The sequence below is a fragment of the Colossoma macropomum genome, unplaced genomic scaffold, assembly GCF_904425465.1.
Source record: "Colossoma macropomum unplaced genomic scaffold, Colossoma_macropomum, whole genome shotgun sequence".
Taxonomy (NCBI): Eukaryota; Metazoa; Chordata; class Actinopteri; order Characiformes; family Serrasalmidae; genus Colossoma; species Colossoma macropomum.
Genome location: NW_023495761.1, coordinates 848994 through 964809, shown reverse-complemented (window position 1 = coordinate 964809; position 115816 = coordinate 848994). Strand labels below are relative to the sequence as shown.

General features: G+C 38.0%; 5 protein-coding genes across 6 annotated transcripts; 2 read left to right on the top strand and 3 right to left on the bottom strand.

The window, feature by feature from the left end:
- The first annotated feature begins 6239 nt into the window (after nucleotides 1–6239).
- LOC118802930 (zona pellucida sperm-binding protein 4) lies at nucleotides 6240–12262 on the top strand. Its single transcript, XM_036563369.1, has 8 exons — nucleotides 6240–6279; nucleotides 6692–6814; nucleotides 8934–9106; nucleotides 10378–10475; nucleotides 10661–10788; nucleotides 11060–11240; nucleotides 11807–11963; nucleotides 12161–12262. Exons 2-8 carry the CDS (start codon nucleotides 6808–6810, stop codon nucleotides 12260–12262), a joined length of 846 nt encoding a protein of 281 aa, XP_036419262.1. The 5' UTR covers nucleotides 6240–6279; nucleotides 6692–6807.
- Nucleotides 12263–13160: 898 nt separating this feature from the next.
- LOC118802953 (zinc finger protein Gfi-1b-like) lies at nucleotides 13161–21882 on the bottom strand. The gene is made up of 6 exons (XM_036563413.1): nucleotides 21696–21882; nucleotides 18465–18690; nucleotides 16489–16664; nucleotides 16148–16261; nucleotides 14122–14287; nucleotides 13161–13324 (listed from the first exon to the last, which is right to left on the bottom strand). The coding sequence occupies exons 2-6, from the start codon at nucleotides 18667–18669 to the stop codon at nucleotides 13227–13229; spliced, it is 759 nt and encodes a 252-aa protein (XP_036419306.1). The 5' UTR covers nucleotides 18670–18690; nucleotides 21696–21882; the 3' UTR covers nucleotides 13161–13226.
- Nucleotides 21883–33226: 11344 nt separating this feature from the next.
- si:ch211-239f4.1 (EVI5-like protein) lies at nucleotides 33227–84033 on the bottom strand. Of its 2 annotated transcripts, XM_036563411.1 has the most exons (20): nucleotides 83662–84033; nucleotides 63569–63958; nucleotides 58969–59158; nucleotides 57562–57786; nucleotides 56962–57036; nucleotides 56705–56830; nucleotides 55331–55474; nucleotides 55029–55118; nucleotides 53750–53847; nucleotides 53557–53617; nucleotides 53407–53460; nucleotides 52888–52920; nucleotides 52204–52344; nucleotides 48855–48971; nucleotides 47726–47866; nucleotides 46461–46619; nucleotides 42924–43070; nucleotides 41941–42036; nucleotides 41690–41785; nucleotides 33227–34962 (listed from the first exon to the last, which is right to left on the bottom strand). In XM_036563411.1, the coding sequence occupies exons 2-20, from the start codon at nucleotides 63808–63810 to the stop codon at nucleotides 34654–34656; spliced, it is 2544 nt and encodes an 847-aa protein (XP_036419304.1). In that variant the 5' UTR covers nucleotides 63811–63958; nucleotides 83662–84033; the 3' UTR covers nucleotides 33227–34653. The 2 variants fall into 2 exon arrangements, with proteins under 2 accessions (XP_036419304.1, XP_036419305.1); XM_036563412.1 differs by lacking the exon at nucleotides 52888–52920.
- A 2913-nt stretch (nucleotides 84034–86946) lies between these two features.
- Nucleotides 86947–95254, top strand: ddx39aa (DEAD (Asp-Glu-Ala-Asp) box polypeptide 39Aa). Its single transcript, XM_036563428.1, has 10 exons — nucleotides 86947–87031; nucleotides 88463–88677; nucleotides 89602–89729; nucleotides 91299–91575; nucleotides 93012–93130; nucleotides 93249–93380; nucleotides 93922–94031; nucleotides 94164–94308; nucleotides 94572–94719; nucleotides 95001–95254. The coding sequence occupies exons 2-10, from the start codon at nucleotides 88470–88472 to the stop codon at nucleotides 95015–95017; spliced, it is 1284 nt and encodes a 427-aa protein (XP_036419321.1). The 5' UTR covers nucleotides 86947–87031; nucleotides 88463–88469; the 3' UTR covers nucleotides 95018–95254.
- A 1089-nt stretch (nucleotides 95255–96343) lies between these two features.
- LOC118802964 (CCN family member 1-like) lies at nucleotides 96344–106533 on the bottom strand. Its single transcript, XM_036563429.1, has 5 exons — nucleotides 106322–106533; nucleotides 104039–104252; nucleotides 99832–100194; nucleotides 99074–99252; nucleotides 96344–98222 (listed from the first exon to the last, which is right to left on the bottom strand). Exons 1-5 carry the CDS (start codon nucleotides 106370–106372, stop codon nucleotides 97917–97919), a joined length of 1113 nt encoding a protein of 370 aa, XP_036419322.1. The 5' UTR covers nucleotides 106373–106533; the 3' UTR covers nucleotides 96344–97916.
- Between the last annotated feature and the right edge of the window lie 9283 nt (nucleotides 106534–115816).

Here is a 115816-nt window from a genome sequence, read left to right as displayed (position 1 = left end):
CATTACTCAAGAGTGGTTGGAAATGAGACCCCTAGTGCATTGTTCTGGAGATGCTATGACCCTAACAGCTACAGGAAGGGGCTACACTCACTTTCTTGTGGACAGAGGTTAGCCTGCACTCACATTGACTTAATGTTCATGTTCAAAATTTGCTTTGTATCTATGCCATAAGTGTTGTGTAACAGAAGAAACCCTGTTAAAGGGGAATTCCACCACTTTTTCAAAATTTTTGTATAATGGTTTAGTCCTTCAAATGTAAAGTCATTCAGAGTGGTTTGATGTGAAATATAGCCCTTTTATTTACTGTCCAAAACCACCAGTGAACCTACACGCCTTCTCAGTTTTATTTCTAATGTTGTTAATGTAGTCATAAATGTGAGAAGATAAGATTTCTTTGGGGGTTATTTTACAACACCCTGCCTGTGCTCCTCTGCAATGGATGGATTAAAATACCTTTTAAGCCAAAACATTATCATAAAACTATCATAAATCAATGTGTTAGACATCAGGCAGCACAGATCTAACCATTTCATGTAGTAACTTTCTGTGAGGGAGCTTTCAAAGGTATTACACTCCTCAGACATCTGGTTCCCATCACCACCACTGTGAACAATTTTGACTGAAGTGCTCTGTTCTAGAAGTTTGAAAGAATGACTGTTTACATTTCAACCATTTAATTATGTAGGATTTTTTTGAGAAAAGGTGTTCATGTCAAGTAGATAAATAATTCAACTTTTTGCAGTGGATGCGATCCCTGTGTCTGTGCTTCATCTGCCACCAAACTGTGGCTACTCTTTGAAGACCTCATGGAGACACATGGTCCTTACAGCTCCATTTGATGGGTGCTATGTCTTACAACAGGTACCCTTGCCGTTTTATTTTTTGCTTGAGTCTCAGCGTTTCTCTGGTCATTTTAACTTTCCATATTTGTAGTCACTATAGATAACATTGGTTTCTTTCTTCTTCTTTGTAAAATACTCAGCAAGCTCTTCAGTTAATTTGAACAGTTTTCCTCTTACCCCAAATGTAGCTGAGCAGCCAAGACATATGCTGGCTGAAGCTTTATTTTTTCCTTTTTTAGCAAAGCTATGAAGCTGATGTAGCTAACCAGCAAAGAGAGGTAACAAGAGTTGTACCCCACCAGTTAGCATCATGCAAACTACTTTGGGTTGTTTTGTAGTCTAAAATTACTGCTTCTGTGGTTTCTGACACTGTATGATATGCTGTTCTCTATAAAATGTACAATGTAAGTATGAGCAAAATTTTGGCTCCAAGTTGGCTACATCTACTATTTTTAGGTATGGTAGGTCTTCTTTTGTCTGTTTACACAGATAAAGTTATGTGTAACGTTGCAAGAAACCACATCAGGCCAATTTGAGAATTGAGCAACTTGAGGCAACTTGTGCAATTTGAGGCAAGCTTTAGATGATTTGGCTATGCAGATTGTGCAATGCTAATTGTAAGAGAGTTTCATTACATATTTGCTACATTAGCCTTGTATCTTCAGTGCACAATTGAAGAAGCAAACTTCAGGCACCAAAGTGTCTTGGCTAAGTGATTTCATTTGGAGTCAGCTGGAAACTGCAGAAATTTGATTCCCCTCCCAAACTCTTCCTGTGTGCTCTATATTATGGAGAAGGCAATTATCAAGGCATTTGATGTGCTTATTAAAAAAGAAAAATGGATTCAATACATTTTATGTGGAAGTGTTCCATGAAATCATCACTGAGAAATGCCTTTTAGTTTAATGCATCTGATCTGTACAGTTTTCTCTGTTCCATTAGAATGGAAGTTATGTGTTGCCACTGCTGTGGTGGGGAAAGCCAGTGAAGATTTACTGCCCTATGAGCTCTGCTTCTGCTCAGGGCACTCCTTCTGGCTTCTGCTTGAATTTTGGCATGGCTATAAAGATGGAAGGTACCCAGGGGGCTATAGAGGACCATAAGGTCCAAGGTGAGGTAGAGTCCTTATTGATGTGTGAGTGCATACAGGTGTCTTTATTGTAACTTTATTGTTTAGACCATAGAATCTTTAAAAAATGTTCTGTACATGTGTTTCTTAAGTAAACGCCATTAATCAAGAACTGCAGCTTGCTCTGTCTGTTCTAACGTTGATTCATGATACAGTAACTTTATAGGAGACGGAATAAGGAAAACAAAGGAAACATCTCTTAACGTAACTAAGGTTTTTTTATGTTAAGTTATGACATTTAAGACTTTTTTTTTTTTAACTGTAGATTCAACATTGACTTTTTATGTTAAGCTGTGTTTAAGCTGCTAGAATTACTCACACTGTCATTGTAATTAAAGGCAACTGTGCAAAGTTTTAATTTTAGATTGAAAATGTTCGAACAAAAATGGAGAAAAACGAAAATGGAGAACAAACATGTAACAGTAATTCATTCAAAAATAGTTTTATTTGTTCTTTATATCTTTCTTGTGTTCTACTTGTCTTCAGTGAATGGTGAGTGGCTTCCTCTTGTGTCTGATGCATGCGCATGTCGTATGGACTCACCACTTGAAGATCTAGTCCTCTTCATTCCTTTCAGAGCTCCATGTGCTAGGGTAAGTTCCTTTTGATATCTTCATACACGTTTTACAGGGTGGAAAAAATGGGATTCCTGAGGGTTCTTGGGCAGATAGAGGTCATTTGAAATGGTTAGCATATAGAAGTTACATATGGTGTGCATGCTTTAGAACAGATGGAGCAGGAGATTGATGGACATGTCCTTAAATATAAATACATTTCCAAAGTCTTCACTTTCAACTTTCTTTTAACAAAGAGGCTGTTCCTTGATGTAATGAATGGTATTCTAAACTAAAGCAGGCACTGTTCTTTATGCCTTAGGAATATTCATCACACATCCAAGGAAAATATTAGCTTACGTCTGATGGGACCAGCATTAAAATTGGAACCAGAACGAACACTAGTTAATGCTCTTACCATGCTCTCTTCCCTAGCATCAGTGTTTTTAATTCTGTTTTTCACATTTAGGATGGCGGAAGCACCCTCAATGTCCTTTTGAATGGAAAAGAGTACACTCTTTCTTGTCAGCCTCCCCTCCATCTCCCCCATTATCCTTCTGCTGAGTTTTTTCAACCACTTCATCCAGGTCAGACAGAGACCCATTTTACCCCATCTGGACTAAATTCCCCATCCAGCTCACCTCTGACAAAACGAGAGACACCTGAACCACACATGGCGCCTTATCAACCTTATCCAAAGCCTTATATACCACACATTCCTCCTGGGTTTGTCCCTGTCAAATACCCTAATACCTATCTGACGGGTCCAGGCTTTCCTTTTGAGATGCCCATCATGCAGCAACCCTATGGCTATTCTGACCCAGTGCTGCCGTTTCCTCAAGCAGCACTACCTGTTGATGCCCCAGGAGTCCCATATCAGTACTCTTCTATACCTTTATATCATGAACCGGGAACTTTTATTACATCACCAAAAGCAACAATTCCACATTTTCCATCTTCTGTTGGGCATCACCCAATGATGCCCATGATGTACTCTCATTATAACCACATTCTTTACCCGAAACATCTCTACCTGAACCCCGCCTACCATCCTTTCAGTCATTCAGAACCAGTGCTGCCAAGTCCAGTCCCAAAATTCACTGTTGCTGCAATATCAGTACCAAAACACACTTCAAAGACTCCAGTGAAGACCATACCTCAAGAACCTCAACTTCCTCAGCTTCCACCTAGAGTTCCAGTGCTCCCAACTGCCTCCTCCACGATGTCACCATCTCTTAATTGCATGTGGAATCATTTGGTAGCAGCCTTGCCATCTGCTAAAATGGAGTCTGTTAAAGTCAAAGGTAAAATATAAGTGTATAAACTTGTTGCATGTCAGGGACTCCTCCATTGTGGTGGTGTCATTTGAAAGCCACACAGATTATTCTCTCTACTCTTAAAACTAACCACCCAAAAACTACCCTGAATTGTAATACTGAGAAATGTGAAGGAATTTAATTATTACTTATTGGTGAGTTGAATAAGCTTATGAAATGCTCCTCTGCTTTGTTATGAGCCTGAAATATGACAAATTAGTGGATTTCTCCATTAAATATTAGAGCCAGGGCTCTAGAACAGGGGAACCTGAAGCACAGTTTGGTGATTTTCCTGCTCATACATGCCTGATTCAGCTTCAGTTAATGGTCTGGCTTGGTTGGTGTTAGAGTAGTTTGGTAAATTAAGAAGTCTCCAAACCATGTTGGGCTTCCATTTGTGAAATCAGTGAACCCCTGTTCTGGAGTGTTCAAGAGTGTTGTAGAGCGCTATAATAAAGGAAGGGGAAAGCCTTCAAAGCTCTGAATGTTCCCAGGACTTGTTCTCTAGATCTAATCTGTCTAGACTCCCATTTAGGTAAAGTATACCCAGACCTTAATGTTGTTTCTCCCTCGAATATTTAGATGTGAAGAGGAATATGTGGGTGCCTGTGTCCTCTACTCCAGCACGCTGTGGGTATTCACTGCACCGTAAAGGTAGGGGGGTGGTATTCTCCTCCCCTCTACCTGCCTGCCACTCACGCACTCTGGTGGGTGTCACCTCTGTCTCCATTTCACCTGTCTTACCTTGAAAGTAGCCAGGGTCAGACAGGTAGTAATGCCCCTTTGTCATTGCAGGTTAAACCAGCCATACTTCTCATTTAAAGCCTTGTTTTTTTGTGGTTTTAGTGGTTGTATTGTAGAGTTATGTAATGTGGCAGTATATTTATCATGATTTAATTGTCGCAGTATGCATTTGTAAGTTATCTTGTGGATATTGTCAGTACTTAAAAAAAACTTAACTCTGCATATTTCATTACAAAGAACAGTTAGTCCTCCTTAATCGGATATATTGGTCTTCCCTTTCCTCTCCTCTGCAGTCCTCTTCGCTATTCTCTCTTTCACTGAAGTTCTGGGACATTATCCAGTTAAAACACCGCATTGTGCAACTCCGTTGTCCCACCGCTGCACCTCATGAACCACCTCCCACAACAGCAGCATCATTTGCTCCCTGGATATGGGATACAGCCAGTATCGTGCCAAAACCTAAGCCTTCATTTTCACAAGCAGTTAAGCTTGTGACTCCACCTTCCCGGCTTCGGAAACCGACACCCACACCGTTTCAGCGGCCCAAACCTACAGCACTATCTTCTAAACCCTTCGTCCCCCAAATCCTGTGTCACTCCCAACATATGAGGGTAATGCTGTCTTCTGGAGCCGTCACAGGCCTGACTGTTCAAAGTGAGTCTTGGTTAAAATCTTTTTTTTTAGTTTTTCATGGAATTTTCATAGAATCAGCATTTGCCTATTGGCTTCCTTTTGTGGTTTGAGAGAGCAGGTTTTTTGATGTTTGACCTGTTTCTTAGCAAATAGGTTTGTGGGAGCTGTGGTACAGATGTGGCAGATATTATACTATTTTCAGCTTTGTTTGTAAGGAATTAAGTTTTGATTCTTGAGTAATATACTGAAGAGAGAGCCAGTAGAAAAGGTGTACATTTCATAGAGTGCATACCACTCACTGTATTTCACTGATGATTGTATTAAACTAGTTCCTCAATTTAAAAAGGTAAGAGTCTTTGCTGGATGATTGCCTTATTTGCCATATTTAAAACTCAAGCCAGGAATTGTGGCAGTCTGCCACTGTAAAAATCCTGCCACATTATTTCTGTAATATTATGCCCCTCATAGCTCCCTCTGGTGGCAAAGGAGAGAATATAAAAGCAGTGCTGCTAGATGAAGCTCCGCATCATTGTGGATATTTGGTGAAGGAGGACCAAAATGGATTTAACATCCTCCTGCCCTACACATCTTGTCACATGATTTATCAGGTCTGTGTCCTTTGAGTTACGGTAAGAGGTCTACAGAAGGCTGCTTGCTTAGCTGTGACGGGTAAAAATTAGGCGTCCGAAAGAATGGCTTACTTTGTCAGTAGTATCGGTATGCTTAAAAACTTTTTTAAAAATTTAAACCAAAGCGTCAAAAAATATTAATCAGAAATTGGTATAGCTGGAAGATTGTCTATGAAATTTTCAGTGTTTGCAGTAATCTGTGGATGCAGTCTAAATGTTGACACTTTGTAGCATCTTTTAGTGTAAATTTGGAATGGACATTCAAGTGACACCTTACATCTGTGTTGCAGTTGTAAAGTCTCAGTAAAGATTTAAAACTTATTTACTGTAATTTTTCAAAGGACGGACAGTACCAGATTATACTTAAGTATCAGTCAGCGGACGGTCGTGGAGTTGAGGCCTTGCTGTCGTGCCAAGTTCCCACAGGCCATGGTATGACAACTGAAATAACTTATCACCCAACAGTTTGAGTTTAATACATTTTCATAGATTTAGACCTAAGGAAATGTAGCACATTATGAGACATCAGCATGTAAAAGTCTTACTGTTCCTCTAATGTGGCACTTAGCTGTTTTTTTGCCTTGAATTTACTGATGCTCCCAGCAGTAAACAGTGCAGTGCTTGATATATCTGTGTAGTAATCGCTGGTATTGAAATTTCTCATTGACATGATTGTAACCTTTAAATGTGCAGTTACATAATGCTAACTGGTTCCTTTATTCCTGTTGTCTTCATTAGCCTTGTAGTTCTAATGCAAAACTAAAGCAAACTTCAGACACTAAGTTGAGGTCTGTAGGTCTTTGCTGATTAAATTTCAAATAATGGTAATGTCTTCATTGTTTAGATTGCAATCTGGCTGTTGAACTCCAGTTGGCCTGTGGACCAAGCTCAGTTTCAGCAGTAGAATGCCATAACCGGGGCTGCTGTTACTCCTCTGATACTGCTTCCTGCTACTACCCCATGGACGGTGAGTTTCTCACCAGTTAACATGGTGGCAACAACATGCACGGTTAAATAAAAGGTTCTATCTGTGAGCCAATCAGCACTTGGAATACACACAAGGACCAGTCAGGTTCTGCTTCATTGTCATGTTGCCTCACTACTCATTGACTGCGAGAAAGGTTTATAAAACTTTATGAAACATGAAAACATGTTGCTGAAATATTACCTGTCATCTTGCATCTCTTTAAAAAGTCTTATCTTAAATTTTATAAATATTAAGCCTTAAATGTAATTAGTGTACATTTGAATTAATGGGGTCTTAATAATAACATCAACATGAACTTTATTCATCGTTTCTTTTTCTTCTTTCTCCCAATATTACGTATTAGCTCATTAGTCACATTTCTGATATAAAACAACCTCATGCTGCCTTTAACTGACCTGCTACACTTACTTGCTGTGACAGTTTATTACAGTGTTGCTGTCTGACCTAAAGGAAACTTAAACTAATGGTTCCTACATAAAACTGACCTCTGCACTGGACAAAATATTTAGCACTGACCTTTTATACTTAAATCAGTGCTTTTTTTTTTTTTAATAAGAAAGACTATTTGTCCTAAAACAAGAAACAAATGCCGTAAAAACATGAATAAATAATAAAATTAATTGTCAGTCATAAAACATTACATTTAATTTTCTGATATATGTAGACATTCTGTTACAACACTAATTTTGTTTTAAAACAATTTGAGGAAACTCATTCCTTGAAAATCATTGCTGCTTTTCTCTTTTGCCAGATAGAACCTTAAAATTCCAAGCAGAAAGTGAATTCTTAAGATTAGAAGGTTCTGTCTGAATTTGACCTGTTCCAAAAACTCTATTATAAATTTGTTAGGATTCTGATTTGTTATATTTAGAATACATTTAGACTGTCTGTCAATTTAATTTTTGACACAGACTTGTATCATATTGGTTTTCCTATTTGGAATGCAAAATCTCTAAGGCACAGTGTCTCAAAACTGCTCAGAACGCAGATAGAACCTAATAATTCCAAGGGGATGAAATGTCATTATGAATAGATCTCACAAGATGCGTAGACAAAAGGCTTTTTAAACTTTTAAAACTGTACTGTGTATTAGATAAGCTTCCAATTTTTAAGTGTTAGCCTTTATAAAGTGGGCTACACCTAAAGTTAACTATTTCTTTTTTCTTTCTATTTCTTTCTATTTTCTTCATACAATGCAGTTAGCAGGAGCCTGCACATTTCCTAATGATCACATTGATGAATACAATTAATAAGAAGCTGATGCGGTTACGCACTGATGACAAAAGAAGCAGTGGTGACCTATGGACCACTCAAAATGCAGGGTCTGCATACTCAAATGCCACTCAATGCCATTGCCCTTTGATGTCAGATGAAGTCTGGTGTCTTGACATTTTTGATGCAAAACAAACTGGCCAAACTGGACTGTCGTTGATGCCAGTTTCGTCATGACAGAAGAAAGAAGTGAACAGTTAATGGAGTAATGAAATGACACTGTACAAATTAAGAAATAACACACCGTATTTATTTTGCGATGAAAAACACTCTCGAACTAGGCCAGAATCAGCAGACGCCAGCTGATTGCTAGCCAACAGCTTACTAAAACCGCTTCAGAGACTTGTGTTGCTTACTTGACATGTTGATTTGACAAAATTGGGTGTGTTGCACCTCTATCTACCACACAAATTGCCACACAAACCAGTCAGCAGTTGTGCACATATTTGCAGAGCCAGTTTCCGTCATTGCTCCTTCTTTCAAAACAATTTTGCTTATTTTTGCTTTTTGCCATAGTTGCTGACTGGCACACACACACACATGTATATGTGTGTGTTTGTTTTTGTGTTTTATGTGGTAAAAAGTTATTACAGGCTTGGACCTCAATTTATAGAAAATAATTGCAGTTTAGATTTCAGTCACAGTTTTGGTCAGAAAAACTGCAACTCAGTACTTTCCCCAAATTGACTGATCTAATGACCCTGTTCCCACTCTGCATGTGACTTAAGCAAAGTCAGTGCCATGTGAGAAAAGAGAATAATGATGGCATAAAAATATCCAGTATCGGTCATCTGCCACCTTTTTCCTGTTTTTCTTTATTCCTCAGAGTGCACAGCCGACCACCATTTTGTCTTCTCCATCCCTGCGTCCCTCACTGACCCTCCCCTCTCACCTGCCCTCCTGGTTGCTGCTGGCAACAGCTCCTGCACACCACAGAGGGTGGTGGCAGACTCTGCCCTGTTTAAGGTCCCGTTGGATGGCTGTGGTGCTCACAGATATGTGAGTATGATTATGATCACATTGAGAAAATCGTTCTTCTGATACTTTGCTGTTAATGGTCTGTTTAATGCAAGAGATTAGTTATAGGCAGTTCGTAAACTACTTTCGAATTGTCCATACTTTTAGATTTTTCTTAGCAGCACTGTGTCCTGGTAGAATGTATTTTAGGTGTTGTTAAATCATAATATACTGTAATTAGGTATTTAGTCATTTTAGTCAAGTTATTTCTTATTAAATTTTCTCATTAAATTTGACTGCCACTTATTAGTCATTCTGGATATTAATTTTGTTGTAATGTTTCTCTGGTGCTGTACAGTTTTGTCAGTCATTTTGCAGCCCCATTTCCAAAAAAGTTGGGATGCTGTGCAGAATGTAAATAAAAACAGAATGCAATGATGAGCAAATCTCTTAAACAATATATTTAATTGAAAATAGTACAAAAACATCAAATGTTGAAACTGAGAAATTTTATTGTTCATTGAAAAATACTTTTTGAATTTGATGCTAACAATACATTCCAAAAAAGTTGGAATGGGGGCAACAAAAGGCTGGTAAAGCTGTGTAATGCTTGATTGGCAGCAGGTCAGTGAAATGATTGGGTGTAAAAAGAACATCCTAGAGAGGCTTAGTCTTTCAGAAGTAAAGATGAGGAGGGGTTCACCACTCTGTGAAAGGCTGCATGATGAAATAGTGCAACAATTCAAGAATAACATTTCTCAACGTAAAACAGCAAAAACCTTTTTTTGGTTTTCATCATCTACAATACATAATAACATTTAAAAGACTCAGAGAATCCAGAGAAATCTCTGGATATATAAATATAAACAGGATCCTGAAATGTTGCCTCCTTCTCTGGGCCCGAGCTCATTTATGGACTGAGGGGAAGTGGAAAAGTGTCCTGTGGTCCGACAAATCAACAATTGAAAATCTTTTTGGAAATCATGGACAATGATCACTCTGCTTGTTATCAGTGCACAGTTCAAAAGCCAATATTCATGATGGTACAGGGGTGCATTAATGCACATGGCATGGGTGGTGTGCACATCTGTGAAGGCACCATTAATGCTCAACTGACTCTATATTCACTGTCATTGTTGACGTTGAATGTTTTGAGCTTCCAAGCTTATTTGCACAGTTGCACTGAACTGTTTTATTTATTTATTTTTTTTATTTATTGGAATCTTTTTTTTTATATTGTCAGTTTCGTTATTGGATTCCAAACTTTAACAGTACTGTGTATAACCTTATGAGTTTGTCGTTATGTTATTTAGGAAGTGGGTAAGACTGTAATCTACATGCTAGAGATTCTGAATACATTGCAGTCCCTCAGCCTCAACCATGGAACTATCACCAGAGATTCACCATTTAGGTATGCATACATGTGGAAGTATGGCTATTTATTATTATTATTAACATATTATTATTATTATTATTATTATTATTTATTTTCTTTTATTCTTTGGCCTTTTGTAAAAAAATAATTACTCAAAAAAATGAGTACTTAATCACTAATTGATAATGACATCCTTGATTGGTTGTCTGTCCCTCTTTCAGGTTGCTGGTTGAATGTCGGTATCTGCCTGGCACTCTGACGAGTGTGAGTTATCTGGTAATAAGTCCATCTCTTGGACCGTCCATTCAGGCCCAAGGGGTATTTGGAGTCCAACTCAGGATAGCTAAAGGTAAGAGTCTTGTATAGAGGAACTGTCAGCCTTTTTTGTGGTGTTGGCTGTGAATAACTTCTAAATAGTTTTAGAAAATGGCTTAGAGAGAATTGTAATCTCACTTATTACACTTTGAGCTTTGATTTTTGCAGACTTAATAGTAGTAGTGCACAGCCTATTTCATTAGTTAGTCCCTTTCAGTAGATGGTAATTGGTTTAGTTTGTCATGTAACTGTAGACGTTTTATTTCATGCTTATTTCGACATGTACTCTTTTTCAACCAACTCAGATCAGCATTACAGTAGCTACTACCCACAATACCACCGGCCCCTGCAGAAGCTTCTAGGAAAACCCCTTTATCTAGAAGTGCGTCTGCTGAACCCTCCAGATCCCAGTGTGGTGCTTTTGGTGCATTATTGTGTGGCTTACCCTCGCTCAGCACAGTCTGCATGGGTCCTCATCTATGACGGGTACAGTTCACACTGTAGATCCTCATTTGTTGAATTGTTGATGCAATAGATTTATAGATTAAAGCAGTTTGAGGCTTTATATTGAGATGATTATCACATTTAAGGGGTTTTTACTTCTCTTAGCATTGTGGCTAACAACATCCGCTTAACTGTGGTAAAAATTACCAACCCACGGCTTTGACTGGCTTATGGCCTTACAAAAGCAGTGAAATATGATAAAATACTTCACTGTTCAGTGAATAATTTAAATTAACAATCAAACTGTTTTAGCCAAGCAAAACAATCATTCTGTGAACAGCACAAGAGTTCTTAATAACTTTTAATACAGAATTCAGTGGCTGTATGTGTGTGTATTGAGTTTTTAACAGCAATTTTAACTGTGGCTCAGCCAGTCAGCTCTTAGAACCAGCACTGTATTTTGAAACGCAGTAATCTCTTCTGGCAAGTTAAGAAAACCTCACTATTGTTGTAATTTGCACTGTATTGTCTGTCAGGTTGACTAGAGACCAGACAAATTATGATCTCTGTCTTTGGTTATAAATGTACATGAACATCCTTCTCTATAGGTGTCCAAACCCCCTCGATGTGACTCCAACCCATGAGCCCCCTGCCCCTCCTCCAGAGGCAGTGGCCAATCACGTGAGACGTTTCACTGTCAGCACTTTCCAGTTTCTGGAAAGCAGTAAGGGCCTCTCGGAGCCTGGTGAGGAGGACAAGGAAGAGGTAAACATTCTATCACCTGCACTAAATTGTTTTGGAGAATTGATGAGACAAATGTGTGGCTTCTGTCAGTGATGGAAAAACCATGCTCATGTAGAAGTAGTAATGCTTTATGGAGGTTTTTAAGTATTTACTACACCAAAAATCTGCTACAGTGAAGTTAGTGGAGATTCGCTGTTTGTTTCCTTTTGCTTTCTCAGATTTATTTCATGTGTGCCACCGAGGTGTGTTTGCCTTCTGAAGGTCCATGTATAGAAGGTTGCTTTGATGGTGAGTACATGACATTTCCTTATTACCATTAGCCCAATTCCTTTCATTTTATCATAGACACTAAATAGTTTGGAATCACTGTTTTTCAGTTAAAATAAATAAATAAAAAAATAGTTAGGGAACTGTTTATATAAAAAAGGAAAAAAAAACTAGACTTGTCTAGAATGAACAGAACTGTAATGACTAATTTTTTTGAGAAATCTACGCAGCATTAAGTGGTAATAATACTAATATCTATGTCTCTCATTTCAGAATTGGTAGATAATTATGGTGCATCTTACATTTGATAATGTCTTGTTCAATATGGGTCTCTACTCACTCATTAGTATTGTGCTAGATCGCTGGGTGGTGACAGTTTAGTTTACTGTAAGATGGTAAAAACGCATTATCAACCTGCGTCAGTATTTGCCAGCCACTTAAACAGACAGACATCATTTGCTAGTATGAGGCCGAAGCTAGCTTCTCATTCGTAGCTGTAGAAATGGCATGACCCTTTGAAAGGTGCAGTTGGACGGGTACCTTCATCAATACCAATCACTTAAATTAATATAATGAGTGATTCCAAACATTTTAATGGTAATGTACATAAACTGTGTGTGTGTGTTTATTATATATATATATATATATATATTAAAAAAATAAAATAAAATATAATATAAAATCAATCACACACATCTCTGTCTTTGGGAACTCATCTTTGATTTTGTTTGTTTTTTTGTGTGTTGGGGTTTTAAACTTAAGATGATGTAGATGCTCTGACAGTGAAGTCCTGAGAATGGCTGTGCTGAAGTCTTCTAAAAAAAAACCATGGACAACAGTAAATAATAAATATTTTGTGCTCAACCTTTGACCTGAGTCAAATAATTTGTTTCATAAATAGCACAGTTTATTGCAATAATCTTTTTAAAAAAAGCCACATTCACATCTTCATTAACATTGTGGGAGATATTATATTTATTATATACAGAAAAATCCAGAGCAGATGTATGTGTATGCTCAGCTGAAAGGTCTGTAGTGCTTTCTGCTGTGTGTGATGAGATTAGAACTTTGGCTGAAGGCTTTTCCACACACTCTGCACACATGTGGCTTCTCTCCTAAACATGAGAGGGGGGGAAAATAGGAACAATCTACATGTTAGAAGAGGAATGTTGTACACTTCTTACCACTTGTAACAATTTTTGGCACAACATGGTTATAAAATCAGTCTGGTAGATTTATGTATAGTCAGGCACAATGTTGTTTGATAATCGGTATTGAATTTTTTGTCTTCACAACTCTGTGATCTGTGTACAATATGCAAATGATTCTCCAACCAATCACCGAATGCTTCGTGTGCTTTGAGCATCCTGACCAATCGCAGCTGCTGTTTGGATGCATCAAGGCATGTGTGTGTGTGTGTGTGTGTGTGTGTGTGTGTGTGTGTGTGTATATGTGTGTGTATGTATGTATATATATATATATATATATATATATATATATATATATATATATATTTGAACAACATTTTAAACTGATATTTGATGAAATATTATACTCCAGAAGAGCAGAATGTTCAGGTGATGTAGGGCTACTGTTGTAAAATATATGCATTCTATTGATTTTTACTGCATTTGTAACCCTAGATAAATGTTTGATTTCTCTGTAATGCTATTGTGCTCCAAACTTCTACATACTATGAAGGTATATGGATCAGCATTGGCAGATATGTACAAGAAAAATGTCAGATATTGGCATCCGCCCACAATTTTCATATCACTAACATCAAAAAGTTCAAAACAACTACAAAAACAGCTTGTTTCCATGTTCCATATGAACTGTGGGGTGGAGAAGGAGAAATTCAGTTGGCCACAATATGGGCACTTCAAATGCGTATATGAAAGTGTGTTCTCACCAGTGTGAATAAAGGTGTGTTTCTTCATGTCTGATTTCTGGTGGAATCTCTTGCCGCAGTACTGGCAGGGGAAAGGCCGCGTGTCTGAGTGGATCAGTAGGTGTGTGGTGAGAGTAGAGGAACGCTTGAACACCTTCCCACACACTTGACAATCAAACGTCCGCTCCTGAAACATACAAGAATGCACTGTTAGGTTTATGTACAGGTTTTTTCATCAGGTTGCTTGTAACACTAAGCTTCCACATTGTGCACGGCCATTACATATACAGTAAAATGTGCTTGTCCAGGATACTGAAACTTCGGTCCTATCTTCCTAAAACCAGAGGTCCTTAAGTCCAGTTTCCAGTGCTGGATATTGCAACTGCAGGTGGATTCGATTTGTGGCCTCAGAAGAGGAAGAGGACCCTTTGTTGGTATGAAGGGCTCAGTCCAACATAATAAACATTGATTTGTAGTTACAGGTGATGGCACACTAATGATAACATCGTTTTATATACTATAATTTATTTCTGCTAATCGAAAAATAGAAATCTTACACACTGCACCTTTAAAAGAGCACAACTTTGAGGAATTTGGGGGTGGATTTTAGAGAGGGTGTACCCTTGCTGGTGGTGGGTTTTGCTGCAATCCCACACTAAAAGTTTAACAGGTTGTCTCCAGGTGTGTCAAAAAAGCAAAGGAAAATCTTTTAGCTTCTGTGGGTTAAATCTGTTCATGAGCTAAAGCTAACAGTTTAACGTTAGATGAGTGGTGGTCTTCCACACACAAATTATTAACTGCTCAGTGGATGATCTGGAAACATTGCTTTTGGGGCAACTGAGCAGAAAAATATCTTTCTTTTTTCCCACTTTTTTTCTAGCTGTAATGGTTAGTGGTTAGTCTAACCACACCAAATTACTTCTGATTTCTTCAGATGTCTGGCACGTTTGTGTTTTGTAAGTTAGTCATGTTAGCAAAGTAAAATTATATACAACAGTTGGACACTGCACTGAGTGAAAAGCACAAAGCTGCCAGTTTATAAGGTACACAGACAGCGCCTCTCATTGACAAATGTGGAGACATTTCACTGTCAACGTTTAACAGGGCAGTTTTACATGTGAGAAGTTGACTCTCCTCAACTTTTGACAGCATCAACTATTTTCCTTACACTGGAAACTGGATTAAAGGTCTGGATTTTAGACCATTGCCCTAAACTGTGGTAAATTCACTATAGGGCATGCTCTCCCATGGCTAATTGCTTTTATAAACTGACAATATTCATTCTGATAGAATATACCAATGACTTTTTTAAAAATCTTTTAATTTAGCGTATCTTTTTAAATGAACTATTGATGCAGAAAGCAGTATAGTTAATTTACATTAGGGTGTGGTCAGTGGGCAACATGTTCAAAGATTCTCAGCCAATCAGCTTTTAAAACTTTACCAGTCCATTTTATGATCATCCGTTTAATCAATTAATACAATTAAATCTGAAGCTTTCTGGTTATGCAGTCTGACTGCAAACAAAATATTTCTTTCTTTTTCATTAGTCCTCAAGTCTTAAAACATTATAGCCCAGGCCCATTTCTTATTTTTCAGTCCTTCCCCTTGCTTTGGAGTGTCACCTTGCCTCTTGGAACTGAGTTGCAGGGGGTAGTGGTTGCAATCTTCCCCTACGAAATGGGACTACCCTTCAAGAACCCAACATATCGGTAGTCAGGTGCTTTTACATAAACAGGCGTGACAAATTTTGCTGGACATTTCCAACATGCCAGTAGGCATCCTTTTGCAGTTTTCTGCAGAAAGTTGGAGAAATATTAGAAATGCTGGTGGATTGGTTTTTGGTATGTGGCATTGATTTCTCATAATTTTCTCAGTTTGTAGTAAGTCTCTGAAAAACCTCCATTTGGAGGGCGATGTAGCCCTAACACGCCCTACCTCTCTATCTTAACAATAATTGAACTGGGTGAACTGGGATTGGGACTAAGTGTGGGTGACAAACTAAATGGAGACGCAAGGTATTGATCTATATATAATGACCAGTGACCTTTGTTCTATATGTTGTCACAGGTTTGTTGCTGTTGCAGTAGACCACAGGCAGGCTGTAACCTTGATGATACTTGTACACATGGGCCTCCAGGCCAGAAAGGGAAGAGAAGAGCTACAAGAGAGAAAGGGAACACAAACACACAGACCACAGCTTTTAGTGTAGTGTCATTCTGAATCAAGCAATAATAAGTTGAAGCTATTTCATTGAGCAGACACAGCAATGACCCCTAAAACAAAAGCCCATACTATTTTCATCTACACTCCTTCATGCAGCTTTTGAGGCTTTATGTTTGGTGAGGTTTCTTACATGCTTGTGGTGTGGAAGTCAGGGTGCTTTACCTTGCCACAAATGGGGCAGTGTGTAGTGGAGGAGCTGTTCAGAGCGCTGATCTGGGAACAGTCTCTGTCCTTATTGCTGGGCTGTAACAATCCCAGCTCCTGCTTGTCCTCTGTGTTGGTGACCTGAAGATGGTGCCAAGGAACCAGAGAAGAGCCTTCACTAAAACTCTTAACGTCTGTAAAGAAAGAAATGAGAAATCAGTTCGATCTTGTTGACTGGTTTTAAGTCGATGCACGTGCTAAGCCTAGAGGATCTATTTAATTTCCACATGGTGAACTATGCTATTTTTTTTCTTCAATGATGTGAATATATGGCTATGGAAATGCTAATGATTTACAAAGGTGAAAGTGAGTTGGACTTTTGTCTTAATAGGTAAGCAAGCAGGTCAACATTTGAAAAAGTTTTTTTATTGTGTTTCAATGCCCAATTTTTTGATATGAAGAACACTGCCGTCGTGGCATCAGGGTCCTGTGGTTAGAATGGCCACTAGGGGGCTGCAGAAAGAAGTTAAAATAGTGCTTCCAAAATGAATTAAAAGGCATATACCAAAAACAGTAATGTTGGTAATAGTAGATGAAAGGTAATTAACATCACATTTCGTCAGTGCCAACTATAAGTAGTTAATATAAAGACTTTTCTCTAATACGAACTATAACAAATGTATTCATATTTCTTCCATGCTAGCTATAAATACACACTTAGAAAAAATGGTTCTTCAAGGGTTCTTTAGTAAAGGCAATGGTTCTGTTTAGAAACAAGTTCTATATAGAACCATTTGCATGAAATAGTCCTTCAGATTAATGGAGATTGTGTTGTTTTTGAAAGTGGTTCCATCTAGCTCCAAAAAGAGTTCTGTTGTTATAAGCTTGAAATCATAACAACAGAAGAATCTCTTTTGGTTCTATGTAGAATCATTTTCAAAAAGCTTCTGTGTAGAAACATATACAACACATTTTCCCTCAATCTGAACACTTAATTCACCAGATAAAGAACAATTTAAGCATGCAAATTGTTCTATATAGAACCCATGGTTCTAACTAGAACCATTGCTTTTACTCAAGAATCTTTGAAGAACCATCTTTTTTTTAAAGAGTGTAATTAGCATTAAAGATTTAAGAGGAGCAAACATTTTGAAAGGTTTTAAAGGACCAGTTTGGAGAAAAAACTAATTTGTACTATTACCTATTTATCCTAGATGTAGTCGATCAGCTGAGACAATGTTCAGAGTCCAGAGTCTTCTTCCTTAGTTTAGAACTGAAGCTGTGAGGCTAACATTGCTAACAAACACAATTTCTATAGTTTATTTTTATTGGATTGGTTTGAACTGACTGAGAGACGTTTTGGTGATGTGTTAATAGAAAAGGTTTGTGATACTTCTAAAGTTTGTTAGCAATGTTAGCCTAGCTCTAGCACTAAACTAATGAAGCAGAATTTAGACTTCAAACCTGGTTGATCAAAATAGAAAACTGTCATTTTTTGATGCCAAATCATTCCTTTAAACTGTGTGGAAACACCAAAAATTTGCTCCTGAAATCCATTAACATATCTTAAGAGTGGGTACGCGGCCCACAGAAGTCAGTTCCTCACTGTCATAGCTGCATAATTATAGCTACTTATAGTTATGATTATACATAGTTATGTAGTTGTAAACACAGTTTAATAGTTACTAAATCATTCATAATAGTTACTGAATAATTAGTGGTAGTAAGTGAATAATCTTAAGATTAATAAGTGAATAATTAGTTTCAGGAGGTTAAAGCAATAGTTTGGTCAGAAATGCTAATGTGGCTAATGGTGAATGAAAGTAAATAACCATTTATTGGTATTATGCAAATAACAATGTGAATGAGGGGTTGCTAGCTTACACTCATTGTCAGCCATGTTAGCATAATTAGCTCAGCAATTTTGTCAAGAGGAAAATGGGAAAAAAAATGTTTCAAAACAGGTATGAAGAACAACTATACACTGTGTTCACCTGTGGTCCAGCTATTATAAGAATCCTGGTGTGTATTGGCTTCTTGTGTAGATGAAGACTCCACACTCTGTTCTGGTTCTTCTCGAGTTATGGGGGACACCAGGGGGGCAGTCCAGGGAATGCCAAGACATGGTGTGCAGTCGGTGGGGAGAGGAGAGCGAGAGCCTCCCCTTCTCCGCTTTTTCACCAGGAAAGAGCGAGGCATGGCTTACAGAAGTGGAAAGGTCTAGAATTTGAATTGGAGAAATGAACAGTCATGTTAACTGCTGCAATAAATTGTTCAAACAAGAACCATTTATGTACCTTTTGCTTAGTTATGGAAGAGCAAAACACAGCTTTCTCCACTAGGTGGCAACACCATGTTCACTTGCCAGTTTATTATAACTGAAAAACCTACATTGCACATACTCAATGGCCATTTTACCAGAAACACATACTTTATAGGTGCACTTTGTAGGTTTACAGTTACTGAGTGTAGCCCATCTGTCTAGGGATGGGTTACTGACCGGGCCAGTGGGACCTTTGTCGATGGGCCTCAGACCACAAGGTCCTAGTGGGCTCAAGATACTTAGAACAATCGATTGCCAACACAAACCTTAGATCAAAAACACAAACTGTTATGTTGTAGACGCAAAAGAAAACCAAACAAGAAACAAATTTACACTGCAAAGTGCACATAAACACAAATGTGAACTACTGTTTAATTCCCCTTTAAGATCTTTCTTATTTATTTATGTATATATGTGTTTATTTATGAAGTTCAGGGGATTCCAAACTTTCGTGTGCCCATGGGCCTCGCAAGAACATGGTACGTTCCTGCCCCTATCCTGCCTATCAGTGGAAAGGGGCCACCACAGGACGACTACTGACCGGATAGTATTTGACCGGTGGACTGTTCCCATCAGTGATAACGGCACGGTAGTGGCATGGTAGTGTGTGTGCCAACATTCAACCAACAGTGGGTCAGACATTCACCAAGTATGAAGAACTAAAGAATGACTAACACCAATTGTGCATGAAAAAGATGAGCAATAGTTTCTAACTGTACATATAAAGGTTATAATAGATACATGACTAATAAAGTGGCCAGTGATTGTACACAGTGTTTAGGACCTCCAACATTGCTGTGCGTCATCCACTCATACCAGCGCATCACCCAGTACTATGTCAGTGGCACTGCAGTGCTAAGAAGGTCCCAAATAATACCTGCTCCTCTGATGTTCTCTTTCTTTTGATGTACAGGAGGGAACTGATAAATTGTGCAGCAACAGATACAGTTACAGTTAATAACTGTAAAGCTACAAAGATCACCTTTATGGTAGATGTTTCGCAATATGCATGAAGTGTCTCTAGTACATCTGCATTACATTAAAACACTAATATGTTACTAGAGATATTCAGTAAGATGTTCTGAGGATTCAGAGGAGGTAATTATTGAACATGAGGTGTCGTAACAAGTGGGAAAACATAAGATCTAATAACAGTGGTGTTCTGTGGTGCTCCAGGGTTGGACTGTTTGGAACACAGTTTGTCCAGCACAGTTTGGAGATTTTCCTGCTCAAAGGCACCAACTACACCAGCTGCTTATCAGCTGGGCAAAATCAGGCAAGTTTTAAACAGGGAACAAATGCCACATGTTGGAGAGTGAATATATTATACACTTTCGCCATTTCACACTTCTTACAAACTATGATGTGTTTTCTTTTGGGATAATGTAGTTCAGTAAGCAGTAATCCTTTGGTATTCGCTAATGCAATATCGGCCTTCGCAACAGTCATATCGCACAATGACGATGCAAAAATAGGCTGTGTTGGGCCTGCACCTCATTTCCAACCCTCAAAGTCAAACAAAGGCAACTAATCAAGCACTCCAGCATAACTGTTTACTAACATAAAGAGCTGACTACTACTTTTGCTGGACGTGTTCTGTACACTAATGCTTACCAATCTTTGCCACTGAAAAAATCATGAGCAAAGCCTCTTTGCAACTAAAAATACTGACTTCAGAGTTTTATTTGAGCTAGACTGAAAAAACCCCTCCAACGAAGCCTGATTTTAGCGGCACTTACATTTCTACCATCATTTATCTGGGGATTTTTGGAATGAGATACATGCTACAAACTGAAAAAGTGCTTTTTGGGCTATAACCATGAGCATACAATATTGCTTTTAGGCACAATGACAAAATAACAGAAACACAGGCAATACTGGAACATATCACAATTCTGTTAGAAATAAAGGTTCTGTGCGGGTATTTCCCGTTTATCAAGGTACAAACAATGTAAATGTACCTCGAAGGTACAACAGTGGCTTTAAGGTCCAATTGTGTACCTTAAATAAGTTTTTCCCAGAGAAAAGTACGTATTTGTTCCCTTTCATAATTTAAAAAAAAAGCCTGGAGACAAGTGTGGAGTCAATACAACTTAGAAAGTATAATTTCAGTGGATTATGGTACAAATATGTTCCCTCTCCAAAGCTACTGAGATGTACCCTTGAGTGTGCCACGACAGTGAGAGTTTCATAGCTTATTTTCTGAAAATGAAGTAAGAAGACTGGCTTTGGTTACAACCGGTTTATAACCAGCTGGCCTTAAATCAAACCCAAAATTTACCTAGTTTAGTTGTTGTAATTTTCATGATTTCATCTACCTCTAAAATGAATGTGCAGCTGTAAATCACAGTTCAAATGTAAGCAATAAAACAGAATGGTGTCCAATATCACAATGCATTCAAAAATGTATGTCAGTCTGAATTTTCACAAATAAGGACAGAGTAGTGAGTTAAATGTATGTAGACTTGATAGGATTTACATTGAAAACAAACAGAGAGACAGATGGATAGATAAACAACAGTAAAGTTATCTATATAGGGTTAGCAAAGTCAAATTTCTGCACTGAACCCACCTGACAAGAAATCAAAATCAAAACTCACTAGACGATGATTAAAAGCTTTCAAAGCTGTGTACATCTGTGCTTTTTAAATAGCAAATGACAGATAAGTGAGTCATTTGCAGACTTGAGATATATATGCACAAAAATGCACTGATGTGCAGTGATGTAAGCTTTTTATTAGTGATTACAAATTATCTATCGATGCAGCATGTGTTCATAACTTTTTAAAAACATTTCTTTGATTTTCTAATTTGTTCAACATGTTTGCTGCACCTCTAACATTAAGCAGTTTGACTGCTATGGATGTGCCTAATGAATTCACATTTAGAACAAAAATCTTACCTGCCGAAATCACAGTTTGTTTCCAAGATCTGCAAAATTTTTGTTATCTTAAGGCACCATATATGAAATAAATAAACAAAACAAACAAAAATAAGTGAAAGGCAGAAGGAATGAAGTTTAATGCGCAGTAATTCTGTATAAGTCTGTGTATTAGACTTCAACTCGTGCTCTCTGCGTCTGCTCAGTAGTGAATCTGAGCGCAACTGAAACTGCGCAAGGAAACGCTCGACAAGCGACCGCAGCTGTGTCACTTCCGCTAGCATGGCTGCAGCTTCTGGAGAAGAAACACAGAGAGAGAATCACATCAGCTCTCTGCACTGATACTTCATTTAGAACTATTAAAAACTTCTGAAGACCACAGCTGTGATAAGGAGAATGCAGCTGTGCTGCTGACGGCTGTGATGCTGTATAGAGTCTGTGCTGGTCAGAGCTGGTGTTGATGTGATGGTTTGTGAGACACTTGGAGTTCAGATAATAAACAACACAAACACTCATACCAGCTCTAATATTCATATACAACACAAACACTCACACCAGCTCTAATATTCATATATAACACAAACACTCACACCAGCTTTAATATTCATGTACAACACAAACACTCACACCAGCTCTAATATTCATGTACAACACAAACACTCACACCGGCTCTAATATTCATGTACAACACAAACACTCACACCAGCTCTAATATTCATATATAACACAAACACTCACACCAGCTTTAATATTCATATACAACACAAACACTCACACCAGCTCTAATATTCATATATAACACAAACACTCACACCAGCTTTAATATTCATGTACAACACAAACACTCACACCAGCTCTAATATTCATATAACACAAACACTCACACCAGCTTTAATATTCATGTACAACACAAACACTCACACCAGCTCTAATATTCATATAACACAAACACTCACACCGGCTCTAATATTCATATAACACAAACACTCACACCAGCTTTAATATTCATGTACAACACAAACACTCACACCAGCTCTAATATTCATGTACAACACAAACACTCACACCGGCTCTAATATTCATGTACAACACAAACACTCACACCAGCTCTAATATTCATATATAACACAAACACTCACACCAGCTTTAATATTCATATACAACACAAACACTCACACCAGCTCTAATATTCATATATAACACAAACACTCACACCAGCTTTAATATTCATGTACAACACAAACACTCACACCAGCTCTAATATTCATATATAACACAAACACTCACACCAGCTTTAATATTCATATACAACACAAACACTCACACCAGCTCTAATATTCATATAACACAAACACTCACACCAGCTTTAATATTCATGTACAACACAAACACTCACATCGGCTCTAATATTCATGTACAACACAAACACTCACACCAGCTCTAATATTCATATATAACACAAACACTCACACCAGCTTTAATATTCATGTACAACACAAACACTCACACCAGCTCTAATATTCATATAACACAAACACTCACACCAGCTTTAATATTCATGTACAACACAAACACTCACACCAGCTCTAATATTCATGTACAACACAAACACTCACACCGGCTCTAATATTCATGTACAACACAAACACTCACACCAGCTCTAATATTCATATATAACACAAACACTCACACCAGCTTTAATATTCATATACAACACAAACACTCATACCAGCTCTAATATTCATATATAACACAAACACTCACATCAGCTCTAATATTCATATAACACAAACACTCACACCGGCTCTAATATTCATATAACACAAACACTCACACCAGCTTTAATATTCATATACAACACAAACACTCACACCAGCTCTAATATTCATATAACACAAACACTCACACCAGCTTTAATATTCATATACAACACAAACACTCACACCAGCTCTAATATTCATATAACACAAACACTCACACCAGCTCTAATATTCATATAACACAAACACTCACACCAGCTTTAATATTCATATACAACACAAACACTCACACCAGCTCTAATATTCATATACAACACAAACACTCACACCAGCTTTAATATTCATATACAACACACTCACACCAGCTCTAATATTCATATACAACACAAACACTCACACCAGCTCTAATATTCATACATAACAAACACTCACACCGGCTTTAATATTCATATACAACACAAACACTCACACCAGCTCTAATATTCATATATAACACAAACACTCACACCAGCTTTAATATTCATACATAACAAACACTCACACCAGCTCTAATATTCATACATAACAAACACTCACACCAGCTTTAATATTCATATACAACACAAACACTCACACCAGCTCTAATATTTATAACACAAACACTCACACCAGCTTTAATATTCATACATAACAAACACTCACACCAGCTCTAATATTCATATATAACACTCACACCAGCTCTAATATTCATATACAACACAAACTCACACCAGCTCTAATATTCATACATAACAAACACTCACACCAGCTTTAATATTCATATATAACACAAACACTCACACCAGCTTTAATATTCATATACAACACAAACACTCACACCAGCTCTAATATTCATATACAACACAAACACTCACACCAGCTCTAATATTCATATATAACACAGCACCTCTAATATTCATATATAACACAAACACTCACACCAGCTTTAATATTCATATACAACACAAACACTCACACCAGCTCTAATATTCATATACAACACAAACTCACACCAGCTCTAATATTCATATATAACACAAACACTCACACCAGCTCTAATATTCATATACAACACAAACACTCACACCAGCTCTAATATTCATATAACACAAACACTCACACCAGCTTTAATATTCATATACAACACAAACACTCACACCAGCTCTAATATTCATATACAACACAAACACTCACACCAGCTTTAATATTCATATACAACACACTCACACCAGCTTTAATATTCATATACAACACAAACACTCACACCAGCTCTAATATTCATATACAACACAAACACTCACACCAGCTCTAATATTCATATATAACACAAACACTCACACCGGCTTTAATATTCATATACAACACAAACACTCACACCAGCTCTAATATTCATATATAACACAAACACTCACACCAGCTTTAATATTCATACATAACAAACACTCACACCAGCTCTAATATTCATACATAACAAACACTCACACCAGCTTTAATATTCATATACAACACAAACACTCACACCAGCTCTAATATTCATATACAACACAAACACTCACACCAGCTTTAATATTCATATACAACACAAACACTCACACCAGCTCTAATATTCATATATAACACAAACACTCACACCAGCTTTAATATTCATACATAACAAACACTCACACCAGCTCTAATATTCATATATAACACTCACACCAGCTCTAATATTCATATACAACACAAACTCACACCAGCTCTAATATTCATACATAACAAACACTCACACCAGCTTTAATATTCATATATAACACAAACACTCACACCAGCTTTAATATTCATATACAACACAAACACTCACACCAGCTCTAATATTCATATACAACACAAACACTCACACCAGCTCTAATATTCATATATAACACAGCACCTCTAATATTCATATATAACACAAACACTCACACCAGCTTTAATATTCATATACAACACAAACACTCACACCAGCTCTAATATTCATATACAACACAAACTCACACCAGCTCTAATATTCATATACAACACAAACACTCACACCAGCTCTAATATTCATATACAACACAAACACTCACACCGGCTCTAATATTCATACAGACACACACATATCCACAGAACAGTCTGCTTGATTTCTAGATTTTATTTCTTTCTCTTTCTTTTTCTTTCTTTCTTTCATTTCTCTTTCTTTCTTTCGTTTCTCCGCATGTTTCTTGTTTCTCTTTCTTTCAGGTTCTTTGTCTTTCTTATTCTTTTTTGTATTCTTTCTTCGCTGTTTGTGTCCTCCTCTTTCTTTGTTTATCTTTCTTTACTGTTTATCTTTCTTTCTTTTTTGTTTCTCTGCATCTTTCTTTCTAATGTTTCTTTTATCTTTGTGTTGCTTTCTTTCTTATTCTTTTTCGTCTTTTCTTTCTTTGCTGTCTTTGTCTCTTTCTTTGTTTATCTTAATTCATTCTCCTTTCTTTCCTGACTTATTCTTTGTTCCCATTATTTTTCTTTTATCTCTCTTTGTTACTTTATTTATTTGTATACTTTTTTCTTTCTCTCCTTTTTCTTTCTTTATTTTTCTTTTTACTCTTCCCATCTTTTATTTGTTCTTTCTGTTATTTTTCTTTCTCCCAATCTTTCTTTTTTTCTTTTCTTTCTCTCACATACTTTCCCTCATTGGGCCTCATTCACCAACCATGTCTCTCTATCTTTCTCACTTTATCTTTCTTTCTTTCTTTCTTTCTTTCTTTCTTTCCTCTCTCTCTCTCTCGTTAACCACAGGCCACAGCAACAAAACTGAGACAGGTCTCCTCCACATGCAGCATTATTTCTTGATGGTGTTAGCTGTTTGGTGACCTGGAAGGTCTTCACTGGTGTGCTGTGTCTCATGTGATGTTTCTTTTCACTTGTTTTAGGGGTTTGAAGATGAAGAAGTGGTGGCTTCAGAAGTTGTGAGCCTAAGCATGACACGTAACCAACAAGGGACATGCAGCTTTCACTTCGGTTAAGTGGGTGTCAAACAGTGTTGAGGGCCCTAAGAATGGACATAGAAAAAGAAAGAGAAAGAGAAAAGGAGAGCAGGATAAATGATGAGACAGAAGAAAAGGTGATGAACTGTGGAGACACACTTAAGAAGTGTGAAGGAAGGCTGTATGAAAGCAGGACCTTAGCTAGCTACCATTAGCCAGTAACCCATATTATTCCAAATCTCCAGTAGATAGCGTGACTTAAGGATGGGCAATATGGCAAAAATACAACTCGAAGGCTTTATATTAGCTCATCTAACACTGCTGTCAGAACTAAGTCTATGTCAGATTCATGACGTGTTCTTAAACTGCAGAGTTGTTAGCACTTTTGTGCTCTTGAATGTTTGTAGGTTCTTAACTAAGAACAAATCCCAAATAAGAAAACATTGGTGAATGTCAGAGTCTTCGTGAAAACTACGTAAGTGGATTTTAAGAAGAAATTTCCTCTTGTTGAATGAGGCCCATTTTTCTTGGGAATACTAAGTTTTGTTCTGACAGTAACAATAAGTACGTAATATGCTTGAAGATATAGTCACAATACAGTTTGATGGTCTACCAGGTCTTGCATTGTTGTTCCATTTTCTCTATAACTTTTGATCATTTTTGAACTCTTATTTTATAAATTCCTGTTTTTTTCACTTACTTTACCTTGTCTTTCTCATTCTGTATGCAAGTGTATTATCCCATAGGTAATCCCTACAGAAGGAACATAGAAATACAATATAATGTATGAAAAATTAATAACTTGTACTTAATGCCTATTTTGACAGGAAGTTAGGAAGATAGGATAGGAAGATAGGAAGTTGAGAGCAATGATTTTTCCTACCTCAGTGTTTTCTAAAACTAAAAGAACAGGAGGAAAACTCAAATGTTTGATGACAATGAATAAGATAATGGCCTAATGCGCTGACAGCCAATCCGCTACAGTTACGGTACACTGGTTTATGTTGTTGCTCTGTACTTCATTTTTTATGGTATGGATATAGCTCAACATGGATTTAAAGATGTACGTTATCATTTTGGTGTTTTCCCTAATCTTACACACCTATTTCAATTACTCAGCTAATGAACTATCAAGAGTTGGGTAATAGATGAGTGCTGAAGTGTCCCCCTAATCTCTACATGCTGCATCTGTAATGTAAAACTATTTACTACAGACAGTAATTTTGAGGCTCCCCAGCACAGAAAACGTGTTGACTAGTAACACACTTACAATAGAAGGCAATGAGCAGATGCTGACCCTAAATTATTTTCTGTGGTTATCGACCATATGGTACAGATACGGCACATAAATTAGGTTATGCCAAAGCAGCGTTGCCCAAAGCGTGGCCCATGAGCCAAAGTTGGCCTGTGAGGACGTTTGATTTGTCCCACCAGAAACTTACTCTAAGCCCACCCCTTCACGCAATGAAAGAACATATTTTTATATTATTAATATAAGTATTTCAGTAACAAAATACAGAGTAGTGTTGTAAAATACGTTAAAACCCTTGAAACCTTCTTTAATTGCACAGTGGTAAAATTACACTGTGTTGATTAAAATAAGTACACATCCTCTACAGCCCCCTTCTGCCAAAAAATAACACATAAAATGCAATCGCTGCAAAAGTTATGCCACATTATATAAATGAACAGAATTTGTGCACTGAAATCTGCAGGAACATGTTGTCTAAGATCCCTATAGAGGATGTGTTACTTCACTTAGAAAATCAACAATGTCATTTGAATGTCAATGTCATGACAGAAGAAAAGGTGATGAACTGTGGAGACACACTCAAGAAGTGTGAAGGAAGGCTGTATAAAGGCAGGACCTTAGCTAGCTACCATTAGCCAGTAACCCATATTATTCCAAATCTCCAGTAGATAGCGTGACTTAAGGATGGGCAATATGGCAAAAATACAACTCGAAGGCTTTATATTAGCTCATCTAACACTGCTGTCAGAACTAAACACGTCCTCTACAGCCCCCATCTGCCAAAATATAATACATAAAATGCAATCGCTGCAAAAGTTATGCCACATTTTATATATATATATATTTTTCTAATATTCTGAATTTATCAAATGAACAAAAATTGTGCACTAAAATTTGCAGAAAAATGTCATGTCTAAGTTCCCTGTAGAGGATGTGTTACTTCACTTATAAAATCAACAATGTCATTTGACTAGGGGTGTTTAAACTTTCGCATACCACTGTATACAGTCTTGTCATTTTGACCCACAGAGATAAAATGTTCAGGCACACCTGAACTACAGTATCCTGGAAACACTTTGAAGTGTTGATACATATATATTAATATTACATCATGCATTCGTTAATATGTGAACACACAAGAACATGGAGAACACAACTAAGGACTGGAAAGACTGGAAACTACTGGCTTCAGCCTGATCTTAGACTAAACTACACACTGTATATGATTATTCTCTCCATTTCAGTTTCAAACATCTATGAAAAATAAAAAAAAAACACAAATAAAACACAACATCCAGCATGTGGTCTTTGAGAATAGTGTAAATGTTTATTGTTTTTTTTTCTTGATATCATTCATTAAGTACAGAACACAGAATCATCATTTAATAATATTTTCATTAATATCATCTTTATTACTGTCATTTATATTATATGTGACAACACATCAGTAGAACTGCGAGAGAGAGTGGACCAGATTTGGAGGGCATAAGGGACGACCGAACCACTGTTTAATAGTAGTGAAATCAGGAAGCAGGGCTTATTAAGGGCCACTAGGGAAGAACATCGGCCCTGTTCCAATCCTCTTTGACAGCCTCTTTATTTGTCATATTCCTAATCGACTATTAATGTAACAGGTAGACACAGAGGGTTAGTGAGGAAAGAAAAACAGATTTGTGAGTGTATGGGATGCCACTATTTTGGTTTGATGTACCATTTTATCAAAGGTGTTAGAAAACAAGGAAACTAATGAGGTGCACTAAAGAGTGAACTGGAACAAGGTTCTTCTTTCTTGCTGTATCACTCCTTCACTGGCAATTGTTAGTCTTTGGTGGCGTCCGTGTCCTAAGCATTTGAAATTATGAAAAGTGGAAAATGATTTACACCATTCAGTTTATGCAAATATGTAGTAAATATGTAATAAGTCTCTTCTGACACTTGTTATGGCACCGAATAGGGGTCACTACTTCCACAAAAACCCCAAGCAATCAACCGTGATCCACGAATCCATGATTGCAATAAATAAAAGACAATGAAACAAACATAAATGTATGTAAACAACACTGGAGAGATTGTTCTAATTTCACAGTGATGGATGTAGCAGGTGAAACCATTCAAACTGAGTATACTGAGAAACTTCAAGCACCATGGCATTTTAGTAAAATTGACATACAAGTAACAGGCCATTACAAGAACATCCCAACTGCAGTATCTACTTGCTGGAGAATTACCATAGTTCAGATCAACTGAGAATGACTACAATGACCAAATGCTTCTACATCTCGTCTGCAACAGGCGTTTGCCAATTGGTCAGTCTTCTGTGGAAGTCACAACGTCAACCACAAAGCAGTTACTCATGATGTAAGAACACCAACCTATGAGCACAACTTCCTCTGAAATTTCAAAAAAGCTACATTATTCCGTTACACCAACTGTGGGACACGAGCTGATACGTAACCTTGACCTCAGTCCTGCCACCTATGCCCACAAGATCAGTTGGCATGTAGTAATACTGGGATTGTGTTTTTTTGTAAATCTTCTTTACTTATTTTAATCCTTTCATAGTGCAAAAGAATGTAGCATTCTGGCCGACACACATGACCGTGATAAGACATTAAGTACAATTAGCTGTCTCGTACAATGTGCAGTGTTTGAAAGAGGACATGATGAAGGTGTGAAGCACTGAAGTCAAATCATAGAATCATCCACTCTTAATGACTCTGTTACTGTTCAACAAGCATATTAACAGCACACTAAAGTCCACACAGACTGGTGGGGGGTCCTCAGGCAACATCCTTTATATGTGAACAGATGCTGCTTTTTGATCACCTGCTCAACATTTCTTCATGTCGCTGTCATATGAAAAGCTTGTAACTCCTTTTTTCTTGTATTTTATTTTTTACTCCATTTGAAAAACGCCAGCTACCCTTTATATTGTTGTTTCCTGATGAATGGAAATCTAAAAAGCAAACCTTTCAAGTTTAAATTACATGAACAGATATTAAAGGGTGGTCAGCTTGCAAATATTTAAAATATCTCAAGATATGTGACTTCACATTAGTCAGATTTGGAAAAAAACAAACAAACCACATTTCAAACAGAAGCTTTTTAAAAGCTAAAAAGCCCCACTGTTCTGCTCAATCAGGACTGTGTTTGAACCGCATAGTGATTGACAGTAGCGTAGCTACAGCAACATTAACAACCCCATGGCAACCAACATATCATACAAACAGTGTTAGGGTTTGCTGTGGCTAGGTGGCTAGATGGCTATGACAGGAGACGTTAGCTATTCTCGGCTAGTCGAGTCAGACTAGAAGAAATAAAACGTCAGTAGTGTTTTCAGTACTAGATGTACAACAAGGTACACCACCAAAAAAGTAATGGCATAACGAAATGACGAATAAACAGAGGTGGTAGTTCAGGCCCTCCCTGGGATTTTCTTCTAACTGCCTGGCTTCTCTAATGAACTAAAACCAGCAGCTGAGGTCTCCAGGCCGTTGGAACAAAATCCAGGAGTTGAATTACTCAAGGTAGGTGTAAATAAGTAAAAGAAAACTGGAAATGTAAGGCCTATAAAAAACGTGTATCTCACTCAGGCTCAACTATGGGGTAGCAAACAAAGAAAAAACAAGGACGAATGTGATGTCAGCGTCTTCCAACATCATCTTATATTCTTTACTTGACAGCCCATAGTAATTTCTTGGCATGCCTTATAGCAGCAAAAAAAACAGATTTAGGAAATAAGGAAAGAACATTTTTCCTTCACCTCTAAAGGTGCAGTTTGGGAGATATGAGATTTTCTTACAACGGCGACAATTTGCTTTATGTAGCATACATTATATACATCTCTCACATCATTCAGAGTACACATAATGAACTATACATGTGTGCAAAAAACAGAAAAACTTTGTTCATAGATTTAGAGACAACTTTTTCACTTCTAAAAATCTGTCCGTAATATCTCACCCTATACATAATGAAGCCATGGTATGCTTTGAAGACATCTGAGGACATCTGAGACATTTGAACAAACATTTCAACACCTAAAAAGTCCATAACTATGTCTAATAAGGCAGTGATATGAGTGAATGAAGAATCAGGGACGAATGTCTTATCAAGATGAAGATCTGTATGTATGAGTACTGACGATGGTATCAAATTGCAGAAGTCAGCAATGAGGCAACAAAATGGTGAACAACTGCAGTGGCTTGGTTTTGACTTGTGTGACAAACAAATAAGATGAATAAATATAAACAAAAACATGATACATACCTCAAATCTTCAATCATGTTAGCAGTCAACTAAGAAGTTCAGTCTTCTTTCTGCTACTACTTAATAGATTCAGCACTGAACAATTGATAATAGTCATCAAAAGCTTATATGACAGCCTCTGGGTGCCAATGAATCAGCTTAGCCAAATGTGGTTTGCATGTTGAACTTCTATGAGAAACAGATGTCTCGCTAAAACAAATGTAGCCCTGAAAAGTTAACACATTTAAAATTATTTGTAAGTAAATATGGAATTCAAGTAACCCTGGAGTCCTCAATATACCGTCGTTCAAGTCATATTTCTTCACAGTACGTCTTGCTATGAGAGACCTACTCTACAGGGGATGATGGGCTATTAGTTAATGTGCATATATGAACATAAGGAATATCTCAAAGGGAAATAAAACGTCGTCGTAGCAGCATAGTAAAAATTTCATTCTGTCCTTTCACCTCATTTCTAACGTGGCGTTGCCATGGAGACCCTAAACGCCACCATTTTGCTGTTTACATGGTTTGGCACAGAGGAGTAAAATTAAAAACAATAAAAAATTTGGCTGCCGTTTCTATGAAGTATTTATATCGGTCTCAGTATACATATAAAAAAATAAAAAAATATCAAAATAAATAAGAACATATAAATAATAGCAAAACAACTTAAGATTTGGCAATTTTGAGATACTGTGTTTGTTTGTCAATGATGGACTTTCGCTGTCCAAAAAAGTGTGATCGCCTTCCTTGTTTGTTGCAAGGCATCAAGACACACACAAACACATGGATTAGCTACTGTAAATTGTTAATATTTTTAGCTATGCATCTATTAACATCCCTATAATATCATATGTGTAGAAGTCCATGCTCTTCTTCCACCTGTTTCTCTTTCACCCATCTTCTTTTCCCTCCCTCTTTCTTATAAAGTGATTGTAGTGTCTTGTAGGGTTGGGGATGTATCTGGCAAGGTGCCTTCTGGAAGCAAGGCAGAAAGAGACGAAATCTGGATGGACTGCTACGGAACAGCGGCAGAGTGTATGCGTGTGTGAGTGCCGGTAGCTCCTGCACCTTCTTTCTGTAGGACAAGGTTGTTAGTGGTCAGCGTTCATCCCATTGGTTCAGAGACAAGGGCCTGGCACTGTATGGTGTTTGTGGAATATCTTCTATTTCCAAGGAGTTTCACTGTCCATCTCCCAGAACTGTGATGCTACAGATTCAAAGCTGTGGCCCCAAGGAGTCTCACAAGTCAGGAGTCAAAGCCTCAAGAACCTTTGAATCAAGCTATAAAGGTTCTTGAGCGCATTTCAGTTTATCTAGTGGAAAGGACGACCAAAGGCTGAATCTTCATACCTAATTCATGATGGTGATGATAGTCATGATATGCATGGATATGTATGTCAGAGGCTGATCTATGGCTCCCACTGGACATTTGGACGTTTGTGTTTTCCTATAAGTTAAGTTTCAGTTTTGGACAGGTGTAAGATCGGTCAGAGAGAGGGAGGGAAGAATTACTTCTGTCACACACTCTTAAAAATGAAGGTTCCTACAGATTTCTTGGCTTGTATGCACAGTTCTAACCTCCAGACCCCATTTACACCTGGTTGTTTCATGTGACTTGTATTTGAGTTGTGCCCAATAACGGTTAACCAAGTTACTGCAGTAAAAGCCCCCACTGATGCTAAAAACACACTGAATGCCGAGTTAAAAAACCTGTCGTTCACTTATTGATTTTTTTCATGCATTCTCTCACATGGACATAACTGAATATGTTGGGTGATATCCTAAATTAATACCACATTAATTGTACCTAACATAGATGGGATTGTTCTGTAAATGTGGCTGTTGAACTGCACTGGTTAAATGTTGTTCCTTGTTTTTTTCTGGTTTATTTAAAAGATGGATGAAAATCACAATTCTGCATGGCATTATTAATTTCCTTACACTGGCTTTACACTGATGTTTACAAGAAGACGGCTGTTTAGAATAATCAGCCTCCTGAAGGGAGGTCATGTGTAATGTTAGAGCTGGAGTGAAGGAGCAGCGATGCCTCTGTTTAGTGGTGGCAGTCCAGTGGGCATTTATTTTCCCAATATGTAGCACAGCTGAGGGAGGCTTCAGTGCAGTATTGGTTGTCAAATATGGTTGTCAAATGTGTGTCAAATTGGTTGTCAGATGCATTTTAGGCTAAAATTCATCTCAGACCACCTCCTTAAGTGGTTTCAGACATCAGATTTCTAAAGTTTTGAATTTGCCTACTGCATTTCTACTGCATTTATATGTGGATAATTTGGATATCATTATAATCCTGATACTCAAGCTACATCAAATGACCAGGTGTAAACTGAGTCACACATCTTAATTACAATAATGCCATTTTACCATATATAATACCATTCTTTGAAAGGTTCTTTAGGGAATTACAAGTGGTTCTTCTATGGCATTGCACCAAAGAACCCTTTTTTGCACCTTTATTTTTAAGAGCGCAGTCTGTGCTTCTGTACTTCTGTCGTGTCTCTATACATACACAGTCTTTCTCTTGAACTGAGATGGTATTTAAGCATTCTGCCCTTTCTTTTGCACCAATCACAGTTCGGTCTTCATGGGTGTGTATTAGTATGTATGCGTATGTGTGTACTCGCGTGTTCTCCGTCACTCTGCCCGTGTGTGTGCAGCGTTTCTCCTCTCCCATGTCTCCGTATGAATCCACCACCCTCTTTTCTCCAGCACCATCAGTTCTCCAGGCCCTCAGGGCAAACCATACCGGGATAAAGCTGCTGTGGAGTGGGCAAGACGTCCTGCCGCAGGTCCTGGTGCTGGTTCCTCTCTTCGCCGTCACTGTCGGTGCTGCCCTCGCTGTCCAGCCGTGGAGACGGGTGGTGAGGGTACAGAGCCGTGGCTGGCAGGGGGCTCTGGAGGAGGTCCTCGTCCGAACTCAAGTAATCCCCTTCTGCAGAAGCCGGGCTAGCCAGGCACAGGTCCTGAAACGCCCCGCCTCCAGAGTTTTGGAATTTGGAGGGCTGGCCACGCAGCTGCCGTATCTGAGAAAATAAAAAAAGAACATAAGAAAAGCACTGAATAAAGCAGTAGTTTGGAATCAGTTCACATTTGGAATTGCTGCAGATACCTATGCAAACTCTGCATAACTTCATAGAGTTTGAATAGCTTGTAGAAAGCTTTAAAAGACTAAGACACTGGTAATGTGTGTTAGATGTGTGGTTCCCAACTCTAGTCCTGAAGTACCAGTGCCCTGCATATTTTAAAGAAGAGCTTGTAAATCAGCTGAGTATTAATTCACAAGCCCTTCTTTATGTGTGCAGCCATATTTCTGCATATTGAGTAATTTACAGTAGCTTAGCGAATCAGGTTTTAGAATCGGAACTATTCGATTTATAATACAGCATGACAAGTAGAGTGTTACAGTGATTTTTTACCACAGTTAAAGGATGTCCGGTATTTACACAAGTTTATAAAATAGTGACAAAATGCAGTGTGACAAAATACACCAATATGCAATAAATTATTTTATTTATTATTAATTATAATCAAAATAAACAACTCTTCTGCCAAGAAATGTAGCTCCTTAGCATAACACTATCGTTTACATAACAATCAAAGATCATTTGATGACCTTTTTTACTAACTTGGCACATTAAATGTGTACATACTGAGCATTTTACAGTAGCTTCAGCCAATCAGATTTTAGAACTTTTCTTTTTGACCGTAAATCATTGCTACATGACTACAAAATGACTAAATGGGGCCAATTTCGCTTTGCCGGACGTAATGATTGCAGGACCTGATTATTTGGATCGGACATAAATATGCTGGACAGGACAACATCAGAAGCAGAGCTGGGAACCACTAGCACCATTTTATCAGCTTGAACTTATCAGTATATAGAAGACAGCAACATACAGGAGGCTAAAAAATGACAAAAAGCACATCTTTGTGGCCATGTTCTCTGATAAAGCCTTTTCCTCTGAGTGTGCTGTTGGCCCTGTCCTAATGGGATGATTGGCAGGTTGGAAAGTCTATGAAAATGAAGATGCAATTGGGTTGAATGCGTTTTCAAAGGTATTTTGACACAAAATGAGCGCAGTAGGAGAGCACACGTAACTGCAAAGAGGAGAGGTGCTATTTCCCTTTTATATTTTAATGTTGCCCTCTTTCGAACTTGGGGTTCCCTTTGATAATGCAATTTAAATGAGTTATTAGAGTGTGAAAATGCATATAAGACAAATTCTTTTTAATTATCATTATCACCATTGTTGCATAATCACATTAAGCATTAATAGTTCTGGAAATACATTTTCATTTAAATAAAGCTACACATAAAGCATCTAATCTCTGTGTAAATGAAATGTCAATACCAGTATAACAAATGGCAAATTAACATGGCAGTATTGAATTTGACTTTTCATTTTGAGCTCAACTTTGCATATATGAGTGGAAAATTTAAATGCAAACATACAAACAGATCGCTATTTATATATTACATTTTCATTTTCATTTTGATACTGATATGTTTCCATACAGCCTTAGCTTCTACTTGAAATCAATGTACTATTCAATAACAGCTATTCATTTTTAATGAATCTCCGAATGACTAAATGTACAGTCATATGGAAGGAATTAGGCATCCTGGACAAATTACATGTTTTGCTGATGTTCTAAGTTAAATAAGTTACACATCCTCCTCACAGAATACACTTCTGCACCTTTCAATGCACTATTACTGTTTATTTGCTGAATTTAATGTATTGGGAAAAATAACACATAAAATGTGGCCTGTGCGAAAGTTACTGCACATTTTATACTGTATGTTAATTTTTTTTTTTTCTCAAAAAAATGATGTGTTCACTTAGAAAATCAACAAAACATGTAAATTGACTGGGGAGATTCAAAGTTTTGGACACAACTGTATGTATGAGGGAACCAGACAATAGAAGGTTGATTCAGATTTCCTTTTCTGTAAACTCTTTTGTTCAGCCCATGTCTGAGGAGAGTCAGTTAGATCGCTGGCTTCAGGCCCGTGGTCTGCTGCCATAGCAACACGTGTGGTTTGATAGACATGGTGGTCTAATACGTGTCATGAAGAGGAATTTAAGCAGTACTGACGATAAGAGTGAGGTTACGGTGCAGCACATACACACACTCATACTCTTGAACACACACGTAGACACTGGTTATGATCAAACTGGTTGATTCACTTCTGTGTAAATCAGTGGGACTGACGTTGTGCTATTGATGTAATATCTGTGCTCCTCATAGAAATATATTAAGTGATTGACTTTCATTTGATTTTATATTCTGACACTTTTTGCAAAATGAAATATGGGGTGTTTTTTAGTTTACATTGACTTTAACTGAGTGTCTTAAGTGACTGACCTTGATTTGACTTCACCTTCTGTACTTTCTATGGAATGTTTGACAAAGTCTGTTGCTTTGTAGCTGTTCAGTGCATGTGCGTGAGTATAGTGCGTGTGAATGGCTTAGTCAGTGGATACCCTTGCGTGACTGAAGTGGACCACATTTTTCTGTCTCATTTCAAATCTCTCATTCTGACTCATTGATCTTGTGTGTGTATGATTTGTATGCATGAGAGAATGTCACAGGTAGAGAGTAAAAAAAATCTCAGACTTGACATCATGGATTTCCCAACAAGCCCTCAGGCAATCTGCAAATGGGGGAGGGGCGGTGGTTAACCAATGGAAAGGCTTCCTGAGACAGTGATCAGTATAGACTCCGCCTCTCACTTCCTCTCTCTCGGCTTTCAGTGAAAACCACAAAGCAAAAGTCACTGCGCCACCCGCACAAAACAGGCCGCCACCGAGATTTACCTGCGTATCTGAGCTACAGAACGAGTGTCAATCAGAGGCCTAATATCAGGGTATCTTCTCTTTCTATATATATACATAAACAAGTTCTAACAACCATTAATTTGCTTAAATCTGAAATCTTAACATTTTAATGCTTATAATGAAACAATAAACCACTAAGGAAACTTATGCAAAAGTCTAATGAAATACTAACAATACCAACGGCAATGATTAAATCAGGGTGCTGCTCTGTGTTCTTCTAACTGTGCTCTTCTATACAAGATATGAATATGTTTGTTTATAAAAAGAAGCGTCTGTGTGTGTGTGTGTGTGTATAATCCTCTATGGGGAACAAACATATTGGAAAAAATAAAACATAAAAATAAAATGTGCTGGAACTTTTGGTTCTTTAGGCACTTTAGGTTTACTTTTTTCAAATTTGTTAAATTTAGTAAATAAACAGTAATCTCACATTAAAATGTGTGTTCTCTGTAGAGAAGAGTGTACTTATTTTTACTTAAAAAAATCAAAACATATAATTTGACAATGGATGCCCAAACTATTACATATGACTACACCTATATTCCACCTAACTGGTTCAATGTAAGAGTTTAAACACATATTAGACTTTTAATTGACTGACTAAAATCCTTGTGCTTTGACTGACCTTACATCTTAATTATATTTGTTTTATTAAACGATAAATGAGTGAACATTTTGTCACTACTGAAACAATCATAACACTATTTAAAGTTCAAATAACTCAAAAATGCTACCAGTACATGACTAGTGAAGATAGCTTTCAACAGGTGCACACAAAAATCGTTATATTTCTTATTTAAACACAAAAAAGTTTGCTTAATTGCAGAAAATATGTGTTTCAGTAGAGATCATTCTTAATGTTACACACTGATTTTCAGACTTTGGGACACATTTACTTTAAAACAAAGGGATCTAACTGCTCACCATGTGGCCATGAGGGAGGTGGTTAAAATAAGGCTCCACCTATGGACTTTGTGTTTCGATAGGGACATGAAAAGGTGGAACAGCATTTTTTTAGTTCCAGTTTTTTTTTTATTTAAAACCTAAACTCATGATAAATTTAAATATTTCAACTCCACTTTTAAAGAAATCAGAAATATCTTAACTCTGAAAAAAAAACAACAAAAAAATGTAAGTAGTTTATTTACAAGTTGAAATTTAGGGGTTAAAGTCTGGAACAGCCACCTCCCAATAGAAAGTCCACAAATGATGATTTTGTATATCACTGTTGTCGGAAGAAAACCTCGTATCTCCAAAATGATAACTTGACAAGAAAAGGAAAAAACCTACTGTACTTTGATGAAGTATGTGAAACCAGGCGTTTGTCCATGTCGTTTTGTGCCATTTCTTTTGGTCCATTCTTTATGAAATTTACACACAATATAAAGGACAACAGGTGTACTCAAATTATGTCAAAAACTGAAAAATGTCAAAAATGGAGATACAAGGTTTTCTCCCAACAACAGCAATATATTTAGCTTATACTATCTCAATTAATGCCTGGGGTTTCATAACATAATCCTGGTATATATCTAAGGTCTGAATCCTTAATTATTTTTAAATTGTATTTTTTTTACTGTGGGACTACACACACACACAAACACACACACACACACATCATCTAAACCGCTTATCCTTCTGGGTCGCGGTGGGGTGCTGGAGCCTATCCCAGCTGTCACTGTGGGACAACAGTTTGAAGAAATTCTGTATGTATTCTGTATTTGCAGAATGATTCATATATGTATACATATATATTACAATATGATAAAAGCTTTAATAAGACTTGCAATAAAAATATTCTGTATTCCACAGCACAGTGTTTTTTTAATAACTTTGCCTAGCCAATCAGGTTTTAGATTCAGAGTAATCTATTTTACAATAAAACAAAATTGTAAGAGGCTGTATGTAACAGTGACTTTTACCACAGCTAAAGGGTGTTATTAGGCAAGATAAAACAGTGACAAAATGCAGTATGATAAAATACACCAATTTCAATTAAGAAGTTATTATTAATCCAATTAATGTATTATAATTTATTATTACTAATAACCACAATTAGCAATTCTTCTGCCAAGAAATGTAGTTTATTAACAATAGGCTATGGTTGCTGAGTAACATAATCGTCAAGTATTATACCATAAACAGCACAATAATTTTTACTTATTTGGCATGACATTAATGTGTATATATTGAGCATTTTACCACAGCCAATCAGATTTTAGAACTATCTGTTTTATAATGTTCCATTTTTGACAGCGCATCGTTGCTTCATGACCAGAGAATGGCTAAATGGTGCTAATTTCACTGTACATAGATTTGTATGTAAACACTGGTTGAAGGCATGAATAGTATGAGTGAAAGAAAGAACGAGAGCGCGGTGAGCGGTAAAACCAAAAAGGAAGATGACAAGGACAGAAGAGCAATACACAGAGACAGAGAGAGAGAGACAGAGAGAAAATGGAGAATGTCAGCATACTCTCACACCCCCATGTCACGAAAAGCTTGTCTCTGGATGAGCAAGCACTGCTCGGATCAACAAAATGTGCGCGTGTGTGTGTGTGTGTAAATGTGGGTGCAGGCAAGAGGTCTCATCAGCATCACTCACACACACACACACACACACACACACACACAGACACACACACAGACACACACACACATCAAAAGCGCACTGCACACATCTGTGTGTGTATGTGGTTCATTTGGGAAATTGGAGAAATAGGCTGCAGTGTGGTCTATGTCGTGGTTTTTGATGCCATTTTTAATGCATTTCTCAAATTACAGGGTTGACTGATGATCTGTCAATGTTAATCTTAAGGCCATGCGAATGCTATACACTTGCTGACTTGGGAACAACCAACATGCTAAATACTAGAAATGACTGCGGACTGTTTTCCGGCACAAAAGGTAGACAGTCTGACTGTAAACAAAGTACGCTGAATGGTAGATAATTCGCTTTGCTATCAGGCAGAAACAATGTTCAATATAAAGACACTGTGTATAAGATTTTGACCTAAAAACTATACCAAACATCTTTCAGATTCACTTCTTAACCTAGAGTATAGACTACATTTCTTTTAGATTTGCTTTTTAACCTGCTTTATAAGCTAAATTTTTTAGATTTGCTTTTTGACTTACATTATAGACTAAATGTCTTTTAGACCTGCTTTTTAACCTGCAGTATAGACTAAATTTCTTTTAAATTTACTGTTTAACCTAAAAAACAATCTCTTTTAGATTTGCTTTTCAACCTACAGTACAGACTAAATTTCTTTTAGATATGCTGTTCAACCTAACAATAGACCAAAATCTCTTTTAGATTTGCCTTTTAACCCACACTACAGATAAAATTTCTTTTAGATTTGCTGTTTAACCTAAAAATAGACCAAAATCTTTTTAATCTACACTATAAACTAAATTTCTTTTGGATTTGCTGTTTAACCTGGACTATAGACCAATTTTTCTTTTCAGATTCCCTTTTTTTAACCTAGAATATAGATAGAATTTCTTCAAAATTTGCAGTTTAACCTACAGTAAAGATGGAATTTCTTCCAGACTCACATTTCAATCTACAGCATAGATTAAGTTTGTTTCATTTTTGGTTTTTAACCTAAAACATAAACTAAATTTGTTTCATATTTGTTTTTTAACCAGAGTTATAGAATGATTTTCTTTCGGATTCACTTTTTTAACCCAGACTATAGCCTGAATCTATTTTTCTAAGATTTGCTTTTTAATTTAAGAGTAAATTAAACTAAATTTCAGTATGATCAAGACAACGTATAGATTCCCTTAGCAGGTATAACTTTTGACAGTGCTTAAGTGTACAAATATACTGTGTGTACTATACTGTGTGTGTGTGGGAGTGTGTGTTTTTGTGTTTCTGTCTGTCTGTCTGTCTCACCTCATTCTTTAGCTCGGCGATCTGTTCCCTCAGTTGAGTAATGTATTGTCTAGAATCAGAGTGATTCAGCTGACCCTGTATCAACCCTTCCTCTTTCTGAAACACAGCATACAACACATACACACAATCACTCACTTAGAGACACTATAAGATGCATTAAAGGTGCTCCATTATAATAAACCTTCAAACCACATCTACATGTCTTCAATATACCTCCAAACAAAAGCACACAAACATGCCTGTGTTCTTACTTGTATTTCTAGCTCAGCTATTTTTTGTCGGAGTTCGGCCATGGCCGCCATACTGTCTGCCTCCCTCAGGCGCACTGCCATCACCTCCTCCTTACTCTGAGAGAGAGAGGAAAGAGAGAGAGAGAGGGAGAGGTAGAGACAGTGATTAATTCATTACATGCATTCTTTTGTTTTTTTTTTAATTCGCCCACAGTGTCCTTCCCGCACACTTTTTCCTTTTCACACATTCTGACACATTCACTCATGCAGCTCATTATTTTGTATGATTAGAGATTATTACAGGCTTTTTGTGTATGTGTTGATGTGCCCATGTTGGAAATTAACATATTTATTAAGGGACAATTTTAGCCCCCTGGATTTGATTATTATAAAGACATTTTTTCTCTAGCCTTATAAGAAGACAAATAAAATCAGCCGCAGATAAAATCATGAACACCTAAATTAAATCAATATATTTAAAAAAATCAAAGATGCCTTGATAGTTGACACAATCACTGTAGATTTTGCTATATGTGCAGTTTTGAGTGTTAGAGTGTTCACATGGTCACACAGTGCTGCTTCAGAAGAGAATTGAGTTTGTGTTTTTTTTTTAATGTATAATGATTCAAAAAATGTTCCATGATTCACACATTTCCTACCAAAGAACATTATCACTATCAGTGAACGATGTGTAATATGTATAAAATACCATTCATTACTGCACTAAATGCAAAGAATGTATTTGAATCAATTGTCTCCACATGAATAAAATACATTACTACAACACAGTTATTAACGGAAAGTGAAATAAAAGAACAATTGTGTTGACTTTATGCATTATATTCATGTGAAAATGAAATGATGTACAAATATATATCCAGCAAATTCACTGCATCAGTTTTTACATGAGTGTGGGGAATCTGTTACATGGGGTATTTGTGCACTGGTTCATTGTAACATGTAAACATGTGTTTACATGTGCGAGAAAAACAAGCATGCGGTACCTTGCAGTCTGACTCGGCCTGTTTCCTCTTCATCTCGTTGAGCTGGCTCTGCAGACTCTTGTTGTGAGATAAGGCATTCTGCAGTCTCTCCTGCAGGGCGGCGCCCTCCTGCTCATGACGGCTGACTGCTTTACTGAAAATCTGATTCTACACCACAGAACACAGTGTGTGTGTGATTAATGTGTGATCAACATGATGACAGGATATAGTCTGAGCAGTGCATGGGTCTTGTCACTTGGTAATCCACAACACTGAGAAACTGATATCTAATATGAGAAATTTGAAAAATGTTGAAGCAAACACACTAACAGTCAGGGTTGGGATATGATAGAATGCAAGACAGAATGGAAATACATATTCAGAAAACAATCTGTATTACATTTGGTAAAGGCAGTATTCAGAATAGAGTTTTTAGGAGAAAATTTCTAGACATATGTCATCTCAAAAGAAATCTCAAAAAACAGCTTCTTTACAAACACTGAAGTTCCTGAAAAAGCCTGAAAGCATCAAGCCATAGCATACTGTCAGCTATCTGTGCCACATCCCTTGTGCCAGTGGATCATGGATTTCCTGACAAACAAGATACAGCAGATGCAGCTTGGAAAACACGTCAAGACTCTCGGACCCTCAGTAGTGGACTATCACAACGTTGCATGCTCTCACCCCTTCTCTTCAGTCTCTATGCCAAAGACTTTGACTCAAGAAACCAGTTGTGAAGATCCTCAACTTTGCAGATGACACCACTGCGTTAGGCCTTGTAGCCTATGGTGATGAATCTGCTTATAAAAGGAAGTTGAGCAGCTGGTGTCCTGGCTCAGCAGCAACCCCCTGCTACTGATGTTGGTGCCACCCCCCCCAGTAACCTGCCAACATCTGTGGCTCTGTTTCCACTGTGGAGTCACTCAATTTTCTTGGAACAACCATATCTAGGAACCTGAAGTGGGAGAATAATGCAGTCTTCAGAGCCAAGAGAGCACAGCAGAGAATGTTTTTCCTGAGACAGCTGAAGAAATTCAACTTGCTGAAGAGCTTGACGGTCCAGTGCTACACAGGGATTATTGAGTCCATCCTCACATCATCTATGACCATCTGGTTTGGTTCCTCCACCTCACAAGAACGAGCCAGACACCAGTGCATAATCAGGATGGCTGGGAGGATCATTGTATGTAGTCTGCCAACACTTCAGGACATCTACAACAGCAGGGTGATGAAGCACGCTGGCAAAATTACAGCTGCCTCCTGTCATCCTGGACATAACCTCTTCTAGCCAATCCTCTCTAGTAGAAGATTCAGGGCAAAAAAAAAAAACAGCTTTTTCCCCAGAACTGCAGTGCTCATTAACCACAGTGGACACCTTGCACTTTAAACCTAAACTGAACCTAACAAACCTCCTTACTGTATTACAGCATAACTCGTCTGTAACATAATGCTTATTTGCACAACTGTACAAGTTTTAAAAAGGTTTTTTTGTTCCTTAGTTATATATTTGTTAATAGCCTGTCTGGTCTGTGTCCAACACAGTCAGGTCATTTGAGACAGTATAGAGAGAGTATAATTTGGGAAAGCTTTTGCTCTTCACCACATTTCAAACTAATCTGATAAATTAACACAGCCTAACATTATTTAGCATATTTAGATATTTTATTTCATGCTATTTCTGTGGTAAATGTGGTAAAAGTTTAGATATAAACCATAACTGGGATTAGGCCTAATTTTTTCTTCTCTGAAATACATACAAACTCTTGGTTGGGGCCTCATGAACTGCTGTTATTGCTCAGCACTGTTTTGCTCTAAGCCCTTTAACGGCCAGGACCGACAAGTGGGCCCAAAGTTTTATTACACACTTCCTTAACCTAAGAATAGCTCAGCCAGTTTGCACTGAAGTCTCTGTAGTTAATGAATAATAAGCCTTAATATGTAATAAGCCTGGTATTTTAAGGGGTTAATTAAATTTAGTGTATCAAACAAAAGTAAAACAACTTGTCAAGAGCCTAAGCACCAGATTTGTCTCAGCAAAGTACTGTAAACTATATGCTCCATATATATGGATTATAATCTTTCTTAATGTAGTCAAATTCGATGCTTTTAATTGTAAAAGCAGATCTTTAACACTGTTCCATGTTGCCTATCAAATTTTATAGTTTAGGACAACTTCAAATGACTGAGTTACAAATAATAAAACATTTTAACCAGTTTTTTACTTTTATTTTGTTGCTCCTGTTGCCACTAAGTTATCTATGTATCATATAAAGGTAATGACTTGTAATATGACCACTATAACTTTAATTTACATCCAGTTTTAGTTTTACTAGGCCTACATGTCCTTTCTCTACATCTTTATTTTCTACTATAGAGCAGTATTAGTCTTTAAAGTTTTGCTAAGTGTGTTACAATTTGGTAAATCACAGCTCTTAATAGTGTAATTGATTGAAAATCCTAACTTTGGAGCCGCTCATCTGTTGAATATGGAAAAATAAAATTACAGTTGACAATGAATGCACATTATGCACTTTCAAAAAACTTCTGCCAACGACTTCCACAGGAACTGAACTCGCTGCTGTTACAGTTGCTCATGCCTCACTTTACCAGATGAGGTTTGGTACTCAGTGTTTATAGCTTCCTAATCAGCTGTGCAAACCAAAACTACACTGGTTCATTACTTTCATAAATACAAATATATACATATAAATACAAATATACACACAAAGAAACAGCTTCTTATAAACATAATGTCGTCTAAGAGAACTGATAGACAAGTTGTTATTTTAAGAGCAAGACTGCGAACACAATGCACGAACATCACAGTATATTTGCCTTGCTCAATTCAAACTTCTGGAATTGATGGCGTAGATATCTGGAACAGGAAACTAAGCTGCTAACAGCAGCCTCTAAGCTGTTGCTCCAACTACTCAGCTCTCAGACACTCGTTGCGAATGTTCGTTTGAACTGAGGTTTAAATGCTTGTCTAACAACAGTTCTTCTGATGAAACTTGCCCACATAGTTGGACAACAAAGCTTTGGGGAAATGCACCCCTCAGTAGTGGACATGTTCACAAGTGATAAGCTTAGCATCAGTGTTGTACTAGACTTGTGCATGTGTTTTGTGGCAAATTACATACATGTCATTAACTAAAAAAATCACACAGCTACCCACTTTATAGTCAATTTTGCAAAATTTTGTTGTTGGAATATTGCAAATTGTTTGCTTAGTTCATGAGACGGCAGTGGGATTATGGGAGCAGCAGTGGGATTATGGGAGCAGCAGTGGACTGAAGCAGTTACAGGCAAAATAATGATGAGAATTTGTAACTTCATTTAAATATGTGAATTTTTCATGTAATACATTAACAGAAGAATCCTATCAATATGTATTCTGAATACATTACCTTATGCATTGTAATGTAATGCAGTACTGAAAATATTTTGGACAGTGTATTCATTATTCAGTCATCACTACTCCGCCCAACCCTGTTAAGTCTTCACAGAGCATTATGCATACATTTTTGATGGGCTTTGCAAGTAGGGGATGTGTCTAACCTGGCTCTCCAGCTGCAGGTTTTTGAGTTTGACCTCTTTGAGCTCAGCCTGGGTCTGAGCCTCTCTCAGTTTTAGGCTCATTAATTTGTCCTGCAGCTCATTCAAGGCGTTCTTCTTGGGAGACTCTTTCCAGTGGCCTCCTCCACGAGATGTGTGGTGCTGAGAGAGAGGGGCAGGTAACTTGATAAGAAACCATTGTAAACAGACAATAAATTACAAAATATTATTATTTTACATGTCTTTGGACTGCTGAAAAGTGCTATATTCATACAACATATTAATATTATTTTTTAATAGTTCCTGGTGTTTAATTTATACTATTTTAATCATCACTGTAGATGTTTTAGTTGAACATGAATAATATAACAACAATTATTAACATGATAATGGGTCCTAAGTCCAGTCCTATGGGTCCTCTGTATTACTTCCACTACTACTTATACCCAACACACCAGGTCCTGCTCATGAAAGCCTTGATAATTACTACAGATGTGCACAGGTACTTGAATATTTGGTTACTTGTTCCAGACGTCAGTATTCGAATACTGAACTCACTATGTGAGTATCTGTTACACTGCATCATGGAAACTATTCAGAGAAATGCAGCTGTCCACTGTGACAGTTTTGTTCGTATTTTTATTTTAATTAAGAATATAATACTTTGCTACTGTGAAACATGCCTTGACATGAGCACATGTCCAAGGATGCGATACTAAGGATATAACAGCAGTGGTAGTGCAGCTGTAACTAAACTAAACTAAGTATTCTAGATGGTGTTAGCTAGAACCAAAACTATGAAAACAGACACGTTGGCATATCATCCACTGATAACGGAAAAAAACCTCATGTAGAAGTCCACGACTCCTCACCAGCTACCAGTGCACTGGTTAGCTCTGGTGTTAGTGTTAGTTCATTGGCTCATATGTAGGAGCAGCCGCCATTACTGAAGACTCATCCAACATGAAAATTTAATATCAGCTTTCTCTTCTCTATTTTTCAATTGTAGGCTCTTTATTTCTTTCTTTCTTACTTGCTTGCTTTCTTGCTTGTTTGCCTGCCCTATGTATAGCTGAATACTCCTTCATGAACTCTTACAGATATTCAAACATCAAAGTCTCTCACGAACACATGAAAAGCTGAATCGGGTATATTGAGGCAGGGAAGATTTGAAACTGCCACATATGCGGCCCACACAGGACTGAAGATCAGAAACACCGTTGTGTGGAAACAGTGAAATGCGTGTGCGTAGTGTTGCGTAGGGCTACCTGCCAGCGCTGGTTGAGTTCAGTGACGATGTCCTGCAGCTCTCTGAAGGAGCGTAGTGTCTCCAACTCTCTCAGCTTCACCTGCTTCAGCTCCTCTTGCAGCTGCGCAACATTTGTCTCATCAGGCAGGGAACTGCTCCTCTACACACACATTACATGTTAGAACAGACATATGGTGGAGTCCAAAGGTCTAAGACCACTAGTAAAAAATGCTTCTCTTTTCCATTCTTTTCTAATTTAATATAATTTTTTTTTCAAATCTGAGTGAAAAGTAGAATCTTTGAAATATTTACATGAATTTCATAATTTCTTAGTATTTGGTATTTCTCCCTCTTGCTTCAGTGACAGTATGCACTTGAGCCTGTATGGAATCCTCGTTTGTGAAAAAGCCTCTGATGTGTAGATTAAATCCACCTAAGAGTCGTCTGACCACATGCTTCAGTGACACATAATACTAAAAAAAAATCTGACCTTTTTGCACAAAACTATAAAATTGCTTAAATTTTAACAGTGACGTTGCACAGAATTTTTGAAGATTTTACAAACTTACAAACATTCTACAATTTTCAGACTCCTAAAAACAAAAAAAGTTATTTCTAAGTTTACATGTTTAAAAAAAAAAATCTGTGTGGTCTCAGACTTTTGGGCCTCACTGTAGGATGTATTGGAGCACATTAGGGACCTACTGATAACACTGGGCTGGCGAAATCAGCAAAGGTTTTATATAAAGATTCCTTGGATTTTTAAACACAGGCTAAAATCAGACCAATAAACCACCTACATTTATGAACAGCTTGTTATACTTTTATAGTGGATAAAGGTAATGTGAGGGGAATTAACCACTAATGATTTCATACTCTTATATCAGTCTTTACAGAGACCATTAAGTTTGCACTCAGATTCAGCTGTTTATGTTTAAGAAATGACAAAGTTGAGAACTAACAATCACATCAGTCAGTAAAGCAACATTTAACTAAAACTATAAACTATTACAGTTTTTTTTATTTTCAACCATATAAAATTACATCAATTGATATTGCTAATTACTGGAATTTTTATTTCCTTAAGAACAGTATCTATGACTGCATTTTCATATTGGTTGGGCCCCAGAACACACACAGTTCCTCACCTTCTCGAGGTCCAGCACCTTGTCCTGCATCTCCTTCAGTGCACTGAGGAGCTCTGCCTCCTGAAGGCGAGACTGCTCCAGCTGAGTCTGCAGCCCATGCACAAACTGTTCTGTGTACTATAGAGCAAAAGAAAGAAAGAAAGAAAGAAAGAGGCTGACACACTAATATAAGAGTGCAGCTAATTGATACGTTCTAATTACAGTAATACGGCAGAATGTGTAAACAACACCATATGGAGCAATGTCTTTATCACTGTCCTTTTAGTGAACAAAATAGTGCAACAAACTAACGTGAAGGTAGTCTGTAAACAATTCAGTAGTTATGACCTCATGACTATGGAAATTCAGCATCTAAATAGAACGTGTGAAGCCCATACTTTCTTACCCTCTAGTCTTTATGTTTCTGGAATGTTTAACAACAACAACAACAACTAGTTTATTTATAGGACACTTTTCATACATGTAGCAGCTCAAAGTTCTTTACAATATAAGTGTAAAAAAGTAAAAAAAAAAACATACAAATAATAATACTATTACAAAAATGAAATAAACTAGCTCAGAGATTATTGGGAAAACATATATAATACTGGTGTGCATTAGAATTTAACCAAAAGCTAAATAAAAAAATATATGTTTTCAGATGTTTCCTAAAAGTACCGAACTTGACTGTCTATTTGTGAAAAGTATTGCAGCGATCTGTTATTATGGGCTTTTTTCTGTTATTTACACAGGGTATTTGCACCTACTTTAAACTGCCAATTTTCCTCATAATGTAAATTTATACTGCGACTTTGGCTTATAGAAAGGAATAGAAATGTGTTTGCTGGTTTCATGTCCATCTGCTATTTTGGCCGCAAAGAAATGTGAATTAGAAATGACCTTAAACTGAGAATCCCTAGTGATAGGCCACTTTAAAAACAGGCAAAAGAATTTTTAAATCTATCCTAAAAGCTATAGGTAGCCAGAGCAGTTTAGCATCTTGACTGTAGCTTATACATTCTAAAACTTTAACATTACTTTCAAATGTTTTGACTCTTTGAAAGAAGAAACCTTCATTCATTTCTCAAAACCACCATCATTCCGTACTCATCACTTTGCGCTAGTTCAGCTTAAACGCTTTTTGTTTTTGGGAAATCCAGCCCTGCTCGAAAACAGGTCCTTGTTACACCAAACCAATTTTCCAATTTTCGTGTGAAGTTCATCACAACTGATAAATAAGGGTGTTCAAAGTGATACTTGCTCAACTGCCTCACCATCAGCTTTGTTCTGTGGTGCTTTTGGGAAACCAGACCCCTCAGCTAGCATTAGCATGATCAGCAGTGTGTGTGTGTGATCTGTCACAGTGCGCATGTTGTAAGGTTGTGGCCTAGTGGGAAAGCTGTGGCCTAGCGCAAGTGTCGCGTTCTCACGGACCTCGACTTCTCTTTTTTCACCTCCCTCCATCTTTTCCACTCACCTCACCATTCATATTTCAGTCATCTTTCTCCTTCTCACACACATACACACTCTGCCCTCTCTCTTTCTGTGTAAGCCTGCCTGTCATTATGGTGTCAAAAGGTTAGCATCACAATAGACTCACTGGAATGAACGCTCCACTTGAAAGAATGACAAACCCCCGCCCCCGAGCATGAGACATCAATGAAAGTCCATATTCAGTGACGACCAAAAGGGCTTCTATGAAAGCTTGACTCAGTATTGGGATCTGACATGGACTAAAATTCACACACGCCACTGTAAGGGTGTCATTTCATTCCAACCACCGTGCCCCCCTTTGCTCAGAGTGAAAACCCACGATGAACTGATTTAGATCAAATATATACGGGCATAGAAACCTATTTACTCAGAATCATGAACTTTTTTACTGACATGCACATACATGTATATACAGTACTGTGCAAGCCAGACAACCCCTATCATTAATTTCATTTCTAAATGGCCACTGAGAATAAGTTATTCCCATTTCACCTTCAGGAAAAAAAAATACTACAAAGAACAACTAAAAATAATTTTAGTGTTTTCCAGTATTTCAGGTGCCCACCCTCTTTATCGGCTTAAAGACACAGTAAATAGGGCAGTCGTGCTTATGGTTTATTGCTTTTTGTCGTGTTTGTCCCTCCTTTTTGCAGACCACTTGCTTTTTGTAGGCTTGGAGTTGTAATTAACTTTGTAGGCTTAGAGTTAAAATCTACAAAATCACAAGCTTTTTACATGAAAATATGTGTTTATGCCCACCAGCAACAGTTTTATATAAATAAAAGGACAGGTCCAACAATCGCTAACTTTAGCCACTGAACCCTCTGTACATATATTCAGTTGACTGACAGGGGTCATAGGGTCAGTATTTCAGCATGTCACATGACACAAAACTGCTGAGAACGTGACAAACACAGTAAAACATTTCTCTCTTTCACACACCCATCACACACTTCTCTCACACCTGTACAACGAGTGAAATCCCCCAGCTCATGAAGTGCTAAAACGATGCGTTAACTGACAAACCAGTTATAACAAGCTTTGAACTTGTTAATAACACATCTAATGAATGCCCCTAGCAAGGAGTTTGCAAAACAAGAGATAAAGTTTACAGTGACCCAGTGCTTTAAGACAAGGTCATAGAAGTGCTGTTAGAAGTGTGCAGTGGCCTACATTGCCAATGCCTTATCTCACATCAAGTCGCCATGGTGTGGTTTCTTTAGCAAGACTGTCTACTCACACAATCAGTAATCTGCACAGTGCTTAGATCCTTTTCGTGTAGAATTTTTACTTAATATTACCATCAAATTATAATTCAGTTGTTATCTGACTGTGTATGTCTGAACCTCACCAGTGACTTATGCATAATGTGGAAAATTCTCAGCATCTTCTGATGACTTAGATAAGTTGTAAATTATGAAATATAACACTTCATGGTTTCCCATAGGCATCTATAGCTAAATTCCACAGCAACTCCTCAATAACGGAGGATAACACCTCGCAATTTTTAAATATGTAAAGAGCGTGGACATATTGCATGTATGCCACTATAAACTCACAGCAGAAAGAGTCTCATGAATGCATGTGTTTGCACTGAGAACTTTCAAAACAAGGCGTGAAACAGTTTTCGAAAAATGTTGAGTTACTCAGTATTACATTGGTTAGTTTGTGATTTTGATTAAATCATTTAACGGTACAAAAGCAGTACGCTAAAAATGAGAAAGTAGGTCTAAATCATTTGGTGGACAATCATATATGTTCAACTGTAAGGAACATGCAATAAAACTGTCAACACGCTGACTAATTATATGATTGATAATAGTTGTACAGAAAATAGCGCTCCAGTGCAAAAACACTGACCTGTAATGGAACTTACTGTGTGTTGCTGCAGTTCTCGTATTGTGTCCTGTGCTTTTTCCAGATTTTCACTGGCTGTTGTGCACTGCTGACGCACCACAGCTAATTCCCGTTTGATCACATAGTTCTCTTCTGCTTCCTGTGCCCGTGTCACCTGGCCCTGCGGTGGTAGAGAGGATTCTTTAGTGTTGGTTTTGTTTCTACCCTTGGAGAGGAGAAACAGATGGTATGCATGCAAATGATCACAGGTTCCACATTTCCAAGTACTAAAGTCTTTGATAAAGTTAAACAGAGAATCTAGTCCATTTAATAATGTGTAACCAGGGAAAACTGTACTGCAAACCTTAAAATATTTGTGGACCTACAATGGAACCTTGAGGCACACCTGCACTTCCACAGTCTGCATGCAAGACTGTGAAAACTGTCTGCATAAAATGCTGGGGTTAGCTTAATTTTTACATGACTGCCATCATTCCTGCCATATACAATGCATGCGTCCACGGGTGCAAGGAACAATGGATCAAATCAGTTAATTAGCAAAACAAATGAACGTTCCCTCATGCATTGGGCCCATTCTCAGGAGCAGTGAGAGGCAGTGTGAGAGGGAAACAGAAAATAAACTCAGGGTAAACAGATAAAACAGGAAGTGGGTTATGAGAGAAAAGAAGGGAGAGATTTAACATTAACATTGACAGTACTTTACCTGGATCAACCTGTCTGCCAGCGCAGCACTTTCCTATGACACCACAACAGAAGAGAGTGGGAGGGAAGAGAAAAAAGGGAAAAAGAAAGAAAAGCAGAAGATACGGGTAGAAAATCACACAAGGACAGCGAGTGGGGAGGAGGTAACAAATTAAATGTTTACAATTAAACGTTTTTGAAAAAAAAAAAAGGTTTTAAAAAGAAAAATAGGGTTTTAAAAATAAACAGACATATACAAAACAAAAAACAGACAAGACAGACACACAGACAGAGAAACAGAGAAAAAGAGTAACAAAAGGAAATGAAGCAGGGAAGAAAATACCCCAGAGAAAAAGTTAGGGAATCACAACAGATAAATGTAGAGAGCAGGAGTGAGAATGTAAGGCTTCAGCATTTGAAAGAAGGAAAGAAACGCATAACAGCTGAGCACCTGACAAAAAATTCACTTTTTTCCAGAGAATACCAAAGATTACAGCACTAAACTAACTGCCACAGTTCATAGAAGCAAAACAGTTCTCACCTTCTCTAGTGTCTCAATTCTCTGCTTCAGCAGTCTGTTCTCTGTTCGTAGTCTCTATTTTGGTGAGAAAAAAAGAACATTTTCAGCACAATATTTCTGGTTGTCCTTTATTTTGTTTTAAACTTTATACTGTTTTATACATTTCCACACCTTAATTTCAATCTGCTCCTCCATTTCCTTGTTCTTGATTGTGGTGTATTCCTTCTCCAATCTGTGGTCAACAACGTGACAGTTAGTAAACAAAGCAACAAATCACACAGTACATGAGGGGCTTTACTGCTGGTTCCATTGTACCGTGACGTTATTAATCATTTTTCCCCTCTCCTCTTTGGCAACCACTCACTTTTTCATCTTCTTGGGGTTGTATTTAACTTGGTAGGCCCGAAGGATAAGTTTATCAGGGCAGCTGTCAAACTGGTGAGGTATCACCTTCTGGAAGTGCTGCAAGATGACAAAGACACATTATATACACAGTATTATTACATTACAATGGTATGTACACAAATATAACATATTATAGAGGAGTATATATTATACCTTCCCTTGATCAACAAGTTTGGATTGGATTAGATCAGCTATTCTACAGATTCTGACTTTGTTAAAAAAAAACAGAGAAAACTGGGCTAATCTACAATTTTAGTACCAGAAAGAACAGTCCTAACATTATAAAGTGTTAAATAAAATCTATGTTTCATTTTTTAAAACTGAAACAGCAAAGGCATTTCTATTTTTAGAACGTTAGAACACTCTTTGTCCATTTTAGCAGCTTTATTTACTATATAGGTGCACTTTGTAGTTTTACAATTACAGACTGTAGTCCATCTGTTTCTCTATATTCTTTGTTTAGCCCCCTTTTACTTTTACCCTGTTCTTGAATGGTCAGGAACCCCACAGGACCACCACAGAGCAGGTATTATTTGGCTGGTGGATCATTCTCAGCACTGCAGTGACACTGATGTGGTGGTGGTGTGTTAGTGTGTGTTGTGCTGGTATGAGTAGATCACACACAGCAGTGCTGCTGGAGTTTTTAAACACTCTGTCCACTCACTGTCCACTTTAATAGACACAGGTTCCTTGTTGGTCCACTTCGTAGATGTAAAGTCAGAGACGATAGCTCATCTGTTGCTACACAGTTTGTGTTGGTCATCCTCTAGTCCTTCATCAGTGGTCACAGGATGCTGCTCACAGGACGCTATCTGCTAGATATATTTGGTTGGTGTACTATTCTCAGTCCAGCAGTGACAACAAGCTGTGTCTAATCCACTCATACCAGTGCAACACACACTAACACAACACCACCACTTCAGTGTCACTACAGTGCTGACAATGATCCACCACCCAAATAATACCTTTCTCTGTGGTGGTCCTGTGGGGGGCTTGACCACTGAAGAACAGCTTGAAAGGGAGATATCAAAGTGTGCAGAGAAACAGATGGACTACAGTCTGTAATTATAGAGCTATAACCTATATGGTAAATGGAGCTGATAAAATAGAGTGTAGACCAAAGGAGGTGTACTTAATTATGTGGCTGGTCGGTGCATATGGTATGTATTAGTTTCACATATATGAACTACATGGAGACGAGAGAGAGACACACACACAGTCATGTTTTTTTCTCTAACCTGTGACATGCCCTCCATGTCCAGCTGTATGAGGTCTGTCTGGTTGTACTGTAAAATGGCTATCCCCACTCGGAATATAATCTCCAAACCCTGAAAATACAACACATGCACTGTTAAAACTGAATACATTCACTTACATTCATCCACAATCCACTCAGACATTCACACACACAAATACACACACACCTCATTCACACTCCTGCGAAAGCAAACAAACATGCATGTGCACCTTCACAGAGTTTCATTTTTGCAGCAGGCTATTACAGGCGTCCCCCACTTCAAACACACACTGGTCTCTGTACCTCATACATGAAGATATCAAAGATGCGTGTTGCTATGGGCAGAGGCAGGAAGGTGAGGAAGAGTGTGAGGAACCACGATGAGGCGTACATGGAGGTGTGGAAACTCTGTGAGCGAAAATGGACGTTCAACTCCGGCAACTGTTCCTGGATTATGAGAAAGAGAAAAAGAGAGAATGAGAGACGCAAAGACAGACAGAGAGCAACAGTAAAGTTCGCTTAAAGGGAAATATGTTTGATATGGCTGTCGCTGCTTAGTTACACTGAATATCTGCTGCCACCTGGTGGACAAATTTGATCTTCCTGTTGTACAACAGTACAGTTCTTATTCTTATTCAAATATACAATTTTTCCCTATTATTCCTATTCTGGGTGTAAATAAATGATGCCTGTGCTCATGTCCACATTCAGAACCATGCCACATAGTGGTGAGTAGAGTCGATATACAGCAGAAGGGGTATGAAAATGCATCATGATAAATCGACTTGAAGGTGGTGATCCAACATCAATGACTGAAATATTAAAATGGATAATAATGTTTTAGAATAATATTCAATGTATGCACTCATTTTTTGGCCAAAATACAATTATGGGATTAATTTTGAATGCAAAAATATAAAAAAAACCTCTGTGTACAGTTTTTATTGGATATATTCCACTACTGTGTAAACAGTTCTTCCAGTTAAGTAGCCTATATGTACTCAGTGCATTTAGTTAAATATTAAAGGGGCATTCTGACCTAAAACTAGCACTTAATATGTTTTTTGTCATGATATGTGATATGCTGTAGCTCAGCACGTCATCCCTCAGCCTCTTAGCCTTGGAAGAATTCACAATTTAGTATTCTTTTTGTGTTTTTGTCTTTCCATGCTCTCTCACTACAATACCCAGTATGCATCGCAAAAATACATAAACTACTGGAATTCCTCTCTCCACTGCAAAACAAGAGATGTACTAATGATGTAGAGGCTAATAAATACTTCCTAGCAGTAGCTATCTGGCTTCCTTCTGCATTAGACCAGCTAGCAGAAACAAATTACAAAGAACTTGTAGTTTTTAAAAGTTCCTCACTACCTTCAAAATACATCATACCAGAAGGGAGGGAGTTCCTATTCCTTAAAGTAAAAAAAATCTCGCTCTCAAAACTATTGTGGCACCACTGTATGAGGTGAGTAGGCATGTCTACGAGAGATGTAGCAATGATTACATTTTTAATTTTGCCCAAAATGCCTCTTTAATTGCACCAAAAAACTAAATCTAATCAAAATTTGGTAGAATCCAGTATTTCATGATGGAATAATTTCCTGAGTTATCAGGATCAAAACAAATTGTTGTGATGTGAACGATTTCTATGTCTAATCAGTGTGCATGTGTTACCTGCAGCAGGTACTCAAACTGATATATGCAGAGGCCCAGCTCTGCCATGCTGGGTTTGAAGAGCTCTCTGAGCCTGTACTCCTGCATCAGCCGCACAAACACACAGAACGCCTCCTCCTCTGGCATCTACGCACATACGTGAAGGAGAGGAGAAAAAACTGTTTAAGAAGTTTATTATTCATGTTGATGTAGTCTTATTTTCTCAGACATATTTCGATTGCATGTTGGAGAAAATTACAGAAAGGGACTGAATTCACCTGCATTAGAAGCAGTCCAACGATGAAAGCACTGCCCTGACAGTATCCCACCTCACGATCCACTAGGGAGTATGCCTGTGATACACAGACATATAAACAGTTTCAACATTAAATATGAAAACACCATGCAAAAAGTGTTACAGTCATTTACTACCTATGTTCATTTGCATTTCATTCAGTTCTATTTGTGGCATAATCTATAAATGCATTGAGTTGCATTTTGGAATGTTAAAATCGATTATAATTTATTACACGAATATTCAATAAAGTATTTGATCATTTTATAAATAAAACACATAAAATGTTTGGTTTATTTTCAAACATAAAAAATCTTGGTGTACTGTTCTTATGGTCTATATTCTGAAACTGTGTAAATAGTGTAAATAAAACATTATTCAGTGAATTAAAAAAAAAAGCTGAATTAGATCAAACTGGGGAGAAATTTAAGATTTCATGATGCACTGAACCATTTCTTGAAGAACTTCCCTTGAAAACAAAAAACAAGACAACAAGTAGTGCACACTGAAATTGTATTTATAGGATTTATGCTCATTTCATGCTTTGTGTCTCTGTCTCTGTCTCTCTGTTTTTCTCACTCACCTTCATGACGTTGAAGAGGACCTCCTGGCCCAGACTGTCTTGACCCTTGAAGAAGTCGTGCTCGGGGTAGGTGCGGGCGATGTCTCTGCGTATGAGTTTCTCGCAGGGCGAGGACATCTTCAGCAGCTCGGAGTACTGGTTCTTCACCGGCATGTCAGTGGCATTGCCCAGCAGCTGCCATACAATTGCCCGGAAGTGATGTGGAATGCCCTTCCTGATCAGCTCCTGTAAGAAGGGAATGACAGGAAAACGAAGGTCAAATGTGTAAAGGTTAATGTATGTTTTCACACTCAGACATTTGGCAAACTGCTTTTGGCTTTTCACTTCAATTTGTTTTCTTCTAAAACAAGACTTTAAAAGTTGCTGTTTTTTGTGGAAATGCTGGATCTGTGGGTCCTGGCTGTTATACAGAAGTAAATGCAACCAATCATGTACGTCAAAGAAAAGTTCACCTGAAAAAAGCTAACTGGCTAGAAAGCCAGTAGGAACCAGCTGACGTGGTTTCATTTGCATTGTGCTAAATGACCTCCAATAAGGTTCCATTCACTATTGGCATCATTAGCATTTTTGGATTAAGTCTTCGTGGGTCCTGCCTTGTTACATTTAACAGCTTCAGCACAGACAAACTGATATTCTGTGCAAAACCAGTAATTTGACAAGCAATGCATCAAGTCTGCATTTTATAAAAACAGCTTGTTCTGGAAAGTTCAACCTGGTATAGGAGAAAAAAAGGCTTTTAACAAATTCCAATCCACCTATCCATACCTACCCAACAAATGCCTTCTTTCATAGCAGCTGCTGCTAGGTCTTTTGCTAGCTTTACAAAGCTGAAAAAGTCTCACTCAAAAATTGTGTCAAAATACCTACGTTTAGAGCAGTGGTCTCCAACTCCGGTCCTGGAGAGCTACCTTCCTGCAGAGTTTAGCTCAAACCTGTATCCAATAAGCTGCCTTGCCACTTACTTACCTCTAATACATCTGATCCGGCCTATTAGGGCCTTGGGAAGATGTTGATTAGCCAGCGCAGATGTGGCAAACTATGGTTGGAACTAGGCAGCTCTTTAGGATCAGGGTTGGAGACCACTGATTTAGAGTAATTTCAAACAATATTCATTGTTTTGTTGTGTAAATCCATCTTTGTTTTTTCCAATTTGCCTGTTTCAATTAGCTGCAACAATACAGAGCAGCTTTGTAGCATAGCATTTTAAACTTCTATGTAGTAACACCAAACAAAAATCACTACAACATCTGTCTACAACATCTGGCATTTTTAGCAGTGTTCTGTAAATCCCAATTTAAAGATCAATTTAAGGAAAAACTGAGTCAACAACCATCCATGGCTTAATATATCTCGTGGTTTAATCCAACATGCTTTAGTTTATCCAACCGCAGTTCCTTATCTCCTCACCTTAAGCAGTTTGTCCTTCTTGCGCCTCCACTCGTCCCATTCGTTGACAATGCGCCCCCACAGGATCCAGGTGTCCTCTTCTAGGTGAGAAAGGTTGGAGGAGGCAGAAGAGCTGGACACTAACGAGGAGCCGCTGTTTCTGCGGGAACCGCTCATGGAGCGCATGGACTTGGAATCGGCCTCTAGTAGCCTGGAGCGTGGCAGAAAATAGAGATCAGCACTGTTAGCATGGCGTCATTTATTAGCGTCAAAGGAAAATAAGTGAAAAATAAAGGTAAAAGACACAGAGAAAAAGAAACTCCTAACGACAGTGCAAAACCTGGCAGACCACCAAAACTGTCACCATCAGCTAAATAGTGCTTAAAGCTTTCATCGCAAAACTCCACTTGCTTTGGATATGAAAAAAATCCACAAGTGTTTCTGTCCAACCTTCCACTGTGAGAAGATAACTTTAAACTATGGGTCTAAAAGGATGTGTAGCTGTCAAGAAGCTACTACTGAGAAAAGGAAATAGACAAAGAAACTGCTGGTGTCCTTAGAACAATAGACTGTCCACCCTAAAGTCCAGACCTCAACATCACTGAATGTGTTTGGAATTATTTGGATTGTGAGAAGCAGAAAATACAACCAACTTCTAAGACTGAACTTTGGTGGTGTGGAAAAATACCCCTGCAGATTTCTTTAAAAACTGATATTAAGTCTTTTAAAAGTAATGGAAATTTGAATAATGGTAAAGGTTGGACTAAATAAATGTTAAAAATGTAAAATTATAATTAGTTGTTGGGGCTTCCATATAATGTTTGGTTAAATATATGTTTTCTGTTTACTGGACACTGAAAAATAAATAACTATTTGAGAGGAAATCAAATAAATGAAGTGTACTGTCAGAGTTCAGAGTATGCAGCATACTGAATTCTAATAGTAATGCATTTATGTCAGTAGTACAATAGGTGACCCAAAGCTAGAAATAACAAAACCCAAAATCCTGCACAGGGGGTTAAATCTCTGACCTCAACAGAGCTGCATGAATTAGGAAAAATATCAAAATGTGATTTCTCTGTCTAGTATAGTCAATGCGACTGAAATTGCTATTATTTTCTATAAATTAAAGGTCAAGATCTGTTTTTTGCCCAAGAGGAACATAATATACAATTTTCTGGCTACAGGCTCGAGAATGTAGTATGCCAGACAGCCAGTTTAGTTGTGGGTGTCCTGTATACATCAGGTGGGTGTTTAATTGCTTCTGCTTGGTTTAACTCAGGGGCGCCACTGGAGAGTCCTGGATCAGATCTCTTGGATGAGTTCTGTTCGACTGAGGTGGGTGCTAGACTCTGGAGCGTGATATATCACAAATCCCCAATTAAAACTTGTAAGTTATAAATACAATTGCTGCTTTTGTGATATGAAATTTACACTCTTTCAAATAAGGGTTTTGATATAAAATGATAAATCTTTCAGCCCTACCACAAAATAATTAAAACTGTTTCCTAAGGAAACTCTTCACAGTATTCCCAGAAAAGGAGCTGCTTTCTGCATCCTACACTGGAATTATCTGAAGACGTATGATGTTTTCCCCTTCCCTGTATGCAGGCTTTTGCATTGGCGTCTCTACATCTCTAGTCTGTGTACAATGCATATTTGCATAACATTTGCACCCGAGCGTGTGAAACTATCAGATAGTACGATCACAAGAGAAAGCTTATTAATCTCTGAACAACACATGGTAACAGTTGCTTTTTTCAAGTGCCGGTCAATAACCACAAACTGTTGATAGAAAGAGCAGAAAAGTGCAGTGGGCTTCTCACACATAAGGTACAGTGTGTCTCTCTCTGATGCACACACAAACAGGACTTTAAGTGTTTCGCATTCAAGTGGAAACTCATGCAAATTATCTGTACTTTCATACTTGTGTGGCTGAGCACACAGAGTTGAGTTCCTAGACATTAGTGAATCATCTGGGGGAGGACATTTTGATCATGTAATAATGTATACTGTGCTAAAGTTAGAGACCACCCTTTATGTACTAAATTGAATTAAAACAGCCTCAACCACAAGCTTTTATTTTTCCAACATCAGGAAAAAAAGACAACAAAACATATTTAAGAACCAAACGTAATATCAATTTTCAGTATTTATACTTTGACTTTACTCCAACTTCCATTCTTTTCAGGATACTCGCTTTCAGTTTGTCAAAGAAATCTGCAGGGATACTTTTCCATACCTCCAAAGCTCAGTCTTAGAAGTTGGTTGCAAGTAATCCCAAATATATTCAGTGATGTTGAGGTCTGGACAGTGGTGGCCAGTCCATTGCTCTGAGAACACTAGCAGCTTCTTTGCTTGATTTCCTTTCCTCAGCAAAAGCTTCTTGACAGCTACACATCCTTCCAGACCCACAGTGTTGAGTTTTTTTCAGAGCTGAAGCAAGAGTGAAGCTTGTTTCTACTAAGTCTGGCAAGGTTGTTGGGTGTCTCATTTTCTCTGCATCTTTTAATTATTTTTTAATTTCTTTTTTTTAACTCCAGTTTTGGAAACTCCTGTTTTTTCACATATTTTCATTTGACCTTTTCCTTGCTTATGGAAAGGGATTATGTTATATCTAATCTCCTCAAAAATATCTCCAGAAAAATAAATAATTGATTACTTACCACAAATGAATTAAATAGTTTCCAACTTTTGCAAAGTACTGCACACACATAACTATATATGCAAACAACATGTATTTCAGTATACACAGTACTGTACAAGCTTCAGGTCAGCCAAAGGTAGGTATCTAGGTTGTGAGTGTGTGGTTGCTTGTAAAAACATTATGACATTAGAATAAAATGTCTTGTTTTCAATAAAGTTAATGGGCTATTTAGAAGAAAATATCTTTGTTTCTTCTCCTCCTTCAGCCATTGCATGGATTTGTTCAATTCCACCACCAGCACACATGATTTCACATAACAGACCTCTGAGGTTGTGCATTATTTTGTAGTTGGCGACATGCCCAAAGAACACCAGGTCAACTATTTTTGTCTATGAGAAAAAAGCCCCTGTGGTAAACAAGAGAGCTCTGAAGCTAATACATTTTTTTCATATAGGCATTTCCCCTGGATATTACTGGGTCCTGTGAATTATGAGGCTGTTTAGAGGATAAAGTACAAATAAGGCTATGTACACACTACAAGCAAGCTAACACTTAAAGTGCACATTTAAGTGTCATGATTAGGTCGCTAATTTTTTGGGAAGATCAATCAACTTATGATGTCAACTTAATTCACTGAAGTATTAGTGAAGTGTTAGAAATGACCCGGGGGAAATGTACATTGGATAAAAACTTATAGGCTTTGGAAAGTATTGCTCTATCACAGGATATGATTTAGATTAATTTAGACCGTGGATGAAAAAAGCTCAGACCCAGGGCTTGTCCAGATTCTAATGGGGGACAACAAAATCACAACACATCCTCAGAGATCTATAAAGTATTGGCAAGCTGAATCAGCCATTGGACTGCACTTACAGATACTGTGCTATGAGGAAAATTGTGAAAATGTCTAAGCAAACACTGAGATACATAAATTCACAAAAAATAGAATACAAGTTTATTCTACTGATAGTGTTTTCCTAAGCAAATGAATGCTTACTGCACAGATAAACTGCTTTAAATATAATTTCATCAGGTGATATAAAGGTTAGAACACACCAACCCAACAAACACCAACGTTCTAAAGTTGGGAGATCATTTACAATGTTTGGAAAAAGATTGATAAACCAGTGATCAGTAAATTGGGACAGAGCACTGTAGAACAGTGTGAATGAGGGGAAGGCATTCAAGAACAGTGTGTATGAGGGAAGAACATTCTAGAACAATGTGAATGACAGGAAAGCGTTCTAGAGCAGTGTAAATGAGGGGAGAACATTGTAGAACAATGTGCATACGGAGAGAACATTCTCAAAAACTGCGAAAGGGCACAGCACTCCAGAGCAGCAAGAATAAGGGGAGAATATTCCAGAACAATGTGAATGGGGGGAAGAACATACCAGAACAGCATAATTGAGGGGGACACATTCTAGAAGTGTAAATGATGGGGGCGCGTTCTAGAACGTGAACGAGGGGAGAACATTCTAGAAAAGGGTGAATGAGGGGAGAACATTCTAGAATAGTTTGGACGTGGAGAGCATTCTAGAACGTGCATGGGGAGAGAACACTGTAAAGGGTGTGAATCTTTGAGCTTAAAACAAATTGATTTAATTCACGATTCACTGGTTTTGATTAAAAAAGCCTTAAATGATGAGCAATTTGATTACATACACTAAACAGTGTTACAATTCAAGCTTCTTTAAGAAACATGATAATACATTAAAAGCATCAACAATACTAGCTGATTAAAATGTCAGTCACAGTTCAATTCACAATTCATTCAATTCACAGCATGTATGAATTTTTCATCGATCTAAAAATTCAACCTTCTCTTTACGATCAGGGCAGTTGCATCAGGAGAAATTCTAAACAATACATCGAGAAACTGAATGAATTGTTACACCACTGTTGTAGAGTCTCCCAATAATCATATTTTTTTGCATGAGTGTGTGTGTGTGTGTGTGTGTTTAACACGCATACCTATTCTGTTCCTCCAGCTTAGCTAGCAGCTCCAGCTCATCTGGGCTAAGATTTTCTGAGTCAGCTGGTGAGGCTGCTGGTGCAGAGAGTGCAGCATCATGGGAACTGGAGTCTGGACTGAGCACAGGGCTTCCTACAGAGGGGGGGTCAGCCTCCAGGCCTGCAGGAGAGGAGAGGTTCTCCAGCTGCACTGAGCCCACCATCCCCCCATCTCTCTCTGGACTACTGCTGGGGCTAGACATGACCACCAAGCCCAGGGTAATGGTCCAGGTACAAGGTCAAGGTCAGATGGGGTTTCTGGCGGTGTGATGCCGTGGCTTACACGTGCTTGATCCAGAGATAGAAGCAGGCCACCTTGAGGGGAAAGGCGTATATCAAGGACGGCTTAGTCTGTAAAGGAGAGAAGAGAGTCAAATTTTAGACTGGATTAGACTTCTTTAACCCCATAAACATTTATTAAACATGGTATTTTTGGCATTAATGGTTCTTTTTTTGATACTGCTGATATTTATCATGAAAATGTTTTGTAAAAAAGTACTGTGATATTACATTATTGCCATACTACCCACCCCTAGTAACTACAATAAATTATTCAGTATCTACTATGAAACTATTATGTAAAGCAATGTAATGTAATGAGAGTGAGGAAGTAAGAAAATCCACAGGTCCTTAGGGTTTAAAGAGACATTGAAAAGACATCATAACTGTTCATAGATTAAGGGCATGTTCACACTTGGCAGCTTTGGTTCAATTAAAATAAACCCTGGTGTGATTGCTCTGTTAGCGCAGTTCATCTGAACAAGTAGAAACGCTGCCATCAAAACTCTGTTGCGCACCAAAAAGCAGACCAAGACCCCCTGAGCAGGGGGGGCAAGTGTTTTTCCTTTTATAAAAGCAATAAGCCACTCAAGGCAGTGCATTACTTTGATTTTGATGTCGTGGGAAAACTACGCTAATGCATGGCCCCTGGTGGCTTACTGCCTTATAATATCACAAGACAGATAAAACCCACAAGCTCTGTTTGGCCAGAGAACAGCATGGTTCCAAATGTTTGGTGGATATTAAATACAGGTCGACCGATTATTGGCCTGATTGATCATTGGAGCCGATATTCAGCATTTTTCTGATTACTGGAATTGGTACTTGAACTTGAACAAAAAGCCCAGTGCACCCAGTCATACAATTTCACTCACTCTAGCCAAACAAACATGACCCAAACTGCTTCTGTTGTAGTTTGAACTCATTCGGATTATGTGTACCCCAGGCACAGCTTCTTTTTTTGTTTGCCGTTTAAGCAGTGAAAAGTTTTACTGCATAATTGCTCAGATGTTTACTGTATAATTTCTTTGTCCTGGGGTTACATTTCCAGTTCTATGTGTTCGGGTTAGTGTAGGCTTTTTTACAGGTTTCTCTGTCTCGCTTGCACCCAAACACTGAAAAGGCAAACTCTGTCCCTCATTTGTGCCCTTTCAGCACTATGTCAGTGACGTATACTATATAACTGTTTTATATGAAAGTTTTTTTTATTTAGGATTTTGAGTTCTTTTTTGAGCTCCATTTTTCTTACATGCATCATTTTTTATTAAAGATGATTGAGAGCTATGTAAGGTATTTATTTTTACCTGTTTAAAAATTACTTTAGAATGTTTTTTGCAGCCTATACTGTCTAAGGCACAAAGCACTTCAGCTTTTATGATGTTCTAATACTCATTTAGTGTAAATTGTGAGTTGAATTCTTGCCAATTTTTTAAACTACATAGATCAAATTTATGGTAAATGAATGTTGGTTCCAAATACCAGTTATGGGTGTCCTTGAGTACTAACAATAGGTATTGTTTGACCAAATTTATCCCAATTGTTGTCACCGATAAACAGCTTTTACGGCTTTTTATTCATTTGACTTTTATTTACATGCAAACTACAATGAAACACAAGAATATGTCCTGCTTTGGTCCGGAACAAAGGAGCTGAACTATACGTATAAACACTAGGTATGTGCATTCTGCCTAATTTTGATTTATTTTTAAGAGTTAATGAACGGATATCTGGTTGTAAGAGCAAGGAAGGAAACATAAACAAAAAGAAAACTTTGAATTTGCTCACATTCAGGCACCCCTGTTTCATAGTAGCAAACTAAACTATAATATGTTCACTTACAAATACGACCAACACTGTAACATTTTATAGTCCCTTTAAAAAGTAAAATTAACGTTGTCCTAAATTGTTGGTCTGTATATTTTCTCTGTCTTCCCATGGAGAAATGTAACAAATACCTGAATAGTGATTCCAGCATTCGAAAGCTGGCATTTTGAACGGTTAATAGAGTACTCATGTATCCGCATGCATCCTTAGTTAACACACTCTAAAAGTGGAGGATATAACCAGAACAATAGCATCATAATACCTGACGACATCATGTTATGTGTATAGGTGGGTATAAGTATATGTATCAAAATTTTAACTGCAATTTCATTGAAATGTTCAAAATGCACAAGCAAAAGAGCAGCATTACTTTTTAAAATAGGCCCAAAAATACTGATTAATTCAATGTGTGCAATAATAATCTATTTAAGAAAGAACAGGAGGAAATACCAAACAGTTGGTACAAATTGAGTGAATAAGAGAATGACATATGGACTGACATCCAATCAGGTGGTTGTAACTTTGCAGTTTAAGCAGATACTATGTACTGTATGTTTTAGTTCACAGGTTCTACATTTTTAAAAATAATATATGTAGCTGTTTAGTGTTGTAGTAGCACAGATGATATACTCCAAGACTCATGGGTACTGTGTAATTTATCACAATAACGATACTATATTGTCATATTTCTCATCCCTATCAACTAATTTAAACTCTTTTAAATTCAACTGAAAATGAGCCTGTTAAATATGGCATCATTAACTTAACATAACAGTCACTCAAAACACACACAGACAAAAACATACACAATCAGAAACTGCTGAACTGCAACCTAAGAAACTGTGAGGTGAAGGCAAGAAAACAACTGCTACAATAATAACACCTGCTACATTCATATATTTTAATAAGGGAACCAGCGCATTCGACGTAACAAGCTCTCAGGAGAGCTTTTTCTGAGCTACTGGACCAAATTTCCTCCCTTCCTATTACAGAGGCAAACAACTGTATATCCATATTAAGACTTCATATACTGTTTCTTCCCTCAGTTACTTTCCCTCCAGTAAACACCTGCAGTCTCACTGCTACAGTGGGAGAGACAGAGAGACAATTACCCAAACCTTGAACCATGAAAACTCATTTTCTGATAAGTGAACTACTGTAGATGTGTGTGTGTGTGTGTGTGTGTGTGTGTGTGTGTGTGTGTGTTTGAGAGAGAGAGAGAGAAACTTCACTGGAATAGCACACTGGATTTGTCTGCACTCATTAAGCATGCTGATGTGACATCTGTAAATGCACCTTTATAGAAAATGACTTCACAACCCAGTGTTCTTATGTTAAACTACTTTTCATTAACAAGGTTATGTCAGATGAATGTGAAACACAAAGTTGTAAAGACCTTTATAGAAGTCTGTATCATGAATTGATAAATGTGTGATATAAAAATTGTGCAACTATGTAGTGAATAATCTTGCCTGAATGTTAATACAACTTCAAAATCAATACTGGGACAGCTGTTTAATTCATTCTTGTTCCAAACTTATCTCTTATTATACATTGTGGAAGGATGTAAATATGTTACTGTACAAGTTCCTGTACTGTTATATTTTAATAGCATACAATAACGCAGTTTGTGACCTGCAGCTCAAGTGCAGTTGGGTTATGCAGTAGGACAATGATCCGAAGCACACAAGCAAGTCCAACTCTGAACGGCTCAAAAGAAACAGAATTAAGATTTTGGAGTGGCCGAGTCAAAGTCCTGACTTGAATCTCATTGAGATGCTGTGGAAAGAAATTAAACAGGCAGTTCATGCTTGAAAACTCTCAAATACAGCAAAATTAAAACAATCCTGTAAAGAACGGTGGACCAAAACTCCTCCACAGTGATGTAAATGACTCATCGCAAGTTACTACAAATGTTTGATTGCAGTTGTTACTGCCAAGGGTGCACAATCGGTTGATAGGTTCAGGGAGCAATTACTTTTTCACATGGGTAATTTAGGTTTTGTATAAATCTTTATCTTTAATAAATGGAATGATAATTTAAAGGCTGCATTTTGTGTTTACTCAGGTTGTCTTTATCTTTCATTAAAGTTAGTTGAATGATCTGAACCATTTAAATGCGACAGACTAGCAAAACTGGAAGAAATCAGGTGAGGGGCAAATCCTTTTTAGTGCACTGTACATAATAATAATAATAATAATAATAATAATCTCTATTTATATAGCACTTTTCATGCCAGTAGCAGCTCAAAGTGCTTTACATACAGGTGACAGAGCTTAACAGTAAAACAGCAAAAATCATGAGTTATAATTCATAAAATCATATAAGACAATGACACAGACCAAACCAAAGAGATAAATACCAAGAGACGTAGAGTTTTAATTAAATGCTAAATTAAAGAGATACTTTATTGTTTCTTGTTCACTGAGCCTGACTGTCTAATAAAAGGTGAATTGAGTTCAGATTAGAAGCAGAATAACTGAAAGAGTCTCTCCATGTTTCCCATACTTTTACAGAAGGTATTTCTGTGATGTAAGCGGAGCTTTAAGATCATTTAAAGCCTTAAAAACTAGTAGCAGAACTTTTAAATCTATCATGAAAGATACAGGCAGCCAGTGCAGTTTGTTCAAAATGGGAGTGATATGATCTCTCTTTTTTGTTTGTATTAGGATGTTTGTTGCCCAGTTAAAAGAGCATTACAGTAATCAACTCTGCTTGTAATAAATGCATGAACAAGTTTCTCTGAGATAGAAAAGGCTAAACTGTAGCGATATTTCTCAAACAATAAAAAGCTACCTTAGAGACTGTGTTTACATGCAGGATAAAACAGAACTCATTCTAAGATCACACCCACATTTCGTACTTTAGGTTTGGAATATGAAGCTAAAAATCTGAGCTTTTCATAAAGCAGCTTTCTCTGAGTTTTAGTCCCAAAGATCAGTATTTCAGTTATTTCATGATTTAGTTGTAGAACATTTTCTGACATCCACTGACAAATATCTGACACACAGCTGGTAAGCCTGTCAACAGAGTCTTGATTTTCAGAAAGCATGAAAATTTATAATTGCTTGTCATCAGCATAGCTTTGAAAATTGATATTACGTTTCCTTATGACATCATGCAGAGGTAACATGTACAAAGAGAAAAGTAAAGGCTCTAAAACTGAACCTTGAGGGACTACTAATATTAATATGTTAATAAATACTTATACAAACCAGTAAGTGTGCTGAGAGCAACCTGATCGATCATAATTGGGTGTTTGGATTAATTTATTTGTTGACCGATCAGAATACATAATTTTGGCCAGTCTCTTAACCAGGTCACCAAAGGATTTACTAATATAGTTTAATAATTACAAGGCATATCGCAGTTGCACTATGTAGCAATATAATCATACTATGGTATTCTGTCCATTTTGGCAAGCCCTAACTCACACACACACGTGTGTGCGCACAAACAGACACACACACACACACCACACAGCTGCAGACTGCTGAATTATGTATGGAGGGCTGTGCATGTGAGTGTGTCTTGTCAAAGGGGACTGTTTAACATAGAGAGTGCTAGCTCCAATCTGGATTCATTCAGCATTGCACTGTACCGAGGAACCTTTAATTGCAGGACACCTGGGGACTATTAAAAAAAGCCAAGCTTAAATATGGCTGTATCACAATACACACACTAGGGCTTGACACTGTATTGTTTATTCATCATTACTGCAGAGTTACTTCTTTGTAATACTAATATTGCAAAAGACTGCAATATTAAAATGAGCTCCTCTAACCAGTCCCAAAGTTTTTCACTATGTGTTCTGAGTATCACAGTTGACCAATCACAGTTCTAGATAAATGTTTCTGTGATTCAAGATATTTGTGTAATAGCATGTTATTTTGAATTAAACAGCTTTAGTGATAACTGTCCATAGACAGAGCTTCTGTAGAGGCTGCGTTTCATGTAGCATATAAATCAGACTGAGCATTTTCATACAGTGTGAGTATTTAAATCGCAGGCTTTGTTCAAACACGATGGTCTATTCAAATCAGCGTGTGTTACCAAATAACAATATTTCTGCGTACATGTTTGGCAGTGTAGGTCTGGCATTGAAGGACTACGGTTCAACCCGCCAATCCAACAAGATGTAAACTCAACAAATGAGCTCATCAGATTCGTGCTATAGAGACTGTTATTGAAAAAGACAGATGAGGAGCATATGATCAAAACTATGTAACATACTTTAAATACAGCTGTGCAGAAGTGCTTTTGTGACATGGAATACAACTCTTCTCCACTGCAGCACTACTTGAACCAAAGTAATTAATGTAACATAGCTAGCTAATGCACATCATTTAACATCATTTACACTAATATCTACTTAATTAAGTGTACGGTTAAAGTATGGGTTTCTGATTATGTTATTGGTATTGTCAAGTACTAAAAAAACATGTACTTGGTCTGAAAAAATGGTATTGAGGCATCCCATACTAATAACCACTGCTCTCCTTGTGTCTGAGAGGAGGGAAGAGACAAGGGGTGTGGATATTTTGCAATGCTTGATAGCTCAACAATGAGTGCTGCAGAGGATGGTATAGTGTCTTAAGAAAGTGATGTTTATTAAACTTTTTGCTTTGTAAGTAGCTTTTCTTTGCCCACTTTTTTTTTCTTTAGCACTGCTCATTTCCACTAGCTTTTGATTGGGGTTTTCAAGATTGTGTTAGCACTAAGCTACCAATAGTGAATATTTACATTTTATTGCAGTTCTATAGCTTAAACACAGACATTTGAAGTTCGCAACAGACATTCAAATGACATATTCTTTAATCTGGATTTTGACTTCTTCAGTGAAGATTTAAACTCATAGCCTGTCTCTTAATATTATTGGAGGCTGTTAACTTAGCTATATTCCCAACTTAGCCTAGTAATGACAGATAATGTTCCCATAATGTTTGTGATATGTGACACTACATTGTTGTTTAACACTGTCTTGTCTATCAGAGATGTATGAAGGCTGGGTGAGAGGACATGGTTATTTAAGTGGTACGGGAGACAAGTTTGATGTAATGCAGCATCGAGTAGGAAATCCTAACAGCCTGTAGTCGCAGAGTCACAGTAAAAGGAAAACACGCCAAAAAGGCCGACAATTCACATTTCACAACTGTAAACACAATATCTCAAGGCAGATACAATAACAAGTAACATATACTGATCAGGCATAATATTATGACCACCTCCTTGTTTCTACGCTCATTTTCCATTTTATCAGCTCCACTTACTATATAGGTGCACTTAGTTCTACAATTACAGACTGTAGTCCATCTGTTTCTCAGCCCCCTTTTACCCTGTTCTTCAGTGGTCAGAACCCCCATGGACCCTTACGGAGCAGGTACTATTTGGGATGGTAGATCGTTCTCAGCACTGCAGCAACACTGATGTGGTGGTGGTGTGTTAGTGTGTGTTGTGCTGGTCTGAGTGGATCAGACACAGCAGTGCTGCTGGAGTTTTTATGTATATGCGACCTAGCAAGGAAACAATGTACACACTCATCATGCACACATAGAAAATTTGCATTGTTCACTACCACAGATGGGAGAAAGGTAATGACACAACAAAGCAGAATCCACAGAGAGCGAGAAAACAAAAGCAAGGTAGGGGCTCATACATTTGCGAAATCTCTCTCTCTCTCACATGCACACCACAGATATGCCAGCACGTAGGGGAGGTAAAAACAAGCTGAAAAATAACTCAAGGCAAGAAATAAACCACAGAGACAAAAAACGTTTAAACAGAGAAAACGCACAACTCAGACAAGGGTTGTATTCATCAAGAGAAGGCAGCCCAATCAAAAGAACCATTAACAAGCACGAGTCCAATCCCCACACACACAGACACAACCTTGGCCGACTGGTGCACTGCAACATGCAAGCACAATGAAATTAGCCCTAATCTCTACAGAGAATACTCACTGAGAATACAGAGAGAATGCAGCGCTGTTGCTACAACCTGAACACGAGGCGCAAGATGTTTCTAATGTCACATTTGCACATAAACTAGTACCTACAGTATATAAACATTTGCTGTGGTCAGAATGTTACATTAGTGATAGTTCTTACAGTAACATATAGCGCTAATATGTGCTGACATAAACCAATACAAAAGCAGCAAACTACAATTGGCTATAAGCTGTTCAAAACGGTGAGAAAACAGAGCTGCAATATGAACATGAGGTACTTCATCCCATAATAGCTTTCTTATAGTACAATCATTCAACATGACAATTTCTAATAGAAACATACAGAGCTGAATACACTTATTTCCTAGCTCATATCCAGCTTGTAATATATAAAGGGACTAATGACTATGGGCTAGAATCCTTACAGAGAAGCATATTTGATCATGACAGGAAAACCTATCATTATACTGGCAAAAAATCATTGTATTTCCCACCTCTAGATTCAAATATCCAGAAACTAGAAGGTAAATGACTATATGACAAAAGTTGAGTGTTACAGCAGATTGTTAAGGTCAGTCCAGAACACAGTTCTGAATGTCATCCAAACGCACCAATTAAAGTTATGACTCAACTCAAGCATACTGAGCTGAGAGATATGCAGTTTAATGACAGGTCCAGGATCAGTGTTCTTGGTCTCTTTCCTGTTTATAATTCATTGTCCTGTAAAAGATCAATTGAACTGACCTTGGGCCAGCACTAGTCTAACAATTTTGACATCAAGTTATGAGTCATAAAGGAGTAATTCACAATGAATACAAATGAGATCTGACAGTCTTTTTTCACCGTGTCTGTAAAGCTGCTCGAAGATCAGAACTCCCAGGTGGTGAAATGTTTAAAGCTGCCCAAGTAAATGACACAAGAGTGAGGTAACATGACTTGAATGCAAATGATTGCTGATTTCTCTTTTTGAAGATAATGAGACAAAAATGGCCAAAGAGAACGAGATCGAGGGACAGAGAGGACATAGAGAGAGAGAGAGGACGTCAGTGCAAGGCTGTTGTGAGGGAGAGAGCCTAGGGCACTGGGAGATGGCACAGGGTGTGCGCATGTGAGTGAAAGTGTACCTCAGTTTCCAGTCACAATAATAGCATTGTGTCTACATGCCTCGTCGCATCTCTTTCTCTTTCAGGCTGGTGAGACTGAACAGCACAGGCACAGTGATTGTAGCTTTCAGCACCTTGTCAATCAAACTCATTTAACCTTCTCTGCATAAACCCCTAAATCTCAACCCCTCTCTACTCTGAGCAATTCTGCTTCAGCATGAGTGAGTCGGAATTAGAATTACAATTGAGACAAACAACATCTATTTCTCCTCCATACTCCAGTATAATGAATAAAATGCAGAAATTTTAGCACAGAAGTCCTACGTCACCTACACATTCTGCTCTTTTGGAGTATTCAACAAATAATGCAAGCAATACTGCACTGAAACATTGGTTGCAGCTTTCAGAAAAAGATGCACAAAAAAATCATATTTGTCTCATGACATTTCTTTTAGCATTTTCTTTAATAATAGACTAAGCCTATTATGGTTATTAACAGCATTATAACAACAATGTGTTATAATAATAGTAGATTATAGGTTAACTTCATATTTTAAAATTTATCCATTTTATTATAGATTTACTATCCTTTTATTTATTTTTCTTGTTTATTATTATTGTAAAGCTGCACAGTGTAAGTTGTTTTTGTCAAGAGAAAAAAATACAAAAATATGTCATTCGTGCGCTGCTGCAAGTCACCCTGTAAAGCCTGGTATCATGATTTAAAAGTCAGAGGTTTTTGTGGATTTTTTTCGGACCACGTCAAACATCTTTACTTATAAATGTCACACGCACAGGCTCAAAAAGAAGGCCCGGTTCAGTATTCAGGTCTCAATGCAAAATCAACATCATGCTGACACAGATATGAACACAATAGTAGATACTTCATTTACATCCTTTAAAGAGTTCTCTTTGAATGCTCTTTCAACTTGCTCACAATCATCAGATTCTTCAGCTTATGGGGTCTGAAACACAACCAACGTTAGAAAATAATCTTCCGCACATTGTATGCAATTACACATTTCCACAAGAGAGGTCTCCAAAACTTACACATAGTGTAGCTTTAACAAGAAGCAATTTTATTGGTTAAATATATACGATTTATTAGAAAATACCAAACCAGAAATTAGCTTTAACGTTTCAGAGCACAAAACTGTTTATTTTCTCAGGTTTCAGCTGGCTTCTCTGTGGTGTTACCACACTGTCTGCAGATCTGAAACAGAGTATTGAAAGAAAACGCTAAATATCAATCAAGAGGATCATAAGTCACTAGGTTTGGGTGATAGTTAGGGAAGTGGTTAGGGTTGGGGTGGCCTCTTGGTCAGTATTCATATTTCCTTTTTTCTATGCACGCTGAAAAAGTGTTCACACAGTGTGCCTGCGGAGCAGGAAAGAGGCTATATATTTTTATTTGGAAAGCAGCTCTTGCTTGCCTAGCATGACGCCCCATGATGTTGTAATCAACCATGGCTAGGGGGCACGATCGAACAATGATATCCTGAAAACAAAGACAGTCTCATACGTCTAATGCAAATGTCCATCAAGATGCCACTACTGATATAGCACATATGAGTAAGGCTGCATTCAAACAAGGTGTATTTTTATAGAAAGAAATGCTGCCTGGAGTGCTTTTAGTGCTGATATGGAAAAACGGTGGACCATGCCATGGGCACACTGCACACTGCCACCACTGTGTTCTGACTGTATTGACTAACTACCTAGCTTGAATAACTATCTATATCAGATTTATTTTAGACTAAATGTAGCCTATATATAGCGAGGAAGAGACTGCTTACATTGCTGTCAGTTTATTTGGTTGACAGTTTTCACAGTAATATAACATCGCTAGGAAAACACAAAGAATTAGGAGACCTAATTTCTTGGCTGCATCTTAAACTGGCTGTATGATTGCGAAACTTTCATGCAGCTCTAGTTGCTTGAAACTTACAGTGTTTTCACATATAGTTCGTTTTAAAAGAACCGATCCGAGTTCTGTTAAAGTGAACCTGGAAGGGAACCAACTGCAAGTGACCTCAGTTCTTTTTGTGTTCACAATGTAAGCGAACTCTAAAGAGGACTCAGTTTTCTTTATGGTCCATTGAGATCTCAGACCACTTCTTGTTCAGACCACAACTCCATTAGAACTCGGACCACTTTCACAGCACTTACGGTGTGCGCAGCGCTCGCCAAGTAGGCCGCGTTCTCTGATAAATCCGAGCTATCAGGTGACGAGAAGAACCCCCAGATCCGCCTGCAGCTCTCCAATTGGCCGCGCTGAAACGATTGGCCGAAGTCCATCGAGCGAAATTGGAAAAATGGTCCTGCGGGTCTGCCGCGGTGGGCTGCGTGTTCGGCTGTGCTCCTCACTGAAGCTCCACCCGGCGAATTTTCATTCATTCAGCGTTCAGTGTGAAAACAGCTGAGAATTGCGTTGCATGCCCAGCTCGAGCCTTTAACACGGTAAAATCACGCGGGCTCTCGCATCTGATCACTTTAATAAGGCAGCGCTGCTGTCTGTCTCAGATCACGGACAGACTTGATCCTGAGTAGAACCATGAAACTAAATTGCACTTGAGTTGCATAATGCGAAGTTGCATGAAACAGCCAATCAAAACGGCAATAACGCATCACATGATCACATCAAATGACATACTTTCAAATTATTTATTTCACTGGATCAATGGAAAGAAAAAAAAAACAGAAGATAGTTTATTGGACAGTTGGAAAAGAGACCTGCTTAACTGATTAAAGGTTGGTAGTTGGTAGTAATTATTTTGTCAGTTTCCTGAACCATGACAGCAAATTTGAGTTTCCATTCATTTGAGATTCCATTTCCCCTCTTCTGATGCCCCACAAATTTGTACATAGCTTAGATTCATTTGGCATCCAAAGGGTGAAAATTATCACAGAAGAAGATACTGAGATGAGGATTAACATAAACATAACAAATAAAAAACTAAAATAAATAGTAAAGAATTATAGACATATAAATTACAGATGTATAGACATTGAAAAGAATGGCAGTAACAGCTGGAAAAGAAAATATACACAAAGATGATAAAATTGCTGCAAATATGTAAATGACATCTGGAAGATTACTTTACACAACGAGAATGACACAGTGTACCAAAACACTATCAAAATAATCCGGCTAACTAGTGGATAATGGAATGTATTGTGTGTAACTTTGTTTCTGAATTGCTTTGTGTAATTCGAGATGTACAGAAATGATTTTACAGTCAACAATGAGCAACAAGTTTTAAGTTTAAGCAAGGCTTAAGTATACTTTGTGTTTTTTTTTAAATGAGACAGTGCGGCCAACACATGCACCCTTCAAAATTCACAGTCCCTTGAAAAAGATTTAACAAATGATTCAACTATTTATGTTAATACTTCCAAGAACTCCTAAATCTCCTGCATCCACAAATGACATTCAATGACATCATGGAACTCAGTATGTCTGATCTCATTCTTGAATGACTCACTACTGTTGCTCACTGCACAGCCTCTTCTGGACCTGGTGCTCACCCTATACACTATTAAAAGGCTATTTTTTCCATCTCTTAAAGACCCTGAACAAAAGATTGTTTCCTGTGTACTGTGTATGCATGTACACAACCTCGCTCATAAAGCTCTCTCGCACACAGCATTGCACACACACACAATCACGGACACAAATTAGGGGTTAATTGCTACACCGTCCTGTCTGAACAGAATATGTTCCTCATTGACTACATTAATTCACAACAGCTTCAATGAGGGCCAAGCAGATCTGAAGGCCTCCACAACTAAATGGGCTGCATTAAGCACACTTTGAAGAGCTTAGTGAATGGGAAAGTGTTTTTATTTTTAATAGCTGGCATTATGTGTGAGGGGTTAAGTGCATTAAATAGCAGATAACTGAATAATTGGCAATGAATCAATAATGGCAAGTGAAGGAAGGATGTGGACCAGCCATGCCCAGCTCATAGATGCACTTGATGCTAAGACTGCACAATATATTGTTTGCTAATTGTTCTCACTATATTGGCCTTTGCGGTACTGATACAACAGAAAGCTCTAAACAATCTACCCTCTAACCAACCACAATGATTTTTACTGTGAGCGGTTTCAGATCAGTGTTTCTATTTGGTAAATCAAAGTAGCCATAAATTCAATAAAAATGTATATTTGGACATAATAATGCAGGCCATGTAATATTACAGATTCTCCAATGTGTTTTAAAACATTAAATTCACAATAATATCAGAATTATATGATCAATATTTCAAACCCACATTTGATTACGTATTCATTGTACTCCAGAAGAGCAGCATGTTCAGGTGACGATGGGCTACAGTGCTAAAATGCCTGCATTTTATTTATTTACTGCATTTGTAGCCCTACAGAAATTTTTTTTACATTTCTCTGATTCTAATCTAGGTAGATGACATCACAGTGTCCACATGTTCATATATCAACATCATTGGCAGATATATACATGAAGAATACTGGATATCGGAATCCGTCCACAATTTCCATATCCACAGGTGGAAGGGATACTGTAGTCACATCGCATGTAGCAAAAAATTGCAAAGATTTGTATTTTTATCCATATTCTTCAGCTCTACTGTATACTATAGACATCTCAGTTTCATTTTGAGCTATGTATGCACCCAGATTGATGGTCTGAATTTCACATGTTCTAGAAAAGAGAGACAAATTTTTAGGTTTTTTTTACAGGAGCTCTGCACTTACGAGGCGCTGTATTGGACATTTCAAACTCATTTGCTCCCATCCCAATGAGTCCACATTTTCACCCACATTTAGCCTAAATTCCCTCATGGCTGTCCCCAGATTCTTGTTACAAAAGCAAGCCAGGCCTGTAAGACTAATATGACCCTGAATGTTTGGTATTTTTTAGTATAACGTGTTGGACTTGGGTTTTGTTTTTTCGCTATTTATATGTGAAATCTTGTAAAGAATCTTGCACTGTGCCACAGTGGCTTCATTCAGATACTAACTGTCCAAAGGCAAACTGCAACAGTTCAACATCTATCATTTTGAAACACAAGGGAACTACAGAGCAAACAGGAGAGAATGAAGCTTAAAGGGACAGTTTTCCTGCACAGAGGCAAAACTAAAAGGACCTTTCAGTGTGATTCCCTAAAGAGAGTGTTATTCAGTCTAAAACTAGACTTAACCTTTATCAAAAGACAGCCTTTAGCATTCGCTTGAGCTTTCAGAATAGTGATGAAACTCCATGACTCTATGAGTAAAACCATAAACACAAACTCACATCCATTAAAAACAGCTTGTGACATACAGTATATTAACTGGAGTGTGCTAACTGTTGTACAAAACACAAAGCCACACCTAGAGATCATCACACAAAAGTTCAAGATACACTAGACTTCTCAGTCTGCTATGGCATTTCACATGCATTGTGTTTCATAGAGAAGCACATGTAATCCCAGAGGAGCACAGACTCATGCTAAGCCTCTCTCCACCCTGCTTCTTAAATTATGGACCTGCCCTTCCCACACATAATCACACATGGATAAATGAGTCACTGTAGGGCAACATGATACGTCTGGAGGTATGACACATCACCCATTCATCTGGAAAAGACAGGTGTGCCGATACTAGTCAGTTGGTATTGGTCTCAGGTCTATGTGGCACAGACTACTCGCATGGTAACAGTTTTATTTATCCATGTAGAAGTGCAAAGAGGTAACAATGTCTAAAATCAATGTGTGCAGCAAACTCCATTCAGAACTAACCCTTTAAGGCTGATGCAAAAAAGTGTCTATAAAACGGCTTCTGCCATTTCATTTTCTGTTTTTAATGCGATTTTTGAATGCAGTTGTTGCATTTATTTTTGATATGTAGGAATGTGAATAACAAAGCCAAAAATATGACTGTTATTGAAGTCACACATCTGTCTCGTTTATCATTACTCTGGTTAAACAAATCAGTAGTAAGTGCTTATTGATGTGAATTCTGTTCTGAATGAGCTCATGTGCTTCCTTGGAACAGACTTGATGCATCCAGCAACAGCCTTGCGAATTTAATACAATGATAGTTATAATTTATAATCAGATCACCCAAGACATGTTCATTGGTAAACCATATAATTTTTACATTACGTGGAGGTACTTGAAACCCATTAACATCCATATCTGGTTTAACTTTGAAGTCTTTTGGTCCAAATGTTCTCTGAGCTTGCTTAAGCGTAAGCCTAAAAGAATATATACCAACCAAACTGGACAAATAAAAAATGAGTTTTGATCATTTCATATATAATATTTAGTTCAGTCTTTTGGTCACATGGAATCATTGTTTTTTAACTAATTTGATTGCAAACAACTATACAAAAATTGCACTGGCAACTTTCCTTGCCATACTGAATTTAACTGATGAACATGAATGAGTTGAACTCTCACACTTCAAAAGTGGTGAAAGGTTCTTTAGGAAAGCAAAAGTGGTTCCTGAGTGGCATCCCTCCAAAGAAACTTTTCTGGTACCGTTATTTTAATGGTGTGCTGGGAATACTACATGTCAAAGATAGTGTCCACAGTGTCAGTGTAACAAATAAGATAAAAACCCTAAACCAACATTAAAATGACAACAAACTATCCCAAGAACATAAAAACACAGCAGCCTTGACTAGGGAACACAGCTGTGGTATGTTAAAATCCAGTGTGACTCAGCTCAGTAAAAATACCAAAAATAGCAGTGGCCAGACTTTGGATGGAAAGTGGAAAACATAAGTAAGTACTTTGCAGCAGCTGGAGAGGAAAGCACTGCTGTGATGGGAGCAGAGTGCTGGGTTGTAGAATATCTGCAATAGTGTTAAAAATATACTGATTTAAAAAAAATCTAATACACACTGAAATCATTCTACCACAGGTATTGATAGACTTTTTATTCAATCTCTTATAGGTGTCTAACAGTGTATCATTATATTGCAACGTAAAACTGTGACAGAATGCACATCTATTAATTAATAACAATTATTAATAATCTAGTAATTATGCCATCTAATGCAATTGCATTGTGTGAACATGGAAGTTTGCAATCAGCACCAATTAACAACTCACTCCAGCACTCCTTCTACCTCTCAGCTCTAGTGTTGCTAGTTATTTTTCTTCATTTGAATTTTAGAGATATTCAAATCATGAACCCAGTATCGTGAACCAAATCAAATCATGGGATGAGTGTACCGTTATGTTCCCTTTCTTTATAACACCAAAACAAACAAAATTGACTATAAAATAAATTAAATACACATGAAATTATCACTAAAGTTTACTCTTCAGATTCAGACTACAGAAACATGTGTTGTCCTGATGTATGCTTTACAGGAAGACATCCACTGTCATCATTTAACCTATTTATGTTTTTGTTTATTGTTACTGCTGCTACATCATCTTCTATCATTTTCTATATTTAGTTTATGTTATTTTTTTCTTTGTTCCTCAGAGATATCCATGATTTGTCCTTGAATATTTATGTGAATATTTTTATTGCACTAAAAGTAAATATATTTGTAAACAAGAAAACCTCAACATTTGAGACTATTGTAGGTAATATATAACTTCTCACTTACGCTGCACACTTAAACAATTAAAAGGGCAGTTTAACAAAAAAAATAAACCTTTTTCTTAATATAGTTGATCAGCCAAGACCTATTTGGTGTGTGAAGTTTGCTTCGTTAGTAATAGACATAATAAGAAATGCAAGTATTATAAATCTTATATTTGTTGCCAGCTAGATCAGCCTCGTAACTCCAGCGCAAAACTTCAGACACCAAACATGTCTTTACTTTAGCATTTGAGGTAAGCGGAAAAACTTTGTAAATTTGACCTTCAGTTGAAAGTCCTTTAATGGAATAGCCCAGTCATAAATGCTAATGTTGCTAACACTGAATGAAAGCAAGTGGCCACTAATTAGCTAGATATCATGTACACTGATGGAAACCAGCTTTGGGTTTTATATTCAAGTATTTAATTAAAACCAGTAACCACCCTCACCCTAGACAAGACAAGACAGAAAATGGGGGGAAATTGGTGGAGCACAGGCTACAGCGTCAGCCGTCCATTGCTTGCAGTATCTCAGTGTTTCAATGGTGATGAAGTGCAGCAGTTAGCCAGAGGCCACAAAGCAGGAGAGAGTGTGACGCTGCACTGGTGTGGCTCACAGACAGAAAAAGAAAGAGACACTATACACTGTCTCTACAGAGGGAGTTATAACTAGACATCACAAGGCCAAGGGTGAACAAAACAAGACAGCCACACAACCAAAGACAGGAAGAGAGACGTGTCAGGATGCAAATGATCCTCCTCTCTCATACTGAATCCTTCAGCACTGTTGCAGTGACAGGAGTGCCAGCTCCAGCGCCGCACACACACACACACACACATATATATACACATATATATATATATATACACACACAGCCTTGTTTTAGCCTGACCCACTGCAGAATGCTGGTCTTTTCAGAGTTCATTTTCCTCTCCTCACTTTTAATCTGTTCATATAGAGATTTTTCTGCAGCTGCATTTGGGGGGATGATGGTGGTACTGCTGTATCACTGTGGTATGAATGCCACACATCAGTGTGTTCAGTTGGAGACGACACATTTTAAGTTACTTTTAACACAAAACGTCTTGAAATATTTCTGTGCCCACTCACAGACAACATATTCTGTGTTAGTTTTAACACAGAATGTGTTAAATCAGAAAAAAAAATATGACACAAATGGGTAACACAAGTGTGTTGTTATCTAACACATCACTTTTTAAAGTGTAGGACTATATCCTTCCTCATGTACACTGACCATAGTCAAAAGAGACTTAAAACAACTTGAGATATCCAGAAACAGTCTTTCATCACTGAGATGCTTTGTGAACCATCATCCACACTTGTAACATCCAGGCCTGCTTTGGCAATCATGTTGTGCAATGGCATTTTCCTGACCTGCACAAGCACAGTGATCACATCAACAGCCCTTAAAATCGCTGATGGAATTTTGTTTATCAGCGAGTACCAGGCAGACGAACCTAACTGTAACCTTTTCATCCTCTTCATTCAGCACTGATGGCTAAAAACAAGGCACGGCTCCCCACCAGCAAAGCAAGTGATTAGTCTGCCTGTCATTCTAATCACAAGCAGAGGAGCTGGATAATTAATCCATTTAATCTTAGCCAAAACAGGACTTAAAATGGGGAGGGGGGCACCCTGGGGTTTCTACTCACTGCTTTCTTCACTTTAAAAGACAAGTTCACCAAATCATCACAATTGTATCTATTCGTGTGCATTGATGAGAGATGTTTCTGGGGCTACATTCCCAGCACACTGATGCTAAATTTAGTCTAAATTTCAGCCCATCTGACCTATCCATGTCCCACCACAAATACATGCCTTCACAGCAACCGTTGCTAGATTGGACAAGTTTTACATGTTTTGTCAGTATGCCTCTATTTTAAGTGCATTATTAATGTCAAATGATATTTATTTTGTATGCATGTGAACTTAAAAGGACACTTCAGCGAAAATGAAAAAAGTAACCATGACTACACTGGTTGTAAACAGGCCTACTCGCCTCTTACAGTGGTGCCACAACTGTCTCCAGAGCATTCATTTATCAGTTTAAAGACCAGGAAAACCTAAAGTAACTTCTGATGATGTACTTTGAAGGTGGGAGGAGCCTCTGAAGAACTACAAGCACTCTGGTGTGGATTTGGTTTCTGCTAGCAGGCTCATGCAGAAGGATGCCAGATAGCCAACGGCACTGCCAGCAAGCCCAATACCACTGTCTGTGTTTATTAGCCTCTATATCAGTGGCAATGCTAGCACTCAGGATTTCTTTATTGCTAAAGGGGGATTCCCAATGGTTGTATGACATATTTACATAATGCATCCTGGGTATTGTAGCGAGAGAATAGAAGAAAAAACAAAAAGAGTGAAAAATCGTCAATCCTGTCCAACCAGTGAGGCTGAAGGATGCAATGCTGCGCTACATAATATTAATTGGTAACCTACGTCTAGGCCGGAATGCCCCTTTAAACTGGGCTTCAATTGAGGGGGAAGAAGCCCCTTTAGACCATGGCACAATTTTTCAGTTTCTCATTAGGTTGCTCAGCAAAAAATATCTCTCTTTCTCTCTCTCTCTCTCTCCCTCCCTCTCTCTCTCTCTAAGGAAAGGATGTAGACTGCAGATGAAACGGAGCACAGCAGCCATTGCTGTACATCCAACATCACAGTGAGCGGAAAGCAATGACAACACACTGAGGCTACAGCGGCAAGAGCCTTTAAAGGAGCCAAATTTAGAGAAAAAGCCTGGCCTAATCACATCGCAGCAGGCCAGTTTTACTCCCTAACCTCAGGGGGAAAACATATGAGCATATGAGTGAGCGGCATCCTATTTTACAGCCGTGAGCTCCGGCTGAAGCCGCTGATGTTTAACGGTGGAGATTCCTTAAGAGGCGTGAACAGAACCCCATTAGCGAATGCTAATTCCTTGATATGTTATGATTGTGTAACGTTGTGTAAACGAGGCCGAATTCATTATGAACGGCGTGTACACCACATCCTTCGTAGTGTTTGAGGGCATTTGCCAGCTTGTACATTAAACACACACTAAAAGACATGACCGTCCCCGACTAGCCCAGGTTTGAAGGCTATCTTAAGGGGAAAAAAGGCGACTAAGCGGCTTTTTTCCGTCGTTATGTTAACGTTGGTTCACACCGACTGACTGCCGCTGCTGTGGATGTGGATGTGGATGCGCAGGAATGTGGATGGAGGCCACACTCTCTGGCCGACTGCCTTTTTCACGGCATAGCACCAAAAACAAGTCATTTGTCAACCTGAGGTGACGGTGGTGTAAAAATGAGAAATATGAATGACCGTTGCCCACCTGAAGTGAAGCGGACGCGTGGCTCGCGCCATTACCGTGACAACGGAGCAGCAACGCCAACCGACACCGAGCAGCCTTCCTCGTCTGAAACGGGACGGACTTCAGGGTAGAAAACAGCGCACATAATCCATCTTCGTCGTCTTGGGGGTCGACAAAACTGAGGCGAAAACGCGAGCTGTCAAAGCTGCGAGCTTCCTCCAAGGATGGCTCTTCACGGGCGCCGCCCAAGTCCCGCCCACCAGGACCACCCTCCCTACAACAAGCTGCAAATGTCTACTGCTAAAATGAGCGTAAACATCGCTGTTGTTATTAATCACAGCCTGTTTACATTCTCATTAGCCTCACTGTAGGCCTCCTCTTTCGTCCACACCTCTTTATACGTGGAAAAGCTGAAGGAAAAATCAGGAGAAGTGCTTAAAGAAGACCGCGTTGATTGACAGGAGTATTAACCAATAGGAGAGCAGAGGTCAGAAACGGACTCAGACTGACGGTTGAGTCCCCCACTCCCTTATTTCAGTGGTTTGGAGGAGGTTAAAGCGGACAGGTGCTGCACATTTTATTTCCCTTCTGTCTAATTATTTGATGAAAAGATGGTGAAATATGTTAATAAAATGCTTCATAATAGTGCACATGTAAGCGAACTGAGACCACACGATGCCAGAATCAAACTGGTTTTACTGGCCAAGTAAGATATCACGTATAAGGAATTTGTCATAGCATCAACTCCCATTAAGACAGACATGAGTTAAATTCAATAAATAATACATTAAATAATGAATCAAACTGCAATAAATTAAACAGAGTACAGAGGAGGAAACAACAACAACAACAATAATAATAACAACGATTGCACTATTTAATGTTTTTTCTTTTCTTTGTTTTTTGGCGCTAACAAAAAACCACAAAGAATTTTATGATAAATGACTCCTTTGTCTCTGAATATGACACAAAAGAGCTTGTTTAAGTGCAGTAAGGTTGTCTAACCAATGATTTATATTGAACTTCATGACTGCCAGCCCCTGCATGAACCATTAAACAAAGTCAACTTTATTGTCCTGCCAACTACTGAGTGAAAAACGAAATAGATGTTTTATATTTATATACATATGCATAAATTTCTATTTATATATACAGATGTATATATATATATATACACATACACATATAGGTAAAGTTGGGACAGGGGCATGTTTACCACTGTGTTTCATCACCTCTTCTTTTAACAAACTCTGTAAGTGTTTGCGAACTGAGGAGACCAATTGCTGTAGTTTTGAAAGTGATATGTTTTCCCGTTCTTGTTTGATATAGGATTTTAGCTGCTCAACAGTTTGGGGGCTCATTTGTTGTATTTTTCATATCATATTGTGCCAAATGTTATAAGTGGTGACAGGTCTGAACTGCAGGCAGGTCAGTTTAGCACACGGACTCTTTTAATACGGAGAAATGCTGTCGTAATACATGCAGAATGTGGTTTGGCATTGTTTTGCTGAAATAAGCAAGGCCTTCCCTGAAAAAGACGTCATCTGGATGGCAGCATATGTTGCCAAAATATGTATACGTCATTCAGCATTAATGGTGCCTTCACAGATGTGCACATCACCCCTATACCATCAGAAATACTGGCTTTTGAACTGTGCACTGTTTATAAGCTGAGTGGCCTTTAGCCTGGAGGACACAGTGTCGATTATTTCCAGAAAGAATTTAAAATGTTGATTTGTTGGACCACAGGACACTTTTCCACTTCACCTCAGTCCATTTTAAATGAGCTCAGGCCCAAAGAAGGTGGCAGCGTTTCTGGATCATGTTTATATATAATTTCTTCTTTGCGTTTTAAAGTTTTAACTTGCATTTGTGGATGCAGCGATGGACTGTGTTAACAGACAGTGGTTTTCAGAAGTGTTTCTGAGCCCATTCAGTGATTTTCTCTACAGAATCATGTCTGTTTTTAATGCAGTGCCGTCTGAGGGCCCAAAGATCATGGCCAGCAAATACGGTTTTTGGCCTTGTCCCTTGCATACAGACATTTCTCCAGATTCTCTGAATCTTTTAATGGTATTATGTACCGTAGATGGTGAAAAGTTCTTTGCTATTTTATGCTGAAAAACATCATTCTTGAATAGTTGCACTATTTGCTCATGCAGTCTTTCACACAGTGGTAAACTCCTCCTCATCTTTACTTCTGAAAGACTCTCTGGGATGATCTTTTTCTACCCAATCATGTTACTGACCTGTTGCCAATTAACCACCAGGTGTTTTACCAGCCTTTAAAGTCACTGTATTTGTCTAGATTACAAATAAAACATCTTATTACAGACAGTTTTTTGTATTGGAAACCAATAGGCTCTTAACGTTTTTAAAGTTCAATTCATTATTTGTCAGCATATCTTTAAAAAAAATTCTGCTTGCATAAGCATTCAGTCCCTTCAGACAAGCACTTAGTAAACCCATCTTTTGCTGCAATTACAGTTTTAAGTATGTTGGGATTCCACCAGTTTTGCAAACTGTTTGAAATAATTTTCACCAGTTGGTCCTGTCAGATTTGCTCCAGGTTGTTCAGACTGGTTGGATGACACTTGTGAACTCACTCTCTCACTTTTCAGGGGTGCTGGAGCCTATCCCAGCTCTCACTGGGCAGAAGGCAGGAAACACTCTGGACGGGTCACAGGCCGGCTATATGCAGAGTTGAATGGTTTCCTTCACAGAGATATACATACACGTATATATACTGTGTAATATATATGCTGTAAATGTAAATGCAAACATATAAATATTTTATTCAACATTATTTGGCTTAGAATGTAGCTCCTCTCTCTGCTGTGAATTCGTGTTTTTCAAAAATGTTTTCAGCCACAAATTTATCGCCAAACATTGTTTCAGGCATCAAGCAGCGATTTTGGAAAAAACTTTCTTTTCATGTAATACCTTTCTGTGATGGAGCTTTTAGAGGCTTCAAACAACACTGAAAAATCGATACAATTCCCCTCTAAAATTATTTCATTCTACACTTTCTTTCTTTCTTTCTTTCTTACTTTCTTACTTACTTACTCACTTACTCACTTATTTACTGCCTTCCTTTCTTTCTTCATCTGGTTGCCTCTGTCTATCAGTTTGCCTCTTCCGACCCCAAGTGGACAGAAAGTAAATAACTGACTGGGTAAAGTGGGTGCATCCAAAGTCCGCCAAGCCCGCCCTTCTCATCGACTGTCATTTAAATCGACCAATCCCACTCGAGCCTGGCTTTGATTGGCGTCGACTGAGCCCAATAGCATTCGAAATCCCTGTAGACTTCGAACGTCCGGAAAATATTAGGCTTGAGGCCTAGACACGCGAAGCGTAGGACGGAGTCTAAATCGGAGAAGAACACCGATAGGTAATATTACAGTGTTAATGTCTGTGAGTTGAAGTTTAGAAGGTTGTTTGAAAGCGGGATTGTGAATGAGTTCGTCTGTCTTTATTAACGTCGTTTCCAGGACTTACATTTGAGCAAGTTAATTCTGCAAACCTGGAAGAGTCCCAGCAGTGTTCTGGTTAGCGAAGTAGCTAACTAGATAGCTTAGCATTGTGCTAATCAGCACTGCGGACTGCTGGCGAGGTTTGCTGTATTTGTGTTCGTTATATCGCTTTATGAATGTCCGGTCTTTTCTTGGCTCTTCATTCTGTGTAAAGCGCTTTTTTAGATATTTTGACGAGCGTCTTTAGCTCAAAAAAGTCGCAGCGTTCATATTAAGCCAGCTAACGTCACAACTGGTGTGAGACTGAATGGCGAGGCTGGTTGCCCCATTCATTGTCTGGAGGAGCGGAGTTTCAGCGAGTTGGGCTGGTTAAGCTGGTTATGCTTTTCGCAGATAAGCTATCTAGTTCAGTTTCTTCATTAGCGACATCTTGACAGCGTCCACACAGTTCAGTTTCTTTGCTGCTAATAGCATTGAAATCATGCCTAACTACATGGCTAACCTGTCAAGTACTATAGATAGCTAGGTTAGCTATCTGGCTAACTAACGTTAGCTTTATGAATAAGAGCCGCTAAAACCTGAAGGCCATCCGTAGTTACCTGTTAGTCCTGGAGGTTTTTCTACAAAGCAAGATTTCTCAGTTATTGGGTTAATTTAAGACTACAGTCAAGTCAGAGAACAGACATTGCTTATTTTGGGACTGAAGTTACTCAGCTTTTTGAAGAAATCCTCTAATTACACACAAACTATCCAAGAATGTTTTAGCAAGCAGCAAATGTTTGTGTTGCTTTAGGCGCCATGCATCTAAGGTGGTTTGACTTCTTCTGAGCATCTAGTCAGGTCGTAAACACCTGAGGACCTTTTACAAAGTAGGATTAAGTTAGCCAGTTAACTTAAACCTCAAGGTCAAGCCTGCCGAGTAGACGAAGTGGTCAGATACTTTTCTGTTGGGCAGTTCTTACTTTGGGTTTTAAGTGAACTTTATCTTCATTAAAGACAGAAAATGTTTTAGGGGCAACACATGTTCAGGACGTTTCTTCGTATACCACACTTCTGTCCAGATTATTATTTTTATCTGCACAGATACTAAACAACTGTAGACTTGGGGAGCAAAGCAGAATTGACTTAAACCTCAAGTCAAGACTGTCCAGTGGGAGAAGTGGTCATTCCTATTGGATGATACTCATTTGAGTGATCAGGGAGTTTTGTTTGCTTTTAAGAGTTAGATTGAACGTTTGGGTAGATGCTAAACATTTTATTAATCTCATAGGTCTTTTATTATTATTGATTAATCACTAAGCTAAAGTTTCTAATGAGTTAGATGTGCAACATTTTGTCTTTTCTTTCAGAGCAAACATGGCAGAGAATGATGTTGACAACGAGCTGTTGGACTACGAGGAGGATGAAGAGCCACAGGGAGCGACGGAGAGTGCAGTCCCAGCAGTGAAGAAGGAGGTAAAAGGATCCTACGTCTCCATCCACAGCTCTGGCTTCCGAGACTTCTTGCTCAAACCTGAGCTGCTTCGTGCCATTGTCGACTGTGGCTTTGAACATCCATCTGAAGGTGAGAAGCTGCAGTTTTTTGTAACTAAGGTAGTTATGGTCTTCAACAGTCTTCAAAAGGCTGCGATTTGTATGGTGTCTGGTTGAAGTCCAGTCTTTACATTTTTGTTATACTAATCTAAGATCATTTTGTATTTGCATACTTAATTACTGTTAGCTGATGGCATCATGTTTTTGCCACATCGCCTAGTAGAACACCTTCAATTTCTGTCATTTGATAACAGCTATGAGTGCTAAGTGGCTGTCTATATCGAAGTGCCAGCCGTCAGGGTCCAAGCACATTATGGAGCCAGTAGAACATGCATGATAGTTTTTTTTAGAGAGACATATTTAATATATGTGGAATCTCTAAAGGATATTTTGTACACACTGACCTTTTGCTCTTAGTATGCTAAGCAAAATATTTTTAATAAATAAATTAAAATACGTAGAATCAGTATTTGGACATGTATTTGCATGGTTGAACTCAATTAACGAAATAATTCCACAGGAGTTATCCGTCACAGAGTGCAGCAGAATATTATGTTAATCACAAAAAAGTTCTTCTGTGAATTGTGCTGGATACAGGGGATTGATTTCTGAACTTGTTTACTTTTTCACCGCTCTTGAGTTTTCATGTCTGTACGTACGGACACAAATGTGGTTTTATTTAAAAATGTAGCATCCACCCTTCTGTCAGAATGTCTTGGCTTGTTTCTAAGAGTTAAGGGTGAGAAAGTGTGACCATATTACGCCATGCTTGTGTTATTACTGGACACTTCTAAATGCTGTAATGCACTGATGATGTGCATTTTGTGTATATGTTCACACACGCAGCTGCTGGCGGAAACAAAACCTTGTGTGTGTGTGTGTGACCCAAGGAAACAAACCTGAAACTTAAGTGGACTGTATATATTAATCCTGTTTGGTTTCTCTGTCTTCGCAGTCCAACATGAGTGCATTCCACAAGCCATTCTGGGCATGGACATCTTATGCCAAGCCAAGTCTGGCATGGGGAAGACGGCAGTATTTGTTCTCGCCACACTACAGCAGATTGAGCCGGTTGATGGGCAGGTGAGTGGACCATTCTACATGCACCTAGAGGCTTAAAATGATAGTCTAAGGCATTTTCACACTTTAAACCTGGAACATTATAGGGATATGTTACCTGTAATGTTCAGGCTTTGCGTCATTCACACATGCAGCTTTAAATGGTGTTTCACCAGGATGCACATGTTCATACACCAATAAACAGGACTTCCTTAACATAAATGGCCAGCAGCTCTTTTATTTCTGAATCGTGTACATCATGTATAGGTTAGCTTTGTAGGCCGTGCTGTGTCTGTTGTGTGCAGCGGTGACCTTGCATGCAAGCCAGGTAGATGTTTGATGCTCCTCTCTAGAGTCATGTACATGTTCACTCATTACTCGTTTTTTTTTTTTATATATATATTTTATATATATAATACATAATGCATGTACGTATGTATGTATGTATGTAAAACAAAAGCTTTGCAGAAATGTTCCAGTTTGGCAGCTGTACTCTAGTATCACTTTTTCCTCATAATGTATTGCCATCTGTTTACACTTGGGCCCTGTTGGCAGTTTCACAAGTACTCTACTGTCTCATCCTGGTACATTGCCATGTCTGATTTACTGTGCTTTTCAGCTTCTATTCACATGTATAACTACTGTTAAATTCCTAGATAAAGGAATGTGTGTGGCTTTCGAGTACTGATTTAGTATGAGCTCTCCTTTGTCCTTGGCTGCATCCAAAACCTCATACTACGATGCCAAAGAGTATGTTAGCAGCTAGAGGTGCGTTCATTAGAACAGTATAATAGTAGATGATTTTGGATGCAGCCCTTGTAATTACTTTCAGTAGGATGTGAACAGACCGATACTAGGTTTGTGTTTACATAAATGAGCCATTGTGGTGCAGAGTACTAGCTACTCTCCAATGTAGTATTTATGCATAGCTGAGTAGCCTCAGGCTGTCAGTAACTTTTTGTTATGGCAGACAAATGAGTGGTACTGTGAATAATTTGGCATTTGATGTTATCTGTGGATGCTACTACTGTGGATAACTTGTGAAGTCAGCAGAGCTTGCATGTCTGGTGAAATGTTTTGTAAACATGCAGTTTCCACTCCCTGTTAACCATGCTATCTGTGAAATTCACAATTTTTGACTTTGACATTATTGTACTAATCTGTGAAGATGAGGGGGAGCACATAATTGTGTGTGTGTGTGTGTGTGTGTGTGTGAGAGAGAGAGAGAGAGGGAGAAGGAGAAAGAGAGACTAGACTAGGTTTAAACCGTTCATCTGGCTTGATGCCTTCTGCTTAGTTTGCTAATCCTTGGTGCAGCAGAGAGGTTTAGGAATTTAATATAATTTATTAGCTGTTGACAATGTTATTAGCCATGTAAGGTGTAGGGTTTTTTTTGTTGCAGCTGGTCAAATGCAGGTCCTGGGCATATAAAACTTCAGAAAAGCCCTTCTGCTGTTTACATATTCATGGTTACAGTTGTGTTGCAAGGACATGCTCTGAATGACAAATTTTGTCTCTCAGGACTATGGTGCCTGTAATTATGCTGATTAATGTTCACAGCTTATCTATTAATGGATTCATTCCTGTCCTCAGGTGTCTGTGCTAGTGATGTGTCACACACGTGAGCTGGCCTTCCAGATCAGCAAAGAGTATGAGCGCTTCTCCAAGTACATGCCCACAGTGAAATGCTCAGTGTTCTTTGGTGGTCTGTCCATTAAGAAGGACGAAGAGGTGCTAAAGAAGAGCTGCCCGCACATCGTGGTTGGCACACCAGGCCGCATCCTTGCGCTCATCCGAAACAAGACCCTCAACCTCAAAAATATCAAGCACTTCGTCCTGGATGAGTGTGACAAGATGTTGGAGCAGCTTGGTGAGTGTGCAGAGTGCATTATGTATTAGGGCTAAAACCAACACTTATTTCTATAATCAGTTAAACTGTTATCAATAATTAATCAACTAATCATACTATTACGCCCTCTGCCGCCTTTTGGCCCTTCAAAGCACCACCATAGTTCAGTTTCTGAAACGAATGCTTTTTTCTTTTTTTTCTTATCGTGCTACAAAACTGTCCAAGCCATGTTTCCTCCAGCACTTCCTCTAGTGTCTTGCAATCTTTAGAAATGAACGTGTACCAACGGTATTATAGAGCATTACAGAGTGCTTCTTCATAAAAACATGTTGATGCCATCTCCCCTCCCCACCAATAATCAACACTTTATTTTTATTTTATTTTTTTTAAACTCATCCAGGGCTAAAGAATACAATAAAAAAAAATAAGTGCACATGTGAAACCTTAACACTTAATGTATGAAAAACAGTCATTATATCATGAACATGCCGTCCACCCAACCTCAATATTGCAAAAACTATTTTTAATTTGCTTTGTCATTTTTTAAATGAAATTTTTACCACTAGCATAATGCTACTTTCCTTTAGCTTGCCAATGGGAATTTGTAATATCACAGTTCACTCTTTTGCTTTAACCATGGACAATTAAAGCCTGAAAGACATATAAGTAACAGTCTCATTAGACTCACAGTGCCCAAGCATTTAACCCTTTCAGTCCTGAATTGTGTTCCAGGGCACAATGATGATCTTGCTTTGTTTTATTTTTTATTTTATTCTTATTTTAAAGGCAGCCATAAAATAATGTTAAATGTTAATAACTGTTTTCTATTACTGTTTACTAGCTATTTCTGATGTTCTTGTAATGCACATTTCGGTATTAATATATAATAATTAAGTTATTATAAAAATATCATGTACACAATCTGAATTTAGAGAGATTTGTATTGCATTTACATTATACATTACATTATTACATACTATGAATGTATTTATAGACCATGCGTGCTAAGCATGTGTTCAGTTTTTTGCTATCTGACGTGTCAGTTTTGGGAATCTGAAATGTAGTAGTGCAAAAATATAATGTTAACGAGGCAGTTAAATATTTTGCATGGTCAGTTTTCTCTTTGGGACGGCTGACAGTATTTTCAGAACCTTTCTGGAACAGTTTTGAAAAGCACTGTTATCATTGCAGCTCTGTTCTGCATGTGGTATGTGGCTTTAAACTGAAGGCCTATAGTGTTTGTTTTTATTACTCCTACTAGCTGGTGTGCTGTGATTTTGGGTTGAACCATTTCTGTCTCTCTGTCTTTCATCTTTGGTACTTGTTTGTAAAATTGGAAGTGTGCCAAAACGCTAACTCATCATGTAGCTGGCAGGTTGCTAGAAGCGAGTGATTCACCTGTTGACACTGAAGCTGACAAAACTTATGCCAAATTTGTCTGTTTCTCCTTGTCTCAGATATGAGGCGGGACGTGCAAGATATCTTCAGGCTGACCCCTCACGAGAAGCAGGTTATGATGTTCAGCGCCACACTCAGCAAAGAGATCCGACCCGTCTGTCGCAAGTTCATGCAAGACGTGAGTTACTTGGAGCTGTTTCTGTTTATATATATTTTTTGTAAATACAGTTCATTTTGACTGTGAAAGTGGAGCTGGGTATGTTTATGTAAATATTTCTCTCTGTTTGGCTCTCCAGCCAATGGAGGTGTTTGTGGATGACGAGACAAAGCTAACACTGCATGGCCTACAGCAGTACTACTGTAAGCTGAAGGACAGCGAGAAGAACCGCAAACTCTTTGACCTGCTTGATGTGCTTGAATTCAACCAGGTGTGTTCTGGGGATTTATGGGTCTCATTTCGGTTGATTTATATTGTTCACCAGTAAATGAATAAGGAAATTTAATGACTCTTATTGCACAGATATTGGAATTACAGCTATGTGGTTTATACTTGATATGTATTATAGCTTGTTTAAATGCGAGGTGAAGTTATTGGTTATTATTATCAGTATATGTCTAAACTAGGTGTTAAATATTATCAGAAATATCATATCAGTGCATCTCCATCATGTATATTTTTTTTTAGCTCTCTGCATCATAACAATGATTATGTAGTGCTTTTCTCAACCCAGAAGCATTCCATAAAAATCACTGAATAACACACAAAAAAAGATACAGTAGTGTTTACAGCATGTCTACAGTGTTGTTGCTATGCAAAGTCATGCAAATGTTGACACATTAAACCAGGATCTGATATTTTGGCATGTGGTTTAAAGTTGTTAGTTCTAAAATAAATGAAATCTACATCAGAAGGTCAGTGGGCTGGCCAGTTGTCGATGTAAATTAATGTAATATGATTTGTTTGATCAGGTGGTGATCTTTGTGAAGTCCGTACCACGCTGCGTCGCTCTCTCGCAACTTCTAGTGGAGCAGAACTTCCCTGCCATTGCCATCCACAGAGGCATGGCCCAGGAAGAGAGGTGAGACTTCATTTACCTTTTTGGAAATGGGGCTAAATGGGTTATATCTGACACAATTGTTTACTTAAAATTTACTTGAAGGGTGAGTTATAGATGATGGTAAATCTCCTTCTCTCCCTTTCCGAAAAACAGGTTGTCAAGGTATCAGCAGTTTAAAGATTTCCAGAGAAGGATCTTGGTGGCAACTAACCTTTTCGGCAGGGGGATGGACATTGAGCGCGTTAACATTGTCTTCAACTACGACATGCCTGAGGACTCCGACACATACCTGCATAGGGTGAATATATGCAAAGACCCATTTATTCTTTAGACTTCAAGAATTCTTACTCATTTTGCCATACCAATTAGATGTATTTGGGTAATTATGTAATTGATTATGTAATACGTTATGTGATCAGTTTTGATACACATTCTGTACGAACGGGTTCAAGTTAAACATGACAAACATGACAAAATGGCTTTGGTTTTTGCAGTACACTGTACACACAACAAATCAAAGCATGATAAAATCTTTATAATTCTTTATTTTCTTCTTTCCAGGTGGCTCGTGCTGGTCGGTTTGGGACCAAGGGTTTGGCCGTCACTTTTGTGTCGGACGAGACAGATGCCAAGACCTTAAATGACGTCCAGGACCGCTTTGAGGTGAACGTGGCTGAACTGCCTGATGAAATCGACATTTCTTCCTACAGTAAGAGCTCTTTATCCATGTCCTTATTCAAGTGTTAGAAATATTTCAACTGGAAATTATCACAAAGCTGATTTTGCTATTAATTAGCATGTAATACAATTAGCTATTTGATTCCGTTGATTAGTATTTGATCAGATTCTGCCTTTAATGGAGATTTGATGGGCTAAATAGAAGCCGGCCATAATAAAGGAAAGGTCATTAGTGATTCATTCTCTGACATGTTTAACACTTCTAACGTTGTCCTTCCACTCCTCCCTGCCCTTTCTGTCTGTCTCTTCCAGTTGAGCAGTCCAGATGAATTGTTCCAGTAATGCCTGTGGTCCACTTGGTGTTTTTTGTAACAGCAGAAAAGGCCCTGCTTATTTTATTTTGATACCTGCTTACACACCCCACCTCTTCACCTGCCCATAGACTCCTCTCTCTGTTAAACATGTACCTTGTTTATTTTATTGTGGTCTGGGGTAAATCCTTTTTTAATTTCTCTTGTTAATCGTGGTTGTTTATTGGTTTGAGAATTAAAACTTTTTTTATACTATCCTGAGTTTCCTGGTTTGTGTTGGTGTTGCTTATTCATTTATACCTGAATAAGATGTCACATGCGTGCGTGCGCACACACACACACACACTTGCTGGCTTTGATTTATAGATTATGAACTAACACAGTTACATTACTATGCACAAGTCAGAGACCACCATTTGTTAATTTAACTTCCAGTCGAAACAGCCATGTACAAGTTACAAATTTTTCAGCTTCAGGAAAAAATATCAGAACACTACACAGGTTACAGAGGGAATTCATAACTGAATATAATGTTTATTTCAGTATTCAGGGCAGGAGTGTCGTGGGCAGGGATGGTGTGGCTTGTGGTTTTCATTTCAACAAAGCAGGTGCTGAAGATCATTTGTTGAAGACCAGCTGATTACACAAGTGGAATAAGGAGTGCTCCTGATTGTTTGGAAAGAAAACCTGCAGGGATAATTTTCCACCCCTCCAAAGTTTAGTCATAGAAACTGTGTTTTTCTGCTTCTCACATTTCAAGTGGACTGCACCCTTTCAGAGTGAGTTTTGGTGGTCCACTAGGTTTAGCATGGTTGTTAGGAGTCCCATTTTCTCTGTATTTTTAAATAATATTCTGAACTCCAGTTTTAGAAACTATTTTTCCTCTACCATTTCTTCCCATTCCTTATTCATGTGGATTATCTTATATCTAACCTCAAAAAAATCTGCTGAAAACCAAAAAGTGGTCTCTGTCATACGCACAGTAGTGTATGTGGTCATATGTACCTACAGAGGGAGCTGTAGCTACAGCTTAATTTTTTAACAGCTCACACTCTTACACCATGTAATTAAGCTGTGCCAAAATCAGCAACACTAAGACATTTTCAGTGTTACTGAGGTTATATTAACAGAAAAGTTACATTCAGACTGCAGCATATTAATTTATGGTCATTAAAAGCATAAATTACTCTTTGTATTTCTTTTGGGATGATTACTTATGTATTACTAGTATCCTATTCATTGCATTTATAATCAATGAAAGTTCAAATCAGTTCATAAATAATAGTGCAGTAAAACAAGCTTTATAAACATCAGCTGTGTCGGATGAAAAGATATGGACACAACTGATTTCTAATGGGAGATATTTAATTTCCATCTAACATTCTGTTGTGCATAAATAATACATAGTACTTTACTGTACTGTGTCAATATGTCTAACTTATTACATCAGTGCAAAAGATAAAAACATGAGCATTGATATCTCAAACTAGAAGAAAGCGTAAGAGCTGTTTGGTATTATCTGAATAATACATGAAGTGCAGCTCATTGGATGCACTTTGTCTCTAATATAATCAATGCATGCAGATAGCACACCTGTGAAACATGTTCTGGCATTACTAACAGCTCAGTTCATACATTTCAGTTTGGTACTTTGTGACCTTTCATATTTAATTTAGTTTAATCTGAGCTGCATCGAGTGCAATTTCTCTTCCCCTCCTCCCGTGCCGTGTCTCATTTTAGCAATTTGGTATCTGAGCTAAAAGAGGCTGGCTCTATCTATAACCTACACACATAAATCTGGAGCTTTGGAGGGCTCATGTGCATCCACTCACACAAACACTCTCTCAGTATGTTAGAAAAGAATCAAAGACTTCTTTTCAAGAAAGAGTAGTCCCTTCCCATTTAAAGGGGAATTCCACTCTTTTTCAAAAGTTTTTTGCTTCATTAAATAGTTAAGATGTAAACAAAGTCACACAGAGTGGTTTGAGGTGAAACGCTCCAGTCAGGAGAAACTAACAGAATCAGTATTGTTCACAGTGGTGTTGATAGGAACCAGACATCTGATGTGTTTAATCCTTCTAAAAGCTCCCTCACAAAGTTATTACCTAAAATGGTTATGAATATCTTGCCTGATCTCTGTGGTGTTGTTTTATGATAGTTTTGGGAAGGTCTGGCTTAAAATGTATATTTTTAAGTACATTCGTGGTGGAGCGGTGCATGCAGGGAGTTGGCAGGCAAAATAGTCCCCAAAGAAACACATAAAAACTCAGAAGAAGTGTTGATCTGGATCGTAAATAAAATGGCTGTATTTGTGTTGTAAATGTTGCAGCCCCTGGTTCTGATCACCACCACTGTAAAGAAATGGGAGTTGATAACTTTCTCCTCAGTGAACCATTTCACATCAAACCACTCTTTGACTTAGACTGAACATATTTATATTTTTTGCCAGTTGATTTATGCAGAAATTCTGAAAAATCAGCAGAATTCCCCTTTAACAGAGTTGGGGGGGCGGGGTTTTTGTTTGATTCCCTGACTGTTCATTTTGTCCTTGTCGCAGTTTTCCTTGAACAATTTCACAGGGCAAGTCAGAGAGTTAAATAAAAAGTAAAATTAGATAATATATTAAAGTCATATCAGATCAACGTTTTCATTCACATCTGCTGTGTTCAGCAGAACTGTTAGCCATACTTTCCAGGCAAAGAATGAGGACTTTCCATGTATATCCAAAAAAAGTCCATCAGGCCATATTTTTTTCCTGTACATCACTACATGTTGGAGTCAGCGTCTCTTTCGGAGACACATGAACAGTCTCAGTGCAATTGCATTGTGCACTCTCGTCACAAAACAGTTAATTGTTGCCAGTATAAAGTGGCATGTTAGAAGTCTGTGTAGCCAATGCTGATGAATACAGGCCAAACTAGTCAATGAACTTGTGTGTGTCTCCATAGAGCCACTTTTGTGGTGGCATGGCTACTTCGTTCAGGTGCCCACATTCTTGTCCACACTTGCAGGACCGGATAAACATGACTGCTTTTTCTATGCGGCCTCCACCGGGGCACTGGAAGGGTACCGAGATGGTGCGTGTGTGCCTTGGCATGCAACACCGGCCGTCAGTACACACCCCACAGTAGTTTGGCTGGTAGGTGCGAACACTGCGGCAACCTGCGTAAGTCATGTGAAAGGGTTCTGGAGACTTGTGGGTGCGCGTGCACTTCTTTCCTTTCTGTAGTGAAGACAGAAAAGGTGGAACAGAGAAAGAGTTAGAGGAATGATGCGATGGGGAGGAATAAGCTGGTAATAGCTAGTCAACTATCCGGTAATACAGTCATATTCAAAGCTTTGGGTGCCACTGGGCAAATTACAGTTTTGTTGAAAATAACTTTACACATCCTCTCCAGAGACACTTTCTGCTAAATTTAGTGCATAATTTCTATTTATTTGCTAACATATTGTGAAAAAGATTATCATAAATATAAAATGTGCCATAAATTTTGCCCAGGCCACAGTTTATGTTTTATAGATTGATCGACCACTTTATTAAGTACACCTTCTTGTATCTACACATGCTGTCCATTTTAACAGGTCCTCTTACTATATAGGAGCACTTTGTAGTTCTACAGTTACAGACTATAGTCCATCTGTTTCTCTGCATACTTTGTTAGCCCGCTTTTACCCTGTTCTTTAATGGTCAGGACCCCCACAGAGTATTATTTGGGTGGTGGATCATTCTCAGCACTTCAGTGACACTGACTTGATGGTGATGTGTTAGTGAGTGTTGTGCTGGTATGAGTAGATCAGACACAGCAGTGCTGCTGGAGTGTCACTGCTGGACTGAGAATAGTCCACCAACAAGAAATATCCAGCCAACAGTGTCCATTTTCCAACCTCTGTTTATCCCTTAGAATTAAACAGGCTGTTTTGATACTGTGCCTCAATCAGAAAGCAGTCCTTGCTGAAATGTACTGAACAAATTGTTAGGTGTAGATCCTCTTGGACACCAGAAATTATAAATGTGGGCCACTGCTGTGTGACATCACAACCATGCTGGAACCAAACCGTGATATTATGAAGTACCTTAGTAGGAAGAGCCAGTGAGCTGCAGGGACGTATGTTGCAAAGGCGGGTCTCCTTTTCCAGCTTGCACTGAGTGTTGTCATTAGTTATTCGGGATGAGACACCCATTCCACAGCTGCTTGAACACGGTGACCAGTCAGTGGTTTGGACCACACACTGCGTCTGAACACGGCTCCAATCTGAGACCAAAAGAGAAGGAATGGTTTCTGGAAATTATATGTAACATCTACAGAGAAATTCGTGACAAGGAGTGAGAACCCTTACAGTGTTCTTGCATATCAGTGCCTTCAGAAAAACAGAACTTTATAGAAAAATCCATTCTTAACTTTTAATGTAAGTTAATGTAAAAAGCATTAACTTTTTCCAAGTAATTTTGGACCATTTCTGTGGGTCCATTCATCATGACATTTTGAGACAACGTAAAGAGCAGCTCACATTTCACATTATGTGACAAAATTGAAATCAACAAAAATTTAATTACAAGCTTTTGTTCCAACATCAACGATATCAAAGTGGGAGAGATGGATGTAACTAAAGAAACTTTTACACAGCAGTGATTATAACAAGTCTTAATTGGGGTTATTTGACAATGATTTGACTGTTCTACAAACTATAATATCTCTTACAGCATCTAGACAATATCACCTGGACCATAAACAGACAAACTGAAAAGTGAAACCTCCACTCCTCCTTAGTCTTGCATATTATGTACTATACATCAACTAGGCAGCTATTGTGGATTCAGAGCATTCTCTTACCTGGTAAGTGTTTATATCCTTGCTCATCCTCCCATCCTCTCTTCCTTTCCAGCAATCCATTCCACAGCCTGTTCTCTCCCTTATCCAGACGACCATTTGCATGCTGCTTTCTTTTCCATGTGGGCTCCACCGGCCCTATCTCCCCCTTGTGGCAGTCCACGCTGAAGCAACACTGGCCAGGGATCCGCACCAGGCGAGGGTAAGGGCACGAGGGTGATGCCAGGGGCAGGCTGGTGGTACAGAGAGGTGCACAACCCACCGCTCCATCGATACAAGTACAGTGGTGTTTACAGCCCACACTGAAGCTCTCACCATTCTGGTACATTCTGCCATTGTACTCGCAGGTGCGGCCTTCCAGTTTGGCTAAGGAGAGAGAAATGAAGACTTAGCTAAATTTCTAGAAGATAGTGTAGTGTCATGATTATTGTAGGACTGTAGGCTAAACATAACGGTGGCCTAGCCTTATTTGCAAAACAGCCATTTTTTTGTTACGTCATGGAAGTTTACATTACATTCATACACTGAACTTCTACCTTTTGAGTCTTACTATCATCTGTTATTCGGTGTGCACTTCTCACAAATATAGATAAAACATACAGATAGGTGACAAAGGAAAAACCAACATGGCGTATATTGATTTGCAGTGACTCTTCTGATTTGTTTCTCCACTCGTTTATTCAGGTGTTTCCTTTCATTTTTCAGCCATCTGTATATTTCCACTGTTTCTTGACTGAATGAAAAAAAATTCTGGAGGGACGTCGAACCAGATTTCAAGGTAAGGTAATAATTGGTCACTCATTTAGCTAGCTAGCTAACCTATGACCAACCAGACTAGTGTTTGCCAGCAAGCTTGAAAGTTAGGGAACTGTTAGCTGGCATATACTGAAATGTATGCTCAAAGCTCACTGGGACATGTTTCCGTACACAACCTGTACTTGACCTGTATAACCTATAAATGCCTGCTCATTAGAACAACATGCTAATAGCTCTGCATCTAGCTGTGGAGAACTAGCATTAGGCAGTCATTTTCAAGTGAATATTCAAAAGTTACCCTTTTATAAAAAAATAATTGGGATGATGTTTTTTTTAAAAGCAGACCCTTCTTTGTGCTTCTAACAAGAAAAGAGGAACTTTTACTGTTTGGGAATGATGGTCAGTTCTCAGACAGAAAACCACTTTTTCTTTTTTTTCCGATACAAAACGGAAATTAAAATCTTGAGTATCACCTGATACTGAAGACAATCCGATATTCTTTCTTTAAAACCTACTGAGCTTTAAAATGGGCTTTTTTTTCATTGAATCACTACATTTAATGTAAGCATCTAAAAGTAGGCTATCATGTTCAATCGTTCTACTATCACACATGAATAAATACTCAGCTAACAACAGGACATCACATAATTTGCGTGAGCAGTATTTCATGCTAGCTCTGTTACTGGACTGAATCAGATTCTTTCCTTTTTTCCTCTGATATCCAATCCAACACTTTCTGCTAATACCACCCTGATACAGATACCCATCCACACCATTATGCTGTCTCTAGTTCCAATGCATTTTCAGTCATTCTGGACATGTGCTTGTTTTAAATGACCCTGCAGCTGAATGTAATGTGATGGAACGTGTGAATTTTAATGTGTTCCCTTTCCTGGCAGACCTACAGGGCCTTCCTCTATGGTGCCTTGTGCTTGTATGAAAGCAACACAGTCTGATGCCATTTAGGATATCAACAACAGTCCTCCAGCTGTCCAGCTCTTTCAGGCTAGTGAGGAAAAGAAGCTATTTAAGACTTGACACCATCAAAACACCGAAGGAGGCCCTCAAGGGACAAGGAACATGTCCTCATAACAACAAACATGTCTACGTTCCTTTGCACTCTATAAAACCAGCCTTTTCTTTCCGTCTGCCTCTCACAGATACATGTGCACACAGAGACTTCTCGGTCTCGGATGTGGCTGGAGTGTGACTAAGGGACTGCATAACATACAGCAGAACTCTGTGAAAATTCCAAGTATTCCTGAAATGTCTCAGAATTTTCCTAAGGTTCTGATTACAACAGTTGGCCCTTTTCTTCCCCTAGCAACATGCAAACATGGGACCAGTCACAGTCACTTTGAAATAAAAGGTTCTTAGATGGTTCTTGGCTTGTAGTGGTTCTACACTCTTTTAGTATGAAGGATCAGAGAAGCTTCTTTGTGAAATGTCATAAAAGACTCACTTTTGGTTTCCTTTAGAAACATTCGATGGTTCTTTAAACAATCTTTTTGTAAAGGAGATTTTAAAGTCTCCATCTCCATGTTGTAGGAAGAACATCTAAATTGGTAAAGAACCTTTATACTCTGTGAAGTTTCTTAAGTATTTAAAAGGTTCTTCACAATATCACTTAGTTAAACATGGTTCCTTAGAGTGGTTCTTCTATGGCATCACTCAAACAACCCTTTGAGGCACCCTTTTTTGTAGGAATGTAGGGAGAAAAATAAATTGGTATAGAACCTTTACATATGTAGACATATACATATATGGAGGTTTTATTTTTTTACTTTAAAAAGGTTCTTCTCACACATCTCATTTACAGAACTGGTTCTTTAAAGTACCATAGATTGAAAGGTTCTGTAGGGAATCCAAAGCGGTTCTTCTATGGCACCGCTCCAAAGAACCCTTTTGGCACCTTTATTTTCAAGAACGTGCCACCACACTGTCAAAACACAAAGCAAAGCCAATAACAGGGGTTGCGGGGTTAATGAAAGGTCAAAGATCATGGAGAACATGGGCGAGGGTAAAAAGAGGCAGAGAGAGAGAGAGAGAGACATTCTATCCACTCTGTGATGCAAAAAGTATCTATTCATAGAGCAGACTGGCATCCCCAACTTGTGTAGAATGCTGTTCCATTTCCGTCTGTCTCTGGTGGGACTCAACAAAAAAAGACCATCAACTCCATCCTAATATCTCTCAGTGGACTAATAGATTCTTCCATACATCCCCCTGTGGACTTACAGGTTTACATGTGTATCGCATCACATGTGTTTTGATTACAGATTTATGTGTGTATCTTCTCAATGTGATCATTAGCAAACGCAGCTGCTTCAGACACAAAGTTGGAATGTAGTTGTGGTTTAAAATAAAAGGTTCTTAGATGGTTCTTGGCTTGTAGTGGTTCTACACGCTTAAGTATGAAGGACCAGAAAAGCTTCTTTGTGCAGTGTAATAAAAGACTCACTTTTGGTTTCCTTAAGGAACTTTCTATGGATAGTTACTTTTTGCAAAGGAGATTTTGTAATGTTGGAATGTAGTTGACCTGTCCATGCATTATTTTGTAGCAACAAGTTTTAAAGAACTTTAAAAAAAATCCAATTCAACCTATATTACATTGGGTTTCCAGTTTAAAATGCTAGACCATCAAGCTGAAGAGGGGTTTTGTAGCTAATCAAAACTAGGCAGGTTGGAAACGACAATGATGAATTTGCCGTCATGCTAATGTTTGCTCAAACGAACAAACAAACAAACTTTCTATTTATTTGTCAACCATGTCTGGAAAAATATTGGAAAAAATAAAACTAGAATGCGCCATAAATTTTGCATAGGTGCTATTTTATGTTTTATTTTTCCCTCAATATGATAAATTCAGCAAATAAACAGTAATCGTGCATCTCCATGCATCAGACCAGGTTTGGGTTCCCGACCCAGGTAAACACACCATTCTACACCCATAAGAGTCCTTGGGCAAGACTCCTAACACTACATTAGCCTACCTCTGTAACATGATTCAAAGGTAAGTTTCTATAGATAAGACTATAAGATATGTCTGCCAAATGCATAGATATAAACTTAAGTATTGGAACATGGCTGATGCGCACTCTTTCTCTAATAGGAAGTGATTCCGAATAGCTATCCAGTTTTCAAAGTAACAGCATTTCCTGTGAGGGAACTACGAAAGAAGGCATTTGCAGGCGAGGTCAAGTCTATTTTCTTGATAGTTCTCTGTATGTGTACTGTGCTGTGAGTATGCAGATAAAAATAAGACCAGCTGTAATGTGTCCCACTGTTAGATTTTCGGGACACGCTATGCCACTGCACATAAAAATAACACAGCTCTAAATACAGTGTCAAAGCAGAGCCCTTCATAGTCACTACACCTCATGGCCCTGGCCCAACATGTTTTACACATGCCTGCACACACGCACTCAAACCTCCACGCTTCTACTTCACTCACCTCGACATACACCTGTTCCAAACATCACATCGTTGCCATAATTACATTCCAGTCCTTTATGGTGATCACAGGGCTTATAGGTACTGCAGTCCTGGTTGAGCTGAGCAGCACACACCTTACAGCAGCCACAACCATCCAACACCAAGCTTATGCCAGCAGGGCACACTGGGCGACCTGGAGGGCATTTGCATACAGCTGGGCAACTGGCATCAACCTGGAATAGATACATTGTGGATTGATTGATAATAAGTATGGGAGGGGTAGGAAAATTGGGCAGAAAGTGTATAGGAAAATTGGTGAAAGGGTGTAAATGACACATTTCATTTATTTATTCTATTTAATTTTTTTTCTGTCGTATGGCAACAATTACTTCTTTTGGTTTGTCATTTTCTGGTGTGATATATACAATATAATTGTTTTTTCCTTTAATAAACTGATATACTTTTTACATTTTTTTATTTTTTCCTAATCATATGAGCTCCTGTTGCAGGCTGTCATTTTTTTCACATTGTGAAGACCAGCATCTGAAATGCTCTAAAATGTCCAAATAAATCGATATTTGTACACAACAATTTTAAGCAAACAATTTTAACAGAATGTATAGGACGGTTAGATTATCTTATTCATAAATGAAACCAATGCGGATCCTATAGGTTGTACAGAAAATGATCAAAAATATTTGATACTTGATATTTGAAAAATACAGAATGCTACAGTGAAACTGCAACCTGTAATGCATACAGTGGGAGAAAATTAACACACTATCATTGGCCACTGTCATTTTCACAATTCTTTTTATATTCCAAACTGATGTTTTTATGAATATATATATATATATATATATATATATATATATATATATATATATATATATATATATATATATATATTTCTTTATGTATTCTTAAAACCTTTATGCAGGTATATTTGGAATACTCACATTTGTTTTTATGCCTGGCAGTTTGTTTTCTCCCATTGTATGCATTGCAGTCTGTAGTTCCACTGTTGCATACTGTACTGATGCCACACGGCAACAAAATGCAAAGTACCCCCAAAGATACTTCTTTCCCAAAAGGTTTTATTTTTCTATTCATTTTGCCAGTTTTATCAAGAAAAGTGATTTTCTCATGTGCGTGTCATAACTCATGCATGTAGATTTTGTCGCTGCTATAATAAATGGTCTTCAAATAAATTTAATGGAAGAGGGAAAAAAGAGTTCTTAACTTCAATGTAAATTAACTTAATATTTTACTCTGTTAAATTTTGGACCATTTAAATTTGCACACAATGTAAAAGGTATCTGGTGTCAAATGCACTCTTAAATACAAAGGATCTTCAATCAGTCTCAGTTTGGATGTACGATTCTAGAGAAAAGCTTTAACTGATATATAGAACCTAAACATAATGTGGAGGTTCTTTAAGCTTTAAAAAAAAACATGGTATGAGCAACTCAAAGAAGCAAAATCACTGTTGAGATCAAAGGTCACCAGTGCAGTTCAGTTTGAATCTGTACCAGACTATAGGTAATCACAGTCTGTAGGACTATGATTAGTCGGATGAGGTGTTTGGGGAGCTCAGAATAGAACAAAAATGTGAACAGGCACATCAATCCTTCAGGACTGGACCGGAAACCCCCATATAGCATATGAATCACTGGTGCTTCATCTTATTACCAAAGAGCAACACACCTGACTCAGGCAATAACTGTCATGAACCGAGAAATTAAGTAGATGAATCACTTGTGCTGGCGGCTGTTTTAGATGGAACAAAAGCTTGGAAGCATTCTGGCCTTTAGCGAACAAAACGAGACACCTTTATTTTGTCAGTCTGGATCAGATATGGTGATGATTAGAGCTCACTGCCGTTGACTGAAGGCTCTGTCTCTCTCAGCCGTGATTAGAGTCTCAGTATATAAGGGCGCCAGTAGCCAATTATACACACACACACACACACACACACACACACACATTCCTATCTTTGTAGGCTATTTCCATAGACATTCGTATTACTGTAGCTACATAATGCTGTACCTGCACTTAAACCCAAGTCCAACCTTAACCTCAGTAATCATAATGAAACCTTTTATCATATAAACACTGCATTTAATATAGCATTTTTCCTTGTGGTGACTTGCCAGATATACTGTTCTGTTAAAGTGGAACGACATTAAAATAACAGACACTAAGTGACCAAATAAGACTTTTTTCAGGTCCTGATAAATATTTAGGTTGAGAAACACAAGAAACAAATTATAATTACATGCTTAAAGTCAAGCCCACTTACCATGCAAACAGACGCCACCGCCAAAACAGCTAAACAAACCAACTGCTCCATAATTGTGGATGAAATGCTCCAAAAGAGACGATGAGAAAAATGTCTAACGTGAGTAAACGAAAATAAAACAAACACACAGACAGAAAAGCCAGCTGTGAAACTCTCGTGCTGTGCTTTAACTCCAGTCTCTTACCATCCACCAGCACTCCGACTGTATTTATGCTAACCTCGCGTTGCTCTCCCAAGCCCCGCCCACCCTCATGAATCCGGCCAATTATCTTCAGGCATCGTGCCAACACATTCCAAAGGGGAGGGGCGTGTCAGTCTGCAGCGGTTAGGGGGCGGGGCCAAGCATGAATACAGTCATTCATAAAATCAGTCGAGCTCGCAGGAGATGGAGAGCTCCGTTTATTATTCCGGCCGGAATGAAAACACTGCCGCCACTTTTAAGTGCCTTTCAGGCGCATTCCGACCAGCACTCACTGCAGGGAAACCCTGGATAAATATACTCAGCCGCCCGTCGTGTTTGGGACATTTTAATAGCACGACTGACACTTGCTGCGAGGTAGGCCAATAGCCTATAGAGTGTGTGTGTGTGTGTGTGTGTGTGTGTGTAAAAGAAAGAGAGAGAGAGAGAGAGAGCAGGACAAAGAAACTTTGACTTTAAAAATATTATCCAGTCTTTCATAGTATATTATTATTAACCTCTCATTATTAACTCAGTATCAAAGCCCATCAATGGTCTAATTAACACAAAATGCCTCCTTTTGTCTTGTATGACAGAAATCATAAAATAAGCACAGTAATTTCCAAGCCTAATAGTCATTGTTTTCCATGCCTATACGTATATATACCGCCACCGTATGTATATATATATATATATATATATATATATATATATATATATATATATATATATATAGATAGATATATGTGTGTGTGAGTGTGTATGTAAACATTATTCAGAATACTATGCTAGAATACTACTAATGTCCACCCCGACCACCCCTTCTCCACTGTATATATATATATATATATATATATATATATATACACACTTATATAAAATAAATAAATAAATAGATGCATAACGACTAACAAGTTTTGTTCCTTTGCTCTTTTTCTTTGCTACTGTCGATATTGTCTTACTCATGGAGGCGTCTTCTGTAAAGCTGCTTTGTGACAACGCCTGTTGTAAAAAGTGCCATAGAAATAAACTTTTACTTGACTTGACTAACAGCATCAGTAATTACATAATAGTGTAAAGATTGCTAAAGATCACCTGTCAGTACTCAGTAATGAAAAGGAAATGGAGGTTTAGCTAGAGGTAAGAAAGCTTTCAGGTTTGGGAGAGAGAGAGAGAGAGAGAAAATATGTCAGAGCAGGTGTGCCATGATTGGGTATGTTTTCATAGAATTAATACAAACCCCACCCTGGTGCCCTGCTGCTGCTGCTGCTGCTGCTGGTTGAAGACTGTAATCTTGGTTATGGTCAATCCAACCTTGAATCAAGGCAGCCACATTACAGTACTGAGGAAAAGAAAATCAATGTGGAAAGCTGGAATTTAAAAGAAGGACAGAATAGCTCAGAAAGAGTGTAGCAGCATGGCAGAGACAGAGAGAGAGAGAGAAATAGACAGACAGACAGAAATAAGACCTCCAGCAGCTTTTTTTTTTACTTAAGCACCACCTGCTGGTAGAGCTTGTTCATCGTCTTATCTGATCTGATCTGTGTTGTTGTATTGAATTTATTCTCTCTGTAAAAAATGCTACACTTACATGCTCAAAATTATGTGAACAACTGAACATCATGTCCATACGTGATCAGCTCTTACTCTGAGAAACTGAGAATTTATGAATAGGCTCATGTAGACTGGCCACTCAAGAACATATGCTGTCTTTTTCTGTGTTGAGTCTCCACCAAACACAATACTTTGAACCACAGGGTTCTATTTTGTCTGGTCTGAGCACAACTCTATTTGTCACGTTTTAATGGAACAGGTTTTTTGAGGTGCTTTATAAAAGCTGGGAAGGTTTTAAGACGGTGCTGTTGAAGGAATGACTTCTTTTCTGTCGTTCTGTCATAAAACACATCTTCTGCTGATTTGTGCTATTCAGTAACTTTGTCTCTGATTTGGAGAGTTAAATGAATCATCCCAACCCCTCTCATACTCAACCTTATCCCTCTGCCAGTCAGCCCCACCCTTCAACCTGGGAGTGTGGCATCTGGTTGGCACTGCTTTTACGGTCCTTCCTCCTCACCTCACCTTTTGGTCATTTGTTTGGGATTTTAGGGCAGCAAATTCTACTTTGTGAATCATCTCAGTTTTAGCTGTAAGAGCAATCCCAAGATGTTTGAGGCCTTGGCGGAAGTCCTTTGATAATTAAATGTCCACATGCTCTTCTTCTCCTGCTCATGGCCTCTTGACCTCACGGTGTTTTGGGCCAACCAAACTATTGGCATCAAACCCCAGGGGTGCTCCATCATATCCCATATTTTCAGCAGGTCTGGTTCCAGAACAAAACCAGGATGCATCACAAAATAAATGGGGCTCCACACAGTGCATTTAATACATGGAATTTCAAATTGTAGCTGCACCTTGAGCTCATATTCATTATTTAATTTCACCTTCAATATGTTACAGTAAACAGCTGAAATAACAATATATTTGTCCAAATATTTATGGACCTGACTTTAATGACTGGAATTTGTGCAGATGCTATTAGAGCTAGAAACTTCATTCCTACTACAAAACCACATTCCTAAAAACTTCACACACTATTTGCAAAAATTTAAACTGAGGGTGCAAGTGCAGCTTTTGCACCCCTCTACAGTCAGGCCTGGTTCTCAGTCTTTTGATGTTTGTTATTTCATGGCCTAATTGTTCTGGATGATGCCTGCTTTATGGAACTTGTGGAAGTTCAATATTATGTAGTCCTCTTTCAGTACTGGAAGTGTCTGCTATAAGGATGATGTATCTGCCCTGGAGGACCTGTAGCCCTTTAAGATAAGATAGGAATATACCTTTATTTTGGCCATTAACACAAAATTCTGTCTCACATCAAAGTCTCGAACAACCAGGGCAAAATACAAAAGTTCTAAAGATTTGTACTGAAGATTCACAATTTCTAACAATAAGAAATAAGTAAATGAAAACAACAGTAGACAACACTGAGTTCTACCTGTTAATTCATCAACACTTCTGTATTCTACCTCAAAAAAGTCCAAGTTTATGTACAGAAGGTATGTGCACATAGTTGCACATCAGCACCTTTCTCTTCTTGGCCAAATTGGTGGTGACAGTGAATTTTGAGTAAGTTACAAAGAAATGTTTGCCACCATGAAACACTCCTCTGAGGAGGAACAGATTCTGGTTACTGATGCTATGGCACCCCTTTGGTTTCCACAGTTTCTCGGGTGGTCATTGGTTTGCATCCTGGGTTGCTTAATTTGCTCACCTTCTTTTGGGGGAAAGAATGGACTATTATAGTCTTCCCCTTTCACATTAATAGCTCAGCAGGATGCCCCAACTCCTCGACTTCAATTCTGCTGCTTTGCCATCTCACCTGATGCTCAAAATTCAAAGCACAGAATTAGAAATTCTCTGATGAAGAAAACAGAAAATCAATGTTTAAATACAGAAAGACTTTTTTCCTGCCAGTTCCAGTTCTTGGGACACTCCTTCAGGAAGAGTTCAGCATCCTCTGAATCTTGTCAGGGACGGAGTTCCATCTTCTTTGTTTTTCCCAGCCATCCGGGTACAGTTCAAAACTCAAAAAAGCTCACAAGCAGCTGGCATTAATTTAACCTGCAGTTCTTTCAGGGGTCTGGCTGAGTGACCATAAATCAGAAGCTGCCCAGAGCTGCATTTCTCAGAATTTCCTCCTACAGTCATTCCTCATACTACAACCATAGATTACAGGCCTGTACTCGTAGAATGAAATGTAAAGTTAAGTGTGGGAGAAAGACCACACCTGAAATTCCTCCCCCTTTTTTCCTAACTTTCAATAGTACAGCCAAACGTTTAGAAGCAACATGAGCATTTCAACAAAAATGTATTCATTTGGGGGCTCCTGAGTGGACCTACTGTCTAAGCGTTGGAGCTCGAACACTGGGAAATTGCAAGTTTGGTCCTGGGGGTGTGATTTTAGCTTACATAACAGAATTGGCAGTTAACTTCTTAAAATCCCAGGCTTTTTACATACTAAGGCTTATTGTTCAGTAACTACAGGTACATCAATGCAAACTGGTTGAGCTATTCTTAGATTAAAGAAGTGTGTTATAAAACTGTGGCCCTGACCATTTAAGGCGTTAACGATCTTCTCCAAGCATGTTAAGTGGTCCCATGATGCTAAGTTATTGGTGACACTTTATGTGACTGGGAGCCTTCACCCTCCCAGCTTGGTAGCATGGTGTGATAGAAGGAGAGCCAGCTTGCAGTTTGAAATGTACAGCACTAAATTGGAAAGAAAATTGGGTAAACACTTTACTTGAGCTCTGCTGGGTAACATTGACATAACCATGCAACAGTGATGTTTTTGCAGACGTCATATGTCCAGCAACATAACAGAGTCATTTTACTGTTGTTGTTGTCATTACATTTGTCATAATGTTTGATGTCATGCTGGCTAACTGTAACAAAGCTGCCATGATAATGACTGGTAATGGTAACATGACAATGTTATTCTAGTGCACATAATCTGTCATGCCAATTCATGACAGCTTATGAAATCTGCCATGACTTGATTATTTTATGTTTATGCCAATGTAATGAAGCAGGATTCAGGTAAAGTGTGACCAAAACCAAAAAATTCATTTGAATTTATTTTCATTGATTGATGACAGCGATAACATTAAGAAATATGCTTAGTATAGAATATTATTTGGATATTATTTTTTTTTCAGCTTGGGTTTGCAGCCCTATTTATATCCAACATGATGTGACCATTCAGATGCTTCTGAAGGCTTGATTAAATAAATCAGTAAGAAGTGCTCACTGATGTTACTGAAAGTATACTAGCTCCACCTGCTGGAGTGATCTGGAGTTGCGCTGGGCACGAACATCTAATTAGTCACCTCTTCATGCCAGAGAGAGACTGTGGTTTAAGTAAGCTTCACTGTTGTGCATTTCTTATGCAAATAGTGACTGAAAAAGACTTTATTTATACTTTCAAAAGTATACTGACTCTTAAAGTACAATCACAGTACCATAAGAGTCACTTTCATTGCAAGCAGGTGTGGAACATCAGAAGCAGCTGTGGCATCTCATTAGTTTGGGCATCACAAAGTGTCATATGTCTACAGCTCAGTCTCTGCTTAAGAATCCTCTGATAAAGAAAAGAGAAACTCACTGTTTAAAAACAGGAAGACAGACCAATTTAGCAAGACCACCAGTCTCAACCTGTTCAGGCTGATTTCCTCACTCAGTAGTTATGAACCGTTTTCAACCTCCAGTCCTGATGACTAACTAGAGAACACTTAGCAAACTAGAGACTCTTAGTGACATCAAACACTGGTAACCATAACATGATAGTGTTATATTACTGCAAAAATATGTCATGATAACTCATTATAGCATATAATATCTACATCAATATGTTTATGGCATGTTTATGTTTATATTATATAGCAGGATTTAAGTCTTCTAAAAGAAAATAAATAAATACATACATAAAAAATGACATAAAACCATTATCATAATCACACACACACACACACACACACACACACACACACATACACACACGCACACACACAGGTTATCTAAGCCGCTTATCCTCCTGGGTCGTGGGAGTGTCAGAGCCTATTCCAATATGCATTGGCCAGAAGGCAGGAAACACCCTGGACAGACCACCAGATCATTACAGGGCGACACACAGACACATACAATCAGAATCTTATTTCATTATAATCATCTAAAATTTTTTGAAGTGATTACAAGAAGCACCATGCTTAACATAGATTGATTGGTGATTATTTTCCAGAGATTATTACAGCCATAAATTATAATTATATCCATTTGATATGACCATTCAGATGTTTCTGAAGGCTTGATTAACAAAATCAGTTGTGTGCATTAGGAAATACATAAATAATTAACCTGATGCAGGAATGTGGAGGTTTCTGGTGTTTAATCTGCTTTTATCTGTTAATCACATTATTTCTCAAAGCTATTTTTACATATAAAGTATATTATAAAACAAATCTGAACATTTATTTTTTAAACAAAATTTTTAGTTTGTCCAACAAACTACAAAAACCCTGGATATATATGAATATCAGTCACACATCAGTCCTTTTTCATAAATACTCTGATTAAATAAATCACTAATAGGCACTAACCAATCAAAACTGCTCTTTGAATGTTCTTGTGTGGTGACTTAAGAAAAATACACAGTGCATCTAACAATAAAGGAAGACTAAAGTAACTTATAGTGATAGAAAACTCAGTACCAGACAGAAAGTATCGATTCTACACAGTTTGACTCTGACCAATGTGGACGTGAACACAGCAGAACTCCTCTGGTGGCAGATTTGAAGTTTAAGTCTCAGAATAAATCTCTGGTGAGATTCTCGGATTGATCGAGTTAATAACTATTCAAAACCACCGTTAAAGATTTTCCCCTGGGAAACACATTCTCCTTTGTTTTACAGTGTCTTGCTTCCAAATAATAAATAACTATATGAAATAATGTGCACAGATATTAATAAGGTCTCGAGATGATTCACAAAAAGAGGATTACATGTTCTTGTTAGTTTATCCTGATTAGTAACAATGAATTAGCCATATAAATTAATACACACATACACACAGTATTTTGTTGCACAAGGCATTTATTTATGCTGACAATAGTGTGTTACAAAAGTATTCACCCCCCTTTGAAATTTGGTGCTGTTTCATATTTTATTTTTAAAGACTGACTCTCAAAATGAATTAGTTTAAAGGAATATTGGTTTTGTAAATATTCTGTGTGAAAAATGTTGTTTGCATAAGTATTCAACCCCTGTGCTGCGGAAGCTCCAAGTTTATACAGATGTAAGATTTTGCCCTAATGAGGATGCAACTGGCTTACAACTGGCCTCTGCTTGTGAATCATTAAACAGTTCATCTTTCCTGTATAATTCGAGTACCATTGATCAGACTGTAAATCTGAAGGAAATAGAGCGTTTTAAAAAAAGAGATGAAGTTATAAACGTGCACAAGACTGGAAAAGGCCACAAAATAATATCCACATGTTTGGATATCCATTTGAGGACTGTTGGATCAATGGTGAGCAAAAAGAAAGCTGCATCATATCAATCAGACACTGTCCAGACAAGACCGTCCCTCAAAGCTCAACGTCAGAGTAAGAAGCGGACTCTGTGAGGGAAACCACAGAGAGGACGACAATCACTCTGAAGGAGCTACAGAGTTTAGTGGCTGAGACTGGAGGGAAGCCACACCAGTCAATGATATGAAGAGCTCTACATACATCTGGCCTGTATGGGATGGTAGCTAGAAAGAAGACTTTACTGAGGAAAAACCAAGCCAAAGCACATCCCAACTAAAATGTGGGATAATGTTTTGTGGTCAGATAAGATGAAAATTAAACTTCATGGCCAAAATTCAAAATGCTATATTTGGTGCAAACCTAACAATGTTCATTCCTCAACAAACACCATCCCAACAGTGAAGTATGGTGGTGGCAGCATTATGTAATAGGGATGCTTCTCCTCCATGGGAACTGGGTATCATGTTAAAATTGAAGAACAAATGGATGGTGCAAAACACAAAGAGATACCACAAGACCACCTGCTTCAATCTGCCAGAAAACTAAAACTTGAGAGAAACTTTAACTTTCAGCAGGACAGTGATCCCAAGCACAAGGACAAAGCAACACAGGAATAGCTAAACAGCAAAAAGGTGAATGTTCTACAACGTCCAAGTCCAAATCGAGAATCTATGCCGATTTTTTGAATTTTTACTTTAAAAAAATGTTGGCTTTTGACTTAAAAATTTCAAATTAAAAATGACTAGAAGAGCATTTTACTTTACAATAACAAAACTTGCTGAGACAGTCTATGTATGTGTCATTTGTAATTCAGATGAATCTGATGACTTTTAAGGGGCTGAATACTTTTGTAAGGCATTATACATGCTGAAGATGGCTTAAGATGGTCGAGTCATGCAACTGAAGGGGTTTGGCAGAGCTTTGCTGATGGTGGAGAACATCCTGGACAGACGTTTGCGGGTTTTCTTGAAGGGTGACATCAAAATTTCTGATTCTCTCTGTGAAGCTGCAAAAGATGAAAAAGATTAATCAGATCTGCAGCACCTGATAAAACTGATAAATGATCTTTGGGACCTGATAAGAAGAAACCTGTTTTCTTACCTGAATGAGGGTCCCAGTTCATTTGATTATGCTCTACATTACATTTAGAACACTAGAAAGGTGATATTATAAAGGACACTTGCACAGTAATGTTTCATGTACTTACACATCTGAGGATTTCCAGAGGAGGAGGCAGACGGATGATCATCAGACACCAAGCCAGCAGGACACACTTTATCTGATTTCTTGATGAAGAAACATTTAACAAAGAAAATGGAATAATCAGCATTCAGAACAGGTACATACAGTCTTGCAGTACAACAACAACAATAACAATAATAACAACAACAATAATAATAATAATAATAATAATAATAATGTCATATGATTAATGTGCATTGTGTGTGTCACAATTAAGTCATTATTATATAAAAGTTCTCGCCTACCTTTAAGCCAAATCTGAAAACAGGAGCTTTTTTACTGAAGATGAAGCGAATCCCAAAACTTCTCTTCTTCACAACCACAGGGTCTGGATTCAGTGTGAGGGTCTCATTTAATGGGATGGAGCTGGAACAGTGAGACAGACTCTCCTGGCTAGAGATGGTAAAATTCTCCAACATCTCTCTCACAACAGCACTGGCAATCCTGCCTAAATGTGAGGGTGATGCCCCAAAAGACTTGGAGTCCATTCCAGAAATATCATGAATTCTCTCAAAGTCCATTTGCTCAGGCTTCACCAGCAAAGTAAGAGGATCGTCCTTTTTACAAGAGATTGTGCTGGTTGAACACAAAGATTTCATGACTTGATCTGCAAGAGTCTTAGTGAAGTATTTTACTGTCCTGGTGGAAACATGCTGAAAACCAGCTGAATTCTCAGAACTGCTGTTCTGGCCTTTAAGATCTGCACTGGTGTCTTGCATGTTTGGGTCAGACAACATAAGATGTGAAAGCGCTGGCATGTGACTCAGCAAACTTTTAACAGACTCCTCTATGAAAGTGTAGAGCAGAGCTGAAGGGACCTGGATAACAACAAAATCAGGCTTCTCAAAAATGATTCCATCCTCACTGTCAGTGGATCTCTCTGAAACAGCAGAGGATACGCTAGCAGTTCTACTCTCAGTTTTAGTTGATGTAGTTGATTTGTCTGGGTTTCCACATGAAGTGCTTTTAATTTCTGTTGTAGTGCTGATGT

Excerpts from the sequence above, each read along its gene's own strand:
- LOC118802930 (XM_036563369.1), top strand. Across the intron at positions 10,476-10,660 it reads ACCAGAGATTCACCATTTAG|GTTGCTGGTTGAATGTCGGT; the intron begins GTATGCATACAT and ends TCCCTCTTTCAG. Across the intron at positions 11,241-11,806 it reads TGGGTCCTCATCTATGACGG|GTGTCCAAACCCCCTCGATG; the intron begins GTACAGTTCACA and ends CCTTCTCTATAG.
- LOC118802953 (XM_036563413.1), bottom strand. The coding sequence starts at position 18,669 with ATGCCTCGCTCTTTCCTGGTGAAAAAGCGGAGAAGGGGAGGCTCTCGC. Across the intron at positions 16,665-18,464 it reads TTATAATAGCTGGACCACAG|ACGTTAAGAGTTTTAGTGAA; the intron begins GTGAACACAGTG and ends CTTTCTTTACAG. Across the intron at positions 13,325-14,121 it reads ACACACCTTTATTCACACTG|GAGAGAAGCCACATGTGTGC; the intron begins GTGAGAACACAC and ends TCTCATGTTTAG.
- si:ch211-239f4.1 (XM_036563411.1), bottom strand. The coding sequence starts at position 63,810 with ATGTCTAGCCCCAGCAGTAGTCCAGAGAGAGATGGGGGGATGGTGGGC. Across the intron at positions 57,787-58,968 it reads AGAAGGACAAACTGCTTAAG|GAGCTGATCAGGAAGGGCAT; the intron begins GTGAGGAGATAA and ends CCCTTCTTACAG. Across the intron at positions 53,461-53,556 it reads AGGAGCAGATTGAAATTAAG|AGACTACGAACAGAGAACAG; the intron begins GTGTGGAAATGT and ends TCACCAAAATAG.
- ddx39aa (XM_036563428.1), top strand. The coding sequence starts at position 88,470 with ATGGCAGAGAATGATGTTGACAACGAGCTGTTGGACTACGAGGAGGAT. Across the intron at positions 89,730-91,298 it reads TTGAGCCGGTTGATGGGCAG|GTGTCTGTGCTAGTGATGTG; the intron begins GTGAGTGGACCA and ends TCCTGTCCTCAG. Across the intron at positions 93,131-93,248 it reads GTCGCAAGTTCATGCAAGAC|CCAATGGAGGTGTTTGTGGA; the intron begins GTGAGTTACTTG and ends TTGGCTCTCCAG.
- LOC118802964 (XM_036563429.1), bottom strand. The coding sequence starts at position 106,372 with ATGGAGCAGTTGGTTTGTTTAGCTGTTTTGGCGGTGGCGTCTGTTTGC. Across the intron at positions 104,253-106,321 it reads CGGTGGCGTCTGTTTGCATG|GTTGATGCCAGTTGCCCAGC; the intron begins GTAAGTGGGCTT and ends TATCTATTCCAG. Across the intron at positions 99,253-99,831 it reads AGGATATAAACACTTACCAG|ATTGGAGCCGTGTTCAGACG; the intron begins GTAAGAGAATGC and ends TTTTGGTCTCAG.